The sequence below is a fragment of the Daphnia magna genome, linkage group LG2 (assembly GCF_020631705.1).
Source record: "Daphnia magna isolate NIES linkage group LG2, ASM2063170v1.1, whole genome shotgun sequence".
In the NCBI taxonomy this organism is placed as follows: domain Eukaryota; kingdom Metazoa; phylum Arthropoda; class Branchiopoda; order Diplostraca; family Daphniidae; genus Daphnia; species Daphnia magna.
In genome coordinates this window covers 7747964-7866039 of record NC_059183.1, presented here as the reverse complement: position 1 = coordinate 7866039, position 118076 = coordinate 7747964, and the positions used below count along the sequence as shown (strand labels likewise).

At 38.7% G+C, this 118076-nt stretch overlaps 15 protein-coding genes across 22 annotated transcripts; 9 read left to right on the top strand and 6 right to left on the bottom strand.

Annotated features, from left to right (window-relative positions):
* Positions 1 to 3278: 3278 nt before the first annotated feature.
* LOC116916157 (cyclic nucleotide-gated olfactory channel) lies at positions 3279 to 49976 on the top strand. Of its 2 annotated transcripts, XM_045169757.1 has the most exons (11): positions 3279 to 4424; positions 12830 to 13742; positions 37528 to 38049; positions 38107 to 38907; positions 42664 to 42804; positions 43901 to 44053; positions 44241 to 44378; positions 44459 to 44626; positions 44976 to 45108; positions 45170 to 45342; positions 48930 to 49976. In XM_045169757.1, exons 2-11 carry the CDS (start codon positions 13364 to 13366, stop codon positions 49223 to 49225), a joined length of 2904 nt encoding a protein of 967 aa, XP_045025692.1. In that variant the 5' UTR covers positions 3279 to 4424; positions 12830 to 13363; the 3' UTR covers positions 49226 to 49976. The 2 variants fall into 2 exon arrangements, with proteins under 2 accessions (XP_045025692.1, XP_045025691.1); XM_045169756.1 differs by having other exon boundaries at positions 37528 to 38907.
* On the bottom strand, positions 39327 to 40243 carry LOC116916160. Of its 2 annotated transcripts, none has more exons than XM_032921367.2 (2): positions 40086 to 40243; positions 39327 to 39971 (listed from the first exon to the last, which is right to left on the bottom strand). In XM_032921367.2, the coding sequence occupies exons 1-2, from the start codon at positions 40095 to 40097 to the stop codon at positions 39414 to 39416; spliced, it is 570 nt and encodes a 189-aa protein (XP_032777258.2). In that variant the 5' UTR covers positions 40098 to 40243; the 3' UTR covers positions 39327 to 39413. The 2 variants fall into 2 exon arrangements, with proteins under 2 accessions (XP_032777258.2, XP_045025694.1); XM_045169759.1 differs by having other exon boundaries at positions 40041 to 40186.
* Positions 49851 to 52899, bottom strand: LOC123470090 (alpha-1,2-mannosyltransferase ALG9-like). The gene is given in 13 exon segments (XM_045169763.1): positions 49851 to 50097; positions 50179 to 50309; positions 50384 to 50513; positions 50594 to 50729; positions 50852 to 51002; positions 51097 to 51129; positions 51195 to 51497; positions 51584 to 51671; positions 51735 to 51827; positions 51871 to 52020; positions 52086 to 52291; positions 52353 to 52509; positions 52594 to 52899. Coding segments are annotated over 13 exon segments (1797 nt in total). The 5' UTR covers positions 52692 to 52899; the 3' UTR covers positions 49851 to 49976.
* A 984-nt stretch (positions 52900 to 53883) lies between these two features.
* Positions 53884 to 54923, top strand: LOC123466244 (mediator of RNA polymerase II transcription subunit 11-like). Of its 3 annotated transcripts, XR_006643588.1 has the most exons (5): positions 53915 to 54050; positions 54122 to 54206; positions 54290 to 54430; positions 54487 to 54718; positions 54783 to 54923. XR_006643588.1 is itself a non-coding variant. In XM_045169762.1 (4 exons), the coding sequence occupies exons 2-4, from the start codon at positions 54122 to 54124 to the stop codon at positions 54645 to 54647; spliced, it is 387 nt and encodes a 128-aa protein (XP_045025697.1). In that variant the 5' UTR covers positions 53884 to 53908; the 3' UTR covers positions 54648 to 54736. The 3 variants fall into 3 exon arrangements, 2 of the variants coding, with proteins under 2 accessions (XP_045025697.1, XP_045025696.1); XM_045169762.1 differs by lacking the exons at positions 53915 to 54050; positions 54783 to 54923 and adding an exon at positions 53884 to 53908 and having other exon boundaries at positions 54487 to 54736; XM_045169761.1 differs by lacking the exon at positions 54783 to 54923 and having other exon boundaries at positions 54487 to 54736.
* LOC116916161 lies at positions 54888 to 57206 on the top strand. The gene is made up of 4 exons (XM_032921368.2): positions 54888 to 55028; positions 55092 to 55215; positions 56062 to 56409; positions 56484 to 57206. The coding sequence occupies exons 2-4, from the start codon at positions 55120 to 55122 to the stop codon at positions 56628 to 56630; spliced, it is 591 nt and encodes a 196-aa protein (XP_032777259.1). The 5' UTR covers positions 54888 to 55028; positions 55092 to 55119; the 3' UTR covers positions 56631 to 57206.
* Positions 57207 to 57427: 221 nt separating this feature from the next.
* Positions 57428 to 61589, top strand: LOC116916156 (heterogeneous nuclear ribonucleoprotein U-like protein 1). The gene is given in 8 exon segments (XM_032921358.2): positions 57428 to 57858; positions 57941 to 58673; positions 58743 to 58980; positions 59053 to 59152; positions 59239 to 59351; positions 59416 to 59569; positions 59572 to 59845; positions 59905 to 61589. Coding segments are annotated over 8 exon segments (3354 nt in total). The 5' UTR covers positions 57428 to 57542; the 3' UTR covers positions 61331 to 61589.
* On the bottom strand, positions 61500 to 65285 carry LOC116916158 (transmembrane channel-like protein 7). 3 transcript variants are annotated; one of them, XM_032921363.2, is made up of 10 exons: positions 65182 to 65285; positions 64980 to 65035; positions 64327 to 64522; positions 64056 to 64267; positions 63836 to 63989; positions 63477 to 63775; positions 63106 to 63412; positions 62561 to 63029; positions 62014 to 62497; positions 61500 to 61952 (listed from the first exon to the last, which is right to left on the bottom strand). In XM_032921363.2, the coding sequence occupies exons 2-10, from the start codon at positions 65010 to 65012 to the stop codon at positions 61719 to 61721; spliced, it is 2388 nt and encodes a 795-aa protein (XP_032777254.2). In that variant the 5' UTR covers positions 65013 to 65035; positions 65182 to 65285; the 3' UTR covers positions 61500 to 61718. The 3 variants fall into 3 exon arrangements, with proteins under 3 accessions (XP_032777254.2, XP_032777251.2, XP_032777252.2); XM_032921360.2 differs by having other exon boundaries at positions 65102 to 65236; XM_032921361.2 differs by lacking the exons at positions 64980 to 65035; positions 65182 to 65285 and adding an exon at positions 64710 to 64973.
* A 481-nt stretch (positions 65286 to 65766) lies between these two features.
* LOC116916164 (E3 ubiquitin-protein ligase RNF8) lies at positions 65767 to 69933 on the bottom strand. The gene is given in 15 exon segments (XM_045169218.1): positions 65767 to 65994; positions 66052 to 66176; positions 66387 to 66612; positions 66689 to 66986; positions 67379 to 67444; positions 67525 to 67718; positions 67803 to 67905; positions 68017 to 68259; positions 68353 to 68481; positions 68537 to 68607; positions 68610 to 69048; positions 69180 to 69290; positions 69351 to 69439; positions 69759 to 69783; positions 69913 to 69933. Coding segments are annotated over 15 exon segments (2190 nt in total). The 3' UTR covers positions 65767 to 65944.
* A 1076-nt stretch (positions 69934 to 71009) lies between these two features.
* LOC116916166 (cyclin-dependent kinases regulatory subunit) lies at positions 71010 to 71740 on the top strand. Its single transcript, XM_032921378.2, has 3 exons — positions 71010 to 71171; positions 71238 to 71365; positions 71528 to 71740. The coding sequence occupies exons 1-3, from the start codon at positions 71113 to 71115 to the stop codon at positions 71563 to 71565; spliced, it is 225 nt and encodes a 74-aa protein (XP_032777269.1). The 5' UTR covers positions 71010 to 71112; the 3' UTR covers positions 71566 to 71740.
* On the bottom strand, positions 71643 to 73022 carry LOC123470088 (DNA-directed RNA polymerase II subunit RPB7). Its single transcript, XM_045169760.1, has 6 exons — positions 72548 to 73022; positions 72367 to 72476; positions 72144 to 72303; positions 72027 to 72077; positions 71827 to 71964; positions 71643 to 71770 (listed from the first exon to the last, which is right to left on the bottom strand). The coding sequence occupies exons 1-6, from the start codon at positions 72557 to 72559 to the stop codon at positions 71723 to 71725; spliced, it is 519 nt and encodes a 172-aa protein (XP_045025695.1). The 5' UTR covers positions 72560 to 73022; the 3' UTR covers positions 71643 to 71722.
* A 4855-nt stretch (positions 73023 to 77877) lies between these two features.
* On the top strand, positions 77878 to 79902 carry LOC123470233. 2 transcript variants are annotated; one of them, XR_006643872.1, is made up of 7 exons: positions 77879 to 78297; positions 78366 to 78483; positions 78550 to 78929; positions 78998 to 79185; positions 79264 to 79411; positions 79472 to 79633; positions 79764 to 79902. XR_006643872.1 is itself a non-coding variant. In XM_045170298.1 (6 exons), the coding sequence occupies exons 1-6, from the start codon at positions 78202 to 78204 to the stop codon at positions 79547 to 79549; spliced, it is 1008 nt and encodes a 335-aa protein (XP_045026233.1). In that variant the 5' UTR covers positions 77878 to 78201; the 3' UTR covers positions 79550 to 79757. The 2 variants fall into 2 exon arrangements, 1 of the variants encoding a protein (XP_045026233.1); XM_045170298.1 differs by lacking the exon at positions 79764 to 79902 and having other exon boundaries at positions 77878 to 78297; positions 79472 to 79757.
* Positions 79778 to 81233, top strand: LOC123470234. The gene is made up of 4 exons (XM_045170299.1): positions 79778 to 79964; positions 80049 to 80302; positions 80449 to 80873; positions 80945 to 81233. Exons 1-4 carry the CDS (start codon positions 79778 to 79780, stop codon positions 81084 to 81086), a joined length of 1008 nt encoding a protein of 335 aa, XP_045026234.1. The 3' UTR covers positions 81087 to 81233.
* Positions 81234 to 81258: 25 nt separating this feature from the next.
* LOC123470232 (codanin-1-like) lies at positions 81259 to 85801 on the top strand. Its single transcript, XM_045170297.1, has 7 exons — positions 81259 to 81875; positions 81964 to 82055; positions 82110 to 83094; positions 83160 to 84672; positions 84740 to 85060; positions 85133 to 85443; positions 85527 to 85801. The coding sequence occupies exons 3-7, from the start codon at positions 82594 to 82596 to the stop codon at positions 85677 to 85679; spliced, it is 2799 nt and encodes a 932-aa protein (XP_045026232.1). The 5' UTR covers positions 81259 to 81875; positions 81964 to 82055; positions 82110 to 82593; the 3' UTR covers positions 85680 to 85801.
* A 7225-nt stretch (positions 85802 to 93026) lies between these two features.
* LOC116916174 lies at positions 93027 to 107621 on the top strand. The gene is made up of 7 exons (XM_045170300.1): positions 93027 to 93184; positions 102971 to 103233; positions 104561 to 104629; positions 104753 to 104819; positions 105785 to 105933; positions 106259 to 106529; positions 106768 to 107621. Exons 2-7 carry the CDS (start codon positions 102976 to 102978, stop codon positions 106851 to 106853), a joined length of 900 nt encoding a protein of 299 aa, XP_045026235.1. The 5' UTR covers positions 93027 to 93184; positions 102971 to 102975; the 3' UTR covers positions 106854 to 107621.
* A 568-nt stretch (positions 107622 to 108189) lies between these two features.
* LOC123470236 (platelet-activating factor acetylhydrolase IB subunit alpha2-like) lies at positions 108190 to 111276 on the bottom strand. The gene is given in 5 exon segments (XM_045170301.1): positions 108190 to 108851; positions 108854 to 108907; positions 109009 to 109131; positions 111069 to 111152; positions 111221 to 111276. Coding segments are annotated over 5 exon segments (531 nt in total). The 5' UTR covers positions 111242 to 111276; the 3' UTR covers positions 108190 to 108602.
* Between the last annotated feature and the right edge of the window lie 6800 nt (positions 111277 to 118076).

The following is a 118076-nucleotide window of genomic DNA, read 5'->3' as shown; positions in this document are numbered from 1 at the left end:
TGTGAAAAATGCCTGTATAACCCATAGACCCAATGTGCAGTCCAGGCAGTTTTACCTTTTTATTGTAAAATTCTATAAATGGCTATAACACGGTGTCTATAGCAGAGCCGCGGCTGTTAAATAAGCAAAAATACAATTGAATAAATGGCATCTTATCGCTTGTGGTACATTGTTTGGATTCGTTAAAACTAGCGTATAATACAAAAGATGGGAACAAAAAAAAAACAAAACACTGAACTGTATCTATATCTAACGCCACTATAAGGGTTGGAAGTTTCGGGATAGAGCTAGCAAGTTTCTTAGTACTTGTATATGTCTATACTGTACACAGTAGACGCTTCACAATTGACATAAATATGATCTAGGGCGAACGAAGATGATAACAACTACTACATGGTTCATTAAGGATTTCTGCCAGTAAGTTCGACTAGCCATACATCACACCGCGCATTTCCCGTGGACGCCATTACCTTTCACGTACCATAACAAAAGCTACCGCATTATTTCCCAGCTTTTTTTTTTTTCATTAGGCTACGCTGTCTAGACTTTTAATAAGACTGGCGATAAAATACCAGTGAACGTAAAACGAGGATTTTTATTACTACGCCATCGACCCGTGGGTTGAACGACCGTCCTTCATGAACTCTCTTCCGATTCTTTAAAACACCCGTGTCTAAAATGTATCAGCTTTGACCAAACTGTATAAAAACTGAGAAGAAAAAAAGAAGCGTGAAGCGTGACGCTTATGTACCCGATGTTATCAGCACTGAAAATAATAAAAACATTTCAGGAAACGTATATAGCGGACAACGGGATCGATTACTCAGTTCATTATTGCAGGCAGTTTCCTATTACAAAGATCCCCTCCCAGTCTACACTATAACACTTGGCTCTTAATGTCCCCATTTTACTGTATCCTTATATACCACGGTCATCAGACTATGTTGGGAAGTTCACGATATACGTATATATACAGCGAGAGGGAGAGAGGGTAAGGAAATAGCAATAATAACCGGACTGCTCCCTTTTTCTCTTGCGCTCTTCGCGTATGTTGGATGAACTCGATGGATTCAGTCTATTGTGAAGAAGAGCACTGAAAGATGGCATTGCTGGGAAGGGCAGTGTAGAGCTCTAGCTACTACCATAGCAACAGAACAAGTTGCCTGGAGAGGCCGGCGACATCCGTGATAATATACAATGACCTCTTATTGATTTCCGTGGAGAAAAAAAAAAAAAAAATACACATAGTGCAGAGTAAACGGAGAGGCAAAGAAAATCCGGACAGTCTAAAACAAATAAAGGATTCTACTGTATGAGGCTATATGTACGCTTCCTATGTAGGCAAACAGTAACTCAATCGTTTTCCGTAAAGGCGATGACCATTGTGTGTACCAGTCGACTTTAGTGTGGTTATTGTAGCGGCGATCGCCTCAGTTTCCTGATGGCAAATCAAAAATGGGTTTTGGCAGATGAACACGTGCAGTATGTTACGAACATGATTGTAACTTTGTTCAAATGGCTCTAATAATAGTTAGTCTTTCACGCATTTCAACAGAACATATTAATTCGCTGTATCCATGTGCCAACATTGTCAGTCCATTTTCTTTTCAGACTAAACACACATTGAAGTTGTTTTTTTTAAATCAGTTTTCTTCAACAATCTTCTTTATTTTGCCGTTTTCATGTTTCATTTTTTCTTTTCTTTAATAAATGTTAATCTTCTTTGGCGATCTTTCCATCCCATTATCGTCCGCGAGTCTTATTTCCTTTGACCGTGATATACGTGATATCTTATAGAAAGCATCTTGGACCTCTTCATTGCAAACCTACACACTTTTTCCCAGCCTAATTTCATTTCTTATTTCTATAATCCTTTTCTACACATTTCCCTATACGAATGTTAGATCGGAATATAGGTGGGAAAAATATTTTCTAACTTTTTTTTAAATCTCTTCCACGATTTTTCCAACCTTTTAAGCAACATTATTTCACAATGTCCCTTTTATTTATTTTTATTTTTTCATTTCTATCCTCTTACCTCCAGCTGAGGATGTCTTTTGATGTCAAACTAGATATCATTGCCCTTCTCCAAGCCTTCGCTTCTTCGCCACTTCATCGTGACGCTCGAATGGCTTTCTGTATGACATAATCTATCACGTGTTTGTCGTTTCCTAAAAGTCATTTCTATTTCATGAAAGATATAGTATGTACAAGGATTTTTGTGACATCTCTGTCACTTCAAGAACTGACTCTTCAATCCAAAAGAATGAAGCCACTCTTCACATTTTACCCTCTTTCTTCTATTCTGTAATCTAGAATGATCAAAATAACAAATCTAGCTCGTTAGATGTTAACTCAAGGACTTAGGACGAGGGCATCTTCAACATGCCGACTAATAACTTTGCTTGAAAAGACTGCCAAACAAGATGAATGTCACGGTAATATTCAACAAGTTTCTTTCGTTTTTATTTTTGGCTTTATAAGTCTACAATGTGTCTGCATGCAGACCCCTATTGTTTCCTCATTTGCTTGTTACAGTTAATTAGACACACGATTTACCGTGGTATATGGAAAATGAAACGAAAATCTTCATCAACACGATGACGTCTTTATCATAGCGCCCTGTAATTTCATCAGAAGCAATCACCATGGAAATTGTTCAAATCAATGAGCTCTTTCATACGTTCACACATACCAATAAAAAAAAATAATTATTTATAAATAGGACCTTGTTTCCTGGAAGAAAAAAAAAAACTCTTTTATCTGTAACGTGTCGAACAATGGAATTGGTGTGAAGCCGAACTGCCTATACCAACAACCGTCTAAACCACTGAATGATTTTCAAAGGGGAGCCAACAAAATCTACACACTCATCACATAACGTCGTTCACAGCCCACGCAGCAGTCTGCAGAGCAGATTATATTGATCAAAGAAAAATGGGCCGCATCAGAACAGACGGTGCGTGCTATTTGGGATATGGAAGGCAAGGGGAGTAAATAAGCCTATATATTAGATGCACGTCATCGGGCATCATATATAGACAGAGAAAGAAAGAAAGAACAAAAAAAAACGAAAGAGAGGTTAAACAATCAGCAGAGAAGCTCGTGTCTGGCTGATGCTGTTGTCATGTCTGCTGCTTTTTTGCTCCCCTCTCACTTTGCGTCGCTTCTGCGCCGGTCTAGATCAATGAGGATATCAGCTGCGCGACTTTGTCAAGTTTCGGATCCAGCTATAGAGAAATACAGGCAGAACGAAATGCCACAGAGTCCGTCCAGTATCGCACTAGCCTGCCGACGGCGAGGTGCTGGTGCCCGTGTTTTTTATGTATCCGCCGGGAGAGGGGAACGTGCGGTGACATTTATTTTCCCTCATTTGCAAAACAAAAACATCCTTCCAAGTCAACTGTTAAATACAGAGAGAAGCCCGCAAAAACATATTCAAATTCGGGGCCATCATCATTCCGCTCCCTCATCCACGGCTATTGGTTGCCTTTATTGTAGGCGATCATCAGAAGAAAATCGTATAGCGTTCCAGGATTAGAAAGTACGAGAGGTCGCGTTGAGTGTCAAAACTATAGCGTTTGTGTGCATGAACGATATCGGTGTATTTACTGTGTCGATTTAAAGATTCATACATAAGGGAAAAACGAATACGGGGAACGTTATTAAAGCGAGTCAGAGAGAGAAAGAGACGAATACAGGCATCACCGACAATAGTAGGCATCTACGTTACGTATCCAAGTGTTTAAAGGGGCGGTGCTCCCAACTTCGACGCCCATTTGATATTCCATTAGCGGAATTGCTTCTGATGGCCTCGCCGTGATGTGCTCTAGATCGCCACCACTGTAAAGCAGTTTACTTGCAGCGTGCGCGTGCATCGCCAACAACAGCACGAAAAAAGAGGGCGCCATTGTGAGCTTTTGTCGATCTATTTTCCGGCCTAGTGCGGCAAATCATCCACTATATTCGTCTTCATTCTTCTTCTAAATTCATTTCTCACTCTTCGAAAGCAGAAAGAACAAGATACGAGAGTCGCTTTTTTCTTTTTTGTCACATCTCCGTTAGTGTAAAATTATTTATTTTTTTTTTCGCCCCCTTAAAGATTGAACACGAAATAATTGAATCAAATCCGGCATCAATTTTCATTATCGAGTCTCTCCTTAACGCTTCTCTGACTCCGCTCAATCGTTACGCTGGCGGTTTGCACGCAAGAAAGTGTGTGTGTGTGTGTAACGGGCGTAGTGGTCCGTTCATTGCGCCTTTTCCGCTCCATTGTGTCAGTGCTATTTAGTGTGTCGCAACGGCCAACTGCTTGAACCGTCAACTTTGTTGCCGCTCCTTAAATATTTACGGCTCTGCTCTGGAAGTGTTCGCCTCTTCAGTTGTTGTGGATATTATTACATACGTCATAAACTCGTGAAAGAGTAAGTTGTCCTCTTTTTTTTTTTTTTTTTTTTATTTTACAGACTTTAAAGGAAAAAAAAAATCATTTGTTTTTGTTGCTGGCGGTTTGATGTGTTCCACTTTTGCCGATCTTTATTTCTCCGCTCCTGTTATGTATGGGCTGCTGTTGAAAGCGGCACTGCGCGACGTCGCTCCATTTTCTCTATTTCGCCAACATCCAACAGCCACTGCGTTCCCATTATTTATGATCCTTCGCTCTATATTGCTTGCAGCCGCAAATCAGCAGCAACTACACACAGAGAGCGGATAGAAGAGCAGTACTATGCAGCACTTGTCGTGGCAGTCTGCTGACTACTCCACTTCTTATTCCTTCTTTTCTTACGCCACCATCAGCCTATTTCCACGTACACCCAACCCCTCTTTGCCGTATATAGCATCATCAGCTATAGCCCCAGCAGAGCAGCGAACGCGTCGTGCATAATCAAACAGCTTGCTGTTTCCTCGTTCCAGACTTCTCATTTTGTTATTCCACTCTGCCGGCGCCTTTTCTTTTTTTCTTCTCGATTTCTTAGCGCCTTCTTCCCCCCTTCATTTCAACAAATCATGCTGTGTTTACGTATATAGATAGGCAAATTTGAATGTCGTGCTTGCGCCACTATTTGGCTGTATCGTTCCAGGAAAATTCACTTAAAGGTCGTTATCTACTCTGAGTCGCCCACTGAGAACTTGAAGGAGACGGAGACGTGGAAAGCCGTGAGGACAGAAGTGATTCATTTAAGTAGATCGCGAGGATAATAATCAAGAGGACAAAAACTTGCTCTTCATTTTTCACGATGAACAAGTTTTATTGAAACGTCGTGACAAAAGGTGTTAGAGGACGAACAACTCTGAATGTTTTTAAACGCCATATAAAGAGATTGAAATCAATGAACAAGGACGCACACACTCCTTGAACTCAATGCCACCTTCTTTAAATATCTTTCTTTTCATTGTTTTTGCAAGCTATTAACAAGTTTAGGAATATTCCATGCTTTTTTTTATCGCCTCCGTTCGGCCTCTCCTGTTGCTAAACCATATGGTGTGCCACGTTACCGATAAGCGGATCCGTATAGATGAGTATAGCGCTCCTTCATTTCTGTACGCCTTCCCCTTCATGACTGTGGCCAAAAATAGCTGAATATTATACATTGTTAGCACGCAGCCTATTTGCGCAAAGAATTATAGGTTCAATTTTGTTCAATTCAATTTTTAGCCTTGACGGCATCAACTCCTCGGCTATAATCCTATAAAGCAAAGAGGTCGGCATAATTAAAAACTGCATTATATCCCTTGTGTGTTTTATTGCATTATGAAAGAGCGATACGTAAACACACCAATCACCGACACACAATAGCCTACGAAAAAAAAAAATCCTTTGCATGTCCCGACATGGAGCGTTACACTCGCCAAGTCATTCCATTGCCATCAATTTAATAGTCTGATGTCTCATCTCTTCTGAGCGGATATGTCTGTATAAAACTTACCTTGGCCATAGAAGCTCAGCAGTTCCGCCATCCCGGCAGTTTCGATGGATTACCATTTCGATCGGCGCCGACACTGATTGATGGTTTCCCTTTTGGTTTTTCTATTTTCTTTTTTTGGGTTTTCAAGCGACCCCGTCCTCGCCACCTATAAAATCCCTATTTTATAGTCGTCGCAGTTGGCAATGATAAGGTGTTGGAACTTTTTACTTTTGTTCAACAACCAGACAACAGCATCGTATATAATAGTGCGCTATACGCACCCGAGTGCTGTGTTAATGTCCCCCCCCCCACCTTTTTTTTGACGCTGCGCATTCGCTGTACTATTTTCGTCATTGTCAAACTATAGAGACGATCGTCGACTATAGACTGAACCAGTTTGATGCTGTGGTTCACTGGTCAATAATCAGGAACACAATTTCAACAATAGAAAGCGACTGTTGATGGTCTATACAGTCATCCATGTGTCTACATATAGAGGCATACAATTTTATGCAGACAAAAGAGTTAATAGGGCGGACCATTTGTTTAATGAAAATGCTGTAATCAACATCAAAGCAGCAAGGCAAGAGCACAAAAGCTATTGATGAGAAGAGAAACATTAGTTTGCCGCACTCAGCCGATGTAGCGGCACCGTGGAAAAGAAGAGATTCAATCAAGCTTGTGCTACGGGATTTCTCTGCTACACAAGACGACAGATTTTGGTCAGAATGAATACTATCTAGAAGACCGGGCGGAGAACTTACGGTTATATCTAAACGCGGATGGAGGAAAAAGAGAGAAAGATGTGGAAATCCGACCGAGTGAACAAAGTCCAATACCATTGCTGTCTGGCTCTCGGCCATTTTCTCTTTTGCACTGTGGCGGGGGCTTGATGGTATAGCCAGCACTATAATAATCTGCCGACGTCGGGGGGGATGGCTCACGTTTTCGTCTTAGAGCCAAGCGTGACTAGCAGCGGCTTTCGCTGACTTTGTCCATTTATTTTCTGTTGTTATTGTTGATGTCATCAATTGATCATTGCCTGTAGGGCTCCATTATTCCAGCTGTTTGGATCCCCTTTTTTTTTTCCTTTTTGGACTTCCTTATGCTGGTTATAATGCGCTTTTGTTGAAAAATTCCAGCAGTTAAAGTTGATTTGCCCCATCTTCAAAGCTAAAGTGTCGTACGGAATGTCTCAAAAGAAATAGACAAGCATTTTGGCTCCTCAGTTATCATCAGTAGGCTATAATGGGAGCCATAATGGGTCTATACATAGATCCGGTGGAGTGTGAAGATGTATATATTGGAAACAACTGAAACCACAAGACGTATTCCATTATTTTGTTTTTTTCTTCTTCGATTGCCATTCTCATCTCTTGTGACGTCATATCGTCCAGTACGGAATGGGACAAGAGACAGGAGGGGGAAAAAAGGGGGGTTTCTAAGAAGACAACAATAAAACCACGGCGTGAATGCCATTGATCAAAATCGCGGACATGCCATTCTTTATTATATATTTGGCTACTGACGTCATCGAAATAGAGAAGAAAAAAGAATACTTCTTTTATACAACGATATTTCCTATCGTTCAGTATAAAACTTGATGTTTCTGGCAGCATCCCACGCCAACAAGAACAAAAAGGAAGCTTCCTCCTTCGCTTGTAGGGTTGTACATGTAGATGGGCTCCTCTCTTTTCCAGTTTCCCCTCACCGTCTTCATTGGAAACCGACCAAGAGAACGCAAAGAAAAGAAAAAAAACTCTTTGGATGGACCGTACCAAGCAAGTCCAACTCTCTTTAGGCAATGTCCAGTTTGAAGATGTTGTGCTAAAAGAGAGAGAGGGGAAAGAATATAGATCGTAGGCTGTCGGCCAAAAAAGGAAAACCTTTTGTATCTACAGTATATAATATAAATGGTAACTTGGTGTGTTCGGCATTCCGTGCAACCGGAACTGACACTTCCATTATCAACGTGATAGTACACAATATAAGGAAATCATCCGTCTCTCTTTTTTTTGTTTTTCTCTTTATCTCGATCCCTTTATCTGTCTTCTCGTTTCACACAACCTCAAGTACAAGTTTATTCCCCTTACACTTAAAAGGCTCCTCTTATTATCTCGAAGAAAACAAAAAGTTGGCATTACATTTCTCACTCGTTATCCGTTGGTTTGTCTTCGTCATCGCAGAGATCGCCTACATAGTATAGATCCCTTGATTGGGATTCGTAGAACACGACTCGAACGACGACACGACACCCATGTAGAAACACCAACTGTCACTAATGATATAGAGCTCTCTTGATCTCAAAGTTACGTACTCCGTATCACCCTCAGCATTTACAAAGTTATTTGTCTTTGCTGTCTAACCCCCTCCGTCTTCCCCCATTTTGTATCATCAAATCTGTCTATGGGTTTTCCATGTTGCAGAACGCTCCCTATAGATGAACGACCGTCTTGCAACTGGCCATCCTATGGGGGGGAAAGCGGCTGGCTTTCTGTTTATTCCCTCAGCTACTATGTGTACATATATTCTGTATGGATGCTGAAGTTTGTCACGCGATAATACCCAGCTTTTCTGCCTGTTTCTTTCCCCTTTGGCTCTCTACTTTTTTTTTTATGTAAAAGAAGTGGTCTTACAGAGCTCTTGGCACTGAAAGAAATGGTCGGACTATCGAGTTTGAGAGCTGAATTCAAAATGTCGGCTGGGGCTATTATTCTATTGATTTTTTTGTCTTTTTCTCATTCTATATTTGGAAGAGGGAACAATAAACGGGGAAAAATGTAAAAAAAGGGATACGGTATAATTAGTGGCTACGTGATACAGCGTGAAAAACTTTAAGCTTTTAACGAGAAAGAAACCCGCGAACGTCAAGGCAATCGTGAACATTTGCGAATGGAAGAAAACACAATTTCTCAATTCGCTTCGTTTTTTTTCATCATCATCAAATTCAAATTCATTGTTACGTTCGTCAGCATGTCTTTGGAAATGGATGACGTCTGCCTATACGCCGTAATAATGTATAATTGTATATACTCAAAAAAAATTAAAGGTACATTTACCAAAACAAAGATTTTAAAGGAAAAAAAACAAAATAGATATAAACAAAAATAGGGCGGGTGCGATGTAAAAAAAAAAAACCAACCAATACCAACGATTTTATCAGGGGACATTTAGTTAAGAAGAAGGATTACAAAAACAGTTTCCCTTAGGTTGGCATGAACCAACAAAAAGGATTTAAGGGAGGCACATTTTTCCATTTGGCCTCAAGAAAGAAAGATTGCAGTTGTTAATTGCAATTTTTGACAATTCGATAATCGAAAATCAATATAGGAGCGTTAATGGCCAAAAGTCAATCATAACAAACATAAAATTTCAATCAAAAATAAAAAACCCACACAGTTCACAAAAGTCATCAAATGCACATATAACAGTCAAGTGCACAGAAAAAAACCAAAACAGACCTACTGGTGCTATGGTTCGAATCCCCAAAAACCACCAGCTCAGAGCTAAACGAACAGTAGTAGGTCGGAGAGAGATAATAGTTTAAACCATCGCAAAAAATTAAATAGTTGGCTTTAAATAAAATTATTAGAAATATTTTAGAAATAAAAATTTTAAGTTAATGTTATTCAATAACAATTAAAATAATGTCTTAACCGTTTATGATATTACAAAGTACTCATGATGATGAAGGACGTCTGCACACATTAGACAACAGACCTTAAAATACAAGAATACAGTAGGGGTAGAGGAAACCAGACGTCTGACCTTAGAATGAAGGGGTAATACACCCCCAAATTTGGAAAATAAAGGTAAATCGACAATAGTATTCGGATTACCACTGTTTTCCCGATTTAAATTGTCGGTAAAAAATGCCACAAAAAAGTCTGGACGTTGATTACCGAGTTATTTCTCGGTAAAAACCCCGAGATATTTCTTAGAGAGTACAACTACAACTCCTGTAACAGGCCCTTAGCACAGGTGCGCGCTTGGTGCACAATGTTGCGTAATAACTCGTCAACCCAATTATGGAAGAACTATTAATCCACTCGTCAACGTGATTACAACGTAACTGACGAAGAAAAACGTAAGGTGGAGTCATTAAGTAGCCTATAATTTAAACGTGACAAAGTTAAACGAAGCTATTCGACGTATCGGAAGCTTCAATTGCACGTTTTTATGACGTGAAATAGAGAGCTTCGCAAGCAATGTTTCATTGTTGCATGGACGCAGGCATGTCACGCAGGAATAAGGCCCAAGTTTAGCCTGTACCAATTCCCTGGCTTTGAAACAGCGCCATTTGAAACAGGTTACCTTGTCACGCACCAATGTTTATTTATAAACTACCACTGTACACACGTAAACATGTTCGTCAATGTACGGCTCAGCCTCCTATAAAGGAAATACCTGTGCATATGCCGTAAAATATAAAGAAAAAACAAAATTTGTACATAAATTACTCTGAAGCCAAACAATTTTGCGATTAGCTTCACATTGGATTAAATGAACTTTTCTGGTATATCATATAGGCCAGGACGTATACCACAACCTATACATAACAGGTTGTCAAACATAGCCCCCCCTTAGAGTGTTGCCGCAAAACACTGAAATAATATTATCCTGTATACCCTAGACGTACGCACTTGCACGACAGAGGTGCTGGTAGATATAGAGACTATACACAGCCCTTGGGATGTAAAGCTCCAATCAAGCGGGTTCTACGTTACGTATATCATTGACGAGATGGAAGGTGCTGCCCGCATCCACCATGTTTTGTTTCAGGATAAGCTTATATCGACACACAAAAAAAAAGAAAGAAAGGACGAGCTTATTTACATGGCAACACTCGAGAAAAGCCAACGAGAATGAAAACAAAAAACTGCATGTGGTTTACACGCATGTTTATCAATGTTTTCACGGGAAAATGTCCCTGAAAAATGTTCACTGCCTGGCACAAACAACAACAACACTGCCAAAGCGTTTAGGCAACAGAGACATGAGAAAACGAGTTGTTATAGCATTTTCGTGTCACGGAAGAACAGCGCTCGAGGGTCTTTCCAACATGCATATTTTTTAGAACACGAATGACATGGCGTTATCAGGGAAACGCAATCGAACCGTTGCGTGCGTTTTTCACACACACAGAATCGCAACAGTGGCAGAAAACAAGCCCAAACGATGACGGAATGTGAAACAAAAATTGATTAGACATATTAGACAACTTAATTTTGACGTGATAAGCAGACGACTTTAAATAACACGCACGTAATAAATCGTCTAATTATGTGGCTTGTTAAAAATTGCAGTTTTACCTCTGCAAACTGGCCACGGCTTTTAGTGTGAATAGACATGTTTCTATTCGACAAAAGACGGTGGGGCGTCCAGCCGTTCTTTGATTGCGATTCGTTATGCACCCAAGCGTACTTCATTTATAAAAATGGGAAAAAAAAAAGGGGAGACATCTTTTCCGGTTGACGTGCAACTCTGCTCGAGTGTAAAGACTCGTTTACCCAGAGATTTTTGACATTACATTCGTCATATGTTACGTCATCATTTTGTAACCGTAAAAAAAAAAAATCAAAGAAGAAAAGAAGCCTGAAAATAGCAAACTGATGCTGGGCCACCATTTAATGCATTAACATGTTTGTTTTATTTTTAATGACATATATATGACGACATGATTCGTTAGTAAATAGGATTTATAATTCTGCTCCATGTTGATGTATGGTCGCTCAGTTCTCACGTGCCTTGTCAACGGCCCTTTTGCAAACGCAGGACTCTTATCCACTGCCCCTACATACTCTAAAGCTGGTGACTCATTACAAAAGGAACTCCATCGTGTCCACGTAAAACGCTTCGGGGTTGGAACGGCAGCAATCAATCGAACAAAATAGGAAAGTGTTTTTATCCGGAACAGACCATCCACTACTCTATCAAGCTGGATGTACAGTGTGTATATGAGTATAACATAGTGGTCGAGCACTCCAACCAAACGCGTTCGATTTGGTTTCTACATATCCATTCGGTGCTGGAATGAAAGCTGCAGACTTGCAGACCCCTTATAGCCGGTGCAATAGGTTTCCTTTCCACTGTTTTCCCGTACGTTCGGGGATGCGGCTCTTCTCGTACGACAGATTGAACACACAAGGAGAAAAGGGGAAAAGGCTACCGATCGATACCTTTATGTATTATATCCGAAAACAGCGTTGCCTGATGCCCTAGTCACGTATCCACACTGTCACTTCACTCTCACATTCACCACTCATTGCTCTTTGCGTCACCAAACATTCGACAACATTCTACGTACAATTAGGGCTTCCATCAGTCCACCAACTAAGCACTTCCCAGGCCTTGGAATTTTTATGAATAACAACGAGGGGTTCGTTGAGCGATTTCCCAATGTCCTTGTCGCGCTCTGCAATGTCCGTTCCAGCATTCGAAGGGTTACTGCCTTTGAAATTGCATAAATGTTTAGATGGAAAATGTTCCATCTACTGTCAAGCTATAAGCTCTAGAAAGCTAATTGCTCTACAGCGACATGGCAGTGCGCGTTCACATAATACATGTCGATTTTAAGCCTATATACCCCCAATGTGTATACGCATTGCATCATTGGTTGCTTCGTTTGAAATATTTTAGTTCCGAGTTCAATGTCTTTTAGAAATGACAAGAAGTATACCGTTCGTGCGTCTCCCTATAATCGCCTTAAAATCGGAATTAGAAGCCTTTGTCACAGTCTATGCAAATGAATGATTTTGCGGAGCGACACTTCAGACGACGTTTTCTCCTCATTGATGCAAATCAAAATGCGAGGCGTACGATTCCAAATATTTCTATCGTTGCATCATTGCGCTTTATTCTGCAGCTGTTGTCTCTTTCACTTAACCATTTCTTTTTGGACATATTTCTCTCCCCTCCTCTAGGACGAATTTACAATCTCCAGCAGTTGACACGCACAGCTGAGGAGCCCCAGCTAAACCGCGACAGAATATAAACAAAAACAAGAATCAGTTACATCACACACAGCCAACCCGCAAAGGAAACGAAGATCAAGGTTGAATGCCCTTTTTTTTTAAGGAACTGGTGAACTCTCTGTCACTTGACATTTGTTTTGAAAATAAAATCTTGTTGCCCGGAGAAAGTGATGATTTAACATCCCCAACTCGTTCAAGTGGAATGAACCAACAAGGAATATAAAAAGAAGACTTAGAAAAACAGCAGCAATGGAATAGAAAAACCTGTTTGTTTTTTTCCCAACCGATTTGGATACAGCGGTGACAAGCAAAACTGATAATTATCTGCAATTAAAAAAATATATATTTAAACGAAAAAAAAAAAAAAAAGAGAAAGGAAGAAAAGAAAAAAAAACATTTAATGGGAAGAGGCACGGATTGCGACGGCATAAGGTAAAGGCCCGTCCCGATGACGGGGTGTTCTGGCGCCAGTTGTGGAGGCTCATGTCGTCTACGTCGCCGATGTCGGCCAGCGCTGGCGGCGGCAACGGTAACAGACGGCGGGGCGTCTTCTCGCTGGGCAAGTGTCGTCTGCCAGTGGTCGGATCTCCCAACGTCCAGCAACAGCATCTTATCGATAGTAACAATTCGGGTGGCGGAGTACGGGCCGTCAAGTACACGCCGCGTGGACATCCATTGCAACAGCAAGCGGACACGTCATTACTTCACGGCTACAGTCACGCCAATTCACGCGACAACGGACAGCAGGACGATGAATTGGAAGAGATTGCCGTCGTTTCCGTCGTCTCGGGCGTCCAATCCGGCCAGCTCACATACGGATCAGCCGGATCGTCCATGGCCAACGGACCCAGAGTCGTTCCAGGTAAGCGAAAATGGACCGTATTAGAAAGTAGAAAGTTCCTTGTTAAGAGCCGTGCAAAGGGTCAAACACCGGAGAAGGATTCCGCTTACTTTGCGGATGAATTTCCCTGGAAACCAATATACAACAAGCCTTCCACCTGGGCCAGTTAGTCTAAACGGCCAAAGCGGCCGTTTAGTTTTCAACCCTCTTTCTTGTCGATCTCTCTCTCTCTTTCGTGTGGACTTGGCAAAACGATCGAATGGTTGCCACCTTTCTATACGCTTCGCTTCCCACGCTAGTCGGTTGTTCGTCGTCGTCTCGGCGACGCTTCCCACACACAATTTGCCGCACCCCAACGCAGTGGCGGTTGATTTATAACAGTCTCGAATAGGCTTACAAAAATATTGGCAAAAGGTTGATGGCTTTTGATACTTTTGTGCATGTATAATTCGACTATAGTTTGGAATTGTTAATCAACTTTCGCTTGTTTTGTTTTGTTCTGCTTTTTCTTCCTAAACATCATCGTTGACAATTTACAGCTGCCAATTCGATAAGGCGAATTGCATTAGCAACTGTTGGAACGGACAGAATAAGAAGCCGGTGAAACGGAAGAAAACAAAAGAGAGAGTCGTGAGCGTTCTTGGGAAAGGGTCTAGAGTCACGGAATACAAATTACAAGCGACGCGCAAGTAAAAAGTCAAGTCAGCAACTCTAATGGTATTTGGCCGTTTATTTCGCCTCGAGTAACAACGAAATTACGCAACTTGAACATCAAACGGTCGATGTGTGTTTGTCCGTCTGGACCCCTTTGTACTGAAACGGATCGATCGCCGCTATCGAACGAATAACAACGCACGAAACAAATACTCAATTTTCTATCGTTCATCAAACTGGATTTCTACTTACCCACATCAGTCTCGGTTCCCTGTATACACACAAAGACCCTAATAATAATAGATTGTTTGATTCGGCAACGTTTCGGGTAGTTCCGCTTCTTTGATGGTCTATTTTTATCATTTATCCACAACTATTCTTTCATCAGCGTTCTCTTCGAGTGGACATTTTATCGACCCTCAAAGAAAATGGTTAATCAATTTTTCGCCCTTATTCACGCCCGACGATTTTGAATTTTATCTGGAACCAAATGGATAAGTTGCAATTCGTATTCCCTCTCACCTTTCCGTTGCATTTTACTTCTATGGACTACAAATCGCGCCTTTCAACTGGGGAGGAATGTAATGCAATGCACCCACGTAAAAAGGCTGGCGAACGTGCACAACTCGGCGAACGCTCCTCGATCAATTCTCTTTGATCTTTTCGTTGCATTGATTCGGATGGGGGAGGGTCGATGGCGGTACAGCGTCCAATCCAGCGTCAAGTGTCGACCCTTTTATGTATAGTCACTTAGATCAACAGTTGCTAATGTGCAAAAAATGCCACTCGGCAATGAAATGATACAACACGGTCGCAACGCAACAGATGTTTTCATTGATTCTATTTCTTGTTGTCTGTTCATGAATTCATATTATATACTTAATATAGGGGCGAAAATGCGTTCTGTCCAAATCGCTTTTAGTTGACCAGGCTAAAAACAAATATAGTTAAGATATAAAGTTTGAATGAGCAACATCGAAAGTTTTAGTTTACCGAATCCAACGGTCATTGTGCCAACTTTTATCTGTACGTGCTGATGGTTTTGATGGGCTCTCTCTCTCTACTTGGCAAGAGAAAATCGTTGAACTTTGTGTGTCGGCTGTACACATATACTATACTGCGATTCTGCCATGACTGCTGGACGGTTTTCACCTCGACGCAATCACCGATCTCGTTTACTCAGCAAAGTTTTCTCAGAACTACAGGCTTACAAAGACTTGATTCTCCGTTATTTTCTGCTCGCCTTCATCTAAAAACACGGAGCCGTGAAACTTTTCCCAATTTTTTTTTTCTTTCATCCAATCGACGTTTAGTAATAAAAAGAAAATGGGATAACTAGCCAAACTGTGTACGTATACATATACGAAAAAAAAAGCTGTACGCAATATGACGTTGCAACTTGGGAGCCAACGTACCTCGAGGCCTTTTCAGCGCTTAAGTATAGGCATATAGTTACAACCAAAACCCTCTACATATAGCAATTAAGAATGCATGCATATCTACAAGTTCTTTGTTTAACAGCATGTGGGGTGCATAAGATATAGGCCGTTCTTGTTCTGTTTTTTAAGACCTGTACGCTGCAACGGCCCTTTTTCTATATACAAGCTCGTATACGGGTGTTGTACATAAACAAACACAGTCACGGTTTAAAATAAAAAAGGAGGTCCTATAGGTTTGGTTGCTTTATTGATCGTTGTTGCCGTGTAAAACTGGGGAAAAAGAAAAAAAGCGCCGGTTATATCACACATGTGTGTTTTGATGTGTGCTGGTGTGTATATGTCTGTAGGCCTACTATATATACGTGTACGTAAGCGAAAGCCATCGAAGATCTATAAAGCTGCTAAGCTAAGCTATCTATACAGCTGGATAGAGAAGGGATAGAGAAAGTGGCTGGCAAAGCGGAAAACGAATATATAGTGGGGACGAAGAGAACGGAAGGAGAAGAATACAAAGAGAAGTAGACGGCCCATCCGTCGTTCTACATCCTTTTATTTTCCCTCTTCACATAGCGAAATAACATAACAAAAACAGAGAAATGAAAGGCAAAAGAAAAGAAGAAGAAGATTAAAAAAAAGAAAAGGAAAGGATCGTTTTCACTAGTGCCGCTTTTTGTACGCTAGAAAAATAGCACCGCGTAACGCACATGTACAGCGCGTACATAACCTTGTGCCAAGAAGAGAGAAAATAAGGGAAAAGCAGATGAAAACCGAACGTAGAGAAAAGAGGGAGTAAAAAAAAAAACAACAAGACGGACGATATCGATCTTTCAGCTGTGAACCGTCTGCTGGATGCTGCCGGATAGACGAATGGGTGGAATGCCTCCATACCCACACTATATCGCCCACCAGTCTCCTTTTATTTTCGTTACAGGCGCCTCTACACCCATTTTTCTCACTCTATTATCTTCTTTCGTTCACTCTCTATGGTACACCTATAGACTGCCTGCACGTAATGTCTAGCACCATTCCGGCAGCTCACCATAGTCTTTCATTTTCCTCCAGCCAGTCCGTTCTTTTTTTTTTTTCTATTTCCCATCCTTTTTATTCAATTGCGACAACTTCGTTCGCCCTCGTTTCGACAGCTTCTCTACCTATAAACGAATTTCATAGCACAATTGCTGCACTAAACCGATGGAATCTTCTTTCATCGACTAAAACTGCAACTATCTTAAAAAAACAACAACAAACAAATGACGTGGATCCCTATAAACGTGCAGGTGAATTGCAGTGGAAACGGGAGATAATCATCATCGATCCGCGAAGAGGACCTTATCAGCAGACACCGGTGGCTTAATGATGAGGCTCTCGGCCAAAAAGAAACACGAGTCGCCTTTATGAAGAGCAACTTTAAATACATTTTGCAAGCAGAAGCGTCGCCGTTTAAGCTGTTCATCAACAGGGCCACCTAATTTCATTTGATTATAGGCAGACAGATGCCTTTATAAGTAGACGACGTTATCCTCGTGTCGCATCATTGCTAGCGTCGGCTTCTCTGACGTCATTACATTTTTATTTGAAGCGGACGATATCTTCGCTTTATGCTAATGATTCGACTCCTTGAGGGAATTGTATCCGTCACGACGCGTGCTGCGAAAGCTTTTTTGAAAGCGATAAATGGTTAACAGCCGACATTTCGAATGATGTCATATTGGATTGCGTAAATTGACACCTGAGATTTTTGATTTGCCATCCGACAGCTGACACGGAACGAAAACAAAACCAACAAATGATTGAGGGAGGTGAACATGAGGCTCGTTTCCGTTGGTCTCTGTTGACAGTTGTACATGGCGCGCTTGAGTTGTTGTTTGGCTGCTCTCGGGTCCGAGTGATATCCGGCGTTATCTAAACATATAAGCTTCGGTCGTGTTTGCGTCGCTTGTTTTGTTTTCCATCCACAGTAGAGCAACAAGACAAATCTTTTTGATTTCTCCATGTCTCTTTTTGTGGTAAGATATATGCGTTATATTGTGTGAAATGTGTAGTAACGGATACTGTGCACATCCGGAATAGGATGGCCTTCACAGAGACAGCAAACAGATGGGTTGGAGGGAGCCAAAGAAATGTACAATATTCTTTATTTTAAAAATAATAACCAAGATGCACATTATAAATAAGGTGCCCTCCATCAATGTGTATGTAGATAGTGCAGAAAAAAGAAGAAGATGCGCTCCTCTGTTTCTTTGGCGATGCTGCAGTGTAACATACATCCGAACTAGTCGTAACTATAGCTCTTCTGTTATTCCTATCTACAAAAGAGCTTTGTCCTTGTAGGCGAAGAGATAAGACACTCTTCTTTTATAGCATTACTTCTGTGCTGCATTGCCGTTATGCGATGGTCTGTCTCTAATCTGGCGCCTTTCGTCATCGCTGCTGTTTAATAGAGCGCGATTGCGTGTCCCTTTCGCCTAACTGTCAGCCACAGCAGCGGATATAGTCAAGATTTAGCGACAGTTGCTTTAATGCCAGCATCGCAACACTGTCTATCGATATTTTTATGCATGTTTCTATATGCGACCGTCGCTTCTCTTTACACAATGTCTGCCAGTGTGCGTTAAAGTGGCTCTTGGGCCGCGCTAAACAGAAGCGGCAACCTCTGCGGGCACGGCGTCCTTATCGCCAAATAGTTAAGGGCACATGACAGACGACGCCCGCATTTTCGTCGTCTATATGCGACAACACAGCGAGAGTCTGCGTGTATCATCAGCTACTCTCACCCCCTCCCCCTTCTACAGTGCCTCCATGTGTATGTATGTATACTGTGTGTGATGCAGCTGCACATACACATCATATTCTGTGCCTATTATCATTATGAGTCTCTCTCGACGCCTCAAATCTTCCCGTGTGCCCCCAAAGCGATTGTTTTATCGCACAGCATCAGGCTACTGAATATTCGATGGTTATGCTGACGACCATTCTATTTATTATTTCATTATTCAGCGGCAATCGTCCATGTAGCTTCCACAGCGGTCATTAAGACACGAAGAAAGTAAATGGCGAAGCAAAGGATAAATCAGCACGGCTGGATATACGTGGTGTTTAGATAACAAGACGTATTGCATTAAAAAAAAAAGACCCATTTGATAAATCCTGGGCAATAGTTTTCATTTTGAAAGGTAAAATGGGAAACGAGCGTATAGATAAATAAATAGATGGATTGTATGGGCAGCGATTGAAGATGTCCAAAGATGGAAATACGCGACAACAAAGAGGTAGCCATCGCCTTGAAATGGCACAAGCTTTGCAGATTTGAAATCTCTGTCCTGTTCGTTTGTTGTCTAGTCGTAGCTTCCCTTTTGTGTAGGCTCGACTTGAAAGACGAAGAGTTCCTTTTGTCGCTTTCTGTATATGTCAAGTTCTATTTGCATAATCGATAACAAGAACTGTTGAACTACGCGAAAATGTGGCGGCGAATAGTAAAAGGATGGGAGAACGTGTCTCATCTTGTCCGTTTGCGATGCATGAATCTTAAATAAGACAAGCTAAATATATCTATTCACGAACATATGCGGGGTGTCGCTATAGCCCAAGTGTGCGGCACGACAAAGCGAGCTTTTATGTGATACATTCTTATGTTAAGCAAATAACATGCCGAATTGTGGGTATACATGTGGAAAAGGGTCAACAAATAAAATCAAGAATTTGGATATCTAAAAATACTGTTGGCAACCTTAGTTTTTGTTATTTAAAAAGCAATTTCCAACAGCTGAATTTGAATTTTACACGAACGTTTACTCACATTTTTGTCTACGCGGGATGCGTATAAATGAAAAAAATATATATATCGAACGATGGATGCAATAAGTGAAGAACAGTAGTCGATGGCAACTGCCATATATAGTTTTGGATGAAACGTGTTGTATAATCCTGATTGAAATTTCCGTCATCCTCAGCATTGCGTGCAATGTTCGTATCGTTCCCAGATACCATGGACGTTACGCCTGACATCCAGCACTTGGGATAAAAACAAGTCACATTTCAACATTTACCGGGTGATGAGATGTTTCTAGTCTACGCACAATTTCTCTCTTCAAAGAGGACCGCGAAAGGATGGCAGAATATATTGCTTCTTGAGTCAATGGCTTGACCCAAGAAAAATGGGATGGATCTTTGGATCTCATATCCGGTCATATAGGGAATCATATGGAGCTCGAAACCTGTTCGCTTGGAAAGAGGATAGAAAACCATCGAAATGAATACAACGGGATCGATAGATTGAAAAAGGAAATCTTTTTATTTACACGAAAACCGAAACCCTTTTTTTTTTTTTTTTTTTAGTTGACTGATTTATGATATCCCCCCTCTTTCCGGAAACGCGAGTTCGAATATGAACTTATCTCTTTCACAGTCTATACCCAAGTCCTTGTGCTCTTCCGGTATTTTCTTCTATACGGATCAAGAATATTGGACATGAAACGCGTGATTTGATTTCCTGAAATTCTTTGTTATGACATATAGTAGAAAATCCGCAAAAATTCGATGATCTTTATACATAAATCTTTAAAAAAAAAAAAACTTAAATCCATTTACCAAAACATTTTTGGTTATTTTATTTCAAATATCTCCCACCTAAGTACGGAGAACTGCTTTTGCAAAATGCTTGCGTAACCCCACATACTATAGAAGAAGTTCAAAGATTTCCTTGTTTTTTCTACGAAAATCCTCCACCTGCTCGGATCCTTCATTTGATAACTTTCCGCCAGCTCACCCGCGTGACGCTAAATCATCGAATTTCTGTCAGATTGCGAAGCCGAAGATGTACATATAGAGACACAAGTCGATGTAGATCGCGTGGCTAATGTACATATAAACTATATCAGCAAAAACATGATGGCATACATCATTCCTTTCCATCTTGTTCGATTCTGTTTGATCCGCATGCCTCGTTCGGTTTGATGTGTTGCTTTAGTGATGATTGCATCGATCTCCGTTTTCGACTGCATTCATCTCGTTTACTTCTCCACCGTGGATTAAAATCAATATTTATATAAACAATAAAAAAACAAAGAGGGGGGTGAAATGACATTAAAATGGACTGCAAATCAATTTCTTTTTTGTTTGTTTGTTATCTTACTTGTTTAGGAAATTTGCAGGGAAAATTCATTTCCAGTGATGTATAGCCGCGTCTTGATCTGGTAAACAATCTCTCCATGACGCACACGCAGGAAGAGGAGCGTTTCTATACATGCATTTGATGCTGGAGGCATGTTCGGTTATATCAGATAAATCAGGGAAATGGAATCCCGTCATTTTAATCAATGTGTCCACAGACAGAGCCCACGTTCATATCCTGCGCATTCAACATTTTTCCCATCTTTTAATATAATTTGTTTGTAAATTATTCCAATCGTCGATTTTCTATTCCTATATACTGCATCTTTAGAAGCGCATCTGCTTTGAAGGTCTTATAAACATTTAAGCCCAACAGATATTTATGTAGTTAAAAGAATTGAAAAGATCGAGGATTGGGAAACTTGGGGATGTTACAAAAAACCCTCGCCTATTTATGATAATGTAGGATGACGTTCGCTGATTTCACATCAAGGAGAATCGTACAAATTTCAAATGCACAGCATAAGTAAGTTACGTTGATCGAAGAGCACAGCAAATAGTCGCAAAGGGCGACTGCACTAAAACTTGAAACTTGGCCGGAGCTATCTGCACAAGGCGATAAGAAATAAGAAAATCTTTAAATCGGACCAGTGTGTCCCGTGAGTCTCCCTGTTTAGATAAACCACTATTTCTACATACCTTAGATGTCTTGTATGTTTGTCTGTCGGTCTGGCTAGCCAATTTTCAACGGACCCAAAAACTTTGGCAATGAACTTTTCGTGAGTCGCGCTCGCGGTTCGAATAAAGGCTAACTCGATTTCCCTGTATCTAGCGTGATGTGCATTATGAATAAATAGAACCAAAAAGAACGTAGATAGAACACCCCCCTATGTTGCTCTTTGCAATGTACGCAGTTTCGACTTATTTCTGTATACATATTTTTTTTTCTCTTTGAAAGTAGACGACCCTATCTATATGTACAGCATAAAATAGTTCGGTTGCCACAGTAACATCTAAAGCCATTCGTACCGAATCGGAAATGCAACTCGACTCAATTTCTCTTTCAAAGTTACGATACGCCTATCCAGGCAATATACTACAACTTGATATAGCATATAGCGGTATATGTTAAACTTTGACACAGTTTAATGTATTGTTCAAGACGCTATGTATACGTCAGTTCACTTGTGACTAAAGCCAAACAACAAGGGAAGCTCGCTCCCTTGAATTTCAAATTTCAACATCAGTCGTTTTATTTCTCCCTTATTCCAAATCGTCTATCCGGCCTTTTTCCCAGGCACGATATACAGTACATATCCCGATCATGTATTTTTTTTACACAGCATGGGCATCGTTTGGTGCGCGTGTGTCTAGTCGACTTGTAGACGCAGACTACACACCACAGCCAACGAGTATATATCGAGAAGAAAATGTAGAGAAAGATCTTTCTCTCAACTGGCAGATCAATACTCGTGTTGATTCGCTCCAGTTGCTCGCTCCAAGTCGTTATACTGCGGCTGGTGCTGCGCCTTTCTTTTTTTTTTCTCTTCTTTTTACTGCTATATTGGTTTTTGCTTGATCGGATTCGGCAGCTTTCGGTCCGCCCATCACTTCAACCATTGTTGCGCGTCACTTGCCGCTCAATCGACAGCGATCTGTTTGCTATTCAAGCAACAGCAGCGCACCTCGTTGCTGCCATTCAAAGTGCTTTGTATATAGTTCAATAGCAACGTCCATCCTTTGCAAATGTCTAGCTAGATAAATGGAAAATCCGCCTTTCCGTGTCCGTTTAGATGTCTACGTTGGTGGTGCAGTGCTTTACACGTTTCAGTCGATTGTAGGCTAAAGTCTAGAACGCTAAATTGCTGTGTGACTTTAATCCAACACGACTTGATGGCGTATGTAAGGTGTAGGTTTTTTTTGTTGTCCCCTTAATATGGTGCGTTTCCATAGCGACGCCAGCTTATGTACTTGCAACGATTGTGAGTGCCGTCTACGCAATATAACAAGTGGCGCGGTGTTTCAACTTAAGTAGAGGCACATCTATGCAGACTTGTTAATTACTGTTCCAGAGGTAGACGAGAAATTATATAGCCTCTATATAAGCTAGCAAAGGAATAGAGTTATAAACAGGCAGCTGGTGCTATTTCTTTCAGTTGGTATATATATATTTACAGGGCCGTCAGGGGAGGGCTGAGCTTAAATAGCCATTAAAAAGTCCCGGCCAAGAAATTGCGATTCCATATTTGGATACTGTATTGCAAAAGTTCATATGTTACATTTTCCAACGGATGTAAGCCAATATGTTTAGACGTGTACTATATATAGCAAATAGGTTTTTTGGTATAGGAGACTTGTCTGGTATATTTTCTCGGATATTGTAATCGTCGTTATGTTTAAACATATTTATGGTTGACGTAGTAAAGCACTTGTTCAACGAGTGGGCCGCTAGCTCTCGGGCAACTTCAACAATCAAGGCCTCTACAAGAGCTGAGAAGCTATATGCTCTAACAATCAAGCTTCTACCTCACATCAGTGACGAAGATCTATTGCCTCGAGTCGCTACTTGCAGCTATATACGACAGACTGTGGATCTTCTTATTTCCATTGTATATTTATTAGGTTTTTGTGTTATTTGTGAGCGCTAGATATCAAACGTTCAAAGAAATATTCTTTTTCTTCTTGGTAGTTACACTGTTTTTCGTTTTGGCTTTCACACGAGTGGGAACAGAATGTTCTGCCCACTATTTATGACCGGAATGGGTGACGAGTAGATACTCAAGAGGAACCACAACAAAAAGAGAAAAGAGGAAATAAAAACGATCTGGAGACATGATATTAGTGTTTCTTTTCCTGTCTACGATGCGAGTTAAACATCGACAAGGATGGTGGACCTATCCATCTTTTTCACGTCAGACTTTAACCAGATGGAACTGACAGTCCCCATAGAAACTGCGTCTTCTCTTTACCCTTTTTATTTCCTTTCGAGTTCTTCGGCATCCAAATTCATTCGAGATGTTATTTCAGACGATAAGTGCTGCCCCATTTCTGAATGTATCGAACAACGGCTCCATTTGTAGGGACATCGCAGCAGTTGGTTCACTATTGACATCCATATTTCCTGACGTAATAGAACACAAATCTGCGTACTGCTTCGTCCATAATCCTACGCCCTTTTGAGCTCTATCTGTATGTCTAATTCATGTTTAAGAAGTTGCAATCATTTCATGCAGGGATATCCTTAATGTTTCTTCGTCATATTTTGGATGGACCATCCACACTAGGATTTATATGCATTTTAAATTTAATGACATAGGTCTAAGTCTTTAAGTATGTAGGCTGAAATTGTATAGGGTTAAGACATTCTTGAGAATTAATTGGACTGTGACGGGATTCGAACCCAGGCCTCCCGCCTCACAGTCGGGGACCTTTCCTTATATAGAAACTCGGAAGTGCTTCAATATTTGTTCAGCTCGTTTGTTGACTGCAGCTAAGTATAAACCTCAATTGTGAAAGTTTAGGGGGAAAGCCATAGTTGACTGTCTATGTGGGAATCGTGTGATCGTCGGTGCAATGCTAAATTGGTTGTAAAACAAATGCGGAAAAACTGGTTTGAAAAGACGTCAGAGCTGCTCGCAAATTGCGAGAAAAAGCGAATAAAAATGATGGGCGACAATAAAAACGTTTACGCGCTAGCCATTTTTTAATCAACACTCTATTTTTCTGAATATATACTGCCCTTTTAACTCCTCAGCGGCATATTCACCTCGTGTGGCGTTTTTGTTTTGTTTCAGCGTTTGATAGGCTCTGCCTATTTCGGCGATTGGTCGCCATGCTGATCAACATCCCTCATATCTCCCGATACTCTCTATACCGGACAATTTTCATACCAAAGGCAGCAATATGGGCGTTATTGATTAGATTATCGAATTATATTTTATAGATATAGGTATACGTCACTTACGTGGCTTCTATATCTGTGTATACAAGGGCAAACACCGAGATTCCGTCATCTTATATGCATACGATCCCGCAGCAGTTCTTTGCACACAAGCAGCATGTGCGGGACTATATTGAAGCACTTTGTACCAGGATAAATAATGTACACGACATGGTAGTAGAGATTTATGTATATTTCCACATGAAAAAGGTCATCTGTCAAAATCTGTGACTTTATTTCCCCTCTGTGAGAGACCCAGTGTCATATTTCTTTCGTGCGATGCGAGTATGTGCGCAGTTTCCAAATACGCCAACTTGTTTTGTCGTAGAAATGCGGTTTTAATCCGCATCTAGAACTGTTCTCCATCATGCATTCTAACGTACTGTATACATAGACGCAGGGAAAGATGTGGGCTTTATAGCTGTATACGTGATGAATAATCATTTGATGCCCAAAAATTATGTTAACTTGACATTATACCAATAGCTTATTGGCCCCGCGTTTAATGGCCGTCGACTTAACACGGGATGCATCACAACTTCAGTGACAGTGCTGGTATATTTGAGAAAATTAGGTTTGATGTTGCAGTTGGCACAGTTGCTTTCATCTAGGCTGACAGCAGCTCTGATGACGTCATTCTTTAGCCTTTCTCGTCTACGCTAACGTGACGCTTTGCAAATGTAAAAGGTCTCGTACTGTATTATGTGGCAACAAACTTGCCATTCGACGAGCTGAAGGAAGTTGCTTTAAGCCAGTGAGGAATGTCTTAATAAATTGACAAACATCAGAAACAATAACGTCTGTTTGGCTTAGCCGCTCGAGAAGAATTTTGACAATGTCTTGACATTATCAATTCACTACATAATCTTGATATTTTGTATTGCATACTAATCCTCTGTATTCGTATAATGCGAAGACTGTATAATTAATCAGAATAAGCAGACTCGCTCTAAACATAAACAGCTCATTGTTCTGTTCTAATCCGGCGTATAGGCTATATAGCCGTTGAACACAGAGAAGAAATGTTTAAATTATTCAGTCTGATCAAGTTCAACAGTATGTCGCCATACCATTGATATCACAAAATTTGCGATTGCAACCCTGATGTACAATAAAAGAAGCTGATAGAAATGATTCCGCTATGATAATATGTCGGAGAAAGCATTTTCCAATCGATGCTAATACACGTATTGTTAGATACTATTCAAACAATCAAACAACCTTTTTTTTTATTTTATTTAAGCTTATGTTTTAAATTGGCCTATGACCTTGGCGCTTTATAGAAACAAAATATACATATACAGTAGAAAAGAGAGAGGAATGCATTTGTCTATAAGGATGTGCTGCCTGTTATCATTTTGAAAGAATGAAAAAGTTACACAAACACAAATGTATACTCAAACGAAAGAAAAATAGAAACTGGGAAATTGGAGGCAGCAGCCTTATACGGTCTCGGTGATGTGGAAAATCTTTCCACATGACGGGTGGTATATATTATATATGGCCGGGGCAAAGTTGACACGACACATCGGAAACTAGAAACTCTTTTTGCTTCTTCTTCTAGAGCATGATCCTTTTTTTTTTTTTGTTCTTCCCCTTTTTTTTATGCATCTACTGGTGCATACGCCCCTCTGATTCCTGTCGTTCCAACATGAAAACCGCAGCTGCACGAAGAGTCTATTTGGCTTCATCCGTTCAACGGAGGAAAACTCTTCTCTCTCTATAAAGTCACTTCCACATGTCATTTTTATCTCATCTCCTAGTAGTTGTCTGGCGTGGCTCCGAAATATGATGTTCTTTCGCTGCCGCGTTTGCTGTCTACATGTATAGAACACAATCACGATATAGCCTATCATCCTCTTTTCTTCCGATAAGGCAAAACGTCACGCGCCGACAAACAAAACAACAAAATGCCAAGAACTTTTGTTTCCTTTTGCTTCCTCTCGATGTTTCAGAAAATATTTAAATTTTCCTCTTAAAAGCAATTTTTTTTTTCGTAACGTTATGAAATAACTAGCGAAACGGAAGATTCGTATTATATTACAACAGTATTTTTGAAAAAGAAAAAAACAAACGTTTCTATGAAATTTTCACGCATCCAAGTATATGGATGGATGATCGATGTTGTCCAGGTGTAGATTCCTGGTATTAAAAAATATGGAGAAGTAACAAGGCATTCAAACTGAACTTGCACGGTGTGAGCAGAAATGTGTTGGAACCCTTCACTTTTTCCCATTTGCATACGAGTGGCGGCAAGGGAAGGCCGTCAAAGGAAACGGCACAGATTCTCGTTTTCTCTATTTCTTTCCCGTGAAAATGCATCAGCTTTCATTTACTATTGGGGAATACCAATTGGAAGGCTTGTTTTAGTGTTGAATAAATAAATACGATTGAATTTTGTTTTAAATTTTTATTTTTTCGTGATGGTTATAATTTTTTATTAGAATTATGTCACCTACTTTGCGTGACTCTGTAGCTGCTGCTAATTATACAGCGCTAAGGTATATTTCACGCCATCAAACAGTGTTTCAGCCCGCTGGTCAATACGACGATTGTGCTTCGGAGAAGTTGCTATATACCGTCATATATTAGCCAACTCTTCAAACATATGCAAATTTCCAGCTTAAAATTGCAGTTGCATGTAAGCACCGTGTATTTTGGAATACAACACGGTCCCGTCACGATGCGTCGGATCACGTAATGGCGTCCGACGCCCATCGTATACAATCCCAAAGTAAAAACCAGAAGTATCAAAAATCATTTTAGTTGATAGGCCTTTTCACGAAAGATTGTTATAATTTCGTGTGACCAGTTACAAGGAAGATGAAAGGTATATCGCCCGTAGACTTGACAACAGCAGACATTTATATAAAATATAAGCCTTTACTTGCTGCTGTTATGTAGGCTATACCTATACACGCTCCAAGTGAATTTCCTTTTTATATGGACGCAGCCTGTAAATAATCTCTTGTGCTATTGGCGTAACAGTCTGTAAAGAATTGGAAAGGCTCAAAAGCATCAGCGAGAAAATAAATCTTACGAAAAAGTTTTATTTAAAAAAAAAAAGAAGAAAACGGCACGCATGCGAACAGCAAAAGTGCACGTAGAGTCTATATAAGCTGCCCTGGGTATAAGCCTCTCGTAACCAATTAGACAGAGAGCTATATATGTGTGTGCACAGGCCTATTCCTTTAGAATGCTTGATGGAGGTACGCCTCGAACTCATTTTCAGTTTATTTTTAAATTCATGTCAATGTTTTTATTGGTTAATTTTGTTCCCAGGAAGTCACAGACTCGTAAGATAATTTCATAAACCTCTTCATTTCAAGGATTTTGTTGCCTCCGTAGGGCAGCAAGTAGCGATTAATTCGAAGGTTTTTGGTTTGGACCATATAGCGTCTTTATTCTGATACTGACGTCTTTCAACTCTGAATACAAGAATAACCAAAACCAAGAAATGTGGAACTATACATCCAGATGAAGTAAATTTATAGCGCATTCCATGTAGCCCTATAGTTTGCTTATAGTGCATCAAGTACTCTTGCTATATGAACTGGACGATTATACCGATATCTTCAATCAAAAGAATTCATAATCGGAGAACGAGAACAAAGCTATATTTCAATGACAATCATGGCGTATTTATACATACATTTATTATAAAAACAAATATAGAAAGAAAGGGACACTCACATTTTCTTCGTACTTGAGATATCGATCGATAATAATTGCGCAAAGACAATGGGTCGTAGCAAATTGGAGAGTAACCCTGTCGCCATTCAGCGAACAAATATATATTTTGGCCAGACCATCTATGTGGTGGATGCATGTCATGTTATTATAGGTCTATTTATATAGTGCGTGTGTGTATAAATAGCTTGCTTGTCCTATACATGAAATTGGAAGCTGTTGGGCAGCTTACCATTGACCGATTGGATGATTGCGACTGACGTCACGAAAGATTCGCAAAATTATTCTTATGTCTGTCTGGGCGAAGTACATAATTTAACATTTACCATGATGGCACCTACTGCCTGGTTCGATTTCACTACATCTTTGCTGTAACCGCTTTCCATTATTTAGCATATGATAGCCGCATATTGTCTACATTCTAGGAAAACGTATCTTGACGTCACAACTCACTAGGGAGGGCTTGACATTCTTTAAACATCTTTTGCTCGGTACATGCCGTGTCCTAGTTTCTTACTTCTAAGGATTCTTTTTGTTCAACTATCAAATACCCTGTTTGTTTGGTCATGTCGTACAACAGAACATCATCTGCTGCATTGAAAAGCAGCAGAGACAACCCGTGTTCACATTTCGCATTCCATACCGCACAATCGCTGCATAGCTGCTGCATTGCATACAGAGGGCAACGTTTCTATGTCATTTGATAGGCTGAAATAGCGCAGGATCGTCTATAAATGCATCCTGCGCTATCATATATGTGCTTGCACAAGGCAAAACTGAGATCAGGGTTGAGACTCCAGTTTTTTTCCTCTGTAAATTACACGCGAATCGTCTGTAAACTTAAAACACTTGCCTTTAACTCGATGCAGATGAAATTATGCGCAAACCCATTGTAGTTGAATTAAGAACAATGATAACAAAGCTTTTTCTATAAGGTATATACGTTATATTCAAAGTATAATTATACAACAACTAATGTGTACTTCCGAGAAGGATTGATTGAAACTGTTCTATAAAGGCTACGAACCGTAACGAGCACAGCACATTGGAGTCCCCAGGAGAACGGACGAAAAAAAAATTGTGAAAATGTGTGAGACGAAAAAGGCAGTATAGAGAAACCACTCAAAGTCGATGTTAGACTTATTTATTGGTAGTATATAGACAAGTATATATAGTTATCTCCTGTATCTTTTGTATTGCTCCACATATATAGTCTATCCATGTGTATACCATAGCCACGTACATTCTATTACGATGAACATATTGTGTACTATATACAGCCCAACATCTTGATAGAATTTTAGGAAAATGCTATACCACAGAAATGACAGCTCTAGCAACGGGCACATGCTGCGATAAGATCTGAGCCATAAAACACAGAGGCAGAAATGTCAGTTATGTATATATTCGCCTGGATCACATGCATAGTAGACTAATGTGTATATATACAGCGGTCATGTTGACATGGGAGGGTATACTGTGTTAGTTATATAATATACAAATGACTGAGACGGAAAGGTCAAGTGTTATTAAGAGACTACGGTAGCGGCATTTGTTAAGGTCCGGGTTCATGTCGATCAAATCGGATCACGCAGATGGTCTGGTAGCCAATTACTTTAGTGCCTACACCTATGTATATTACAATGTCGGCAGCGAATGGGCTCAAATGTACAAATTGCCCAACGGCAGTTCGCTTCCGTCGTCGGGAAAATCGGCTTACACGGTTAATCAGTAAAGCATACTATATACCGCGCAAAAATCAGGCACAGTTCGTTTCTGCTGCGCAACAGCAATACATGGCCTTTGGACTAGCAGTAACACGATTTCGTATAGGGTTGGGCAGAGTTCGACTCTTTAGGTTGTGTCTTTTTTTTTTGTATCTGAGTGGCGCATCCGACACGCCAGTCACGATGTGCAGCATGATCAAATAAAGAAAGCAAGACATAAAAAAAAAAACTATAACAAGATTGTTGATTTTAGAGACTTGACCAACTCTTTTGTTAAACACGCAGGCGCGTTTAAACTTCCCATTGATATTTCATTAAAAATAAAAAACAGTGTTCGTACAAAAGAAAACAAAACTAAAATTTTTTCTTTTTCAATAATAGCTCAAAGCCAAGGGAAGGTCAAATGCTTTTAATAACTGAATCGAATAAACAGCTTTATTTTTTCCTAAAGTGCTACCGCTCTACCGAATCTGAACTGTATATAGGATATCGCAATGTTCGATGGCGAACGAAGACTAGCGGGTGGCAAGAGTAAGAGATGCATTATATAATCAGTTATCAAAGAGAGTTTGCATTCGTTGATTAGACGCCACCGTAAAATCCACTAGCCCTTCAAGTGAATGTATATATATATAGGGAGAGGCAAACCGCTCACCACGGTGCCTTAATTGAAACTAGCTTTTGCTTATAACATCTGGAGCGGGGAGAATAACAACGGCAGGGACAGCGGGTGTTGAAGTGTGCGATTGAATAAAACGGAACCCAACGAAGAGGGGCGTGTTAAATTGCATTTGAATCAGCATGGGAGTGAACGAGAGAGTCGCTATTAGGCGGGTCTACATCTATAGGGCAAAATAGAAGGCGCACGGTCGGATGAGTTCCTCTACGTTCTGGCGTGCAACAGCGCCGACGACGTAAGGCAAAATCGATAGGATCCTATCTCTCCCTCTGTGTTTGCAGCTTATGGTAGACGCACAAACAGGCGTCAGCTTATTTACTTTTTCTAGACGAAAAACACACAGACACACACAAACAAATAGATATGCGTATACGAGGGAAGTCATCATCCCTTTTGAGAATTGCTTCTTGCTGATGTGTTATATTCTCACGTTCCTCGAACATAGGCAATGCGAGCCCAATATTAATATTTTTTCTTCTTATTTCCGAGATTGTCGCCGTTGCTTGACTATTGCGCTTCGCTAGAGGCTCTTCTGATTAGCAGCAATCAAATCCCCATAGGCACTCTGCAGGAGCTTGGAAGAATATTTGTTCCCTTTATTCACGTCGTATACCCTGGCCTTTTTAAACTATGTATACGCATTGCCATATGATAGCGGAGAAACGATCAGACAAACACCGCCCTATCTCGCCTTCCATGAATCGCTTCGATGTTCCCGCGTGAATACATTCGAATGTGCAGTGCGTGTGATGCGTATCGAAAGAGCTCCTACGAACACGGGTCGTGGCCTTTATGTCTATATCTTTAACATCATGCTATATATATATACAAAGAGTTCCATGTATCACGCACGTGTCTTATATCCTTGAATGCTGTGGCGTGTGCGGCAAATGTAGAGCACGAACACGGACGATCAGACCAACAGGTTTCCCATTTACGCCCGCTGTCGTATAGATGACGCTACGGACAATCCCGTAACTATATAGTACGGTCTACACCTATACGTAAGGGGGCGGTGAATGTGGCTGCTCAAACTTCTGTTGGTCCATTTCGAAAAAGTAAAGATGGCGTGTGACGGGTCCCTCGGCACGGACAAGTAGGAAAACTTGAATGATCAGCGTCGTTCTCGGGGTGAACGATTCACGCAAACACGAGTCACAACACTTGGAAGAAGTTTAATTATGGCAGCCAAACATGCAAGACGGGCATTAGGCTAGTCCGCTTTTAAAAGTTCTCGAAAGGCTGTCTGTGTATAGGAATTGTAGAAACGTGTCGTTTTCTTCGTTCCTCCTCTTTTGCATCAAGTTTTATCATCCAGCTTTTTGTTTCGTTGGCTATTTAAACACCGCAGCAGTCCGTGAAAAGGTCCACATTTTCGACCGTAATGAATGATTCATTTGCGACCACTTGTAATTATAACTTACTTGCCAGTGTCAGACTGGCGGTAGAGAAATGAGAGGGCAATTGCTGCACAGGAGCGGATATTTCAGGGCGAAACGCCCACTTGCACTATGAGAAAGCGATCAATAAATAACGTTCGCATAGTTGAGGGAGGAAACAAAATGTTGGAATGGCTTCCCAAATGCAACGTCTCTCGTTTTCTTTTTCGATCTAACAGACTCTCGTAGTTCTTAGACACCATTTCCATATGCTTGTACACATTAATTGATATTCGCTCCAATTGCCAAATTATTTTCGTGATTATTCGTAAACACTGACATCCTGTGCATGATGTAACGGAAAACGTTATCATATCTTTAGCCATCGAAAATATTGGCACAGACATGACAACCGTTAAAACATATCGCACCGGAACAAGAACTAACGGGACAAACTGGCCTTTACATAACATAGTACTCGAGCTGTTAAGCAAAAGTGCGTTGGCGTGTGTACCCAATTCGTATCTGTCGGTTAATGAGTATCATCTCATTGGATTTTCATTATTAATAATTTCGTCAGCAGTCGAAACTACGATTGGCCAAGCTCATTATCTATAAAGCTAATAGGTTTAGATTTCGAGCAGCAATTATCTTTTAAATTTGTTCCGCCATGATGTAACGATTGATCTTCCGCCAAGAAGAAACGATGCCCGAAGCACTTGTGACGCAATCATAACGTTCGTAACGGCAGCAAGTCAAAATCAGTGAATAAATCTCTACAATATATCTCTTTTTTTTTTAAAAAAAAAAAAAAAAAGGGGACCCAAAAGTTTCTTGATTTCAACATTCAGACCAGTTAAATAAAAGTGAAATGAATTCATTAATGACATTTTTGGGGCTGTCGGAACGTTGTAGTCACATGATAAACTGATTGTAAACTGTTACAACCACACCTTTGATGGCACATTTTTTTTTCCATTTTAAATTTAATAATTAATTGTTCTGTCAGTCATCTGTGAAAAGCATTTCTTTTTTAATTTTTTAATGATTTTAAAAACGTGCTGACAGTAAATTCCATTACCGACTTTGCTCATGCAGTTCAAATACCAGGATCACCAGCAAATACAAAATGCCATTGCGTTCAGGATAAGTGCCAAACCTTTCCATTTCTACAAGCTATGCCAATATCACACCTTGTTATGTTAAATGGACAATTCATATTTGATATGCAGAAAAGGGCCAAAACAAATTGGACCCAACATCCACATTCCAAAAAATAAATAGTAGCCTAAAACAAAACAATAGCTTTATTCATCGTAACAAAAAAAAAACAGACCAGTTCGGATTTAACCAGAAAAATTTCCTTTATCCACTTACTATTTCTATACATATCAAGTAATATGTTTTTTTTTTTTTTTAATTTTTTTAAAAAATTAAAAAAAATTTCCCAGTAAAAACCAAAGTTAGTTTAAATTTAGTACGTGGTTACAATTTTATTATTTTTACTGATTATAGATACTAATTTACACAACAATCATTGATTTCATGTTTAACGTTAATTTAACAATAAAAAAAAAAATGTAATTAAGAATAACAAATTTTTAACAGTGAAAATCAGCCCAGGTTGGAAAAATATTGTTTTTTTTTTTAAAAAAAAATAATTTTTTTTTTTTGTTATTTTTAAAAAGTTGAGTTTTAACGATCATGTATCCCGCTACTAAACCAATTCGATACAATTTCGAACTTTCTGTTGTTCGATATCGACTAGCATAAAAAAAAAAATTTAATATTTAATAATACAATTTCAAATTTTGATGCTGTTTGATATCAAATGCCAATAGTACCCCAAAGTCAGAAATTCAAGTTTAAACGATTTATATAATCATATAATAATCCAATGTTGGTCCATTTCGAATTTTAGCTGATGTTCGATATCAAATATGCACTAGCCCCAAAGTTAGAAACTCAGTTTAAACGTATATATATCCATATACTAATCTAAATGCTGGTACAATTTCAAAGTTTTTTTTTTTTTATTTTTATTTCCAACATAAACCAATGTCAGAAATCGATGTTTATCTCCCGATACTAATATAATTTAAACAATTTCACTGTTGATCGATATCAATTTGACAATATTAAAAAAAAAAAAAAATATTATATTTTTTTTTTATTCCTATACTAATCCAATGTCGAATTTATGTTATTGTTCGATATATACCAAAACAATATTCGCAAAACTAATCCGATTGTTCATAGGCTTGGATTGATGTCAAACAAATTCAATGATGGAATTCACTTATATCAGTTATCGAATGACGATTAGGTTCCAAACAAGTAAACTATCGTGTAAAGACATATCCCAACCCAATTTTTTTTTTTTTTTTTTTTTTTATTTTTTTTTTTTTTTTTTTTTTTTTTTTTTTTTTTTTTTTTTTATTTTATTTTTATAAAAAAAAAAAAATTAAATTTTTACTATATTTGTTTTTTTTTTTGTTTTTAAAATTTTTTAAACTTCGCTTTCTGACTTTGGGATATATTGGCATTTCGATATCGAACAAGAAAAATTTAAAATTTTACCAAAATTGGATTAGTATATTGATATATAAATCGTTTAAATTGGACTTTTGACTTGAAATACTATGACCTTTCGATATCAAAAAAAAAAAAAATGTGAAATTGTCCAAAAATAATTTAAATACCGACAAATTTGAATCGCAGTTCAAACTACCAAAATTACCAACTAATATAATCAAATCATATAAAATAATATCACTAATGCATTTAAAAATAACTTTTAGAAGCCCAGCATGGAAATAAGAAAGAGTCAGTATTGTTTCCTACCCGGGTCATTCTTCTTTCTTTATTTTTATTCATTACAAAAAAGTTTACTAATGCGAAACAAGAAATGGAAAGGAAACAGTGGAAGATGGGCTGACTATGCCGGAACAAATAGATCAAATGTTTATATTAGTGCACTTGCATAGATCCTCGCTCCGTTCGTCCGATCTATCACTTTACTTTTTTTTTTCGGTTTCGTTTTACTTATACAGCGACGACTGCTGACTGCACTGCTATACCATGAGTTAATACAGTTTCCATAAAAAGGAAGGGCGTGGCAAAGACTGGCAAAGAATCGTGCATACATTACTCTCTTTTTGTGCAAAAAGCAATTGAAGATTTTTCCATTTTTGAATCGATTATGGCCAAACGATGAACAGTTTTGCGTTACACCTTACATAAATATATTTATGGATAATGTCTTTGAATACTTGGTGGCCTGATTCGTCGGGAATTTATAGAACTGTGTACAGGTAAAAGGAGTTTCTCCACTTAAGTTCAGTTGATGTAGGGCGAATGAAAGTCTCCAGTTGTTGGTTCCCAGGAACTATATGCTACACCTGTGCATTCAAAAGTGTAACTACAAATGCAGGCCTTAAATATAGGCTCCAAGTGTATATATATGTAGACTGTAGAGGTTAACGTTATTTGGAAGGAAAACTAATTTGGGGAACGGGATTCGTAGCCGGCTGAAGCTTTTCCAATTTATCCACATATATATATAAAGGTCATTGCTGTGTGCCTGGACGTAGGCAACTATCGGTCACGTCATTTGTGAATCGTATAGTTGATTACGTATAATGTTATTGTTAATTTTAATGGTTGCTTTTTGCTATGCCATTAATCACTTGCGTATTAGACTAAGGCCCTCTAACTTCCCTTTCGCATGCTTGCCTTTTTGAATTCCCCATAAAATCGTTGCGCTTAAATTTTGCTTTCTTTCGTATATGGGGTTGACATGTCGCAATTGATTTGCCATGGAACAGTTTGCAAAAAATGGCGTCCCACCCTTGCTTTTAGACGCCGTAAAGCCGGTAATCTTTATTTCTTTTCCTATATATATACATCTTTTATCGTCGCTTCGTAGTAAACGGGAAGGAAAGAATGATGACATCTAAATCATATAGCATACATCCCTTTGTTTCGAAGGAGGGGACAAACAGACAAATCAATACTGGGATGTTTTCTGCCAGTGTTGGTTTCAGGAAAGCAGAATGCAACAACAGTATATATACTTATTGGCCTTTCTTTAATATTGCCGTTTGTGTCCTTAAAGACTTTACACGTTCCAGCAAAAAGAGAAAGAAAAGAATTAACACACACACACACACACAAAAAGGGGGAACAAAAGAACTTGTTTAGGAAAGAATCATTGAAAAAGAAAATTGGAAGTTCTCTCTTTTTTTTTTCACTTCAGTCCCAATTTCAAAGATTGATTGGATCCCAATGGCGCGATCTGGGATCCTATATATAAAATAAAATACAGCACGTCACACGCTGAGGTCATTCAGTGCGTTTCTCAACGAAACACGTGCATCACGGATGTTTTATTGGTGAGACGATTTCAGTATAGAGCTGATAGCGGCAGCAGTCACGCCCTGACGAATAGCAATATAACCTCCACAAAATTCTATTAAAGATGGCTGTCTCGCCCGACCACACATTTACGTGTAAAATATGGTGTCGGATGTATCCCTGATTATACTGCCACACATAGTGTATATCTACCGGCCTATTACGCCTCTGATATTAAATTACATGTTTTTATATACACAAAGATAAATAGGGTCATTTTCTTTTTCGGCATTTAACTTCAAAATGATTAGCGAAAAAACTGAAATCAATCGGCGAAAAGGGATGGCTGCCAATGGGAAAGTGGCAAGTCCGTTTGTCGTCACCATTGCTTCATGCCAGGAATGATTTAACACGAGCTCGCTAGGACGGAAAATAAGAAATGTTTGATATTTTTGATATTTTGGGCCACTCTCTTCTGAGGGCTAAATACATCAATTCCTAGTTGAATGTGACATAGGAAATCAGATAGGAATCACGACCGACTTTTATTTTCTTCTTTAGCCCTCACGGAGATATATAGGCCCCTGTAGGCCATAAACTCTGTCATTGTCTCTTGACACCCATTTAAATCTTTGTCTCTTCCTTTGGCTTCGTAATAGTATATACATAAAACAAAACAAAAAACTAAAATAAAATAAAAATATCATCCCTCTTTCTTTTAAAAGTCATCGCGATGATTGATGAATATTTCTTCCATACGTATAGCTTGGAAGGATATGAGTTTATTGCTCACTTGGCATCGCGATTAATAGAAATCTCGTCATTTTATTTAGGCATTATCACGTCAGCGCGTTTGATGGAGGACCGACTGAGCGGTTCAGGCACGCGAATCAACACAGTGGCGTCGAGCAACAGCGGTTTATTTACAGCGGGAGGCAGTTCGGTTGGGTCTTCTTCGGCCACAGGTGCAACCGGCGGATCATCTTTTGTCGGTGGACCTCCGTCCTTGTCCCGGAATCGGTCCTTCTCCAAGCATTCACTCTTGGAGATTGTCAGCAATCGAATAAGCGGCTCCGGTGTTGGTGGAACGAGTTCAGCGGAAAGCAGCGGTGGTGGTATCGGACTGACGAAAAGATTCTCCCGCGAGTCTTTCTCAGCTGCTTGCGTCAACAAGACGCAACAACCGCCGCAACAACAGCAACTGCTCCAGGCCAATGATTCGTTGTCTCCGTCTGCCGGCACGGAATTACTGGCGTCTTCGACGACGAGGAGATCGCGAGATGCCCGTCGTCGTGATCTGAAGAACAAGTTGAAGCTGGAACGCAACTGGGATGCCCGCCAACTGGAACTCGGAGGTAATGGTGCTCATAACTTTGCGTCAAGTGGAGCTAATGGTGGTGGTGCATCGTCAGGACCGAGAAGTGGGTGCAAGTGGACGTTCGTCTTCGATCCGGCTGGCCGTCTGTGCTACTATTGGTCGATGGTTGTCTCGTTGGCCTTCCTCTACAACTTCTGGGTGCTCATCTACCGCTTTGCCTTCCAGGAGATCGCCAGCGACACGCTGGTGATGTGGTTGTGTCTCGACTACTTTTGCGATTTGGTCTACGTTCTCGACATTGCCTTCCACTTCCGCACCGGCTATTTAGAGGAAGGCGTGCTGCAGACGGACGCCAGTAAATTGCGACAGCACTACATGAACTCGACGACATTCTACGTCGATTGCCTTTGTCTCCTACCGCTTGACTTCCTCTACCTGTCCATCGGTTTCAATTCCATGTTGCGCTGCTTCCGGCTTGTCAAGATCTATCGCTTCTGGACGTTTATGGACCGGACAGAGCGACACACCAACTATCCGAACGTGTTCCGCTCCATCAGTCTCGTCCATTATCTTTTGGTCATTTTCCACTGGAACGCTTGTCTCTATCGCATCGTCATGCGCAACAATAGTTTCGATCCGTCGCTCATACGCGATTATGGCATCTGGATGGGTCAGCCGACTGATCCCAATGATGGCGTAGGTCAATACCTGCAGAGTTTTTACCTGTGCACGCTGACGCTGACCACCACCGGTGGCGTCTTGAAACCACGCACCAAAGGCGAGCTGCTCTTTGTCATCATCCAACTCATTTTCGGGCTCATGTTGTTCGCCACTGTTCTCGGTCACGTCTCCAACATCGTCATCAACGTCAGCGCAGCGCGCAAGGAATTTCAGGGTACTTTGAAATGCATTTTTGCTTTCTTTTTAAATCTATACTATATATTGCAATCCAAACTTTGCATTGCCATTAAAAGTTTGATTTCATTTCCTATTGCTTTATAGTCGTTCAATAATCACGTCGGTGTTGTTGTCTGTCGGGCACGGGGACGTGGAGCGTTGCTAATTTTTCTTTCTTGTTCCGTTGGTCCATCATCAAAGCATAGCAAGTAGTAGTTTACTATACTCAGAACTAATCAAAACAATCGACTGCTGGCAAACCAGCATTGCCATCTGCAATTATGCTGTGAGACGTTTTATTATAAAACGCCAATCGTCGTGTGTTGTCTCGAACGTTTCTTTCCTGCCGAATTTCGTGGAAAGAACATGAGCAATCTCGATTGGTACAATTGAGAAATAAATAGAAATGCGTTAAAATATTTAAAAAACAAGGTTTTATTCAAAATGATGACGTATCATACGCAATAATCGAATTTTGTGGCGCTAGCAAATGTGAAAGCAAACTTAGTTCGCTGTATGCGCGAGCATGTCGAAATGGACTTTGGTCTTGTCCTGTGAACCCGGTTCGGTAACGGGAATCTGCATGTTTGAACGTTGAGCTGTGAAATTCTCCGAACTTATCTGGATCGATTGATGTTTGTAAATCGTGTGGTGGTTAGTTGACTCGTCAGAAGTCGAACTCTGTTGTATTGGCTTGTCCCGGGGAAAATGATCGCTTTCATCCGTCTGCTGGGAAGCAACGGCCGTATCAAAAACGTCAACATGCGGCATGTCATCACCAACGGAAGTTTCACTGTACGGAACTTTAGCCTCAGGGAGCGGAGCAATGTAACCAGTAGGAGCAGATAGAGGAGGATCACACTTTGTAGGATTAATGATGCAAATGATAATGTCTTTTGGCAAAAGTTTCAGTTTGGTGGTTAGGTAGTAAAACGGGCTGTACATGTTCACGCTTGACCCAGCAAATATCGGAGTTGTGCGGCCCATTAATTGCGACGTTATTCCGGAATTTTGGATCACGGGGGCTGTCGTTGCTGCTGCGATAAACGCAGAGAAAAGAACCTTTGCCAAAGGAAAAGAAGACAAACAAATAAGGTCAGAGGGTATAGGCTATACAGAAAGAAAACGGACCATTGTGACCAATTTACTACCACAACACATCACATAATTCCTTACTAAAAAATGCATGGCGATGTTCGTAGTTTGGGTCGAGACGTAACACTGACTACGATCTGGTTAGGTCTTCTCTAATTTTGTTTACAAGGAATCGCACTGGACACGGAGTTCGGTCAGGGTTCAATTATCGACCGCTCCGGTTCTTCGTGTACACCCAAGGGCTCGACCTCACGATAAGATAAAAACCCGTTATGTACAGAGGCATTTCATATCCTTTACATCGAATTTGACGCGTAACCACCAAGACCACTCTTCTCATTTTTTTATTTTTAACTTCATTACTTATATGGCTAACCAGTAACTTATACAATTTAGTGTAAAACGATACTTGATCCGCTCGTTTAATCCAACGACACACTTTTGAAATAATTTTTCAAACTCCTGTTTGAATGTCTCGAGTGCATGGGATCTGTTTGCCAGGGCACCATATTTGCTAAACACGAAAAAATAGACATTAGATTATTGCTGTTCGTGTAAACGAACACGTAGGCCGTTAACTATATTTTCGACAGTTTGAATATGATTTGTGTTAACGATGGGGACGAAGCCTTTCGACGTCTCCGCTATCTATATTCCACTTCAGTGACTTCAAAATTCGTAGTAAATTCCAACAATTTCCATTTTTCTTTCCCCCTTTCTTCGCAGGCGTCTGCAAGAACAGAAAAAAAAAGAAACGCCGATTAGGAAAATCAGCTTTCAGCGAAAAGAATAAGATAGTGACAGTGAAACAAGATTACGCCACAGTCCAAACTGAATAGATGCGACACTGCATAATGCGCTGCCAATAGCCTTCTTTGTCATTCCAATTTCATTCGCTAAATTCAGAGGAAAAATGATGTGTTTCACAATCGAACACTTGAGAAGCAAGTTATCCACTCGTCACCTTTTACAATACGATAACACGAGGGTCACCTACAATTCAGTGGAGCAGTTCACATATTATTCAAGCACACGAGCGTCTACATCAAAGTAGGAATGCCTCTGTTGTATAACACCAGCGAAAATTCGGCTATTGGATGAGATCAAATGGAAAAACGCATCCTGCCAGTCTTTGTTCCTTTGTGCTTAGCTCATTGATCTTTTTACCAACGCTTCGTTTTTTTCATCTAGTGCATCAATGTTCTTTCTTCCTTTTTCTTTCCGCCACCCTCTTCCCAAGCGTTTTAATATATAAATAGCAGCAATATGATGAGGAACTATCTTGAGCCATTTCTTTTGTCGCTGGCAGTTTCCTCGGTTGCTCTACTCATTTCATCCGCAACGTTATTAAGGTGCTCTATACCTTTTATTATATACGCCGTATACTACACCGTATACCGAATATAGAAAACGGCAACTTTACTAACGCTCTATTTTCACTTTAATAAAAGTGGCGATATATACTAACACTATACAGCTCTATATATCGTCTCTAACCTTCCCCCTCTTTAAAAATTGGTTTGTCGACGACGTTCTGAACGCGTAAAGCGATGAATCGCCGCAGACTTGCGTTTATACGTGACCAGTATACCTAAATATAGAAGGAAGAGTAACGCTTATTATCCGATAAAAGCCGGCCGTCATGTGAGAAAGTTTTCTTATTCCGGAACAAAAGGAGAAGCCGAGATAGCGCCATCTTTATCCAACCAATCGAACATTCAGGCTGTATATACACCATTAATATGGAGGGCCATAGAATCGAATCATATATAGCTATATATACGTTAAATAAGTGCGTATTATGTATGCTATACGAGGCGAGACAAGGCAGCAGGAGACATTACCTATATAATAAATGAACAATGTCCTGGTTAATGCAACGCGGCCATTACAATCACTCAGGTAGACAGGAACTCGACTGTTTGGCCATTACACAAATATAGTGCCACCGATTATTGATTCCACAAATAAAGGTCTACGACACCGGGACTGAAATGAATCCCGTAATAGTAATAGCTAATATAGTATATATACAATCTAACGAATTCTATCATTTTTGTTTGTTTTTTTTTTGAATTCCCATCCCACTGATTGTATTTAAATACATAGAGAATAAATGCCAATGGTAGGCACGGCTGGCACGTACATTATTTTGTGACCTTTAGTGTAATGCGTTGCACTTAATGATCCGATTCGAGCGTTATATTCAATGGTAAATTATAGCCTACGGTCGACATTCGGTGCGATAGGCTAGACATTAACAGTACTCCCCACTGCAATCTTCCAGACGGATGTTCCCTCCCCCTCCCCCAGCTATTCAAGTATATCAGCTTTGCCATCAAAAGTGAAGGGTAGCGAAAAATCCGAACTGTTTGTGTGCCTTTTTCCCCTTTTTTTTCTTCGTTTCTTGTTGTTATCGCTTATCGCTACAGGCATGACCAGCTAGTAGAGCGTGACTTAGGTTTTAGTCTGCCTTCGTGAGTATAGTATGGCACAGTGCGTAGAAAACGCAAACCACACAATGGCTATATAATCGACAAACATATGGAAAGACTAGATTTATCGTGATCTGGCGGTTGAAGCCATTGAACAAAGTCAAGTTGCTATATTTCACGTTCGACTGTAACGCAATGCTTCTCTTTTCTTTTAATGTTTACAGCCAAACTGGACGCAGTGAAAACCTACATGCGGATGCGTCGAGTACCTCGGCACTTGCAAGTGAAAGTCATCAAGTGGTTCGACTATTTGTGGTTCACCCAGAAGAGCTCCGATGAGGAAAAATCCGTCGGCGGTTTACCCGGTACGTTGTTTTCGTTATTACACACTCCTGTTGACGCAAAATCAAAAATAGTGGGGTACGCTACTTAGGCAGGTCTATAAATTTTCTTATATGAAACTAGTTTTGCAATGGATGGGTTTGGATCCAAAAGTATAGACTTTACATCGTGGTCGTATTAAGCCAGCGATTCAAATTGCATAAGAAAATAAAGCGGAGTTTTACACGCAGTACAAGATTCATAGTCTTTCATTTAAAAATTGATAAATTAAGCTGTATTTAATGAAATAAGAAAAAATCGATGGAAGAAAATTTTAGAGGTTCGCATTTGTGCTGGCATCAGATGCACGCTTGATGCTCAACAGAGTTAACTGATGTGTAAAATGGTAAAGAGGGCTGCTCTGAATAATGACGTGATTCAACTGAACTGTAGCCTGTTATAGAGCTCTATATCTATATAGACCTATAATAGATTATGCGGCTTATGCGAAAAAGGCTATGCAAACGCTACGTATATACGAGCCGATTCCGATCACGAACCTTTTTAGCAACGTATATCCGTCGGGAAGAGAGAGAGAAACTAGACGGAGGGGAAAGCCTTTTCCCCCACTAAAATATGGTAAAGGCGACAGTTTTGCATTTCTCGTAGCATTCCCGAGGGTTGAACGAAAAGCACGAATATCAAAATGGGATTCTTCTTTCCTTTTTGTTGGCTTAATTTATATGCAGTTATTTTGTGAATATCAAGGGCTTTGGACTTTTATGATGTAATCTAAGTCTACATAAATTCCATTCTATGTAGAAAGTCATAAACTCTTGCCAAAGAGAACAAAAATCATATTTTATGGCTAGTGCCAAGTGTTTATTAAATTTGGGTTTTGCTACAGGGTGAACGCCGGGGCAAAAAAAAAAAAAAAGAGCAAGAAAATAAGTATTAATTGACAAAATAAAAAGTAATATTTGTAGCGACCAATTCACCTTTAGCCGGCTGCTGCTTTGAAATCATAAAAAACCTAAGATCGAGTTTAGTTTGTTGAAACAAAAATGGGAAAACGATAAATGCGTCGTGTCAGAAGAAGATCATTTTCGTGTCTCCTTCTTTTTCGTCTTGACGATACAGACAAACTCAAAGCGGAGATTGCCATTCACGTTCATCTGGACACCCTGAAGCGAGTTGAGATCTTCCAGAACACTGAAGCCGGTTTCCTGTGCGAGCTCGTCCTCCGATTGAGACCCGTCCTTTTCTCCCCTGGCGATTACATCTGTCGAAAAGGTACCTATTACAGTCTCTTATTAAAAAAAAAAAAAAAAGAAAAGAAAGTATATCACACTCTGTAAGTTGTTATCGATTGTCTCCTATACAGTTGAAAGCCCTCAGTATTCTGGAAAGGAACTTAAAAATGTATTCCACATGAAATTTGTGAGCTAAAATTAACATGTCATTCTTCTAAAACTTGTAGGGGAGGTCGGTAAAGAAATGTACATCGTCAATCGTGGAAGACTTCAAGTGGTAGCCGACAATGGACGCACGGTATTGGCTACTTTGAAAGCTGGCTCCTACTTTGGAGAAATTAGCATTCTCAATATGGGAACAGCAGGTATGCATGCTAAAACAACGACATTCCAATTCGACTCTAATAGAGCTTTCTAAAAACGAGAATTGATTACTTTGCAACAGGCAATCGGAGGACGGCCTCCGTTCGTTCGGTTGGCTATAGCGACCTGTTCGTGCTCTCCAAAAAGGACATGTGGGATGTTCTGAAAGAGTATCCTGCCGCCCGAGTTCGATTAGAAGCCATAGCCGTCAAGCGACTGGAAAAGTACAAAAAAGCTCCCCTCGAAAAAGGTATTTATACGACCCTTATTTCTAAGACAATCCCCAATCATTCAAAACAAAATGTGGACGTTATGACGAAACGGATCAATACGTAGGGGGCATACACGCACATAAGAATGTGGGGTAGCAATATAAGCCTCTAGTGGGTGATTACTAAAAAAGGGAACTAGACAGCTCTTAATAAATGTATGTGTATGAGCTCGTGATGGGTTGTGAAAGGCACACTGCCACATCATCAGTCGAAATAACGATGGTCACTGTCTGGCGATATTAAAGAGTACGAGTGAGGAAAAGCATTCCGTCTTTGTGACGTATTCGATCGTTGATAATGACGATAATATTACGGCGTCACCAACAGCTGCTTTAGGACGAAGTCATTCGACGCCCGGTCTCGTCGAGTCCACCGGAAGGGTTCCCCTCGAGCGGATGGAGCTAACTAACACGCAACCTCTTCATATGCCGTCCAATCCCGATTCAACCAACATTTTCAGGTGAATTCATGGAACCAATCCTTCTAATTATAACGCGTAACAAGTCCGTACATGTACCTAGATCAAGTGGTGGGTCTTCTTCATCGACTGGCACTGGTGGTGAGAGCCGCTGCAGCTTCCGCACGAGCCGGAGGAGTTCGGCACTGCAGCAACAACAGCCTCTCCTCACCCCGCAGTTCTTTGGTGATCCATCTGCTGGTAGCCTACTGATGCCACCAGCATTTTTAGCTTCAGGTACGAAACATCGACATCATAATTTCCCCTGTATTCTTACAACAGACTCGAATCGACAAAGCCCATAACCGAGGTTAGGTAGAAAATTACCGTGTACGGTTGGGTTTGAATTGTTTTAGCGCTAACGGATACGCCTGCATGAACTATAAGGAAAGTGTGGGTCTTTAAAAATTTATAGCTTCATAGTGTTGGCGTTATTTAAAGACATTTTGCCGTAATGTTTATAGCACTGAAAATAGGTGCCACTTTCAACTTTCACAGAGGAGCATCATCATCCATCATTCACAGACCCCCAGATGGAAGAGTAAACTTGATGCAGCATTGATCATTCCATCCTGCCTACACCCTGTTTGTTTATTTGTCAACTACACTTACGTTGCTACTGTGTGAATTCACTTTTCTCCCAACATCTCCGCCCTCTTTGCTAGAAGCTTCACGTTCAATAATGAAAAACGATGGGAAAAGGTGATAAGCCAATGAGTGCTCTTGTTCTGCGCCGTAACGCAATCCAAAATAGATGGGTTTACGCGGAAGCAAACAAGCTGATCGTACTTGACGCTTTTGCAGTGAAGCAAGTCGATCGCTTAGACAGACATATAGACAACAAAATGTCTAAAAACAGCAAAGAGAAACTGTCAAGAAAATCAACAGTTACGAAATTTCGCATAAAGAAGAGAATGTTTGCTTCGATTTTTTTGGTGTATCATCTCCCATTTGCATCTCGAGACCTTCCACAAAGATATACGGTGCGATTTCCGTCGTAAAGCATTCAATACTAACGGCTCAACACGTTGAACATAACCATAAAAGAACGTTGAATAGCTGGAAATGCAGGCCTAATGCCCAAAAAACGTAACGCCCACTCAACTTTAGAAGAAAAAAAAAAGGATAAATGCGCTATACCTGGATCACATTGGCTTACACACTAAGTATAGGCTATATGTCGGTATTACTGAAGTTCACCTTTTATTCGTTTTCCAAGAATTTTCAATCTACAACTTCAATTGACGTCATACTGGAATAACAGGAGCTTTATTTTCCCCTTCCAACCGAAGATAACATTCATTTTGATGCAGTACCGTTGCCATGCGCTTTTTAGCCCCAGTCTCAAGGGTTTCTCCAGTTTCTCGGTACAAATGGAATGCCGACAGACCTGTCGGCATGTATTTTTTATACCGTGACACCTATCTCTTAGGCGATTAGAGATGGAGCAAATACGTAGTGGCAGATAGAGAGATCTATATGCGTCAGAAAATGTCGGATAGTGGTAATTCTGTTAGAGACTGACAGTTCGTTTAGAATAGAGGCGCTGGGGCGCATCTCGAATGCGTGATCTAATGAAAATCAAATGAAGATGGATCCAAAACGATGTTTCGAATTGTGAATAACTTATTTACAGGTTCAAGCACTGGGCTACGATACCCTGAATTTAAGCCATTTCCAATCTTCTCTTTAACGCAAGTGAAAACAAATAGTGAAGCTGAGAAAAAAGGCGCAATTCACAAACTACCATCGTTAAAGAACTCAAGGGGATTGCTGGCAGTGGAAAACGAGAAGAGGGGGACAGAGATAGAGGTATTAGGAAATTGGGACGGCCATGAGTTGTTGTTTGCTTGCCCAGCTCTCGGACTCGTAGGAGAAATAGCGAAATGGTAAGTGTTCCTGTTTTTTCTGCTAGGCAACCAACTTTGCTATCCTGTGTATGGACATTGAAAAGCCCTGCCATTTCCGGAATAGTCTAGTCTTATTTCTGGAGCCTCTCTCTTTATGGGCGCAGAAAAGTTGCAACGTCTCCGTGCACGTCGACTAAAGTCGGGAATTTTAATAGGGGCGTGTCCACCATGTAAGACCACTTGGGACTGAAGAGGCAAGTTCTAGCGACAAAAGCACTGTACATACGTCCTCGTCAGACTGATTCTAAATAAACCATGCGAACTTCACTTGACTAGCGTCCTGCATAATCAAAACTCATACAAGTTGAAAACACATCTCACGTGAACCCTTTTTCTTTTAGCATTTCGTTGCCAGAAACTCATCGAAAAGTGGAGCGTTGAACTTTTAAAAAAACATTGCAATTTCATGAAATCTGGACAGTTAAGTTTGTTTTACAAAAGCACAGGAACAATTAAAGCTTAAAACCGTTTTTTATTTACAGAATCAGAGGGGCGAAGAAAGCCTTTTTTGTTGTAGAATCTGTCTCTGAATAGAACTTGTTCCTGCTTTATTCTCTATTGTTTTTTGTGCATTCAAATAATGATATGGTTAGCGTGGCCAACACGACACATTGCGCTTCTAGGTAACAACCGGCTTGGCTACGTATATTCACATACGAGTAGTTACGTATTACCTGATGAGAAACTAGGGATCCAAAAAAAAAAAATAAACGGCAACAATAAATGAAACAGCCTTACCCAAAAGGCCCTCAGCTAGATTTCCCAAGCGACAGAGGGCTTTTTCTTTTATTGTTCTATATTACTTTTCCTTTTCTTGAATCTGCCCAAGGACCGGGCGGAACGCATCAGTAACATCAAAGAGCTTATGTATATAGGCCCTGTTTACATGTCAGAATACATGTCCAGCGTATACACGTCTATAAGCGGCAGAATACGTAGCCCGAGTTGCTAAAATCATAAAACAAAAGACGAGCAACATTCAAGTCCCCAACGGACATTGAAACTTCACAAGAGACAAACTCTAATAGGAACCTGGGATCGTGTTTTAAAAAAAGGATACTACGTTGAGTGGATACGAAAGAGTCAAAGATTGCACTTACACGTCAAGTTGAGGATGAAAAATGGGATGGCCGCGGCTTGATATACTGTACAGGCGACATGTTATAGCTACAAAAGAGCAAGTTAGAGTAATATGGCTGTCTACGATGGACGATGAGCGTCGCGGCGCCAATCTTCTAGCAGGCCTGCAAGTTGACGATATATGGCGTCTAATCAAATTCTTGTGTCCGCATCCCGGCCCTGTTGTCCGGCCACCAGTCGACGCTGGACCACTTGGCAAATCGAGAAAACCGGACACCATCAATAGTCGTCACTCGGAGTCGGTTGCAAGACATTTTCGCTAAAAGACGGTCGCGTTCGGAATAACCGGAAAGAAGCTGATCCTTCTTTTTGTAAATTGTTTGCTTGGTACCAAATCAAATTCTTTTGTTACCAGGTGAAGAGCGTAGGTTAGAGGGGGAAATAATAAACCTGAGTACAACGACTAGAGAGGTTAACAAATAAAAGAGTGCCATCTACGGTACTACTGGCTCTGTTCTTCCATGTCACCATTTTACTTCTCTTGTTACCATCAGGGTTTCTCGTAACCGGGTAAGAAGTGATTTTTCTTCTCAGAGGAACTAAGAAGTTTAGCTACCCAATGAACTGCCAGAAAAACATTTGGCCACTCAGCATAAGCTCCTCAGTTGGTTTTGAATCTTTCCAAAGCAAAAGAACAAGTATCAGACGGACACAATACATGTGCAAGCGAGCGTGTTATATATGGCGACAGCTAAATATGTTTGGCATTTATTCTTACAGTGGCCTATACCACGACTGAAACTGATTTTTTGATGTTTGCTTTTGATTTGGCAGGAGGTGTAGGCAACCGGAGTACTTCCCCCGGAACGTCGCGGGATTTGGTGGTGTTGGAGCCACCGATCATGAAGACTTTACCACCAGCTGATGCATTAGTGGCTGAAATCAACCGGTTACGCGAGAGGTTGTTGATGCTAGAGTCGGAGAACACGTCACTCAGCGCAAAACTGAACAGACAGCAATGGGAGGTCGAAAATCGCCTGGCCGAGATAGAAATGCAAATATGTGGGGCAGGCAGCCCGGCTGATAGCGCCACCGATGACAACGAACGTAATTTCGAATCGGCTATTTAATCGGGAAATCCTCGGATCCTTGTGTGAACTGTGACGATGAACTAGATTCCTTCTGGTTGTCTTCGTCACCGTGTTTGTGTATAAAGAAAGAAAAAGACATCAACCAAAAACTGATTCTACAAGAAAACACGTTTCTTCTTCGTTGATGATCTCTATATAGTGTAAAAGTGACGCCGAAATTTCTATGCTATTACTTCAAGGATTGCTGTTTATTTCCCCCTAAGTGCACGATAGTCGCCACTAAACACCAACAACAAAGAGCATCAAGCGAGGCATCCTCATCCAATTGTTTGTGGAAGACATTCTTTTTGCTGGCCGTGTTGAATTCTATGTCAGCTCCGGCTTTGTTGCGTTTGATTTTCGTTGGCACATGTACTACAATTCATGCTATTTTCCGAAACAGTTATGATAGATTTTCTTCTTGCTTTTGACTCTACACCACTGTTCCTGTTTGACTCCTAGCCTGCCATTTCTAGGCTCACTCTTTCCTCTTCCTTCAATAGATCTTTCAGCTAAAATTTCCTTTCAAAATTTGTTATGATGCCGGTATCCATCCACCGCTCTCAACATGTAGCGCCAATCGTCGAGAATGAATTCGACATTGTACAGTTTGCATTCGAGATCATTTTTTCATCACCAGACCTTTTAATTCTATTTGAAAGTTCCAATGTCACTGTTTCACTCCATTTAAATCAAACCACGAAAACAATGACGAGAAAACAACAGAATACAAGACCGTTGGATAATGTTATCAACGTTGCCTCTTTTTCTTGTTGGAGATGGGCCGCCGCTTGAGCAACACGTAAGGAATTCTCTTGCAATAAGTCTCACTAAACCAAGGGATGTAGAAAGCTCTCAAAAATTGTGGTGATCTACATAAGACATTGTAAACAGGAGAAAAAGAGAAATTTTTAGAACTTAGCACTCGCCTTGCAATTTTCTCTTCAATTTACCTGGCATTATCAAGGAAATCTACTTGAAAAATGATCTCCCATTCGGAGGTCATTTGACTATATTGTGGTTCGCGTTCGGTAGCTTGACCGGTTTCCAGATCCACCAAATAATGGCAATCTTTTAGGGTAGCCTGATATAAGAAAGCAAATAGTAGTTACACCTGGACAATTTCAGCGTATAAAAATCGTTTGGAGAAACATTTACATATCGCGTTGGCTCTTCTTTATTGAGATCATTCATGTACGGTGGTATTGTCCAAGTCCCATTAGGAGGCGGATCAAATGGACGTGGCAGTTGGCCCCGGAATTCAGAGGGTATAAAACGCAACTTCATGCTGAAAGATACAAAAATGGAATTATTTTTTTTGTTTTCAATCGTCTTCATTGAGTCTTTCGGATTTTTTTAAAGACCTACTTATTTGGAAGGAAGAAGCTTGAAGGAAAGCGATGCCACTCTTTACCAACACAGACATTGTATTCCTTTGTGTCTCCCTCATTTTCCCACGACAAACGGTTCAGTTCTAAAAACACATCCATAGGGGCATGATATCCTATTAGGAGAAACCGACAAATGAAAATATGAAATATCCATAAATCTTCGTCTTCTTTTTGCAGGGACTAGAATTGGCTATTGGTGGAAAATGTCTATTAAAAGATAAACTGTTTCCCGTACCTCTGTACTGGCCAACAATCCGGCTGACAGAAACAATGGATGATGAAATTACCAGCGCCAACGTCACGGATTGCACAAATTTTTCAGACAGCTTTAATGCCCTCAAACATGATTCCGCACATGTCCAGGTGATAGCCCCAGCAAGTCCAAACTTTAAGGAAAACAACCAATCGGCGATTAGTAACAAATTTGAAACAAGTAAAACAAAGCTATCGCTAGTATGAGTAGCATATTTAAATACTTACCAATGGATAGATTGGATAAAGGAACCTTTCCTCCTAAAAGGACGTAAGTATAAATTATTATACAAAAGGCGGATGGCGAACAGGCTGTGCGATCTAACCTTGTGAGGCTGGGTGAAAAATATGAGGATCCAAACGTACAGAGGCAAAAGTGCTAGCCAAATGGGAAACGACTGATTTTTTATGGGTTTAAGTTTTCTTGTAATCAAATGAGCAGGAAGAGCAACGAGTGCTAAGGGGAAAATGAAGTTGAAGTTGAGGAACCCATTCAAAAAGTAAAAAGTCCACGGAGACGTCCCGTACAAATCAGGCCCATGGCCAGAAAATACGTTGTACAAAACGATATTCAATGGGGCTACTACCAAGCGCCCATAGTGGTAGGAGTCGACTAGAATTATAGGAATCTAAAAATAGATAAAATTGTGAATTCACTCCAGTAGCAACCAGGAAATGCAAAAGAAAATGGTTAAGGGTGGGAAACTTGACGTACCAGAATGACGAAAGTTGATATAATGCACCAACTGATAAACATTCGCCATTTTTTTCTTAGAACTAATGCGTCTACTGCAATTCCAATTCTGAAAAAAGGTAAATTTTTTATTTTAAATAAGAGACTAAATTATAGCTATACTTGCTCATACCCTATAATGCCAGCAAAAGGCCAACTTAAGAAAGCAGAAATTGCTGTTGATAGAACTGCCAACACAAAGTTGCCTTGAAACCATGCTCCCATTAAGAGTAGGGTCATATACCTGTGTTAAGGAACTGCAATATTTGCCACACAGAACTTCTTGAAATAATGGCTAAACCTTACATAGAAAATGTGGAGGGAGAAAAGATGATGAGGACTGAAACATCCCAGCACTAAACAGAAGGAACAAAAAAGTCAATCTTCCAACTTTCGGACCAAACTGTTGAAGAACTCCTCTATGAAATTACAGATAAATTAACAGATGGGCTTTATAGTCTTACATGAATTTTCAGGTATTTACTTATAAAAGTAAGTTTCACAAGTGGTAGATGCAAAACCTAGCAGCCATCTCAAAAAGTAGAAAACTAGAACTTGGTTAGAGTGGAAAATTAGACCATAGATCCATGCTGGCAAGGCATATAAATGAAGAAAAAGGTATGACCGTAAGGCAAAAACTGGGGAGTATTCCCATGTTTGAAACCCAGAGCCAAACAATAAATGATGTAACTGTCAATGGAAAGGATATAAAATGAAGTTTTTTTCTAATTTTTTTTAAAAATAAACTTACTGGTTCCCAATAATTGTAAGTTTCATCACAGTCTGTGATGTTGTTCCAAACTGCTGCACACAATCTAGCTGAAGCTAATGCTTTGAAAACAGTTTTTATATTAGGAGACCATATATCTTTGGTATCCTCTTTTCTGTGGAATCCTTCCTTCAGCCTGCTTGAAATTGTAAGATTTTGTAATTCTTCTGTTACAAACACAAAACTGCATTGTACATAAGAAGCTAAATGTTAACCATATTACTCAGTGACTTTCTCCGGTTGTTTTTCGCGAGACAAATGATCGCTTTTCCCACCAATCTTTCGGTTTTGAATAGACTTGGTTTTTGCTTTTGGTCCCATGTTAAGTTTATTTTGGAATTGTTAATTTTAGTACGGCACAAATTTCTTTCTTTCAAAATTTGGAAATAAGATCACTCAGTTGTCCACTTCTTATTGTCATTTTTTGCCTTCGTCTGCTTGTTACCGGCGTAAGTCATTCAAAATTTCAAATGAATTTCCCGACAGAGATTTTATCAAAACCAACTTATGTGTTACATTCGACCGACCCCCTTCCATATTTTCCCGCTAGATGGCTTCTCTCTTCCCACTAGATAGCGTGCTTCTTTGATGGCTGCTCGATTGCCGATTGCCGAGGAAACCGATTGGCGGTTTCCTCTTATACGTTTTTGCACCTTTCAGGCAATCACGCCGAAATTAGTGTCAGCTTGTAGGGGACGTAATGATAAGTACGACTCTCTGGTTTTCGTAACGATCGGCTTGACGTCGTCGGCTCGGCGTCCTGCGTGATCAAGTCTCATTTATAAAAAATACATGATTTCGATTCGTAATTAAAACACAATCACGATACGCAAGTTCTTTTTAACGTGAGGCTTATAGTTTTTAAAATAAACGTAGAAAACGAAGCGGTAGTGCTGGCGCGCGCCAGCAATGTGTTGGTCCCATTTATTTCAAAAACATTCGGCTTGATGAGAAAACTAATATTTTTCCCGCATTCAAAGTTAAACTTTTATCATAACGTGCAATATTTAGCAAATTCCAAGAGGTCAATTTTTTTAGATAATTTTGAGACTTAAAAATTAAGCCCGACAATTTTTGCAGATTTTGGCGATAATAAGAAGGCTATATACCCTTCCCACTTTTTCATTTTTAGCAAAATTTCAAATTGTTCTTAAAATATATGATTTCAATCCAGAATTGAATGCTAATCGAAGAGAATCAAGTTAGTTTTCAATTTGTCTCATTGATTTTTTTAACTAAACATAAAAATCAAAATTTAAAGTTGGGGCGCTAACAGCCCTTTAGTTTCTTTTATTCTAAAATCGGCCGATTTTAAGAGAAAAACAATAGCTTAATCGAAATTAGCATTCAATTTTGATTTAACGGTGGGATTCTTTTTTTCCAAGAGTATCGGAAACTTCTCCATCATCGGTTGCCGTCGAGTCTATAATCAGTAGCATTAGTTGCCGCGATTCAATAGCAACAAGGGCCGAACCCTATCGGGAACTTCGCGAACGGAGTGAGGGCCCCTAGTGTTTCAGTTTCCGATAGAGGGACAGGTACAGTGCTTCTCCGTCTTCCCGCTCTACTAAAACACAAAAATATTTCGAAGATAAAATATAAATCAATCCAACTTGTTTCTGAAAAAAACAATAAAAAAAAACACATTGATTTTGGATACAACATTTCAATTAATTGAAGGTTGCATGCAAACGTTATTGTTTCCCGTAGTAGATGTCACCATTTTTAATTGTTGATGTTTTTATTTCAAGATGGCAAATTCGTCAATGCCTATTGAGCGTCTTCAAGCCCTTGATAATGTTGAAAAAGAAATCGCGAGTTGCATTCAGAGTGCTGGTATGTAAGCGTTTAACAAGAGATTCATGAGAGATTTGCATTATAACCAAAGAAACTATTCCTTAATGATTTGACAAATGAAGGACAAGCTCTTACAGAACTGAGTAAAGATAAAGCAAGCATGAAACAAGTAGAAAGTCACACTTCACAATTTTTGAAAACTCTCAATCATGTTGAAGGAGAGTTATCAAAACATATTAATTACTTGACACAGGTCTCAACAGGTATGTGTTTTATTTGATTATTGCCAAAGTACACTCCTCAAGCTTTTTTTTTTTAGGACAACCTCATGAAGGCTCAGCTTATGGCTCAGTGAAAATGTATAAAACTGCTCGGCATAGGTTGGAGCACACTCGCTCAAGACTTCAAGATCTAGAAAATCTGAAAAATAGAGCGTTGGCATCCACAGTTAGGCCAGCATCAGCACAAAACAATCCATGACTGTTGTCATATTTTGCACCATGGATATTGTACTGTTTCCATTTGAATATGTAACTTTTCATAAATAGATGGTAAATGTTTATGCCAGAGTGTGTATGCCATGGCTATCTCAGAAAAATTTTTGTTTTCCAAAAGCGGCGACCTGATGCCAAACGGGGGGGGAAAATCAACCAACAAAAACAGCAAGGAATTATTCAGTACCCTAGGTCACCAAATGAGACATAGATGTCGTTCGCTGAAAGCTTCCTTCGCGGCGTTTTCAAGGGAGTTCCGTTGAAAGAAAACGATCAATACTTAGAGCAAGTTCCGATTTGCACACAGTTGCTTGCTGGGATCCTTCGGGAAAAGAGATCCCTGCTTTTATATCAACGCATACTTTTGGTAATATTATAGCTTGTGATTTAAAAAATTGCTCAGAGTTTCACAGTTTTTTTTTTCTTTTAGAGTATCCAGCCCCATTCCTGACTTGTATATGGCGTTCATGATACCAGTAGTTCGTAATGACTGGGATGTGTGGATGCGCTCCCGGAAACCTCATCCGCCGGATAAAATCTCACGTAATGGACAGGTAAGAGTTTCATGTCAAATAATAGATATGATTCCTTGAATCAGGGAAGCCAAAATGACGATATTCTTTCCTTTTAAAATTTGTTTTTATATGTAATTGGCAAGGTACTAACACAATTTTAAAAAGAACTTGTTGATTTTGGCCTACTGCTTGAAGTCTACATGTCATTGGGCTTTGGGCATCAACCGATTATATGGTTAAAGCTAAGAAAAATCCTCTATTTGGCCCAATTTTGTTCTTAACTTAGAAACAGTACATGTTTAAGCTGTAAAGAAAGGTAAAAAAAAAAAAAAAAAAAAAAAAAAAAAACAATCCTCCCGCTCCGCCACTTACCGCCTTAGAACAGCCTTTAGCAAACCAATAACTGAACTTGTGATTGCTTCTTAAACCATCTATCTCATGTCATTACTACAAACTACGAACTAACTACGACACAGTTTTATTGCATTAAGAAAGAAGTGTCAGCTTGTTTGTCGATCACGGAGTAATAGACCTACGTACCTTAAAAGGATGGCCCAATTGCGAAACCTGCATGTTACAGCAAATCTGCTACCGGTCGATTGTTTTGGCTGTATTGATTTTAGCATGTTAGACTGGGTTATTTCGTACTACGTCAGCGTTCTACTCATCTTCATAAAAAACAAAACAAAAACGTTAAAATGAAAACATTAGAAACAACAAGTGATTTCACGAATTTTAGTGTAAGGAGAAGCTTTAACTTGTATAGCTCATAATACGTTTTTACTCATATAGCCTATAAGATCATAGTCCAAGTTATATACTGAAAAAGAATGCTTTTCCAATTTGTTAACTCTGACTTCTGCTTACTCTATCGCACATAACCAGACTACAGAAAGCCGTACTGGTGATCCTAGTTTATCGACCACCCCTGACCGCAGTGGTAGCATTGTAGTGGAAAATGTCCATAGGAAAAGAAGCCTGGCAATTGAGATTCGTAACCAGCAACATTTGAGGATCAGTGGTGGCAGTCTTCCTTCTAACTTCCAATCAGCCCATGTCGGGCTGCCAGTTAGCCGATCTTCTTTACGACATGGACGACCTTTAACTTCACGTTTCCGTTCGATGCACAGTAGCTACCGAATCGGAAACAATCATGCTCTCGAATCAGACTCACCGATTTCGCCAATTAAACCTGAGAATGCGGGAACTGCTTCCTTGTCCAACTGTTTTGAGGTGACTTCCTCAATCGCTACATCTGCGATAGAAAATTTTTAATCATCGAAATCTATTATTTGTTTTAAATTAAGGAAGTAACTTCATCGGCGAAAATAGGTTCACAAAATTCCCTACAAAAATTTCATACGCGTTTGGTTGATCGCCTCCGCCGATCGCTGCGCCTAAGTTCTTCGTCTGCATCCGATGGAGGAGAGAACGGTAGTCGCACGTCATCATAACAAAAGCGGTATTTGCAGTGCAATCATCCAACAAATGACGCTTGGCATTTTGTGAAATCCAGAAACTAAACGGAAAAACGCTGGTTAGTGATGATGTCATACGTGGATTTTCCCTATATTTCCTGCCCTTTATAAATCCGGTTCCGTAGTAGTAACCGGATATCTAAATACGCGTTGTTTTTGGCCGCCTATGGCAATACATCCTTACATTTATTTTCTAAAACACAATTACATATATTCTTTGTACTCATATAAAAGTGTGTAACATCAAACGTTCCCTGTGTTGGTTTAATGTATATATAATTATATATATTATATAATCAATAACTATTCCAATAATCGGAATGATCCTACTTATTGTTACGGTATTGCAACGTTGTGAGCTAAGGTAACAAGAATTGTGAAATCATATTGGCCGTATATGCATTGCGAAGTTTTATGCCTACGTTTTCGAACGGTCCCCGCTACTTTGACAACCCTATTACATGCAAAAGTAAAAAAAACTAAATATGTAACTATCAACGGAATATATGAGATTTCGTCTAGCATCAGCTGCTACCAGACAGAAACAAACAATGATACTTGCTTTTACTTTACATCGGTAATCATACCATCTCTAATTTCAGTCATTTCCATCTGAAATGGAAATCAAGGAATTGTTAGAAAGAAAAAAGGAGGGAAAGGCAATACGTGTTAAGTGATTGGGAGAGGCTGGTTTGCGTCCTTCTCTCCCATCCCCAAACACATGGTGACTTGTAGGATCTTAAAGCTAACGCTAGATGGCGTTGTGAACGTATGTTACCGAAAATGCGCTCGACGCCATTTTTTTAAGCTATTCGGTTTTTGACGGCTTGGTAAATTCAAACCCGGCAAAAAAAGTCCCATCCCTATTTCAATTGTCAGAGTGCAAAAATGCCCCTGAAAGACCTCGACAAGCTTACTGTTGTCAAGCTTCGTGCCGAGTTAATAGCCCGAGGTTTGGACTCCAAAGGTAATAAGCCCTTTCTGGTGGAACGACTTCGCTTCGCATTAGATCAAGAGGAGAAGCACGGTGTACCTAGGCCTGCAATCAAAATGTTCACTTCTGAGAATGAATTAGGTGACGCGAGTATGGACCAGGAACCTGAAATGGACGACGAGGTTCTTGATGATGCTGAAGCTGATGAAAATGAAGATGTGTCATCCAATCCTAACCAAGTAGGCAATGGCTCAAATGGTACCACAGAAGGTATGTGCACATTTTCTTTTAAGCAAATAGTTTCACTTATTACTAAACTGGGATGTGTACATTATTTGTTTGTTGAATACAGTGTCAGATAATGCTTTGAATAATGGAACACACATCAGCTGCACGGACAAGCCTTTTAAAACAGAAGAGTCCTTGTCGGAAGCTATAGCTGAACCCACATCTATTGAAGCATCCAAACAAATCTCTGCTGATACACCTCCTTTAACTGAGGCAGCTGTTAAAGAAGGGAATGCTGAAGAAGCAGACAACAGTACAAACTCTGCCCTAAATGATAGTGTAATGGCAGTTTATGGAGGGAAAAATGAAACCTTTATGGAGAATAGTACTTTAGAACAATCTGTAGACATGACAGTTGACCAAACTAATGATAATGTAACAAATAACTTGACATCAAATTCTAGTAATCTTGATGGTAAAGATACTAGTTCAACACCAAAAGACACCACAGAATCTTCCAGTGTTGATACCGAAAAGGCCTCAGTTAGTATTAACCAAACAGATGCTTCTGCTCAAAATGAGACAGTTTTGGTTGATAGTGAGGAAAAAGAGAAAGAGAAGGGTTCAGATGTTACATCACAGGCTGAAATAACAGATGCTGTTGTCAAAGCAGAAGAACCTAATGCTGATGAAAAGGATGCAGATACTGCAACATCTCAGGTTGAAGCAAAAGAAGAGGAGAAAATGGAAGCCTCGTCAGCTGTAGAGACTGAAGCAACTCAAGAAAGTGAGAGTCCATCAAAAGAAGGAACAATAGAAGATAAAAGTGACAGGGGAAGCAAACGACAAAGAGACAGGTAATCAATCTGTCGTATACTTTATGTTAGGTATCGTGTAATCTCATGTTTGTGTGGCTGTACAATTAGATCCTCAAGTCCTGCCAATGTAAATAAAGTAGCCGAAGGACCTCCACCTGAAGATGAACCCGAATGGGATGGAAGTTTAGTCGTGCTTGATTGGTATAATTCAGATCTCAATTTAACCATAAGCAAAACGGATTTCGTAAGTGGTACTCCACTGACCGAAGCTGGATTTGCTTATATGTGGGCCGGTGCTCGCGCTACATATGGATTTTTAACTGGAAAAATTTGCTACGAAGTTAAGGTAAGTTAGCCATTTCTTTACAATGTTAAACTGCTATAGGCCGACACTATTTTATCATTTTGTTGATGTCAGGTGGTAGAGAATTTGGCAGTTTCTCACCTTGAGGAATCAGAACCGAATCATCATGTTGTGCGAGTCGGATGGTCTGTCGATTCTACTACGTATCAATTAGGTATGGCGGCGAAACACTTCCTTAAATTTCATTATTTTGTGCTCAAGAACAATGTGCATTACTATATGAATTGTGTTCCGTTAAAGGTGAAGATCCATTTTCGTATGGGTATGGAGGTACAGCGAAAATTTCTCAGAATTGCGAATTCAAGGACTATGGGGTGCCTTTCCAGTTGAATGACGTTGTTGGTGTTTACTTGGTAAGCATCTGATAGAATGGTCTAAAGTGATTTTCTCTAAATGTCTTATTTTGTGTATAATTAGGACGCATCTGAGGAGAAAGAAACAGTCGAGATATCTTTTTGTGTTAATGGTGCAGCCCAAGGCGTAGCATTTACATTAACAAAGGAAGAACTGAATGGTCGGGCGCTGTTTCCTCACATTCTTACCAAAAATTGTCGATTCGAGGTAAACTTTGGTCAAAAGAGGAACCATGGTTTCCGCCCATGGAAGGGTACGAGTGGGCCAGCAAAATCCCAGTCGAATCGCGCGTCAGAGGTGCCCTCACTCCTGCTACTAGGGCTGATTGCCAGATGATCATGATGTGCGGTCTGCCTGGAGCTGGGAAAACAACTTGGGCTAACAAATTCTCGGTTGAAAATCCCGATCGGAAATTCAATATTTTAGGCACAAATGCTTTCCTTGATAAAATGAAGGTCAATGGATTGCCTCGTCGGAAAAACTACAGTGGAAGGTTCGTTGAATGATTGTTTTACTTTAGGAACATGATCATACATTTCTTTTCTCCTTTAGATGGGAAGTTCTGATCGAAAAGTGTACCCGTTGTTTGAACATTTTGTTGGAAATTGCTGCCAAACGGCGGAGGAACTACATCCTTGACCAGACTAATGTCTATCCTACAGCTCAGAAGAGAAAAATGTCGTACTTTTCTGGGTTCAAACGCAAAGCTGTGGTAATTGTTCCAACAGAGGAAGAAGCCAAGGTTCGAGTAGAAAAAAGAATTCAAGAGGAAGGTAAGGACGTACCTGACTCGGCCGTTATGGAAATGAAAGCAAATTTCAAAATTCCATCCGTCGATGACACGTTTTCTGAAGTCGAATTCCCCGAGTTGGCACTGGAAGAAGCACTTAAAGTCATAGAAAAGTACAGCACCGAAGCAAAGGCAGCTGGATACGGCCAGCCCTCGCCAAAACGACAACGTCAGAATCAAGGAAATCGCAATAAAAATGATCGTAACGACCGACGCAGCAACCATAGTGGTCGCGACAGAAATCGTGATTCCAGAGGGTCAAATAGCCATCGCAGCTCAAGCTCACGATCTTATAGAGATAGCCGAGATGATCGACATCGCCCGCCTCCTCCTTCTCATTGGAGAGGGGGAGGTGGCGGCGGTGGTGGTCCAGGCCGTGGTGGTGGATGGAGCAATCGAGGACCCCCGCCACCATTACCTAGAAATGGTCCTTATTCTCCACGTCGAGGACCACCGCTTCCTCCTTTACCTCCAGTTAACCGTGGAGGGTGGAATGCACCAATTCCTGAAAGACCATACCCTGGTGCCAGATCTGGAGGTGGAAGTGGTGGTAGTAGAGGCTATGACGACAGACGCAACGACAGACCTTCCTATTCGGCCCCAAGACGAGAAGGACCTTCTCCATGGATGAATTCTCCATCGATGGCTGGTGCTGCACCCCAGAGAAGTTCATGGGGACATTCGCACAGTGGCTGGAACAGCAACAGTGGCGGCGGGAATAGTTCATCTTCGTCGTACGGTCAACCACAGCAAGCATCGTATGCTAGCTCTGCTTACGGTGGGTCAGCACTCTATGGATCGACGGGAGCCTCCAGAGCAACTCCAAGCGGCGGCTATGGTACTCCTTCTGGTATTACCGCCAGACCTGCTAGTGGAAACTATGGATCATCGTCGGCAACTGCAAGACCTGTTTCCACACCATATGGGGGTGCTGGAATCACTGGACTTGCCCGCCCCGCCAGTTACGGATCCAACGGTCAAGCCAGACCAACCAGCTATGGCCCTCCTAGCCTACCGGGTAGCCGACCTGCAAGTTACGGATCTGGTTCAGGGAGTGCCCGTCCCACCTCCAGTTACTCTAGCGCCTCAATCAACCAATGGTCACAACAGCAGCAGCAACAGCCGCAACAAACTGGATACCAGTATCCTTATAACCCCAATCATTCAACGTACAGTGGTGGCAAGTAACATAGCACGTTTCGTTTTAAACATTTTCCTCATTTGCAAAATGTTTTGTTTTGTTTCATCTGTCAGTCCTTCCTTTAGTAATTTGAAGTCTCTTCTTCGTATTTGTAACTTTCATGAAACAAAAAATATTCAGCCGTCGGATGAGTGAAATTCAATGTGAGAAACTTCATTTCAGGGTTTCCGTTCTTTTTTTTTTTCTATTTTTTAAATTTGTTTCTTCGACGCCATTAATGATGAAATACACGGACATTTAACTAAACTTGAGCTGGAATAGGTATTACAACTTTGGCTTTTAGCGATCTATAGAGAATTGAGTACATGAAAAAACAATAACAACCAAGTAAATCTGGGTTTTTTTTCTTTAGAGAGGATGCGATGTTCGTAATGTTCAAACTTGTACATGCTGTTTACCAACGGCAGATAGCCTTGCAATCAAAAAATGTTTATCTTCAGCTTCGAGAACCAGTTGCGAAGTAAGAGACTCGACTACGGCACGATGTGCTACCGCTTTAGAGCGATAATAATAGAGAGCGACCAGTAAAATCAAAATAGCAGGAACGAAAAACCCCGCCGATCCGAAGAAGAAGAGAATTTTTTTTAACGTATCCGACAATGCATCAACCTTAAAAAGAAAAAGAAAACCAAATTAAGATAATCACTAAGTACTAATTTTAAAAAATTACCTCATTGGATATTGCGGACCAAACAGTACCGAAACCACGATAAGGTCCACAAGAGACTGAGGGCTGCAACGAGGTGACGTGATATCCCAAAGGAAGAACGCAAGAAATAAAAGATACCAATAAGACATTCATGAAAAGAGACGTGGAGCTTGATGCACCATAAATGCGAGAGGGGGGGCACGAATAGAAAAGCAGACTGAAGTATTTGACGTAGAAAACAATGAAACATTTAAAAGTGGTAATTATTGGCAAGACAGGGCAGTAAAACATCCCCAACCAGCATATTGACTGACTGTAAACCATATCGAGAGTGCTTCCGACTAGATTGAATTCGGGTTTGGTTATGCATGTCCAACGGCTTGTGGGAGGCACCGAACGACGGAAGACTAGTGCCAAAGGAAACTCGATCAGAATCGTAATAAAGATTGTGATGAAAACGTCAAATAGGCAAAGCCTGTAAAGTTGCTGGCCGACATATGTCTCCCTAGGAAGAAAAACACGTGAATAACAGGCTACGATTGGTATTTGTAATTACAACCAAAATTACCAGCATGGTGCATCTTGATCGGAATTGCAGTTGGATCCTCGTTCTTCTTCTAAGCTGCTGTATAGGGTTAAAACAAGTACCAAAAGAGATGCCAGTCTGAGCAAGACAGTTCTAACTAGGGTGATTTTAATTTCAAAAGTAGCACCGAACCGCTCGAATCGAACAACTGCCCGAAAGAGGATGGGCACTAAAAAATTCAGTGCAGTTATAACAATAGACGGTAAAAATCCTATCATCAAGATTTGGAAATCTTCAGGATTCGAAAATGAGCCGGTTTCTCCTTGAGTATTCCTCCGATATCTTTCTGAAAATGCTGTGACCAAGTAAATGATGTAGCCAGCTAGACTCAAGGTTCCAATAACAAGAAGGTTGACTGAGAGTCTTAGGAAGAAAAGATTAATTTTTTTCCGCATATTTCTCTCTGCTTTCTCGGTGGCATATTCCTTATCAGCTAAAGCTACCCGAAAAGCTAATAAATAAAAGAAAAATACAAACGGTTAAGAAATAATCTGATTTATTCCAATCAAATAAAACAGCCAACTTACCATGTAAAATTGCCTTTTTTTTAAGGTGGGCAACTTCGGAACTGTCGATGCAATAGTCCCATGACGTAAAAGCTAAATCGGAGAACTGATGAAGCCATGACCTGCCAAGTCCGATATTGTCTTTGAAGCCAGTGGCAACCGACTTGGCCATGCACGTCAAACTGAAGAGTAGGAGGAAGTAGACAACAAGCTCATAAGCCAACGCAAAATTGTAGACTTGATCATTCCCCCACGGAAGGAATGCCGGTTGGTAGTACCCGTAAAATGCTACTGTATACTCCAACCATCCAGTGCCTTGCACTGCATCCTAATTGGAAGAAAAATTTTTAACGTTTTGATAAATTAACAAGAGTATCTTGGAGGTACAGTACTTGGATCAATAATAATGGCTGTGAAGAATGATTTGCTATCGTCGTCATGACCGATGCACGATATTCAAGCCAGCAACTATCGTTTCTAGCCATACATTCATCATTGCAGGAAGATACATTGTAAGATCGACTGCATCCATCTAATGCCGACTGCGATGGAGACAGAACGGTGAAATTTAGGTTTGTACACGAAGTTTGCCCAACTTCCCATGGAACAAGAATCAAGGTCACCACGAAAAACGTAATGAAAAAATTTAGCAGCATCTGCCATCTGATAAGGAGGAAATATGATCCGACTCCTAGAAAAGAATTAGATAACAAAACACGCAAACGTCATGACGAAAAGAAACGTTGTCTACCTGTGCCAAAGTTGGCTTCAATTGAACGGATTGTTTGTTTCCATGGAGAGAAAAATGATAAAATCTGCAACGCAAAAGACTGTACTCTGTGCCAGATTTGTCGTTTTCGGAATCGAATCAATTCCAAACCGTGAACGCGGAGATTTTGTGCAACCTAAAATCATCACAGTTCTTTCTTACATAACCAACCAAATGGTATGTGATAAAAAAGAGATATTACCCTTAACTCAGCTTTTAGCATTCTTTTTTCTCCCATTGTAATGGGAAGAGACCGGATCTGTTGCATTTTTTGCCACATTTCTTCTTCGTTAGGTAGACCTTGAGAAAGATCAGGCATCATGCCTAGTTCGACTTCATCTGTTGGAGTGCTACCATGACGAAGAGTAGATGTACGTCTACTTCTGGAGGTGGTTTTCCCCCATGTTCTAATATCTTTGTAAAAATTCAAAATTAAGGCTGTGTCAATAAAACAGGTTGATCTTTTTTCTTACCTATAGTGTTTGTTCTGTTACTTGGTAACATTGTCTCCCATGACACCTTTTTATCTTCTTTAGCCTCATCAACTGGGAAGGTAGACATTGTGGTGGCAGTACTCTGAAGATGATGAGGCTTTTCCTTGGCTTCTTTAATACCATTTCCAGTAACTGATGTTCCACCAGAACAAAGACTTGATCTGTCTGTCATTTTCTAACAAAATACACAATGAACATATATTTGGATGAAAAATAAGGCAACCTTGCTACCAAAGCAAACACATTAATAATGATGAGCCCATCAGCAACAAATACATAGGCTGATTGTTTAGTTATCGACGAAAAATCATTAAAAACCCACCCAAATAGAAGAACATTTCATTAATCTATCCATTACAAACCTTATCGTTCAAATCAAGACAACACCTTTGGCGTAAACTCCGCGTTCTTTCTTTTCTTAGTTGTGCAATAGATTATATGGGCATTACGAGCTATACTGAACAGCAACAACATTCGCCATGTAACACCATAGCTAGACCATTGATGACAACATTTTACTTCAACTTCTGGATGCTTTGTAATCCGCAAAAACTTAAAATACTGACGAGTGTTAAACAAAACATAGGTCAAAACAGACTCTTACGAAGACAATCAACAATACTGACACATACCAGGCGAGGGATTACTCTAGGTCCGGGAGGCATGTTGCCGGATTTGTTCTCGTTGGCTGCAGGATTTTAAACAAATTTCTTTTTAACAACTATCATATGAACTGAATATTATAGGCCTTTACAAACGTAGTTTTGGATGTAAAATGCTCGACAAAGCCGTGAAATAGGAGAGATTAAGTTGATAAAAATGAAAAGAACGAACCACGTTTTTTTTTTGAAGTCGACAGCTCGACGCCAACTACTGTGCGGTCAGAACACGAACGAGTACTGTATACTGTATCCACTTCCACTTCTTTTGTGACACAATAATGCTCATGCTAAACAAATATGGGTTTTTTCCCGTTCAATTTCATCACGTTTTGTCTGGCTTTGTGTTTGCGATTTTTATTTACTTTATTCTCTCGTTCCTAATTACTTAAGTCGTTTGACGTGGCGTAATCTTAGTTCCTTCGACTAAAAAAATGCCGCAATAATACGGATAAGATAAAAAAATTTATTACTCGACGAAAACAGGACTTTTAGCTTCAGCTAACCTTGGGATTTATTAGTTCATACTGTAGTTCCGAGCTGGTAGACTTTTTTTTTGCGTTCTTCACCTTTTTAATCCACATTACATTAAACAAAAGTCATAGAAAAAGGGAACTACCCTAACCACCCACCAAATTTTAAAGCAGTTTTCATTTGCAAGCCTTGTAGATAGCTATGCTATAAAATTAAGAATATCATTTAAAAGATTAGATTCATAGTGGAGGGGGGAGGGGAATGCTGCAAGAACTAAACAATTACATCAATATTAAATAAAGTTTATTTGAATGTTATGAGAATTCGAAACGAAATTTGAGCTCAGACAATCTTTTCGATGATTCAAAGAATGAGTTTATGCATTTGTCATTGGCTGGATTTCGGGATAATTATGCACATTAAATAAGGACATTATACGCATATTTCACATATCATACGAACGATTAGCTTGAATGAAGACAGTAGACGCAACGCAGGGAGCTTAGTGGCATTCCTGCAAAAAGTACAAAAATGAAAAAAAAAATAGTTATGGATTTCTCTTTATCCTTACCACACGAAGGACAGGATTCCTTCCCTCTTCGGCGACGGCGAGCAGCAGGTTCTTGAGGAAATTCTTCTTCGCTAGCAGATTCAGGTCCACTTGAGAGAACCACCACTTCTTCTGTTGCCCGGACACTAAACTCCCGAACCGATGTAAAAAAAAAATAGATTAATCTTAAGTAAAACCTTCATCAGCTAACGCCTACAATTTATTCCAATACCGTTGATCTAGGCACTTTCATAATCATATACAAAACATAATTAAAATACGACAAAAAACGACTTGAAGAATTGACTTAATGCCTTGGGCCGACTTGTGATGGGCGTGCATTTCTAGCTACGTACATGGAAGGACCAGGAAGCCGAGGATTAGGAAATGTTGGTGCAGGTGCAGTGGAACGATTTAAAGTGCCCCTAACGGGACCTGCAGAAGGACCACCCTGAACTAGTGGACGACCTGCTTGTCGAGCTACCGCTACCGCTACTCGAGGTCTGACGGCCTGTGGCAGAGTAACAGTGTGAGGAACTGCAGCCACGGTAGCACGCGCTGTTGACGGCGGAGCATTTGAAACTGGTACAAGAAGCATATGAAAATTAGCCAGATTCCAACTATAAGGATAACGCCTAAACAATCTATAAAACCATACCTATGCGTCCTGCAGCACGACGGATACGGCCTTGTCCTCGGCTATTGTTTGGTTGATCCACTATTCGTGTTCCATCAACTTGTATCGTTCCAAACGTAACATTTTGGATGATGGAAATTTGTTCAAAAATTTTTATTTCCTTTAGCATTTTAATTTGCTCTTGCCGTTCACGCACCAATTCCTTTCTTCGGTTTTTTGTTTCTTCCGACAGCGTTTTCACCATGGCATCGATCATGTTATCTACCAAGAGATTTCTTCCTTCTGTGGTAATTGGTGCTCGACAAATCGGGCATTCGACCTGGCCAATAAGGAAAATCAAATTCTGTTGGCTTTTATTTTTAATAACATATTTCGAGCTAATTTGATGTCTGGGATTGATTCACATTCATCGAGTTTTTTAAAACAAAAACCATTGTTAATGAAAGCTACAAAGATTAATACAAAACTTTTACTCGTATTGTCGGCTTAAGTTTTTCATTTTCATCTTTTGGCATGAATGATGCCATGCAATTGACGGCCAATTCAGGCTCCGTCCTTTCAATGAAAATTCAAAACATCCAACTTTTAACAAAAAATTTAAGAACAAGGCAATTTTAGGTAACTATTTTCTCGTTAGGCTCCAGACTCGATTTAACAACAGCAATATTAACTTCTTCAATTCAATTAGTTCTATCAAGCAATTGTTCTTACCTTGTTCTTTTTCCACTGCTGGACACAGTATTGGCAGAAAGTATGCATACAATTCAGTGAGGTAGCCTACGAGTATTGAAAAAAAAAATGAAATAATAAAAAATAGAGCAGATGGGAAAACCGTAGTAGAATTCGCGGGAACTTACGAAAACCATAAGCTCAGAGCAAATTCCACATTGAAGCTCGTTTTCCATAATGCTTTCCATTTGTCCTACAATGTCAACACAAGCTTTGCTAGATGCCCGCTGCTGAATCTCATTAAGTTCTTTTTGAATACGTAATTCCTCGCGTACTTTTTCCAATTCTTGCTCAGTCAAACTAGGAAGATTTGAAGCTTGTCCTGTGTGGGTTAAATAATTTCGGTTTATCAATTTAGTCACGGATCTAAGTAGAAAAAAAAAAAAATAATAATAATAATATATACCATCATCCATAACAACTACGATATTCCCCGTATTCTCTATTTCTTGTCCTTGTTGAAGGAGTTGAATTGTTTCATACATTTCCAGGCCGATAGCAGCACGGCTCTATAAATAGTTTAGGTAATGAAAATTCAATAAAGTAGGCAAAGATAGAAAAATATTAGATTATTTACATTAATCACTTAACTATCTATATATTTTGCTGTCAACACATACCTGAATTTCAACAATTTCTCTTTCTTTAGCGTTTAAACGGGCTTCGCGCTCGGCCAACTCCTCCTGCATCTGACGAAGACGGAGTTCATCTTCACTGCCTTTCTGTTGATGTTGCTTTGTTTCTTCTTCAATTTTTCGACGTGCTTCATTCAATTCTTGCTCTAATGACTGATGAGATCGTTTTACTTGGGCCAATTCATTCATAGTTTCTTCTTTCAGGCGACTCTCCTCTTCTAAGCGCTCCTAAGAAAGCAAAAAACAAAACAAAACAAAACAAAACAAAACACAATGAATAAACCAATAAATTTCTCACGAGGTCGTATTTATACTATTTACTTGCAAAACGCTCTTTTCACGCAAAAGTTGCTGCACGACCAACTCTTTCTGTTCAATAAGCATCTCTTTCTCCCTATTAGCCCGCGCAACACTCTCTTCGAATTCAATTTTTTTCTTTGCGCATTCCACCTAAATAGCAATAAAATTCACTATAGATCACAACTTTTTCTACCATAGCTGGTACCTGAAACTCTTGCAAACTGATTAACATCCGCTTTTCTACATCTTCCTTCTGACGTTGTAACTCGTTTTTTCCATCTCTCCGCGAGCAACCTTTTCCTCCAGTTCCTTTTTTTCCTCGGAAAATTTTGATTCCAAAACTGCTTTAGTTTTCTCAAAGTGCTCGTTGAGTTTCTCCTGTTCGAGCACCAACTTATCTTTCAGCGACTTCTGTAGTTCTAGTTTAGCATCTAAGTTATCACTTTCCTCTTCAAGTGTTTTTTCAAGATTTTTCTTAGAGCGGACCCAGTTATGAAATGCCTCCGGCGAATCTTTCAGCGACGGATAATTTCGATTAGCAAGAGGAAGTCTCATCTTCTTGGTAAGTGGCTCTTCGTTTACTACGTCTGCTGATTGAAGACGGAAGGCGTAAACAAACTTGGAACCCGCGCCAAACTCAATGGTATCCATGTGCTGGATGGGTATCTGCTGATGCTTTGGCACAATTATATGGTTTACAGCAATACCATTCATTCCCTAGAGGACAAGAAGAAAAATAAATAGAAATGGAAAAAAAATAAAAATAAATAATAATAACACAGTAACCTAACACATCAAACATTAGAAGAACCATGTAAGGAGTTATTAAATAAAAATTAATTGCTTACAACACTTTCAACAGTCCATTGATCTTTGTTCAATCTAAAAACAGCATGCTTCCGAGAAACTAAAAGATCAGCAATTGTGTAAAAATTTTCTTTGGATCGACCAATAGTGACCTAAGAGAAATAACTAATAAAACAACTTCACATAAATCTGCACAACTTAAATGCAATCACCTCATTACAGTCCAGTTGTATGCACTTGTAATCAGTTTCATTTGTACCTATTCTTCGAAGAAGAGCCACCGGAAATGATGATGCCATTTCTTGAGGGGGGAAGGGGGTAGAAAACAATTAAAAAATTAAATAAATAAATAAAAACATGGTATAGTTTTATAAATTATAATCTCTAAAGCAATTATTCTTTTAAATTAACTCAACAAAAGCAACAAACAAAACCTAAAATTCAATGAAAAATGCAAAAAAAAATTAAAACATTCAGAAATATCAAAAGTAGATAGATATTGGTCCTATGTTGGATATATTAAAGGGTTGAAAAGGAACATCATCATTGTTGCTTAATTTATAAATTTCTCTGGTATCAATTCTCATTCTTAATTTTCACTATTTGACCACACCACTCACTCAGAACTTTAAGCAGAACAAGTTTCTGGAATTCAAAAATAATACAAAGAAATTAATTACCTGTTTACTTTCTCTCTTAGTCAAATGAAGTTTGATCCAGTTCTCTGTAGTGTAAATTTAGTATTTAACAGGCTATTCCGAAGTTAATCTCTACTTGCTGGCGGAGAACAGTCATGGAAATGGCAGATAAAAAAATGAGAGTGAAGTTTCGTCTTTGAATGATTTTATCAAGACAATCACACAAACGATAACAATTATTTTTTTAAAGTCTTTATTAAGGAAAAAATTTTCAGGATAAGTTTTTTTTTAACGTAAAGAGAGTGAAACTTAGTAACTTACGAACAAAAAAAGCAGACTTGATAAATAAAAAGTTTTGAATCAGACGGACTACCACGTTGTCTCATCGTCAAAATGCCAGGCTGAAAGAAGTGAGTGACTGTTTAGTGTTTACTGACTAGACACTAGACTGAGACACTGAGTGAGTGGCTTAAACCAGCTTAAACTTCTTAAGTTAAAAATAAAAAGCCTTTACCAATAAACTCAAGTATCCCAACAAATAATTGTGTTTTGCAAACCTAGGTTTATACAAAATTCTGTATTAAAGAGCGCAAGCAGAGTCCATAGATTAGATAGTCAAACTACTACAGTACTCCCGACGTCACTTTTCGCAAACCATATTTTTTATCTCGCTCACTCCGAAAGTGCTGCACCAAGCGGAGGTCTGGTTGCCCCAACAAGAAAGATAGAGTTTTCGAATACTTGCATCAAGCAAAGGTCTAGAGAGATAGCGTTGTGATGAGTGATGAGATGCGCATGGTGCAGCACTTTCGGAGGGAGCGAGGCCGAAAAAAGCCTACAAAATCGGGTTCGTGAAAAGTGACGTGGGGTGTGGCTTATTTACAGGCGTTTAACATGGAATACTTAAACCATCTAATCTATGACTCTGGTAGTGCACAGGAGTACAGGATTAGCGCGACCGCGACAGCTGAGGCAATCCCCAAAGATACCAAAAAAAAAGTAAACAATATACAATTGTCAAAATAGCCTATGATGGTAACGGTATTCACATTACCCTTTTGCATAGGCAAACAAACAGAAAGGTACCGTACGTACATAGGCTACCAGCGCGCCAAAACTTACAAAATACCGCACCATACTGGCACGACGCGTCACTCGCGTCAGACCAAGTTTTTCTGGTGGCACTAGCTTTAATTTCCCGCAACAGATGGCGTGGGCAGCTAGAATCTCATATAAGACCGCAGCGCCTCTAATGACTGTAGTTTCTTACCATTATGAAACCCATCCGTCTCCTTAATTTACAATAACATAGAATCCTTACAGGCAATAACTTGATATGCCTCCAAACGAAATTCAATATTCTGACAAATATACAGATGAGAATTTTGAATACAGGTAGGCTTTTCTTAAAAGTTGTGTTCATGGTAGTGTCAAGCACTGTTACATCATTTTTTCCTTTAGACATGTAATTCTGCCGGCGGAAATGGCCAAGTTGGTGCCTCGAACACACCTGATGACAGAAACGGAATGGAGGAATCTGGGAGTTCAACAAAGTCCTGGCTGGATACATTACATGGTCCATAACCCAGGTTGATATAATTTAATTACCGTTAACTAAATAAAAATAAAAATGTGGCTATGACATTGCAAATCACCATTTAGTTGATGTGGCAGTGCATTTTCCTATACTTAGAATTTTGCCTAATGATTTTATTTTTCCTTAAATGTAAATTATGTTTCTTCTCTTTCAGAGCCACATGTGTTACTTTTCCGACGTCCAAAGGAATGATTGCAATCACATCCAGACAACCCTTACAATCTTTCCCCAGATATTTTTTTACATTATAACAATAATTAAGATTTACATTCCTTCTCTTGTTATATTCAATCTTGATGCACCAACACATGAATCATACTGTGACAATGAAAACATGGCTTGAAATAAATCAACTGACCAAACCCAAGTAGTCATCCATAAGTGTTCCAATAGCAAACTAAGAAAAAAATTTATAAATATCTGATGTTTTTTCAGTGTACAATAGTGACTTACAATATCAGTAGCATCAACCCTTAATCCAACAATTTTTATCCTGATTTCATCATCCTGTTGAATAACAACATCTTCATCCTGGGTTTTGTAGCAAGGAGGTGTTGAGTTGGGATCGAATTGCATATCTGATGGAATGGACTACAGGGAAAAAACAAAAATAAAATCTAGATGATTTAGAGTGCACTGATGAAAATACATACATGTCTAGAAATGAAACAGGACAAAGGTCCAATTTCTGTAAAAAGCCCAACCTGGAAAAAATATTTTAAAAAAGTTGAAGAAGCCTTATTTATGATTATATTATTTGGAATTCTTACTTTATTCACTTGAGTTACCACTGCATCCAAAACCTGTCCTTTAAATGGACGGAACACAATTGCCTTGTATTTAACAGGATAAACTACAAAGCCTTGTCCAGGCTGTATGATTCCAGCTCCAATTGTGTCAATTGTTGTAACTGCTATGACAAACCCATACCTGATGTTTGGAGGAAAGTAACACTTAGCATTGCTTTGAATGAAACATACCAAAAGACCTTACTTTCCAGTACAAGTGCCTTCCACCTCTGTGAAAAGTTTTTGTTTTACTGTTTCCATCAACTGAGGACCGAAATACCTTGGGTGCAACAGAATTTCGTGTTCTAATGCGATCTGTTAAATTTAAACAATTCATATTTTAGAAGGACTGCGCCAGGAGGCAAAGAAAATATGACAGTATTTACATGGTAGAACATTCTGCTGACGTATAAATAAGTTGGCTAATATTCTTAATCAAATGCTTGAAGCTCAAGAGTCTTTTATTTGAAAAAAATAGCAAACAAACTGATCGATGAAATGAATGAATGCAAAATCTCTCGAATATGAAAACACTAAATTGAATATACTAAACGGTAAGCCAAAGCAAAAAAAATGACGCCGACTGCGCTAGGGATCGGCTGGCCCTGAGCCAATTGGGGCGCTTTTTTCCGATCGGGGTTTTTCAAAATGGTGTAAGGGCTTTCGGGGCAACAAAAAATTTTTGTCCCCCGATTGTGCGTCAAATGTTTTTTTGTTTTTTTTTTTTGTTTTTTTTTCAGGGCGGGGATCCCGATTAGAACCAATCGGGGTTGCCTGGCACAAGTTCACAAGATCTCAATTCCAAATAGGACTCGTCCCCGATCGGGTTGAGTTCAACCTGGAGTACTTGGCGAAATTTTCTAAAATGGTGGCTTCAAGGATAACCATTAAGGAAAAAAAATTCTGATTGGTTTATTAACCATCGATTTTTTTTTCTGATCAATAATTTTGATTGACTATATTCTAGTATAGACCAGTTTCGGATGCTGCGTTGCAAAACTTTAAAAAATCCAGGGGTTTCGATTGCAGGGGAGATAGGAAAAAGGGGTTTTGATTTATTTACCCTAGTAATACTTTTCCAATTCAGGAAATGTTCTAGAATACTACACTTTAAGACATTCTGCGTCTTCTCCAGTCTTTATAAATAATTAATCATCCCTAGTTTATCCATTATCCCCATATCCACATTTGAATCACCCATGTTTACATATTTTCTTGACACTGGAAACGCAAAAAATACTAAACAGCATCCCTAGCCTTTTACTTGAATTAATTTTCATGGATAAACTAGGGATGATTAATTATTTATAAAGACTGGAGAAGACGCAGAATGTCTTAAAGTGTAGTATTCTAGAAATTTTCTGAATTGGAAATGTATTACTAGGGTAAATAAATCAAAAACCCCCTTTTTCCTATCTCCCCCTGCAATCGAAACCCCCCTGGATTTTTTAAAATTTTGCAACGCAGCATCCGAAACTGGTCTATTGGCAATTGCATGATCGCTTTGGGGTACGCGATCATAGCCCGACGGGGCAAGGGCCGAAAATGAAACTGGTAATCCGACGAAACCGCCCCGAAAGCAAAAACAACTCACCCGATCAGCAAAAAATCATTCCAATCAACGATGGGCCGAGGCCTATCGCTTTCAACAAACCACAATTTCACAGCAAATGTTTCCGCTGCTTTGTTCTTCCCTTTTTAATTAATAATGATTTTGATCCATGAAATCAGGTTAGTTCACCCTTTAGAAAAAATTTTTAAATCAAGTGATAAACACCACTAAAATTTGACTGCAGTTCCCCGAATGACTGAAACTGAAAAGATAAACTAAAAAGATTTTACCGAGACCCTAGGTTTTTCTCCGATAAATCAATCATTATGTGAATACCATAGCGCATTGATTGTTTGTATATAGTGTTATGGCCAGTCTTCCCTTTGGCACGAAAATCTTTCCCACCCATTGCCCTTCGATTTAAAATTACACTTCAATTAAGCAGATCAAGAATTGAGGAAATCGTAATTAAATTCCAATTTAGCTTTCATGATCGAAGCTGCGTTTTTCAACATGCAAGGACACAATCAAGGTTATCTTTATTACCCTAATAAGTACTGTACAATTGATGTGTACCAATTCAAGGTCTTGAAATTTGTCATTTTCTTTACATCTCACAAGCCCAAAATAACAACAAAACCATTAAGGCTATACTTGTTTATTCAGCACATGTTAGGGCTGATGCAATTTGGCTGTGTAACGTATCACGTTTCGTTTTATCCGAAGCTATAATAGAAATATTAGCTTCACAGTTAGAAAGTTTAGTCCTACGAATGAAATTAATTTGTTGTAATTTCTTTGTATCATCAAATTAGATGCATTATAAAAACAATTGTTAACTCCCCGTGTACAAATGACCTAGAAGCAATTAATAAGTAAAATGGTAGGTAATAGCTCGCATTCTTGACGAGGCCATGTATAAAGTTCGATTATTATTTACCACAAACTGGACTTTGTCCAAATCCAACAAAAAAGAGCTCTCACCAAAAAGAAGAAAACACGAAAACAAAGATTGAATTAATGCTTTTTTACGAGTCTAGCATGCTTATCTAAAATTAGGCTACTCAAGGAGATGCAACGCATTGCTATATTCGCAATTATTATTTTTTTTTTATTCCTCCTCATCGCCACTTTTGCTTGCACTAACATTTGCATTCTTACCCAAGGCAAATTATAGCCTCTAGCAGAGTGTAGATCAAATACCGGTTACCTCTTTGCCTTTTTTTTACAAACAAACTATGTAAGTTCAATTCAGTCAATGAAGCGTCATTTCACACAAAATGGGCAAAAGGCGTAAAAACAAACGTGCAACACTTTACGAGAATGAACAAGCCATCAACGTGAAATTCTTCTAATTGATTATGGCATAGTCTAATGAATACGGCGAAAAAAGTAATAAAACACAACCTAAGTAAAATTGACACATAGTAGGAGAAACCCCTCAAGCTCTTTTGATTCGGTATTTAGCCTTTTTAACCGGTTTACCTGTTGCCAACCCCAAGGGCAAAGTGTGGACATTCAAGTTTTAATTGGGATATCAACACCATCAAGCACACAAAACTTGCTAGCTTTTACTGTTGGCGGTGAAATAACCCCAAATGAGGACTCCACAAAGACAAAGCAAAGACAAACGACATGATAAACCTTTACCTTGTAAAGTAAATTTAGGTTGCGAATAATCTTGTATGTCGGTAATTGGTGCTTTTTTCCTAGTTTCGTTAAAGGACGAACCATTCTTTTGTTAATCTGTTAAACGAATATTAAGTAGGCCCTAAAGAATGCCTTTATTCTTCTTGAAATTCCCAATAGTTATCGCTATTATATTTGGTCATAGGCGGGTTTTGGTTCCTTCAGAAAAAAAGGGTAAGGACAACTAACATGTTGGCTATTGTGTCGGTGTGATAATAATATTGCCTCAAAATTTATTAGATCCGATAAGGAAATTTTGAAAGTTCTGGAAAAATGGCTATCTCAAACCACATTTGCAACTGGTGCAACAATGAATAATCCAACGCGTTTAGTCCCAAACTCCCAACCTGTAGAATCCTGAGATTATTAATAACAGTTCATCCATTTAAAGTTATTACTACCATCAACTAAAGGAATTGCCATAAGTAAGGCAATTGCTTTTTAGGGAGAGAAGGTTAAATTTATGTTCCTGCTGACGAAAACAAAACCTTTAGTAGCCTACTTGAAGAAACCAAATGAATCAAAATGGCAGCATGGTTTGGCAGTTACCAAAGTCGACAAATATTAAAATAAGAGGGTATCCAGTAATTTTTAAAAAGTTTCCTTTCTCTGCCGATTAAAATTTTTCCCGTCAGGTTTGCAAAAATGAAAATATATATATATATATAATTATTTAATGAAGGAAAAGTGTTAAAAATGTTAACTTAAAATTAATTTTGTCGACGTTGAAATGTTGAATACTTCTTCCTGAATATTGCCAAGTGAGAAATCGTCTTTCTACTCCTTTTAGTTGATGTTCAATTGTTCGTTGGCAGTTGCCAGTCTACCAGGTTGCCACCAGCCCAACGATATGGTGTTTCAATCACGTTTTTGTTTTGGAATGTAAATAGTGGTGGCTTAATCCGGGTTTGACTATGACCGGTGAAACGTACTTCTTTACCTATTGTGTATGTATTATTTGAAAGCATAATTTATGCAAACAAACTTATGTCCAATTTAGAACAAATGCTGACCAAACAAGTAACCAGAGACTGTCGTATCTGTTTCAGTTCGTATATTGTCGTTTGTTTTTTTTCTTTTTAAAATACAAATTAACATTTCTTTGCCAGAAAAGTACCGGTTATTCCTACCCCATGTCTGATGTTTGTCTTCATGAAGCATGTACTGATTTACTTTTTCGTTTTATTATCTATTGACAGGGTATTCGTTTCTGTCTGACCTCGTTTGACGACAGTTCTAGACATTCACGTAACATTCTAGTAGATTTGAAGAGAATATTCCGCACAGCAATTAGGAAACTGTATTCTTCTAAACGTAAGAATTGGAAATCCGCATCGAACTGTCTGACAGCCTATTTTCCTGCAACAACTGGAATCTAGCCAAGCGAAGCAAGTTTTAACGTCACAAGGTACTTTGTTGTGACATCGTAATGAAGTGTCCTGACTTTAAATACTTCTAATCGCGAAAAACTGTCAGTGGGTCGATACACCTAGAGGTTTATCAAGTGACGTATTTGTCAAGGGTCACAACGTACAGTTAGAGATTAGTTCGAAAAAAGGCATGGTTAATTGTTACCATCAACTTCCGCATTCTTAGAGGGTTTCAAGGGAAAAATCTGGTTTAAAGAACATTGTTCGATAATACGATTACCAATGATAACTCATTTCAGGGAGATCAGTTTTATTGTACGAAAATTCGTTAAACGTTCATCTATAAAATTTAGCATTCATTGTATAATAGATCCAATGAAACGCCCATTAAACAAAAAAGGCGAAAGTTCCAACGCACGAGAACTGGTTGACACGAACCAGTTTAATGCCCAAGTAAAGTCATGTGAGGGATGTATTCATCGATGGCTGTCCTCGTAAAACAGTTACTGTTTCCATCTCTTTTTCAACTATAGTATTTCTTTCATTGGCTAATTAACTAAATGACATCGAACAAAGTTGGATTTCGCAACTGTGTAGTAATTAATATGATGCTTAACGATATTGTCACGTACAAGAAACGTCTATTGGTTATTTGGAGTCGGGGGTGGTTCACCCCCTCAACCCTCGACAAGTTAAGGAACAAGGGGAAACTAAAACGTAGTTAAGTCGTAGTTAAGTCGTATAGTCCTAGTCTGTTCGGGGCTCTGTCTGATTGTGGATGTGAGCCATATAACGAACTACAGATATGGCCAGGTGGACGGCAATGCGTGTCGCGCACCTGCACCATAGGGCTAACAATTGAAGCTATACCAAACCTTCACATTAAGCATTCTACCTATCCCAACATGTTGCTATGCAAAATGTCTGTTCATGCACCTACCGTTGACATACTGTTGTTCCTTATTATTGTCTAATTTGGGACTGAAATAATATTATCACGTGACTTGACGTAGCCAACCAACTGCGAGGATTTTGAACAAAGCTGCGCCTTCAGGGGACGAGCGAAAGGTGGCGTTCCATCTGCAGCGCACGGAGAGAGCGAAGCAGCGAGCAGACAGAAGATGAGTGTCATGTTGCATGGTTGTTAGCTGTCTGTTGCGATAACACGCAGTAATTGAAACGTCTGTTCTCAAGTAAACAATTGGGTTTTTAGCACTAGTGATTTGCTTCATATTACTAAGATCTCGTATTTGAGTGTGCTGTGTTTTTGTTTGAAGATGCAACGCTTGAGTCAACTTCAACCGTTTTGCTAAAATGTTTTAATAAAAGCATCAGTGGAACGAAAATGTGTAAAATTCAATATTATATACGAAATGCAGCCCAGTTCCAAACTTTTAGACGGGTGTAGTGACAATGTGTTTCCAACATAATGTATTTCTCAGTTTTCTGGTTGGTGTTGTTTGTGGTTTGGGAAACCAAGGCCTTTCAGGAATCCAAAGCTGTCACTGATGTGATGGATAAGCAGGTAATATCCAGCACATTTAACATATCCATCATATTCATTTATTATTTATGTGCATGTTTTATATTCAGGATGGCCATGTACTTGAACAGACATCCAGCATGAGTAAGGGAAATGATCTTACCACCAGTGCTTCACCTATGATATCCAAACATGAAGAAATTATATACCAAAAATTTGATACAGCAGGTATTTTTGTATAGCTATTTCATTAAGACAAATTTCATTTCTTTTTTCTTGTTTACAAAATTCTAGAATACAAACCAAGTATGGAAATTTTAGCTGTTGGATTTCTATATGATAATGAAACCACGACACTCCGCGTGTCTGTCTATGTGGGTATTCCGGAAATCAACGGCGAAACCTACAGCGCGCCCACATTTAGAAAGCAATCCTTATCCGCCACATCGCCTCCGTCAAACCCAATGGTGGAGAAGTTCACCAATTTCGAATTTTATTTGACAGCCTTACCGAACGGAATTTCATCGGAACCACCGTCAAACTGTTTAAATGACAATTTTTTACAACATTCAAGTCGAAATGTTATGGTTGGCTGCCCTCTTACTAGGGGCCCGTCTCGGTACGAAAAACACAATGTCGATGACAATCAGACTTCCTGCGTTGGCAGAGACGTGGTAATGTGTTATAAAAATTCTGCTTTCCAGACCAAAAGCTTATTAACGTTTTTGTTTGAATCTCTCAGAGGAATTTTACAGTTACCTTTAACCATGTCTATTCTGCATACTACTGCCTTCTGATTCAGCCTCAAGTGAATAGGCATACGCGCAGAACGTTCACTCGCATGTTACACTATGAAACGAATAAAAGACAAGCATCCGCTGACATAACCAAATGGCAGACCACGATAGACTTGCAGCCAATGCCTAGCAGGTAATGGTTGACATCATGATGAATTGAGTTCCGCCTTCCTGTATGATAACCATGCCGTAAAATTGGATATGAAAACAGTCAGGGTATTTCGGTGGCCTTTACTTTACCCAACTCTACCTACCAAATAATGAGTGACCAACTCCGCGTGTATTTAATGCAAGTATCTGGAGAAAGATGTAACGACAGCAAACTAGTCCAAAGCGTTTGGTCGGAAATCTTGAAAATGGTATGTGCTTCGAAATCAGTTTCTTTTAATTGGTCGTTGCTTTAAATTATTGTCGAATAGGAACCTGAGAAACAATTCGCAGAAATAGCTTTTTTGGAAAACCTCCTGGTATTTACTGCGTTGTCGTGGAGCCAATAGATGAAAGGTGCAATGGTAACAACGTCTGGAAAGTCAAAGGAGGAACATGCCGCCGGCACTCTGCAAAAGCCGTGAAGCTCCAAGGTCATTATTTTTATCATACCGGTTTATTTGTCTCTATTTGCTAGACGTTCAACGTATAATCCAACAAAAACAGAACTTTTAAATTATTATAAGACTTTTGAAGCGTTAACCTGTTTTATTAAAATTCCAGCTTCGCCATTGCACATGGAAAGCAACGGAAATAATAAGCCGTTGGTCATCGTTAGAACACCAACGACTGACGTCTGGGCCAGCTTCTACATTATCTGTGCTTTCGCCGTCGGTCTAGTACTCATCTCTTTGCTCGGTATAATGTTAGTTTATCGCCATCGCCACAAAAAGCGCCTCCAGCAACGTCGTCAACAGTATCTTGGTATTCTAAATTTTTGTCCCTAAAGATAAATACGAGATATTGTTGTTTTAACTCATGTCTATCTGTGTATGTTTCATGTTACAGCTGGGTGGGAACCGAGCACGGATGTTTCTCTGGCCCAGTGTAGCATCTCTGATGTCGCCAGTAGGAAGAAGTTGTTGAATGAACAACGGAATGATATTAGCAAGGACTGCGATCATATTCTTAGCAATGGAATAGCCAAAAAAATGTTATGTGCCCATTTCTCAGTTTTACTGCTGTATCGCCGAGACGATGCTCAAGTGTCTCAACGTGCAACCGACCTTCGAAAACGATTGCAATCCGAATGCGGAGACAAAGTAAAGGTGCTATAGCTGGAAAGCATTTTGATATTCTTTTCCTGGAAAAATTTCGGAAATTTTCGTATTCTTTTTGTTTTTGTTATTGCTGTGAGACGTTTTCAACTGCCGCAAATGGATTTTACAAGTTCTTTTATATGGCACAGGTTTACGATTATGGAGATGAAACACAGTGGGAAGAAATGTCCATCGAAGGGCTGGATTGGCTGCCAAATCGCATCTATGGAAATCAAGAGACTAATGGTTGTTTCAACCGCGTTATTGTCATCCATAGTCCATTGCAGCCGCAAATCAGAGAAGAAAAAAGACTCGAAAATGACGGGGATATGGAATGCTTAAACCCGTTAATTATCGAGCAAGTGCCCGAGGCGATGGCCCGTCGGCGATGTCATCGTCACAGAAATGGTCACTTTTCCTCGACGATTGATCACGAATTTCTCTACGGTATGCAACTCTTGAAGAGCTACATACGTGAATCTGGTGACAGTTGCGTAAATGTAGAGAAACAGCAGCATAGCCAGCAGCATAGCCAGCAGTCTGCAAGTCTTTACAGACGTGTCTTTAATGTTCGGTAATTTAATATTGAATCGATAAATAGTCATTGAAACTTTTAACAGTTTACTATTTCCTTTTTTTTAACAGATACACGGACATGATAGACAACCAGTTATCGGAAACTGAAAATCAAAATATTACATATCCTGATCTTACGGTGGCACCGTTTACTTGTTACCTTTTACCTGGGCATTTCAATCAACTCTTACAGCATTTAACCTCAACGTAATAACGATATTGACCCTGAAATCAAACTGGAATCGGAAAATTCCAACCCATTTTTCTCATTAGTAGTATACTCGACGAATCTCTGGTCAATTTTTGTTTGTCATTATGAGCAAGTCTTGTCTTCGTTGTGACCCCGAATGTCAATTTTGGTTTAATCTGGTTCGTTTTTGCGCTGTTTTTCTAGTATGCTCGATTTTCGTCCATTTTTGGTGGTAATTTTCTCAAAAGAAATGTACTTTCGTTTTGTTTCGGAGTCATCTGGCCATAGTTGTTTTGTTATCAATGTGTTGAGGTTTGGATGAAGGCATTGAGTTAGAGAACGCTGAATAGCGGCCATGGATTTAAATTGCAAAGAAACATACCTATTCTACATATTTGGAGCGAAATTGATTTACCATCAGTTGGGTGTCGTGATGTGCGATTAACGTTTATCGCCTTGGACTTCATGGTTCCTTGTAAATTATCATCAAACGTGAAAAATGTTTCAATCTCAAATCCCATTTCTTAAATAGTTCGTCTCCGTGCTTGTTTTCGAAACGGGATTGTTAATTGATATGTATGTTAGTTTTTTTATATGTTTGCAATTTTGCATATTTGCAGTTTTTCGCAATAAATATATCTGGCACACGTAAAGAAACTGTTCAGTATTTTGTTGACGTCTGTCAAATTTGAACGGCATGGTGTCGAGTCCAATGGGCAACATGCAATGGCGCTGATTTTAGATTTGGTGTCTGGTGACATCGCTCTATTTCACGTCTTCACTTGGCTTGATATTGGCAGTGTTCACCAGGTTTGTGCAAGAAGACGTCGAAGTAAAACTTTGATGTCATTCTCCTAAAATGTGTAGTGGCTTTAATTAATTCTCGTTTACTCAATAGGACCTTAAAGAACTCTTAAAAGATGAAACTGAAAATATCAGATACTCTTTTCCTCAATTATTGATTGCTTTTATTAAAGAACAGTCATTGAGGTAATCTGAATTTTATGTAATTTTGAATTCTAATGACTGAAATGTATTTATTAGTATTGTGAAGCTGCACAATATCCATCCATATGAACTTCATACTATATCATCACCCAAAAGAGAAAATGTATTACCAACAGTGAATAATTTGACATTGTCAAGCCCCAGTCCCAATTTTAAGAACAATGGCAGTTGTCAAGAAACAAGAAAAATTCGCAAGATTACTCCTCAACGTCTGGATTTGTCAAGTGACTCAGCTTTTCCATCTCTTCAGCATTCTACCCAGACCAGAGAAATTCCAAAAAAAGAAGAATAAATCCAACTCAACTTATAGAGAGCCCAGTTGCTACTAGGGTACCGCTACAGTTTGGTTCTTGCTCACGACCCAGCCCCCCTGCTCTTGGCCATAATGCTTTCAATCAAGCACTAGAGCAATCCTGCCACAAAAGCCTTGACCAAGAGCGAGCCCTTCTCAAGGAAAAGAAACACCAAATCATGATTCCCACCATATCCGATTTGGGAAGCAATACACCCAAAAAATTGGATGTGTGTTGAACCAGACATCAATTTTGTCACTAAGCAATCACAGCTCGGCCGTCTAAGTGCCCTCTTTTCCTTTTGCCTTTCTCGTAACTTGGTACCATCCGTATTCAGCGAGATTCAGTTCTTAATTCAGTTGCTGGTACTCCGCGTGAGTCCTGCCAAATTAAAGCAGACTCATCTGGCTCAAAGTCTACTCGATAGCGTCCACAACTGCGTATATTTTTCAGCAAAAACACTCGAACAAGTGGAAAGCATCTGGTGTCATGTCGATCAAAGTATCCTTCAGCAGCTGAGACACAATCCAAGGTTGCTTCTCTTCTGTTCCGAATGGACCAACGACAAACTGCCCAAACTAATCTCGTCGATAACGAACGTTGATAGAATTCCTCCACATAAAACTGTTGCTAATGTCGCGTTTCAGACGGAAACTGACAACAGGTTCAATTTCGCCAGCGATTCGTCCTTCCAAGTATTTCGAAAGCAACGCGATCAATTCTGCGAGGTATAATTTTTCTGTTTGATCATTTAAAAAATTAATTTAATAGCGTTGTGTTCGGGATTTCTTAGGCCTGGCAAATTTGGAAAGTCAACAGCTCTATCCCCGGCTGGAACATGTCTATAGCTTTACAGAAAATGATTCAGTCATTGGTGGATTTACGTAGGGATTGCGTTAACTACGCCCATCTGGCTCGGTTGTTCCGTTTGCAATTGCTGAACGTTGCCCAGCTAGTAAAACCCGTCAACGAATTAGAAGAACCAGATGGACCTCTTGGCCAGCTCCAATCTTCCGACCCGGACAAGCTTCGTCGACTGAGGGATCGTATTACAAATCCACCTGAAAGCCGCCCAGCTCGCTGTATTGGAACTGAAAACGACATCAAAATGCACTTTGAAGGGGATCAGGAATTCTTCCGCGATTTCATCTTACTAGCCGCCAGTCCAGCATTCAATGAACACTTGAAAAACAGCCTAGTGAGCGGAATCGAAGACTTGTCTTCGAGCGAGGATTGCGATGATCGAGCTCAGTTTGCTGAAACCATCATTGCACTTCAAGTGATGGCCAAATTTTTGGGTTTTCTCCATTTTTATCCGCACGCTTCCGCCGATCACCTTCCAGAGCACATCTTCCATCATTTGAGCAGACTGCGCATTAGTCAAAGAGAACCGATCGACCTCGTGAGCTACATCAAGGACGCTTTTCATAAAGGCCGGCTCGTGCTGGTCATACCGTGGGTCGTGACTTACCTCACGCTAGCCGATCCAGTATCTCTTTGTCTTCCGGGCTTCCATTCTGTCCTTTGTCATCTGATTTTCGTCTACCGGAAAGCTGAACTCGCTCAAGCTAATTCCTTTTTAATCCGCATTTTACTTGGATGGCTATTTAGCCAATCGAATTTCCCTCTACCGTTGCTGGCCAAGCCGGACGATGATTTGCTAATCGAGTTCGGAAATCTCTCGTTGGCAACTACTGATGACCAGCTGCCTCGGCTGGATCAATCCCGACTAGTCGATTCGAGTTTAGTTCACCAATGCTGTCCTTTCCTTTGGTCGTGGAAGCATTTGCTGGCGGAATTCGCCTGTTCGGATGCGAAAAGTAGCGGAGAAAAGGCTTCGCTAAGCCGTAAAATCACGCCCGTCTCGGCAGAAGAGAATCCATCACCAGTGAAAGCACCTGCAGTTAAAACGCTGCAACAATCGCTGGAAGAGAATTTCTTTCACAATCAACCATCTTCCGTCAAACGGACGGTTGAATTTGTGGCTGAACGGTTAGCGTCGAATGTGGTCCGCGACGTCCGTCATCAGATTATTCCTCGTTTGGTTTTAAACGCTCAAGCAACCCTCAAAACTTGGCCGTCTACCGCTAAAGATCCGGTGGAATCTCTGTGCCTTCAGCTCTGCGTGGACGTCCGCAACGAAGCTGCATCTGCTGCAACATCGGCCATTGCTTCCCTCGAGTCTACGTTGACGGCCTTACTGCCCAATGATTTACTGCCTCCCGTAAGAAGAGTCTGTGTTTCCATAGCTTCTAAATTAACTCAAGGAAAAGTTCTTGATTGGATTCAACTTCACGTCACTAAAAGTAAATCCTGCCATCTATCGGTAGTTTTTCTTTTTCACTCTTTCTAATTTCTTCTTTTTTATTGCAGGTTTATTTAAAAACGATCTAGAAGTCGAATTGGCCAAACTAGATAAAAGTTGTGCCCGTCGTGTAACTACACCAGGGTGCCCAACGGCATCTGATAAGCCGCAAGTTGTTCATGATTCAACTACTCAAGCTCCTTCGTTTCTCATTGATCGACTCAAAACATTGATCCGGCAAGTCATTCGTGACGCTTCAAAAGTGACTGAACAAGATCTGACCGACTTGCTGTCCGACTCTGAAGGCACCCTGCATAGGCGTGTTGATGTGACGCCAATCGTCTCTAAATGTCTGCAACAGTTGACGTTCGACTTACTTTTCATCGTCTGTAAGAACATGTTAAAACTCTTTGACGCACAAGGTTTGATCTTTCTTTTGCTTTTGATTCCTCTGCTAATAGGCGTCTTTCAACCTGAAAGTGTTGGATCGCAGACGATTACAGCGTGGGTCGCTTTCTGGTGCAAAACGTATCCATCCGTCGATCCAGCAGAAACAGAGGAGCCAGTCCAACCGCCCGGAGCGCTAATTTCAACTTGCGTTTGGCAAGTTTTAACGCCCAAACAGCTGTTGCTGCTGGCTCAATCAACTTCGCCGAGAGAGTCCTGGAATCACGTCACTACACTTCTCCTACAATTGATGAAAAGTGGCCTCGTTCGTTACAAAGACGTTCAGGAGCAAGCCATTGCCGTTGTCCGCCAAGAATGGCCTCAGGTAATTGAACTACATTTTTTTTCTTTATTTTATCAATAAGTTTTTTTTTTTTTTTTGTTTTGTTTTCGGGGATGGAATGGAAGGAGCTGCTTGGTCGATTTGCAACTTGCGTTCGGGACATTGTTGATTGGCATCGCAATAAAAAAAGTGACCCGAACCTTTCAACGGCTGAAAGCTGCGAAGACGACGGTTTATTGAGTTGGTTGTCTTGGTTTTGTGCCCAGGACGACTTGTAGTAAAAGTTGCGAAATCAAGTTTGGCTCGTACAACAACAAAGAAGAGTGAAAGAAAATCTGGACAGCTCTTTTGTACCTACCACGGAAATTAAATAGTCCAAATAAAATTTTAAAGAAAGAAATAAAAGTTCCTTGGGCTTTTGGCAAAAAGAAAGGAGCACTTGATGGTGTTGAAACTTTGTAAGCGAATGACGTAAGCATTTCGCTGCTCCTTTGAGTTAGGGTGAGGAGGCATCAGGTTGAATCCCATTGAATGCAGTGAGACTTTAAAAAGATTTTAGTTTTCGATACAGAGAACGAGTTGAATTGCGTTTCTAGGAAGTTGGGCATTTCTAGAATAATGGCAACTGGAGAGAGAAGTTTAACAATGTTTTCAACGGAAAGTTGGGTAAATAAAATTGTAAATCAACGTTCATAATATTTCTAAACATTCTCCGATCAATCTGCGATGGCAAGTTTAAATAATCGTCCTTCTAAACAAAGCCCCTGTAGCAACAACAACAGATCGTTTATAACACTCTCATTAAAACAACTTGTTCTTTTAGTTCTGCCACAGACTCCAGGTTGTATGAAAGGAATACTGGCCTATTCTATTTCAAGTGCAAGACGTGATCGTTCAACTATTACGTATTGCCTAAAATTGAATGTTACATAAAACAATCTCAGTGTGTATGCAAGGAAAAAGAATGCGCCTAGTGGAAAATCGCGGTTGGTTTAGTCTCACGACGGTTTAACAAAAATAGATTTCGTGTGGGCAGAGCGTGTAGGTGGGGAATTCCCAAAAGTTGGTCCCATCAAAGATTCAATCCATCGATAAAAAAAAAAAAAAAAAAATGTTCTTAACACAAATCAACACAAAACGTTTGTCATTTTCGTTTTGATGTAGCATATTCGTTCCTTTATTGTTTACGGCCATCTGCGGTGATGGTCCAAAATAGGATGGACGTGCTCAAGAGCGTGCGATAAAGCGTCGTCCTGCCACCATTTGGTTAAAAGAAAAAAGAAAATTGTATATGATCATATCATTATCCGCACAAGGCGGGTAGTTTGCTGGTAAAAGGTGATGATGAGAACTGATAGGCCATTAGATGATCAAGCACGGTCGATAGAAACTCGTGTGATTTCATTGATTATTTATTTAAGGGCAAAGTGCTGCATCCGAGAGGTGAGCATAAAGTTCTGTAATAGTCTTTTGTGCAAAAAGTGCAAGCCAATTTCGATGTCAACCAACTTTACTTAATGCACAACACAATGATTGCCCCATTATATTGCGTTCGGTTAGCTAACAAATAATAAGCTTTATATCTTTATAGAGAAAAAGGAGTGGGCATTTTTTGGGGTAAAATAATCATATTTTATTTTGAAATACAAACAAATCCAATGATGCGTTACTATATACCAGTTCGCCTTGAATATCATGCGGTCAATCGCCTATTTAATTCATTCCTATTTGGCGGATAAATTTAGCGCACAAATCACTTAGTCCACGTATCCTTTGATTGTAACCAGTCGTCGGATATAACATCCTTGACAAGATTTCTTTTGTTTCACCGAAACGCTTGAAATAGAAATCTACGATACGTATACCGAATATCAGTTGTTCAAATACATTCAAGAGGTATAACATCTCTATGAAACAATAGATCCGATCTAGAAGAAAGATTTCTTCCGAAAGAACACATAGCCTACATCAAGCCTACATAGAAAGAAAAGAAAGGGGCGAAAGAGCGAGTGGATTTCAATATTAAGAATCAGAGAAATCCATGCGCATATGTCAACATACTCTCTGTATAAATACACTCGGTCGGGCGAAGATGGTTGCGCGCAATTCCACGTTTTCAAACAGAATATAAAGGCGGAGTACTCGAAAAGTCTGCCCGACCATTGAAGGTGAAGAAGCTCTCGCCAGGGATGATGGCAAAAAACGTAACAGATTTTCAGACGATCGTGCCACAGTCTCTCGCCTAGGGATAACGGGGGAGGGCTATACCCTTTTGTTCCACAATAACCCCACAAGCGATGAACTATCAAGAGATACACAAGTCTATAGGCGATAACAAACAGAGAGAACGTTATATACTCTTTATATTATAATCCTCGGTGCATGTAGAGAAGAACCAGCACGTTTTCCCATATACGCAAGGAACTGGGGGTAGATGGCAGACGCACAAGGATTTCACCTATATTTACCACTTTTGCTCCCATACGTTCTTTGTTTCTCCCACGCGATTGTGTATATGAAGAAGATTATAGTTATATATGACCTTCTTCTTTTTTTAGGGTGGGGGGATTGAGTCTTTTGCATATTTTTCGAAAGCTGGTGCTCTTGATTGATGACCTAGGATTAAGAATGACCATCATGAGATATAGATGAAAAGCCGCGTATAGGGGCGGGTCAATATAATTGATTGGACTGTATGACCATTCACTTTGTTATACACGTATATACGTTTTGGCTTCTTTCTTTGCTATACTCAAGTTAAATATAAGAGCTTTTAGTTTGGCCTGAGGTGAATAATGTTTTTGCGGGGTCTGGAACACGAAAAACAGTCAAAAAGTGATGTATTTTTTTTATGGAAAACACACACACACACACACACACACAAAAAAGGTAGAATAAGAGGTTGGGAAATGAAGGACGACTCGCGACACTTTGGTTGATCATGTAACATATCGATGTTATTTGAATTTCGATGTATGTACATAATTTCCCCACACGAAATTTCTTTTCTCTCATTTTTCTCTTCTGTGTCACTACACCCCTTTTCTTCTTTTTATAATCTAAGAGTATAGATGCTGCATCAAATTATACATACAGTGTGTCGATATAAATAATACAAAAGTCAAATTTGATTGAACGATCGCTTCTGCTATGTATAGCTGGTGTTTTGGCTTCGTTATAAATAAGAAAAAAAGGATAAACTACGTAGATATATAGAAGAGCAATGATTTGTCATCTCAAAAAAAAAAAAAGAGATCTATACACGAGACAATCTATCGATTATGATAATAAATGCGCTCGTCATCCATGATCGCCATTTTTTATGGGGCGGTATGGGCGAATTGTATATCCGCTCTTGACGTTCTGTATCTGTCTCCCTGTTCCTATATAATTGAAAATAAATTTTTTTAACTCGCTAAATAAGAAAACATTAAAAAGAACATAGCGAAAAAAAAAAATAAAGGAAATATCTGGGTGCCCTATCCTAATGTAATATTAACATGGCTGTTATTATATATATAGGCTATGATGTGTCTTTGCCCACGTCATCATCTTGTTTTCTTTCTTTTTTTTCTTATTTGTCTTTGGCTATGAAATTGTGTTGATCCGTGACTTATATGAATCACATCACCGACTGAATATCTTATAGACGCTCTCAATAAATGCGCGTGCAGAGTTGGCACCGATTTCTTTTTATCTCTATGCATTGGCCGTTGTCGCTGATGATTTAATCGATCTGTATACTTTCTAGGAAATCACATATAGTTGATGCCAAGGTGACTGCAGTCGCTTGAAACTAACACGAAATCGACGAACCCAATTTAGTTTTTTTAATTATAGTATAGTATACGTATAGTACAATATTTATATCTATATAGTGACACTGTTTTATGGAGACGCTATATCATATCACCTGACTAGAAATGCGTCTAGTTACATCAAATAAAAAAAACAATAATATAAACTCTTATATCGCCTTTGATGCTACGTCAAAACTGTACAGATATAGGAGAGAACATGTTTACAAGAATTGATTTGTTTCTCTGATGTCGTTTGTGTGTTCTTTTTTGTTTGATTATTTTCTATTGCAGAGTCGACGTCTTTTGATCTTGGATACATCCACCAGATTTATAAGCCACAATATCATGTAGATCAGCACATATTAAAAATCAATTCAACCGCAATGTAAACATATACATATTTAAATTTTAACTGAATCTAGTCTATATATATTAGGTTATAGCCTACATTAATGCGACTGAATTTTTTTTGGTCAAGATTCAACTATAGCACCTTGAATTGGCGTGTATCCATTGCAGCATCCTTTGTCTTTATAATATCGATTTTCCACTTCAAATGGCCACGTACACACGCACATATTCAGCAGTGATTCCCTTTTAATGTTTTTATTATTCGTTTATTAAAACCACAACAAAGAACGATAGATCATGATTTATTGTATATACTTGTATGCTATATATGCATATAATATTCAGGCCAGTATATACATTATAAAAAAGATAGCATGAGATAATATTAGCTTATTATACAAGGCGAGGGTGGATTATTTAATCCGACGGACCGGAGACGCCGTTCTCGTTTGTGTCTTTTGCTATTATTCTCCTTCTGTTTTTACGTGTACACAAGGAAAAGTCGAGCTTCTATATAGCCCACAGCAATGTGTATACACACGTAGGCTATACATAAGGGTGAAAACGTTATACGTGACGAGAATGTATCGGTTTCTGATACGGTGGTGCTCATGTCTTTTAACAGCATAGTATATTTATGTGGCAGACAAGGAAATAAGTAAAACAATAAAAAAAAAAGGAACTCGTCGTATAAAACAAAAACTCGACTTCATATATAGTTGTAAACTGCCCTTTTTCTATACAACTACAGCAGAGTACAAATACTTGATAAACGTATGGCTGATGCAAATTTGATAAATGCCTTTGGCGCTCATTTGCCATAGCCTTTTTCAGTTAAAATGTCGGACGGACGGTTGATCTTTCTGTATTTATTTAAATAAATATGCATAAATCGAATTAATTATATGCATTTCAGAATGTTACGTTTAGTAGGTAATGTGCCCGCAGGCGTTTTTTGCTATGCAAACACGTGTAAATAGTGTGTGGTATTGAGAGAAGTTGTTAGGAATATTACAGATAGACGTATATAGTTGCTATAGTGTTCTTTGATTCTATGCATAAATTTGCTTTATGTATAAGCACATCATGTTTTCTAATAAGAACATTTAGTCTCGTTTACGTGTGTATATAGCGCTGATGTTATTATGCATTCAACTGGTTCGCAACAATACGGCAGCAGCTGTGCGCTCATTCCGGCTCCTTATAATTGCTGTTGGCCAAATGTACAATAATAAGGAAACAAGGGAACAAGATTTTCCGGAATTACAACAAAACCAGTATTTTCGAAAAACAAAAAACGAGGAAACAATTTACCGCAGTTTTTGAAAAGTGTATAGCGCTTCGCGTCTCGTTAGTGCTGATAAATGTTATTATTAGCTATATGGTGCTGCTGTATATACGGCAATAGAGTAGGTTTGTGTATAAATATAAGCACTATAATATGATATGGAAATATTTTTCAGAATTCTCGTAATAACAGAGTTCTGGTAATTGGAAATGTATGCAATTAATAGTATTTCTATAATTATCAAAGATGCTGCATAAAATTTAAAACCAGCAAACAGTCAATTATTCGTATATATGAGACAAATAAAACGATCTTTTATGGTCGTAAAATTATATGCCAGAAATTCTTTTTGGAAAAGGTTATATAACAAATCATTTGAAATTGTTTTAGGTCTACCCTTTTAAAAGAAAACGGAAAATTATCCTACCTTTTAGTTTTGTTTACCAGCAGTCATGGGGAACCTTCAGCAGTTGCTCTTTCAAGCAAAATCACGGTAAATTTGAAAATAACAAACAAAACAACAACAAAAAACCACGTTAAATACACGAGATTTATATATATAGCGACACCTATACACAAGTAACAAACAGGATAATATATAGAGCTGTGTGTGCTGTGCAGACCAAACGGCAAGAAAGTTCTTGAGTGGCAGTGGGGCAGCACGTTTCGTTTTCTCGCCCAGCATTGCTGATCTTTGTGGGGCTCAACCAAAGTTATATATTCCGAAGAAAAGTTGATCACGCTGGGCTATCTACGGGAGCGTGAAAAACCTTCTTTTGTCTATTATATAGCCTCGGTAAATTTCGAGTAGAATATATATATTAGCACTATATGCGTATTACACAACTTTTCCACTGTAGATATATGTACACAGCACATCGGCGGCAGTCGTGTCTAAATACATTATCCAATGTACATATATAGCTGATTTATGTGAATGGTTTTTTTGTGTGTGTGTACACGTGTGCGCTATACATCTACGTGTTCGTCTTTTACGGGTGTAAATTTATAAACATGTCGGGTGCTGTGTATGCTCATCTTACCTGTGCAGGTCTAAAAGGCTTTGTATATATATCGTAAATGTTTATAGCCTTGGAAACGGGGCCATTGCAAAAGAAAGTCAATCGTATAAACCGATCATCAGTTTTCGAAAGAGAAAATACGATCGATTTATAATTAGAACAATGGCAATTTGTTTAATATGATGTAAGTAAAAATTTGAGTAATATATAAACAAGAACCAATCTTTTATTTAGTTAAAACAAAAACGTTTGGTGAATATTTCTTCGAGTTTCGGTACGTGCCGATGGCTGCTGTTGAAAGTCTTTTCACTCGACGATTTATTATGGGATCTTATCTCTGGTATATACAGAAAGATGTGGTTGACAACTTGTTTCCTAAAGTATATATATAGAGATATAAAGTTGTTGCTTGGTATCTATCTAAAAAAAAAGTGGCGATAAGGCACAAAACTGTCGTCCCATACCATCGAGTTTGTACCAAAGTTTCCTATAAACCAGCCAACGATGATTGACGAATTTGCTGTACATACACCTATATAACTGTCTTAATGTATACAATTTAATACTTACCTTCCCGATACATATATAACTAAATGAGGCTGCATCAAATCTTATACTGTATATAGGTATATACTTTATATACAACAGCCTACGCACGTGTCACATACACAAAAAATGTGTCGGTATGTAGCGGATGTATACTGGCGAATTATTCCATATACTATAGTCCCACAGCAAAAACACTGAATATATAATAGATAGATAGACCATTTTCCCTCTTTCTTGCTTGACATGCGTTTTCTGCTATAGATCACATATATCTATATACATCATGTATATTTGTATAGCCACCAATAAAAGAAAAATACACGGGTGGCCTGTGTATGTATACAGCACAACAACAAAAAATGGAATCACGCGCCAGCCATCATCATCATCCGACACATGCGCGAAATGATTTACCCACTCATCCGAAATCTATATAACGCCAGTTAATTTTTTTCTCCCCACCTTTATAGCACACCATTGAGAAAAAAATATATTAATTCAGTAAAAAGAAAAAAAAATAGGGAGGCGGGGTGATGACACATGTGTATAACGCACACACTTGTGTATGCCTCGTCGTCACTTGAAACGCATGTGTATAAAAAGGCGGAGCAATTCGTTCTTGCCGTCACAGTCGATCCTTTGCCGGGCCACGAACAAGTCACGTCGAACAAAAAGGTGTTTTGTGTTTTTGAAAAGGAGGGGAATTTTACGCATATGAGTGTGTCGACAATATTTAAACGAGGAACTATTAAAAAGGGCAGCTCATTGAAAAGGTAAGACTTTGGATAGACAATTTTCTTGTAAGATTTTGTTTTGGGCGGGGGGCAGGTTATTCTTTAAATTCGGTGGCTTGTTGAACTTCATACATGTCAAGTTGTGTACTGTCTCTAATCAAGCTAATTTTCTCCATCGATAAAACATCGTGTCCTTCAGCTCTAAATTAATTTCTCTGTAGAAATGTTTTTAAGTCAAGTTGGAAATGTTCGACGAGGCATTTTCAAAAATGCGCATTGAACAGGGCAAAAAAAAAGTCACACATGTAGCCTGATTACAACTTATTGGGTTTCATTTCTGCACTTGACAGATCACTAATTAACGCGCAATATATTCAAATGACTCTCTCGTGTTTTAGCCTTTCTAATCTACATACCCAAAATGATTGCATATATATATACACACACTATCCTCTCTATAGTTTCTTGACATGTTGTCATGATGTCTATAGAAATTATTTACATGCACGCTCTCGCGTTCGTACATGCGATTTTAATTGACAACGCATGGTTTTTCTTATCTGTATACACACGAACCCCTCGAGATTCGTTAATGAACGAGTTTTTCAGTCGCTGCTTTCAGTGTAGCATTCGAAATGGACGTATTTAGTCACTTCCATCTTAGTCGATGCTCTTTTATTTTCCTTTTTGTTTTTGGTTCGTTCAGCTTCTCCCGTGCTTCGTTCCTTCCCCGTTCTATATAACACGTGAAAATGGCCAGCACTCTGCGTGTGTGTCGTCCAAATCAGACAACCAACAACTGCGGACCATCAGGAGAACCTTTTTGGTATAATGGAACGTGTTTTATCCTCTTTTTTTTTGCCTTTCAAGATGTTGCCTGTTCTCTATAATGGCGAGAAAGGGTCGTGTAGAGCACAAAAAAGGGGGGAGGGGGCAGGATACACAACATCTATAATATACAGCACTCTGAGAGTGCTGCCCAACAAATAAGTGATGTTCTCGTTTATATATATATATATAGACCTATAGTCTAATATACCATCTCTCTATATATATTTCGCAAATGTATTGCATTGATTTCTTGGAACACACTCAACCTAAAAAAATCGTTGTTTTAATTGTATATTTAGTGTTGGATTTATTATAGCTATATATACACACATAACTGAACAAAACGTTTTTTAATCACTATATACACAAGGACGTGAGTGCCTCCGGGTAAATAGTAACGTGACTTGTCCCTATATCTACAACAAGATTCTCTTTTTTTTTTTTTTAATTATTATTATTATTCTCCTCAAAGGATCGGCGAATCAGTCGTCAAAAGCTTCAAGCGCGTGCAATCTTTCCTTCTTTTCATCTTTTTTTTTTATAACAGTAGATATTATTATGCTGTACTATATAGACTATATATATAATAAACAGTGGCCCCTGGGATGATTGAGGTTGGTCCTGACAAAAAAGTCTTGTCGAATAAAAAAGAGTGAGCTGATGTCTATATAATCTTATGAGCTGCCTCTAAATATAGATTTGCCATCGGTTGAGTGATCGATTTCATTATAACGACATATAGTATAAGGCCTTATACGATATAATAACAGATAAAGCCACAGATAACCACTAGATCGTTGATGCTGTACAAGTTTTTCATTTTTACATACAATATCGGGATAGTGCTGTGTTTTCTATTCCTATATACTAATCCGCCTTTCCCCCCCATCTCATTTGTATATAAAGAGGGGAAACAAAAATATGTTTGTTGAAAATGCACAAAGTTTTTAATCGTCTTCATTTCTTTGAAGATTCAATATATTGACGTCCATATTATAATAGGCTGTTACATTTTTTTTTCTAATTAGTTCTTTGTTGACATCTACACTCAAAGAGTTCCTCTATAATGATGGTGCCTAAATAGTCCTAATTTAGATTATACCTCTCTTGCTCTAAAAAAAAAATAACAATAAAATGTCCGAATGATATTGTTTATACATGCCCTCTCCTATTTTTTGTCGACATCGTTTACATTTTATGAGCATATAAAAGTTTATGCATCTATATAGGGCGTTAACCCCTAATGGCCCATGCTTTCGTGTGGATGAGCTATATGCTTGTATTATATATATACACGTATAGGTCACATACATATATAAAAAAAGAAGAGGAAGACATAAAAAGAGAGAAAGGATATATATTGTTACAAAAGTGAATTATATTTTCTACACGTAACATTGGCGGCAACATCCCTCGAGCTATGTATATAGGCTATATAGATAACCAGCCAAGCCATGTGTACAGTTACACATTTTGTGGGTTCTTTATATCTTTAGATATAATCGTTTGTTGCTGCCCTTTATTTATTTGTTATTTTTCTAGATGAGCAAAATGTTTGTTTGTCTCTAAATGGGATGGATTTAAAGATCCCGGAAGATATATCTATATATATTTAAACCATTCTTTGCAAATGTCGGGTATTTGATCATTTTCAAAATTATATATATACGGTGGATGTAATATGGATTTCGATCGTTTTCTTTTCATTTTATAGTCTTTTCCGAGGAGGAAAAGTCACTGTGAAAAACACGGAAATGGAAAAAAAGGGATGTTAGATGTCATTACTTCCGGATTCGTTTTTTTATTCTATTTCTTTAGATTTAAAAAATGGGTTTCCTTGGTTTTTCTTTAAAAAAAAAACAAACCGGAATCACCATTAAAAATACTTGAACTTTATCTGCTGTTTGAACGACTTTCAATGCGCCTCTATATAAAGTCTAAAAGTCTACATTTACCCCCACACAATTAATTCGCGCGTATATAAACATTTCAAAAGAGATTACATTCGTTCCTATCTTGCCGAAAAGAAAATCTATTTCATACATGTGGGTATATACGCAAAACAAGTCGTTAAATTTCTCCTGATTTCATATAACACAAGAAAAAGAAGAATCCAGAAACGATAAAACAAAAAACATGAAAGAAAGAAACATCTTCGTTTAAAAATGAAGATGCTATAGATCTCTCTTGTAAATTAGACATCAATCAATTACAATGTACAGCCCTGTCTTTTAATGTATTTCTTTTAAAATAAGAAAGAAAAAACCCAATGAGGCGCGAGAGGCCAAAAGGTAATCTTTGCTCCTATATATAATGATGCCTATATTACTTAATAGAAAGAGAACGTGTATAGGATCATCGATCCATCGACCGCTTCAATGCCTCATTTTCTCTTAAGTCAATCCTTCAATGATCCCCCTCCATTTATATCTATACAGCAAATGAATATACCACAGTGTATTATATCTATACGCAGCAATTGCAAAAGGATAAAATTCTCACGGAAAAAAAAAGATTAATATGAAACAGTCAACACATCTAATGTCGACATTCTTTTTTTGTATATATATATATAAAAATATATAACATCCTGATTATCTATATAGAGATATTATAGAAGCCAAACTGGCCTCTTTATACAATTTTGTTTGAAAGAAAGAAAAAACAAAAATATGCGCGTGGGATTGCCGATGTTTTCATATCCCCCCCCTGTTGGCCAGTCATGACTCATGATGTACTTTCACCCGTGTAAAAATGACAGGAAGGGGGGGGGCGCTATATATAGAAAAGGGCAACAGCTTATCGTTAATCAAGTCCTCTGTTTTCGTGGATCGTTCGACCTCCCTTGTATCTATTCCGTTTGTTATATATATATAGTCCTTCAATGTGTATACCTCAATGACAATTTCTGTTTTTATACTAATAAAAAGTCTCGTCAGTTCAATATATTTATTATTCTCCCTTCTGTTTTTAATGGTATATAAATGTAGTCTATACGTGTAATAAAAACAGCCGCCTCGTAAATAGTCTGACATAATCAAATCTATTATATGTACAGAAAACTTGATGCTCTTTGTTGTCTAGGAAACGAAGCAACAAAGAAAAGGGTTAAATGTCGCCGACCTCTCTTTTGTTATCTACGGCTGGTTTTCTATATACTTCAAATATTTGCTTTTATCCATATTTTATTCTTTTCTTGCTGCATTCGGTAAGAGTCACTATGGAAACACTTTGTAGTCTATACTGTGATGCATATAAAAAAGCAACAAAGGAAAGAAAAAAAAAAACAAAAACAAAAACATCACGCGCTTTTATTTTTATTGTTTTATTCCATTTTGTGTATAAACAAAAAAATGGCGGCAGAGACTCGAAAAAAAAATAAAATAAAAAGCACTTTGCACTTTTTGTTTTTTGCCTTTCTCTTGATACTGTTATATACCCATCTCTCTTCCTATATATATATACGTATATATATATATATATGATATATATACATTAGAGAAGCCGGCAGTCTATTGAATTTATGTCTCTCTGCGTATGACAGAAGCGCAACAGCCACGCCTTTGATAGCACTTCAATATCGAACACGAAAACAATATAATAGGTCTATATAAAAAGCAAAGGCGATGCACTCTGTAGTATAACCAGTTAGTTGTTGTAAATATTTCAAAGGACCTAACCCAACTATATTCATATTCATATAAAACGATATGAAATAAACATATAACCGCCGTCGTCTTTATATATAATAACATCCGCTTGAGTGCTGCTTCTCCTTATATAAATACGATTTCTCACCGCTATATATGAACATTTTTCCTTTTTCCCCGTGCCCATATACATTCGACTTGTATATAAAGAATTAAAAATTAAATGATATTAAATATTAAATGGGGACATGTATTTAATAATTTTTTTTTATGTTTTTGATTTAGTTGGCTGCTTTTTAAGAGCTTTAAAAAGGCTGCTGACGTATATAATGGACATTGTATTATATATATAGATAGCTATATAGTCTACACATTGGCGAGATGATTGCATTTGTTTTTAGATGTATGGTGATTGGTTGGTTTGATGGCAGGATATGTTTTTAGATATGGACATAAAAAAAATGGGAGATGGCTAACCCTATATATATATTCGATGTATACGGAAAGGAAAGTTAGCCTACATAATAACGAGCCGGAAAGGAAGCGAAATAATGGGATGACACGTCCGACGAAAGGAAATAAAAATTGATTGATGATTTTGTTTTTCTTTTTCCTCCAATATTTTTTTATTTTTGCCTTTTCTTTTTCTCTTAACGATGAGAAGAATCGTCTTATTCCCCATCATTACACACGAAATCTTTTCTATACATCAGCACTACACGATTTTCACTGTTTTTTTTTTCTCGTGAACCTTAAATGAGCTTTCTTTGATTCTATTATACATTTTCCTAATGGTGTGTAGTTCTTTTTAGGTGTCGGTTCTAAAATGTGGGGCAAGAATATTTAAAAACAGTTACAAGGTCGTGAGAAATTATGGGGGCGAAGAGACTTATATAATTTTAGCAATTTCTCAGATATGATCAAATGTTTCATGTGTCAACCTAACGTATAAATGCAAAGATATGATGCAATAAAACAACGATTTCCGGAGAAGTTCAAAGGGAAAAAAAAAATATAAATAAATAATTGGTTGTAATTAAAGAAAATTTTTGCTTGGAAAAAAAAAGAAAAGTTGGGTTTGAATCCGATGCCAACTCCCTATAAAACTTCTTAATGAATATTTAATAAACTATATCTACATCCGTTTCCCCACAAACTTACGTGCATCCACAGCTGGTGTAGGCGTGTGTATAATTCATGACCACCAGCTGTAATTAAGTACAGAGAGTTTAACTCACTTCCACGTGAACCAATCATTTGTTTATTACTGTGAACGCACATCATTCGACTTACATATTGTGAGAATCTTTCCCTATCTCAAAGTTTAAGTCTATCGCTTTATCCAGCACATTTTTCTTTTAATTTATGCACGACGATATTCTGTGTAGTCGTATATATAGGGCCTATCCCAATTAGGCCTACATATCTATACTCACAGCCTATATCCGATATATGTATAAAGGCTAAACAAAAGCATTGATTTATTATTGCTGCAACATGGGTGTGGTCACATTAAAGAGAGTCTTTATGTACACGACGATTATTAACTCTTGTTTTATATTTTGTATAGTTGACTGTATCGATATGGGACAGGCAACAAAGCAAAACTCTGTGTATCTATACGAAATGACTTTGACTCACGCAAAACTGTGTCAACACGCTATATAGCAACGCAGTCAATTAGCTGATGGGGAAAACAGAGAGGACCATATATATATATCGAAACAAAAATGTTTTGTTAGCTCACATCATTTCAAAAATTGAATTTTGAAATATTAGCCTAATCACTTCACGTTTCTGGTTTGCCATTTAACATACAAAATGCTCATATAAGAGCCCTTAGAATTCATTTATTTAAAATCGTCCTTTGCTAATATAATTCGCTCATTTGCTTATACAAATACATTGCCAACAATATTAGCAACAGGACTCTTTTTCTTTACATCTAAACACGCGAAATAAAGTTGACTAATTAGCAAGTTTTTATTATTTTTTATGAAAACGTCTTGCTCGTACACATTTGTTTGTCTTTTTCGAGACGAACAGCTGTTTTTCCTTTGGATTGTTGTGGGCGTTTCTATATAGGTCTATACTTTATATCTACCAACTTTTAGCTACATCTTTTTTGCTCTAATGAAACTCTGAGCTCTCCGCTCTGTCTGCAACCATTTTCTCTATTACATGTACATTTATACTATATGCTGTGCTTCTATATAGACGACTGCACTCCTTTTGGCGCTATTATGCGCAACACTACTTACATAGTGATGCCCCCTCGACGACGTGCGATCCTTTTCAATTGGGCACACACACAATCCGCCGCCTGTGGGGGATATGCACTGTGGAACAGCGGAAAAACACGGCCTGCTATATTATATAGACACCATTATTATATATATATATATATACAGCTGGATATGTATATGTATAAATATATACTTTTGCCAGGCATTTATATACGTATTAGCCAAAGGTTTTTCGGGGCGTATATTATAGGTATATACATTTTTGATCTATATATAATTTTTATTTAATTGATCTACAAAGATATAACACCGCACGTGTTTTGTTTCGCATCGTCGTGTATACGGATGTGATCATCGTAAAAGAGAAAACTGTAAAAAAATATATATAAAAAAACAAAACAAAAGTTTTTGTTTTCAATATTGTACTCCCTGCGGACATTTACATGCGCTTTTGGTATATATACTTTATGATATCTTGGAAACGACACATACAGCCTATAAACACATGCAGCAATAGAGAAAAGCAAGTATGTGCGTGGTATCTTACAATAATAGGTGGCTATATGTCGTATATATGCAAATCTGTCTGTGTATCATAAGCAGCTTTTTAATCATTAGTTGCTGCTGGCTGTCTTTTGTGAAGTATAATCTTACATGTGGACAGCTTTTGGTTTCAACAGCAGCCATATAAAGTCTCACTGTTATTAGGCAAATTAAACTTTGTGTATATACAGCATCTTTTTTCGAATTTTTTTTTTTTAATTGCAAGAGTTTGGTATCAATTTTTTGGCCATTAAGGCGATTATAAATGTAAGGCCTTTGTCACATACATTTGGGAGAAAGTTTCCCATTTATTTTGTTTTGCACTGCGAATCAAGAAATAAAGGAGACACTATTAGTCTACACATTATTTGTTGACAGCTGTAGCCTAAAATTTAACATGAAGCCTCACGAGATTTATATAATATCTCTCGTCAAAGGGAATCAAACTTCATGGAGTGTAACAGCAAGACGACAAAATATGCGAATCTAAAAAATAAAAATAAAAAAGGAGTTGGAAATTCGTATACAACATGGCGCAATAATCATATATCGTCCAAAACATCCGGAATTCCATCGGCCTTGCGGTGTATATATACAACACAATCCGCCTTGCTGTATATAGCTCTAAACACGAAAAAAAATAAAATAAAACGCGTCTGTATCATAAGGCCTTTTTTTTTTTTTTCTTATTGGCATTTCTTTTTCAGCCATGAACGGAAATGGCTATACAACACACAAGTGGAGACATGCCTTTCCTCCCCTTTCTTTTCTATATAACATTACATGTATATATATACTATATATACACTATAAAAACAAAAATATTTGTGTTGCATCATTTCATTGCGTGCTGCGTATAGGATGCCACCAAATTAAATGTAGAGTGCTTTATAATGTATAAAGCCATGTGTTAAAAAAAAAGAGAGAAAGATAAAAGTATCGAGAGTCACACTGAAAATTGTCACATATGTTTCACTCAGAAAAAGGAAAGTAAAATTCCAACAGGACGTAAAAAAAGAAATATATATATATCTACCACACACAGACTTAATGAAGCCTGAAGTGAAGCCACTGGGCTCATTTTCTTTTACATATACTGTATATATATATACGTATCAGTTTAAAGCCGAAAAGAAGTCAAGTTTACACAGTGAACCGAACGATTAAGGGCGACGGGGCGTTACCCGACTGATATACTCCTGCCATATCCTTCTTTGTCCTGTATACAGCCGGAATTGCGAAAATCAATTGATTTCAAGAGAGAGAGCAAAAGACACGATTTTCCTGTTAGCCAAAGAAAAGTCAAAGTAAAGACTGTTTTAAACGATGCTACCGCCTTGATGAATGCCACTCTTGTTTGCTTGTTGACAGCACACTTGCTGCCTCTTGCCATATATACTCTTACAATAGAGTGCGCTTCTAAATAGAGTTGATACACAGACACGAGGATCAGGTGAGAGAGTCTTACGCGCTTTTTAACGTCTGCGTCTATCGAGACACAAGACACGAAATCGATATTGATGTACAGTAAAACGTATACAGTATATATATATATACCTCAGCAGTCCAATCTGTTGGCGAAGGATTGAAATTGCGCCTCGGGAATAATACGCCATACCGTCTTATATCTAAAGCAATCTAATAAGACTGTGTATATATATAACTCCTTGGCATTTTCGGATTCTTCTTTTTACCCTATGTTTTGTAGTCTCTCTCTCTCTTTTTTATCCGTGCGTATCAATCAAAGAGAAACCCGTGATCGCGAAAAAGAAAAAAAGACCGACACATATATAAGGGAGAGAGGGGTTATTATAGACGCTCGAATAGCCTTATCCGCACGACGACGGACAGATTGAAACCTTTTTTACACGCATCACAAAGTCTACATACACAACAAAAGCGCATATAGTGACTCCTCAGGGGTGGATGTATATCTATTTTTTTTCTTCACCAGTTGACCAGTTTTTATTTTTTCTACGTTTGGTGGGCGGATCTATCATACGAGTGGGCTTGCTGACTTTGTCTTTACAGATAATTTTTTTTTAAAACATCATCAGGTATTTATTATAAGGAAATACTTTGGATGTGTTCCGTGTCGGCGTGTCTCACGACCGGACGCATCAATGTCACTTTTTTTTGGTTTTTTTTTTTTGCCGGTTGGCCAAACGTGTATACGATATGATGATACATTATTCAAGCGGCAAACTGTCCAGCAACATCCCCTTGCACGTATACAAAAAAAAAGACGACAGGAGGTCACGGATCTACGTTGGCCTTTAACTCTCTCTGTGTCGTTGAATAACAAATGGAGCGCAGCAGCCGGCCAACTTTATATATAGCCCAGTCAAAATGTCCATCTCTTCGCGACCTATAACTCGTGAAACAACAATATAACAGACCAGGAATCCCCCATGAGATCGCAAACCCATCAGCCGACTGACTTATATATATAAAGAAACTACTATTCCTCTTGTTATTGTTTTGAAAATAGTTTTTCTTTTTCTTTTAAATCTATTATTTTTTTTTAAATTTTATTTGATGTATTATTTTTACAGGAGATATGACGAGCGGTTGGCTATTGGCAGCAGCGCTCACGGCTCTGATGGGTCCAGTTTGCTGTCTTAGAGTGACGGGATTCAAGGTGCCCAATATAGCGCTGATTGGAAGCGATGTCGAACTGGACTGCTCCTTCAGCGCGGCCAGAAATGCGAAACTCTATTCAGTGAAATGGTACCAGAATCACGAGGAATTCTATCGCTACATGTTCAGCGAACGGACACCCGTCACGGCATTCACGCGTCCAGGAATCAACGTCGACGTTAGTATTACTAATATATACCATTCAAATCATACGATTTCATAGATTTTTTTTTTACGTAATTGATTTCAGCTAAAATATTATATCACTAAAAAGAAAATGAGATTTAAATGTGTAAGGATAAATTGAATTTTGTTGGCGCATTTCTCGCTGCATATTTGCGATCATTATGGCCACTCGACTGGTGTTCCCATGCAAGCAGCACAATCGAGAGAACACAGAGAGAGAGTCTAGTAAATATACACGCTCATCATCAACCCTCAGATTTTATCGATTCAGCTTTTATGTCCTTTCTTATATATAGCCGCCTTCTAATATAGTGCAACGGAGCGAACGAGCGTCCTGCTAGATGCCGATTGAATTACACACAAGCTCCTCCTTTTTTCTTTCCCCATCTACACACCCCCCCAAAAAAAAAGAGAGTGCTGAACGCCATAGAGATAAAGATCAAGCTCCCTTTTTCCTTCTTCTTCTTTTCCAGAAAAACAAAAATTGCATAGAGGCCCATGACATAAAAGAAAAGGCTACATGTTTCATCTTATAAACAATTTATTGATTGGGAAATGGTTGGGTGCGGAGGGAGTTACGCCGAAACCATTTGTTGATGGAAGTTCTATATAGCTATAGGGAGCCTCCTCCGCCAACTTATGATAGAAAAAAATGGAAGCTTCATCTATCAAATGATTGGAAAAATGCCATCCCCACTTCAATTGAGTCGATATTTTCCAAACAGCATTTTAGAAAAAGAAATGGGATAATGTCGTTTTATTCGTGCGCTTCGTTGATTTCAACAAAAGATCAATGGCTTCCAAAATATTATCCACCAGTCCATAAAACAGAAAGAAAGAAAGAAAGAAAGAAGAAAAAAAATGGGACAAAGACCGCACAAGAACTTGTTATATATGTACACACAACGTAGACTATACATGTAGATCATGGTATATATACAGTATAAGGGGAGTTATAGAACTTTGGGCTAGAATCAAAGTTAAAGCATTAAGCAGTCTGCATGGAAACGTCGACTTTTGTCACAGAGTTGTCGAGATGACATCGAGTTAGCTGAACCTTCCACATCAACCTATTTAGACTCCCGACTTGTGTACAGCAAAAGGCAGCGCATAGATTTTAGAAACGAGTCCTCTTTGCGATGTAACTTTGTCCTCATACATAAGAGTGACTTGTTTTATTTCTATAATAGCGTTCAGCTTTAATCAAATTCTATCCAGTTGAGGGGAGGGCAACACACACACACACAAAAAGTCAATCGTCTAATCGCATTTTGGAGTTGATTGAATATACTTTTTAATGTTTCATTTGGACATAACAGTTGGCTCGATCGAACAACAGCAGAGTGACGCTCAAATCGGTCAACTTTAACTCGTCGGCTACTTTCCGGGTAAGACTTTTAAGAGACACAATTTTTTGAAATAGTCGTGTCAGTGCTGAGTGTATCCGTGAAAAACAAGAATTTTTCGTTTCGAAATCTATTTTGATCATTTTCCTTTATAATATAAAACAGTGCGAGGTATCGGCAGACGAGCCTGACTTTGAGACCGTTTATCGTCGAGCCAACATGACTGTCATCCGTGAGTGGTTTTTACCATCGCCCTTCTTTTCTCATCTCTCTCTCTCTCTTTTTCTTCTATCGTTCACCCCCCTTTTTTTGCCTGCCCAAATGTCTATACTCTATTACTACTAGTGTTCCTATCTATTCCCTTTCCACTTTGGCTCCGTTCCAGCGACAGTTTCAATGAAAATTCCCCCCTTTTTTTTTTATTTATTTTTATTTCCTTCACCAACTATACTTCTTCTTCAATCTTTTTTATCTTCGTCTACGCTTTTGCTCGTTGTCCCGCACGTCAAATGGATTGCTCCCTTCATAGCTTTCAAAAAAAGTTATATCGACATATCCTCATCCGTCGCGATCCGAGAGGGATTCTTTATGTAACAAGCCAAGGAGACAAGCAGCCTATTTGCCTTCCTTTTTTATATCGTATGAGATATACACGGATATGTACTATCTAGAAACGGAACAAGAAAATGGAAAACTTCCTAAATACAAAGACGCTGATATGTGTGTAGGAAACTTTGCGGCTGAAAAAGCTGCGGCGCCAAACAATTTCAAATTGCGGGATCTCTTAGAATTCCTGTTCTTAGAACAGCATATTTGATTTATTGTTGTAATATAATTTCAAAAATTTTTATTATTATTTGTTTTAAATCTATCAATGAAACAAATTGCGATATTTTCTCATCGGGAGATTTGATTGATTATTGACTGCGATGTTTTACCTTTTCATAGCTATACTATATCCGTTTTTGTTTGATTTCTTTTCTTTTATATTATTATTATTTTGCCGGCTGTACGGATGGCGATGGTTGCTGATGCACGTCTCTTTGTGCCCAACTGATGTCTGACTCGACTTGTCTCATTGCGTTCGTTTGCAACTGGAAATCCACGCGCGCGTGACCGAAATTGGCTTGTCGACATCCGCACGTTCTGCACGCTCTCCCCCACCCTACTCCTTCTTACTACTACAACATCACGCAGAGGTTTCAGAAGATGGACCGCTCATCAACGGCCTGAGGGATCAATACGAGCTGAACGAGCAACTGAACGTTAATTGCACATCGCCGTCCATCACGCCCAACATCGGCACCCATCAGACCAAACTCTCCTGGCAGCTCAACCGACAAACGGTACACACACAGCCATACGTAACACAACAGAGCATCTTTTAATGCCCTATTTCATGTATTGAGCAATGATAGATTGATGAGTACGAAGAACGCTTTTTATATTGAAACATCATTATTTGACTTCCGATGAAAAGGAAGCCGAAAATAGAGAGATGTCATTATATCAATTCATACCCCTGTAGTTCCCCCCTTTCTTCAACATGTTTATTCATGTGTACTAATAATAGCATTCAAATAATATAATCTGCCGTTCAATATGTTCGATCTCTGACAAATGTCAAAATATAATTCTTTTTTATATATTTTGTTAAATATATGTAAACAGATGGACGGTCAGACGATTCAAATGCAGTCAGCCGATCCTTCTCAGACCGTCATCAACTTACGTTTGATCCTAACCGAACGCCACTTCGATCCAAAAACGGGTTTGCTTCGTCTTAACTGTTCGTTCACTGTCGGACGTCCGACCGCCATTTACTTCAATCGTAGTCTGGAACTTAGCGCCGCCCTTATGCATCCGACGACCGTACTCGATCCAAGACCAACACAGCGCTCATATAAAAGCAAAGATTCACGCTCTGCCTCCTATTCTTCAGGTAACTTTTTATTTTTTCAAATATTATTATTTTTTTATTAGATGGAAAATGAAACTAAATTTGTTCGATCCTAAATTAATATTAACGCATTCTGCTTGCGGTGATTATTAAGCGTTCAATTCAATCAATTCAAACAACTTGTCGGTGTCCCGATGTTTAAAATTCGTTTAACCAAACATTCCCGCGCTTGTTTGTTTTGTTTGTTTTTTTAAATAATTTTGTCACGCGTTTGACATAGGTGGCCGACGGCAATTTCGGCTTTCACTTGTCACGTTCCTGGCCGTCATTCCTTACGCTTTGTGGACGTGCTGCAATCCATGCTGATGGCCGTTTCCATTTTATCTCTTGTTTGATTTTCAACAAGATTTGTCTGAGGTTAAATGTCTGCCAAAAAAAAAAAAAAAAGGAAACCCCAATAAACAAGCAGGAAGAGAACTTACCCAAAATGTCTAACCCGTTGTATCTGATGTGTCCATCCCTCATCGTCATTCAACGTTTTATTTTCAATTTTTATTTAAACGTTTTACATTCGCATTTCGATTCAATTTTAAAAATCTCTTACCCTCCCCCTGACGTCCAATTAGCTTTCTATATATTATTATATAAATATGATTGTATAAAAGGTGGATATATCAAAAACAGCACATCGCTGATGGCATCAGGTTTTTTTTTTTAATTAGCATGTCAACAAGCAAAATGGGCAAGAGCCCAAGACGGAGCCAAACGATGCGGAGGAACAAACGGACGCAGATAATAAAAAAGCAAAAAACTTGAAGCAAAAATTGTCAATGTGTATAATTATTACAATAAGGCAGTGGTTGTATATGTGTCATATCTCCTTTCATCCCAATCCCCCAAACGGTGTGTCATTTGCAAGGAAGAAAAAGATTTAAAAAAAAGGACGAAGTTGATTGCTAATTATTTGGGTTATTTTTTTCCCCCTTTGTCCTCGGCCATAGAGAACGGAAGAACAAAAGAATTACTGGATATAGAAGCGCGTGTAATGATGAACACTTTTCGCATCTGTATAAATGATGATTCAATACATATTTGACGGTGCTGTAACAATAACCCCAACATAAAAAAAGACTTTTTTTTTTTTCAAACAAACAACAACTTTTCTGATCTGTCCCAGCGGTTTTTTTCTTCTCCCTCCTATGGGGTTGAGTATCCTGCTACGAAGAATCACGCTTGAATAAAAAGGGCCGAGAAACAAAAGGCTCCGTTTCGTCCCCCCTTTTTTTTATCTCTTTAAAAGTCTTTTTGTTTTGTTTTGTTTTTTTCCTCGAAAAGAACTGATTGAACACACGCTACGACACCCCGAACACAGATCAGAAACTCTCTTTGCCTTTGCTTTCTTGCTGAAGCCTGCAAAAAAGGAATAAAAATAGAGACAACGAACAGCAAAGACACAAAATCCCGTTGCCGCCCTCCCTTCCCCGGTCGAATAACTCTTCCAGAGTGGTTGGGACATGCACACATATACACGGAACAAAAACACAAATCCGATTATGTACAATACAAAGAGCAAGCCAAGAGGAAAAAACACGAAAGCCAAAAACAAAAGGAATATTTCCTTTTTTTTTTTTTTTTTATAGTTTAGTTTATATAGGAAATAAAATAATGCTAATAAAGATTTAAAAAAAAAAAAAGGCTTCTCATCTCTTCATTAGAGATCTATTTATAATATGTCCATTCACAGTGCGGCATTTCCATAAAAGAAACAACAAGGAAAAAAAAAACAAAAAAAAGGCAATCTGTTGGAGCGATACACACACGTACCAATGACACAGCGCCAAATTAAACGTATTAGTTTTAACACAGTAGAGCAAATCATTCGGCAGAGAAAAAAAAAAAAGGCGGAACAAATATCGCACCTTAAAGAGAACCATCAAAGAAGAGATTTGATTTAATAGCCAAGAATAGGCAAAAAAAAAATAATGGTCTATTTAATTTTCTTCGGTGTGTTGAGGCAGCAACTGCTGCATGATTGCTGTCGAGTGTAGGCGAGATAGTAGAATATCTAAAGTCTAGTGTGTGTGTGTGTGTGTAGGAGTGAAAAGAAGAAAAGAATCAAGGTCCTTTGTGAAGAAGCGATTGGGCGTTATTGGTCTCATCCGCTTCGTCGGATTCGGCCAACAGTTGCAAGAGGAGGTCGTGTAAAGGCTCGAAGACTTTGCGGTAGCCGTTGGGCGTCAGGTGGAGATAGTCGTACATGTCCAAGTGCGAGATGGTGCCATCGGGCAAGACAAAATCCGGTGCCGTATTGACCAACTGGACCCGAGTCATCAACGTCAGCTTCTGGGCCAGCAACTCATTGACTCATGGGCGTTGCGCTGACGAAGAGGATTTACCAGATGACCACGGGGCAGCAGCGACTGAATCAAATTATGCACACACACACAAAATGCATCAATATTTTGACTTGAATTTGTTTTCTTTTTCTTTTCTTCCATGAACAATTTTAAATTGAATTTACCATAACGATGATGTGCGCTTGGGGTTGTTTGTCTCGGATGAGATGGACAACAGCTATGATGCCGTCGGCAATCATGTCGGCAGTATGGCCGTGATTATTGGTACCGACGAGTAAGACGACAACCTATATGCAGGACATTTCCAACAACAACAAACAAATAAGATTTTACACGAACCGAGACCATATGTCCAAACAAGTACAGGGCGGACAAAAAAATTAGAAAACAAACGGGCAGACGTCGATCCGTCATGCCAACATATCCAGACCGTTTCCTCTTCAGTTGACTACCGACACAGCGGCACATTTAATAATCAACCATCGCTGCCCACACAAATCCAATACAATCGCGGCTTCCGTTTCTCTTCTCCTTCCTTTTGTTTTGTTTTGTTTTTTTTTAATTTTCACGAGATTCATTCCGGATGCATTTCTCGCCAAATATACATACTCTACACACCCGGCCTTTTTCTCTTTATCTCTACGCCAACAGAGACCAATACCCTTGCGCAAATACACCCACTCGGCATTTTCAATAATAGGATATCGACATTTTCTTATATTTTTGTCATAGAAAGAAAGAATCCTTCTGATGGAAGCTTGTTTTTTCGCCTGTGTCAATACAAAGAAAGAAAAAAGAAAAGAAATGTGCAAGTTTTCGGAGCTCGAGATGCAGAGAAAATAGCAAAGGAGCAAAAAAAATAAATAAATACAATGTCTTCCGGAATTATCGAACGATTCGTAATACTGCCATTCCACACGCTTTTCGGGGAGGGCGGAGGGCTGCGGAGGCGAATAGCAGGATTGCACGAATTGGATCAACGTTCGACTTAACGGGCAAAAAGCTCACGTCATACAAAAGGTCGACTATTGTTCTCTGCGCTACCAAACCATTACCAACTAGTGGAACGGCATAAATCATAACAGCGTTATTCGCTTTGAACGCAAGAAAAACACGAGACGACATAATCCGACTTAATAGCCGACAACCAGCGTAACTCAGACACATAAACGGGTACATTGAGCTAGTCGGAAACAAACAAAAAAACATAGACAAAAAGATATAACATTCATCGCGTATGCATATACGAAGCCGCAGTTGGCGTTGCAAGGCCCGATGCAAAAACATGGACAGCAAAGTAGGCTAACTGGCCGTGTCAAACTCGTCAAAACTTAATTAGCGCGCATGCCGGGAGAGAGTAGTCGGCTAAGCGAATCGGTTGCGTGATTGACGAAGCCAAGTTTCTCGTCTTTTTTTGCCTTTGCTTTAATAATGTAAAGAGACCCCTGCTGGACTAATACACGAGCGTCAGACGGACGTCTTGATAAAACTTTGAGGTCGCCCACCAAAAGGAAAAGGATACTGGATCGTAATGACATACCGCGGAAAACTTGGACCAATCTTAACCGATCAAAGACTTGGGGGAAAGGACCAAATCCCTTCCAACTCTCTTTAAAAAAGTTGTACCAGTTTTCCTTGGATTTTTGTTCCCCCTATTTTTATTCCCTTCCCCTCTCTATAAACATAATAATATAATACACACACGCATACACACTCTTCATCGTTTGCTAGATCTTTCCCCATTCTTTGCACAACACAAATAAATAAGGCCAACGCTTTTATCGTTATTAGTCTGCGAGACACTATGCAAGCCGGCAAAATCGTTGAACGGAGGGAAAAGCTCTTGTTTTCGGACTGTTTTTTCTGTTGTCTTTTCGCCCTTTTTCTTTTTTCCTTTCTTTTTTTTTTTTCAATTTTAAACGTGTGATCTGAGAGTTTATTGCAAAGCTGATGCATAATTCAGAAGATGATTCGTTTGATCCTTTTGCGCGACGTAGCGTTCGACGATAAGACTATACCAACGGCACAGCAAAATGTCCATAACTCGTATGAAAAATCCTCCTCTTATTTGATTTTCTTTGCCAGCAGTGTGCTGAATTGTCAAGCACCAAACACAATCATCTTAACACAACAAGACTGGCAAATCTTTGAAATACTCCTTCAAGCCTACAGTGCCAAGAGGCACATGAATAAGAAAACCCTGAACTGCAAGAAAGAAGTTTACCTTGGGCTTTATGTTGTCCAACTCGCCATTAGATAGGCGCCAGAGTACATGTTGTGTTTGGTCCCCTCCAATGCCAAAATTTAACTAGAAAAAAGGGTAAGTAGCTGTTATTGTATGATGGAACAGTATGACTTTTTTTATTTTTTTTTTACTGGATGTAGAGGAGCAAACATTGTTTCCACATATCGGTGTAGATGAGATGAGAGTGAGTGAGTCACCCACAAACAGGATTTCAGGTTCTCTTCTTTCAGCTTCCAAAACAAACCGCTGGTGCTGTAAAAGATAAGTTTAAACAAGGTAGTCTGATAGAAAGAAATGACTCCATACCAAGCTCATCCATCTATTATCCCTTGACATCTTCAACAGGACATGGAACGGCAGCTTCGTTCATGATGTAACTAGACAAAATTGGCTACAAACGATTTGAATCTAATATTCATAAATACAGCATAACGCCACACTCTGGCCCTCGATAAATTTTCTAGAATGTGTAACGTGAAGTAGTACACGTCGCCGTTCCGGTACGTCTGACACGAACAACTACCTGTCAAACAGAAAAAATTAATGAACACTCAACACCACCTCGTGGACAGCTGGATTACTGCCAACGAAAGTTTTCGTCTGTATAAGATAGCCGGGTGAGGTTGAATCTATTGCCACGAAAGATGTCGCTGGATGACGGCCAAAATTGTAGATTGGTTGGGCCTTATGGTATTTCTCGATAGGTCTGTTTAAAAGGCAACATAACCAGAGTCATAAGGTATGGCGACAGTAGAACTCCAAGACAGTAGAACTCAAAAACAGTAGAACTCCAAGACATTAGAACCGCTTTTAAAAAATATTTTTAAAAATTGTTGGTAAATCCGAAAGTAGAACTCCATGTACAGTTTCCCGATAGGGATTCTATCAAAAGTGAGGTCCCATAGGGACACATTTTTCTGAGATTTTTGCCACTAGATAGATTTTTCTCGACTTGGGCCGCTAGATGGTGCAAAACGCGAAATCTAGTTTCGACCAGGGATCTATTTTTCACAACATGGTCTCCACGTACGTACGGGAGAGGTCCGTACCAGAAAACGGCACCATTTCCAGGGGTTTTCATTGGCTCAGCAGGATGGACACGTGACCATCCTTTGCCACGCAATGGTGGGTAGGCCTCCTAGCTCCCTACCCCGAAACAGAGTAATAGAATACTGGTGTAGCCACGCTTATGGCGGACCCTCCCATTGCCTTTTGGCCTGAAAGTCTTTCTGTCCCATAACGAAAGCCAAACAAGCGGCTGAGTAGTGAACTTGTGATGTATTACGTTTTCGGTATGTTTTCGCTCATTTTCGTCGTCTGTACTTCAGAAAGCAAACAAAAGTGGTTTAATTAATTAGTGTGAAAAAAGTAAGAGCATGAAGAGATTTCTTAACAACCCTTAAAACTCAATTCATAGGTGGCGTTACGGTTATGGGACACTTAAATCGATATCTTGCCTCATTTTCTCATTAATCGATAAACGAAATTGGCAACAACTTTGGGAAAAAAATCCGAGAGAGGGAGTTAACATGGCCGTGGCTACACCAGTATTCTATTACTCTGCCCGAAATCTCATCAGCCGCCGTCGCATTTGAACCGGCAATTGTTTTTTTTTCTCGTTTGTTGTCATTTTCGTTTTTAATGGCGACCTGCTGTCATTTAAAATGAATAAAATATATTACTTTTAGAAAAGGGCCGACTGCTCGTAAAGAGAACGATGGAATTTATAGATTCGGCTGGGAAACTTGTCGAGAAATGTATAATTATATTCTTATATCATCATGTTCATCATGATTTCATATTCATATATTATGTTTCCCTCTTACAAAACGTGTTTTAAATACTCTTTTTACTTTTTCAGCTTTTTTTTTTTTAGATAAACTGACACGAGAGTTTGGTACCTTCAAACAGGCATAATTTCAATCTAATTAATTGTATCTGAGATTTTTTACCAGATTTGTTTACTAACAGGGTTTGTACAACTTCAATCTGGATAAAAGTAGATTGAATTCTAATAGATTGAACTCCTTCTATATTTACTGCAGGAGCTCTCACTTTTTGCCATAGCAAAACTGTTGGCAACTGGTCTTGTAAATCTGAACAGGGTAGAAGTTCTTTGGCGTCCTGTAACAAATCACCTGCTGGAAGTCATCATCCATCCACTTAACCGCTTGAGAGAATGGGGAATAGATGTCATTACTACGTTAGTTAGATCAGTAATTCAATATGATTATTCTACCCCTTTAAAAGAAAACCAGATAACTATCCGAAACAGTTGGGCTATTTGTGTTTAGGCAGTTGAAGAATAGCAAACTCTATCCCTTATTAATTTGACAGAGATTGCAGATGTTGTTAATATCACCATTAAATGAGCTGTCTAGTACCAGTTTTGCAGACGTGCAGTAAAAGCAAGTTTATTGTGTGCTCCATTTGCTGCACAGCTCTGGTGACATAACTCTTTGGATGGCCCTTGTTTCCTAATATCATAGGAGCAATCAACAATTCTCAAGGGTAACAATCAAAGTATTTATCATGTTATACCAACTACTTTATCACATTATTTTATTTTATTTAGTAAATTGTCTTTAAAAACTGAAACAATTTATATAGTTTAATGTGTGTTGTGGACAATAAATGATGCCCTTTCATTTCCATAAATCAATTGTTTTACTTTAAATTTACTATTTTTTATTGCATGGCAGCAATGGGACAAAGTTTTATGACTCAATTTTTAATTTTTAATTGGAGCCACATTTAAAATACATATTTCTGTTCGCCTATCGTGTTTTGGTCATGCTTAAGTCTAGAGATTGGACATTGGTTACCTGCCATAAAAGATTTGATTTGCGTTTTAATTGTAGATTGCATTTATATTTGAATTAGGCGCGCAATCAAAATGGCCGCATAATGGGTGTAAGGAAGAGGTTACTATTATTGTAATTTATGGTACCAAAACTATGGTTATCTAAGTAAATTTTTACACCAAAACATGCTGAAGGTTTTAAGGTATCTTAATTATGTATTACTTTATTGATTTGCCGTATATTAAGACCCAAACGATGTGCCCAAATTTTGACAGTTTTGGTTCTTTTCCCTCCCGAAAAAATTTTAAATTAAAAAATTAATTACGGCTAAAATATTACACGTATGTAAAAATACAAACATCAGTTCGATAGACTCTTGAAAAGAGCTATCTTTTCCATGTATTTTTATTGAAAATGTTGAAAAGAAAAAATTGCTGCAACATGACAGTTTTTCTTCATTTTATCCAACCAGCGCAATAATTGACCTAAGAGAAAGCGCAAAAATTTTCATGTTGCAGCAAATTTTTTCTTTTTAACGAAAATCAGGTTTATTTTCCTATTGGTCTTATAGCTTTTATTAAAACGTTAAAAACCATAAATAAAGCTGGCGCTAACAGCACTGCTTTCGTTAAATTTTGAAACGGCTGGTTTAACGAGAAAACTACGCTACAATCGAAATCAGCGTTCGATTTCGATTATGCCGTTTGATTTTTGAAAATTTCAAGAGATGTCGTTTTTGGCCGATTTGATAAAAGTGGGAAGGCTATACCCTTCCCACTTTTTCATTTTTGGCAAAATTTCATATTTTGTTTGAAATACATGAATTCGATTCAGAATTGAATGAAAATAACGAAAAATCCGGGTATATTTTCCTATTGGTCTTATAGTTTTTTTATTTAAACGTTAAAAACCATAAATTGAGCTGTGGCGCTAACAGCACTGTTTTCAGCCGTAAATTTTGAAACGGCTGGTTTAAACGAGAAAACCAATCGGCTAAATCGAAATCAGCACCGTTCAATCTTGAATTATGCCGTTTGGATTTTTTGATAATTTTAGAGATGCCGTATTTTTGGCCGATTTTGATAAAAGGAAGACTATACCCTTCCCATTTTTCATTTTTGGCAAAATTTCATATTTTGTTTAAAAATACATGAATTCTATTCAGAATTGAAAAAAAATCACGAAAATCCGGTTTATTTTCATATTGGTCTTATAGTTTTTTATTTAAACGTTAAAAACATATAAATTAAATTATATAACAGCAATGTTTTCGCTATTTTGAAACTGCTGGTTTAACATAAAACCACGATACTAAATAAAATCATTCAATTTCGATTATGCCTTTTTTTATAATTTCAAGAGATTCGTTTTATTTGATTTTGATAAAAAGTGGGCATGGTATACCCTTTCCCCTTTTTTTCATTTTTTGGCAAAATTTTTCATATTTTGCTTGAAATACATGAATTCTATTTTTGAATTTAAATCAGAAAATCAAGTTTATTTTCCTGTTGGTCTCATAGTTTAAAAGTTAAAAACCATAAATTAAGTTGTGGCGCTAACAGCACTGTTTTCGTTAAATTTTGAAACTCGGTTGGTTTAACGAGAAAAACCAATCGACTTAAATCGAAATCAGCGTTCAATTTCGATTATGCCGTTTATTAATTTTTTGATAATTTCAAGAGATGTCGTTTTTGGCCGATTTTGACAAAAGTGGGAAGGCTATACCCTTCCCACTTTTTTCATTTTTGGCCAAAATTTCATATTTAGCTTGGAAATACATGAATTCGATTCAGAATTGAAATAAAAATCACGAAAATCGGTTTATTTTCCTATTGGTCCTTATAGCTTTTTATTTAAACGTTAAAAACCATAAATTAAGTTGTGGCGCCAACAGCACTGTTTTCTGTTATTTTTTGAAACTGCTGGTTTAACGAGGAAAACCAATGACTAAATCGAAATCAGCGTTCAATTTTCGGATTATGCCGTTTCATTTATTTTTGATAATTTCAAGAGATGTCGTTTTGGTCCGATTTTGATAAAAGTGGGAAGGCTATACCCTTCCCACTTTTTCATTTTTGGCAAAATTTCATATTTTGCTTGAAATTACATGAATCTCTAATCGTCAGAATTGAATAAAAATCACGAAAATCCGGTTTATTTTCCTATTGGTCTTAATTTTATAAATTAAGTAACAGCAGTTTTGTATTTTTAAACTGGTTAAAAAAACAATACTAAAAAATTTAATTCTATTTTATTTTATTTTTTATTTTTTTTTAAGTTTTAAAAAACTTTTTTTTTTTTTTAGGGAACTTTTTATATATTTTGTTTAAATAATTTTAATAAATTAAAAAAATTTTTTTTTATTCGAGTTTTTTTTTAAACGTTAAAAACCATAAATTAAGTTGTGGCGCCACAGCACTACTAGGCTGTTAGAAATAGGCCAAACCGAAATCAGCGTTAAATTTCGATTATGCTGTTTCATTTTTTGATACTTAGATGCTGCTTTTGGCCGATTTTGACAAAAGTTGAAATAGTTTTAAAGAAATAATGTTAATTTTGAATATCTATACTCTTTCTATTTTTTCTGATTTTGAGCAGACTATAATCTTTTTCATTTAATTTTGCTTGAAATACATGAATTCGATTCAGAATTTAATGAAAAATCACGAAAATCCGGGTTTATTTTCCTATTGGTCTCATAGCTTTTTATTTAAACGTTAAAACCATAAATTAAGTTGTGGCGCTAACAGCACTGTTTCTCGTTATTTTGAAACTGTTGGCTTTAACGAGAAAAACAATGACTAAATCGAAATCAGCGTTCTAATTCTCGATTATGCCGTTTCATTTTTTGATAATTTCAAGAGATGTCATTTGGCTGATTTTGATAAACGTGGGAAGACTATACCTTTCCCTACTTTTTTCCATTTTTGGCAAATTTTCATATTTAGCTTGAAATACATGGAATCTGATTCATGAATTTAATGAAAATCACGAAAATCAAGTTTATTTTCCTATTGGTCTCATAGCTTTTTATTTAAACGTTAAAACCATAAATTAAGTTGTGGCGCTAACAGCACTGTTTTTAGCGTTATTTTGAAACTGCTGGTTTAACGAGAAAACCAATGACTAAATCGAAATCAGCGTTCAATTTCGATTATGCCGTTTCATTTTTTGATAATTTCAAGAGATGTCATTTTGGCCGATTTTGACAAAAGTGGAAGACTATACCCTTCCCACTTTTTTCATTTTTGGCAAAATTTCATATTTAGCTTGAAATACATGAATTCGATTCAGAATTTAATGAAAACCCCGAAAATCAAGTTTATTTTCCTATTGGTCTCATAGCTTTTTATTTAAACGTTAAAAACCATAAATTAAGTTGTGGCGCTAACAGCACTGTTTTCGTAAATTTTGAAACGGCTGGTTTAACGAGAAAACCAATGACTAAATCGAAATCAGCGTTCAATTTCGATTATGCCGTTTCATTTTTGATAATTTCAAGAGATGTCATTTTTGGCCGATTTTGACAAAAGTGGGAAGACTATACCCTTCCCACTTTTTCATTTTTGGCAAAATTTCATATTTAGCTTGAAATACATGAATTCGATTCAGAATTTAATGAAAATCACGAAAATCAAGTTTATTTTCCTATTGGTCTCATAGCTTTTTATTTAAACGTTAAAACCATAAATTAAGTTGTGGCGCTAACAGCACTGTTTTCGTAAATTTTTGAAACGGCTGGTTTAACGAGAAATCCAATGGCTAAATCGAAATCAGCGTTAAATTTCGATTATGCCGTTTCATTTTTGATAATTTCAAGAGATGTCTTTTTTGCCGATTTTGACAAAAGTGGAAGACTATACCCTTCCCACTTTTTCATTTTTGGCAAAATTTCATATTTAGCTTGAAATACATGAATTCGATTCAGAATTTAATGAAAATCACGAAAATCAAGTTTATTTTCCTATTGGTCTCATAGCTTTTTATTTAAACGTTAAAAACCATAAATTAAGTTGTGGCGCTAACAGCACTGTTTTCGTAAATTTTTGAAACGGCTGGTTTAACGAGAAATCCAATGACTAAATCGAAATCAGCGTTAAATTTCGATTATGCCGTTTCATTTTTTGATAATTTCAAGAGATGTCATTTTTGGCCGATTTTGACAAAAGTGGGAAGACTATAC

Excerpts from the sequence above, each read along its gene's own strand:
- LOC116916174 (XM_045170300.1), top strand. The coding sequence starts at position 102,976 with ATGACGAGCGGTTGGCTATTGGCAGCAGCGCTCACGGCTCTGATGGGT. Across the intron at positions 104,630-104,752 it reads ACTCGTCGGCTACTTTCCGG|TGCGAGGTATCGGCAGACGA; the intron begins GTAAGACTTTTA and ends AATATAAAACAG. Across the intron at positions 105,934-106,258 it reads GGCAGCTCAACCGACAAACG|ATGGACGGTCAGACGATTCA; the intron begins GTACACACACAG and ends ATATGTAAACAG.
- LOC116916166 (XM_032921378.2), top strand. The coding sequence starts at position 71,113 with ATGCCTCCAAACGAAATTCAATATTCTGACAAATATACAGATGAGAAT. Across the intron at positions 71,172-71,237 it reads GATGAGAATTTTGAATACAG|ACATGTAATTCTGCCGGCGG; the intron begins GTAGGCTTTTCT and ends TTTTTCCTTTAG. Across the intron at positions 71,366-71,527 it reads TTACATGGTCCATAACCCAG|AGCCACATGTGTTACTTTTC; the intron begins GTTGATATAATT and ends CTTCTCTTTCAG.
- LOC116916157 (XM_045169756.1), top strand. The coding sequence starts at position 13,364 with ATGTCGTCTACGTCGCCGATGTCGGCCAGCGCTGGCGGCGGCAACGGT. Across the intron at positions 38,908-42,663 it reads AGCGCGCAAGGAATTTCAGG|CCAAACTGGACGCAGTGAAA; the intron begins GTACTTTGAAAT and ends TAATGTTTACAG. Across the intron at positions 42,805-43,900 it reads ATCCGTCGGCGGTTTACCCG|ACAAACTCAAAGCGGAGATT; the intron begins GTACGTTGTTTT and ends TTGACGATACAG.
- LOC123470088 (XM_045169760.1), bottom strand. Across the intron at positions 72,304-72,366 it reads GAAGGCACTTGTACTGGAAA|GTATGGGTTTGTCATAGCAG; the intron begins GTAAGGTCTTTT and ends TCCAAACATCAG. Across the intron at positions 71,771-71,826 it reads GGGTTGATGCTACTGATATT|TTTGCTATTGGAACACTTAT; the intron begins GTAAGTCACTAT and ends TTTTTTTCTTAG.
- LOC123470234 (XM_045170299.1), top strand. The coding sequence starts at position 79,778 with ATGGAAAGCAACGGAAATAATAAGCCGTTGGTCATCGTTAGAACACCA. Across the intron at positions 80,303-80,448 it reads AATCCGAATGCGGAGACAAA|GTTTACGATTATGGAGATGA; the intron begins GTAAAGGTGCTA and ends TATATGGCACAG. Across the intron at positions 80,874-80,944 it reads AGACGTGTCTTTAATGTTCG|ATACACGGACATGATAGACA; the intron begins GTAATTTAATAT and ends TTTTTTTAACAG.
- LOC123470233 (XM_045170298.1), top strand. The coding sequence starts at position 78,202 with ATGTATTTCTCAGTTTTCTGGTTGGTGTTGTTTGTGGTTTGGGAAACC. Across the intron at positions 78,298-78,365 it reads CTGATGTGATGGATAAGCAG|GATGGCCATGTACTTGAACA; the intron begins GTAATATCCAGC and ends TTTTATATTCAG. Across the intron at positions 78,930-78,997 it reads CCTGCGTTGGCAGAGACGTG|AGGAATTTTACAGTTACCTT; the intron begins GTAATGTGTTAT and ends TGAATCTCTCAG.
- LOC116916158 (XM_032921363.2), bottom strand. The coding sequence starts at position 65,012 with ATGCCTCCCGGACCTAGAGTAATCCCTCGCCTG. Across the intron at positions 63,413-63,476 it reads AGCCATTATTATTGATCCAA|GATGCAGTGCAAGGCACTGG; the intron begins GTACTGTACCTC and ends TCTTCCAATTAG. Across the intron at positions 62,498-62,560 it reads GATCAAGATGCACCATGCTG|GGAGACATATGTCGGCCAGC; the intron begins GTAATTTTGGTT and ends TTTTCTTCCTAG.
- LOC123470232 (XM_045170297.1), top strand. The coding sequence starts at position 82,594 with ATGTGTGTTGAACCAGACATCAATTTTGTCACTAAGCAATCACAGCTC. Across the intron at positions 83,095-83,159 it reads AACGCGATCAATTCTGCGAG|GCCTGGCAAATTTGGAAAGT; the intron begins GTATAATTTTTC and ends GGGATTTCTTAG. Across the intron at positions 84,673-84,739 it reads TCAACTTCACGTCACTAAAA|GTTTATTTAAAAACGATCTA; the intron begins GTAAATCCTGCC and ends TTTTTATTGCAG.
- LOC123466244 (XM_045169762.1), top strand. The coding sequence starts at position 54,122 with ATGGCAAATTCGTCAATGCCTATTGAGCGTCTTCAAGCCCTTGATAAT. Across the intron at positions 54,207-54,289 it reads GAGTTGCATTCAGAGTGCTG|GACAAGCTCTTACAGAACTG; the intron begins GTATGTAAGCGT and ends TGACAAATGAAG. Across the intron at positions 54,431-54,486 it reads CTTGACACAGGTCTCAACAG|GACAACCTCATGAAGGCTCA; the intron begins GTATGTGTTTTA and ends TTTTTTTTTTAG.
- LOC116916160 (XM_045169759.1), bottom strand. The coding sequence starts at position 40,097 with ATGCATTTTTTAGTAAGGAATTATGTGATGTGTTGTGGTAGTAAATTG. Across the intron at positions 39,972-40,040 it reads GTAGTAAATTGGTCACAATG|GTTCTTTTCTCTGCGTTTAT; the intron begins GTCCGTTTTCTT and ends CCTTTGGCAAAG.
- LOC116916161 (XM_032921368.2), top strand. The coding sequence starts at position 55,120 with ATGGCGTTCATGATACCAGTAGTTCGTAATGACTGGGATGTGTGGATG. Across the intron at positions 55,216-56,061 it reads AAATCTCACGTAATGGACAG|ACTACAGAAAGCCGTACTGG; the intron begins GTAAGAGTTTCA and ends GCACATAACCAG. Across the intron at positions 56,410-56,483 it reads CCTTGTCCAACTGTTTTGAG|GAAGTAACTTCATCGGCGAA; the intron begins GTGACTTCCTCA and ends TTTTAAATTAAG.